This window comes from Neopsephotus bourkii, unplaced genomic scaffold (genome assembly GCF_033783945.1).
Source record: "Neopsephotus bourkii isolate Nb327-2 ecotype Australia unplaced genomic scaffold, CSIRO-AGI_Nbou_v1 NB_1574, whole genome shotgun sequence".
Classification (NCBI taxonomy): Eukaryota; Metazoa; Chordata; class Aves; order Psittaciformes; family Psittacidae; genus Neopsephotus; species Neopsephotus bourkii.
Genome location: NW_026902050.1, coordinates 503627 through 647805, shown reverse-complemented (window position 1 = coordinate 647805; position 144179 = coordinate 503627). Strand labels below are relative to the sequence as shown.

Here is a 144179-nt window from a genome sequence, read left to right as displayed (position 1 = left end):
TAATGTCTTCTTTTGTTCTCGTTTGTTTTACAAACAAACTGGTGCTAGGTCAACAAAGCAGGCTGTCTTTAAGGGCAAGTAGTTTTGAAGTTACAAGTATCAATACAATTTCATCTCTGCAGAAGTTTTCTCCTTGGCTATTTTTTTTTTCTAACTTAAGCCTTTGATGCTTTGCTAATATTTTCTTCTCTCCTTTTACTGCATATAGCAGGGAATCTACAGAGTGCTTTGCAGGAATCTAAACTACAAACTTGTGGCTTTTGGGAATCAGAAACAAATGGAAAAAACTGTGATTTTTCACTGGTGTCCTGGTTTCAGTTGTAAGAGCTATTTTTTCCTTCCTAGTAGCTGGTACAGTGCTGTTTTGGCTTTAATCTGAGAACAATGCTGATTAACACATCAATGCTTTAGTTGTTGCTCAGTAGCACTTACCCTGATCAAGGACTTTCAGTGTCTCATGCTGTACCAGTAAGGAGGGGCAAAAGAAGTTGGGAGGGAGCAAACAGGACACCTGACCCAAACTAGACCAAGGGGTATTCCATACTACAGCATGTCATTCTGTACAGCCTTCAAGAGAAGGCTGCATGGAGACCTCATAGCGGCCTTCCACTATCTGAAGGGGGCCTATAGGGATGCTGGGGAGGAATTCTTCATTAGGGACTGTAGTGACAAGGGGTAATGGGTTAAAACTTAAACAGGGGAAATTTAGGTTGAATATAAGGAAGAAATTCTTTCCTGTTAGGGTGGTGAGGCACTGGAATAGGTTGCCCAGGGAGGCTGTGAAAGCTCCATCCCTAGAAGCGTTCAAGGCCAGGTTGGACGAAGCCTTGGGTGGCATGGTTTAGTGTGCGGTGTCCCTGCACATGGCAGGGGCGTTGGAACTAGATGATCTTAACGTCCTTTACAACCCTAACTATTCTATGATTCTGTGCCCAGTATAAACACTGGGGGGAATTACTTGGAAAGAGCAGATTGCCGCTTGGTTCAGGCTGGGTATCCTGGCTCGGTATTGGCCAGCGGGAGGTGAGCATTTGTATTGTGCTTCACTTGTGTTTATTGTTGTTTTTTGTATTTTTTTATCTTTCCCATTTTAGTTTTATATTCTCTTCCCTTGTTATTTACCTTATAATTATTATTATTAGTAGTATTATACTGTACTTTATTCATTAAACTTTTCTGTAGGATTTACATTCTTTTGTTTCTTCCCCCCATCCCACCTGGAAGTCAGGGGTGTGTGAGCGGCTGCATGGTACTTAGCTACTGGCTGGGTGTAAACCACAACGACTAGTAAGTGAACTGTGAGACAAACAGAGGAAAAGAAAACCAAACTTGGGGAAAAGAAAGTTATTTTTCAAGATCTGTTTTGAGTAGAGTAATTAATTAACATGTCTATAAAAACGTGTGATTTTACCAGTAGTATAGCAGTCACTCAGTTTTAACAGGAAATACTAAGGAAAAATAAAATTACCTGGTATTCTGCAAGAATTACATTTCATAGTGGGCCACTGTCACCCCTTTGATAGGTTGAATGTCTGAAATGATTTTGCAATAATTGCAAACCCAAAACATTTTCAATTTAAAACAAATGCCTAATAGTTGTGCTGTACTATTAGGTAAAATCCTAAACATTGCTTCTAAATGTATAAAACAAATTGGATTGAGATCCTTAATTCCTTTTATTATTTTTTTAGGGGATGAAAAGCTGTATTAGAATTAAGCTCATCTGAAATTTATTATTCTTTCACTATGCTAATTAATAGAGAAGGATCATGGATTTGTTAATTAAAATAAGATACCTCAGGGAAACTGAAATTAATTTTGATGTCCTAATAGAGTTACCATTATATTGTTAAATCTTGTGGATGTCTTATCCATTTCTCTTCTTCCCTAAAAAAGTGAAAAATGTTTTCTTTACTTTGAATTTAGAATTGGAGTATTGAATGGTGACTTTCTCAAGAAGTGGAGATCAGCTGATAATCTTGGAATAGCTGTAGCCCTCATGGGAGTGCCAGGACTGTTCACTTTGTGCTCTAAATGAGTATAAAACTGTTCACCTCTGGGTCACTGGATCTGTGTTATTAGCGATTAAGTTGTAAACAGTCACTTCAGTGGTGTACTACAGTAACTTAGTAATATCGGCTTGTATTTTCCAGAGATGGAACTAGCAAAACTCAACCATCAGGCATACTTCGTAATGACTGCTAACAATCTATTGCACCTTAATAAAATGTCATTCATGAGGACTGTAGTGATAGCACAAGGGATAACAGGTTAAAACTTAAACAGAAGTTTAGATTGGCTATAAGGAAGAAGTTCTTTACTGTAAGGGTGGTGAGGCACTGGAATGGGTTGCCTAGGGAGGTTGTGAATGCTCCATTTCTGGCAGTATTCAAGGCAAGGTTGGCCAGAGCCTTGAGTGACATGATTTAGTGTGAGGTGCCCCTGCCTATGGCAGGGGGGCTGGAACTAGATGATCTAGTTGGTTGGTCCTTTCTAGTTGGTTGGTCCTTTCCAACCTTAACTATTCTATGATTCTATAGAAGGTATCATCCGAGAGCAAATAATCTGGTCAGATGGGTTTATCCATGTTAGTGATTTAATTCATATACAGTTTATAGAGGGAATCTCTTAGTCATCCTCACTTGCTGTGCTTGAGTGTTTTGAAATGATCCTGGAGTGTGCAGACTGACTCCTGTTGGGTGGGACAAAATTGGAAGATGGGCTCCACGAGCACACCAAGAACCACCAATGGCATTTAACTGAAGAGCCACACAAGAACCAAAGAAAATACCAGAGCCACTGAGCATGGGTGAATACTCAGTGCCTGTCTTTTCTTTCTACAGATCTGCTGCTGTTGCACTGTGCTGTTGGTTGACATAGACATTACCTAGTGCCTTGAGAAGAGATCAGACTGTTGATGTGATGGTGGATGAAAATGTTGATTTTAATTTAAGTAATTTTTACAGAAGGAAAAGCACCTAAAGTATACTTGGTGTTTTCTGATACTCTGGCCTCCCAGTATGCTTTCTCACAATTTAAATATTTCACAATGTAAAGAAAGGGAAAATGAGAGGTACATATGAGAGAAATACTGGTTTTTCTTCTATAGCAAGGCACAGTTGTTCTAATTTTACCTAATGAATTTTCAAGACCAGCAAAGTTCTGCATCATCACCAAAAGTGTTAATTACATTTGTATCCACAACTTCTGTCATTTAATGTATTGAAAGAAAGTATCTTATCAATATACCAGCATGTATTGTTTGAGTACATTATCTTGTTTTATCACTGGTTTGAATGGATAAAATTTAATTAGACAAAAGCACTATATCTAATTGTTAGAGGCTGCTGAGCAGTTGCAGCTTGATTAGACTTGTGAAAGCTTATGACTTCCAAGGAAGAATGCCTACTGTTTGCGTTCAGCCTGAAAAGTGCTCAGAGTGATTTGGTTACATGTAAAGAAGGGCACGACGTAGTTCTTTTACTGTCGAGTCTGCGTTTAATAAGCAAAAAGAAGTTGAGATGGTTTTTAATTTCAGTTGAACTTGGCAAATGGTTTCAAACCAAAATAAAAAGAAAATCACGTAAAATTTACTTCAGCTTCTTAAAATAGATTAATCACAGTACTGTTTACTAAAGCAAGCAGGAAAGATATATGGAATGTCTTTGTGTCCCATTCACAGTTAAAGCAGTATACTTACATACCTTCAGAGGGCTGTTGCCACACAGCTATAAAGTTATTCTCTCTGACACTCCAATCTAATGAATATTCAAGGATATTTACCTGGAGCTGAATAATTTTAGGATACATTTTTTTAAAAATTCCCTCAGCGTGCTCATTAGGGCAAATTCAAGTGAGAGATCAGTTTCAGAGCTCCTTCATGACCAAAGAGAAGGTTTGGTACATGGTTTGGTGGAAGATGAATTTTCAGGTCTTGTGTGCTGCTCCCTTCTGGCCTTATTTTTGCTTAAATCTCATTGGTCTGCTTACATAAATCAACATTCTTATAGCCACACCTCCTCTTCTTTTATCCTAAAACATGCTAAATGTGATTCAAATTGTAATATTTGAGTTTGGTTTTGAATTCACTATTTCATGCAGCTGTTTTAGAACTGCTAGGAAACAAGAATGCGCATGAGGCAGCGTTCACCAGCAGTACCCACAGTCCCTCGGTGTGCTTTATTTTCATGAGAATGAGATTTTACAAGTGGTTTAAAAAAAACAAAAATAATAAAAAAAACCGCCAAAAATCACCAAAACACAAAACAAAACACCCCCTCCCCAAAGCCCTCCCAAACCCCAACAACATAATAACCCCCCAAAACAACAAACATACAAAAAACCCAAACCAGCCAAACAAAAACAAATGACTCCCAACCTCCCCCCAAAAAATCCCCAAACCCCCCAAACCATGAAAACCTGACAAAACCAAACCCCAAACATCGCTTTCCCCAAACCCCAAGGAAACAGGCAAAACACCCAAAAGCCTTCTTCATCTACTGTGTCCAAACTGGGTATGGAAGCTGGGTTATGAATTTCCAGCTGGTTGCTGCATTTTGCTGACATCTATATTCAGGCTCTGACCCATATCAGTACTTGCTGGGTGTAGCATTAAAATTTCTGGTACATATTCAGTACCCTTTTACCGTTTCTAAATACAAATGCTTTAAAGGTTTCTTTCTTGATCTTTTCTTATGCAGTCATTTTAAGATTGCTATCTTGAACCCATTTCTTCCAGTTCAGTTAAATGCAAAATAACAAACGGATTGCTAAACAGTTGTTATTTTGAAAGTTGTATTTTTCTATTAATTCACGCACAGTAGTCACCTTGTTGGATAGCTATGGTATCGACAGACAAATGAGAGAAGCCTGCTCTGCAGCACGGTGTGTGATACGTGCGCTGTCAGCACGGGAATTGACTGGTGAAGCAGCCGGTCAGCACTGCCGATGCCAGGCTGCAGCCTGCAGTATTTCAGCATAATTGCAGACGTCTTTGGAGGGGAGGAGTTACTGTAGACATGAGCTGAAGCAAGACGCCTCACAAACCAAAGTTCAAGGTGAGTTCCATACTAGACAGTAGCTGGTTTTAGAAATTTATTTTTTCTTTTTTGTTTTTTTTTTTTCCTAGTGCAGAAAGCAATACTCTGTAAAAATCCTTGGAGCTTCTTACTGTACAGGGTCACAGTCTGATATGCTCATGCTCAGCATTTCTTCCTGTACTAAAGGCAAGTCTAAAAAAAGGAATAAGGCTATATAATTTTCTATTAAAATATTGACAATAACAATGTATTTTGATGCTGGTGAAAATTAATATTTTAAAGAAAGGAAATTTTAAATGGAAATGGGCATTAGTGATCACCCCTCTTAGTAGAAGGGAAGCTCAGGCATTGCTTGGTGATGTTTTGGATGCATGTCATGATACCTGCACACCCTCCTCAACCTGCCTGCTGCATAGCACCAGGCATCCCTAACTGCTTGGACTTCAAAAAAAGCAGGTGGGGAGGAGCTGAGGTCTCTTGCCTGAACGTGTAGACTATGGGGACAAGGGAAGAGGCAGTTCCTGCTTACCTGGGGAAGCCAATAGTAAGACAGTGGGGAAGGGGCATTGTTGTCTTTTTCCTACTGTGTACAAGGGCTCTTGCACCAGGTTGGTAAGGCAGTTTTCCAAGCAGAAGGGAGCAGGACCAGAAATCAGCATTCCTTAATACTTTGAGTTTTGTTGCTGTCTCTTGGCATTTCTGACCACTAGTGAAAGTATTTTGGTTTTTTTTGTGAAACCATTGCCATATTCTGGCTCTGGTGCCTGTAGAAAATAGAAGCGTTATTAGGCTCCAGGAAAGCAGCACCTATGTTGAGCCATATGGTATCTTTGCCCTATTGATCTACCTGGCTATTACTATGTGCTTTCTGGATGAAAATCTGTGTTTTGGTTCTGTGCTGTCTGGGACAATGATGCCTTTGTACATGGTTACGTTTCCTACAGGCTGCAGTAGTTTGCATAATAGCCTTTAACTGCAGTGGTGTTTGTACATAAGCTTAGTGGGGATGGATCCCAGTGCTTTTGAAGAAGTCGTAATTATAGAATGCAATAGGAAAAAACGGATGGTTCTAGATGTATAAACTCCTTCATTCAAGCACTGCTTGCCCTGATCTGAACAGTCTCGTTGATTTTAATGGATCCATGCTGCACCACTTTCTGATGATTTGCCCATCAATTCTTATAGGCTGTACATAGGAAGGAAGTATATTTTAGTGCTCAGGCTCCTGATGATAGAGTAAATGTAGGCTGTGATCTCCTGGAGCCTTTAAGGGGCAGAGGCAGCAAGCTCTGTGACTTGGCAGAATTCCCCTTTGGGTGTTGCCACTCTGCCTTATGAGGTCCTTAAGACTTGACTATAAATAGCTGTATGCAATTCTTTAAAGGTTTGTTCTGATTTCTTCAGTAGTTTTTCCTGTGCATTTCTAAATAGCACCAAAGTGTCTGCAGTTGTGTCTGGATAAGTCTTCTGTTCTGGAAGGCCTTATTGGAGGTCACTTTTAATCACAGCTGGAGCAGATTTTGACCAATATGTGAGTATTTATTCAAAAATAAAAAATTAAAAAAGCCAAAAGTTCAGATTGAAGAAATTGTTAGACATAGTTTTACTCGTAAGGACATATGCCAACTCAAGACTATTGCTTACAAATCCTGTGGAAATCTATTGATATAATCTACTAAAATTATTGCTTCAGAATAAAACTATAAGAATAAGGTGAGAGGAGACATTGCAAAAGATGTGGAAATCTGGGAAAGAAGTGGAAAAATATAAAATGCACTTCAAGTTTTCTATCTATTAACTATTTACTGCAATTTTGTAAATAATGTCGGAAAATCATTTTTTTTGGGGGGGCCAGAACAGCTTCAGGGAAATGTTTATTTCATGAGAAGAGGTATAATGAAACCTGGCTGCTGCAGATAGGTGAACCTGCCCGTGCCACCATGGCTCTTTCCTGGAAGCCTGTTCCATGGTGCCAGCGGCTCCCAGCACAGCCAGGCTGTTCCACCCCAGAGCCTGCAGTGGTGGCACAAAAGGACTGAGGCTGGTCCCATGTTACAGAGTACAGCACAGACAGGCTGCCTTGGCACCTCTGTGCTCCTCCAGATCAGCAAGTGAGCTACTTGGACTTCTCAAAAAGCCTTTAAAATGTTTGAAGTGTCTTCTTTGAGTGCATTTTATTCTTAGAATGTTTTGTCTGTTTTAAGCACCTTTCTTGATGTTCTGCACTTGCCTTATGCATTGACCAAATTATTGGGATGGGTTTTTTCCTTTGGTTTAGTTACTGGGATTTTTTTTTTCTTTGGTATTCTGGGAGGTAAAGTAAATCTTTATTCCTTTTTAAGGTAGATAAATACTGTCTTGCCTGAGTTTTTATCTGTCATTTTCAAAATTAGGTTTACTATACTTACTGGTGTTTGCTCTCCAGGTTAGATCCTCTGCTCCAAAGAAGCATGTCTTTTACAGGGACAAAGGAAGCAAAAATTCTTAGTCATTCTTAATCCAGTGATGTCAAACTTCTTCCCAGTCCAGAAAGAGTTGTTCAGTGCTCATTTTACACCAACCAGGTTTTTGTCTGTGGGCTACTCTCCACTGGAGTTTCCAGGGCTGAGTGCACAAGGACTTCCCAAGCAGGCAATGATAAACTCCTCAGAATTTTCACATAGCTAAAATTTCAACACATTCTGTAGGTAGACCTGAGGCCCTTGCATTTGTGAATATGGTCAATAAAAATCAGCCGCCATATCTTTTTTGTATTTTTTGGAGGGGAGGGATTTTCTGTATTCTTCCTTCAGAGAATTCTCATCAGCATCTTCCTGAACAACAAACTCTGGAGTTAAATCTGCTCAGACATGCTCCTAGAGACAGTTTCAAACCGGTAGGAGAGAACAGAAAATGGTCCCCAACACGCTCTGCTGGGCTCTCTGCATAGGCTCTGCCATTTTTGCAGCCATGCTTCTTATCTGTCTGCAGATCGCTTGTGCATGAGGATCTCCATGGTGACTTGGACACTTGAGGCAGAAATATGAGCTGGTAAGTCAAGGTTATCCTCCCTCCTCCTCTTCCTTTCTTCCCAGCACAGTATAAGTTATTACATACATGTGTTACGTTTTGGTATGGATGGTGCTTGTCTGGAGCAAAGCACAGTGAGTCTGTTTTAATTCTCCAAATCCACTTTAAACACCTCACACAGATTCATGGGGTGAGTGTGTGCAGGGGGTGGGTTACAGAATCATTTTCTGGGTCTGTATGCAGCCATGACACCCCTTGTAGGGGAGGCTTATGCTGCATAGGTGGAATACAGTGATATATCCAAGGTAGATTTTCTTTCTTTGTGCATTGGAAGAGTTAACTGGGGGCCAGCAGTAGGGGAAATACAGGTAATTAGCTCCTCTGTCTTTACTGGATACCCTGAAGAAATGGAAACATAAATATTGAATTATAAAGACAGAATTTGTGTAGTCTCAGAATATATACATACATTATAAAGGAGAATTTTAGGTCAAATGTGTTCAGTTAGCCAGTAGGTACATTGAAGTTGTGCCTTTTTGTATTCACAAAACACTTTTTCCATTGGTGCAAACAACTTGAAATGAATAGTGTTTTTTCTTGTTTGTTAGCATCATCTCCCCCTGTTGTCCATCGACATAAAATGCAGTGTTCTGGAACATGAGAAAGGCAATACATTTCCTCCAGTTCTTTGTAAGCTGATATGAAGTAGACAGACACCTTCTGAAGTTTTGTGCATGCTGTGCTCTTTTTTTCTTTGCTGCAACAAGAAAAGCCTTTTCTTTTAACCTGGCTTCCTTTGAAGAAGTAACTCAGGAAGCTTCATGGCCTCTCAAGGTAAGTGCATCTATAGTCTGTATTTTTAGATCATGTTTACAGAAAACTACAGTCTTGTACATTTCCAGCAATCAGCAGTCTGATGAAATGAGAGTTTCAGGCTAAAACCACATCAGCCAAAGCACAATTGGTTTCCTTTAATTTTTTAGTATTCAAGAGGCTCCTAAGGAGACTAAAATCTATACGAGAATTTATTTGAATAAAATGTTATAAAATGTTAACATCTACGTTCAATCAAAAATATAGCATTTGTATTTTTGTGCTTAAAGTTGTTGGTTCAGAATCCTTTGGAAGGGCACGTATTGAGCCAAAGGTATCACTATTTTTGCACACTTCTGTCTTATTCCACTTCAAAAATACCAAATTGGCAAATGCTTTTTCACTTCAGAACTGGTCAGAGTCCTGATAACCAAGTAAGGAAAAAACAAATATCTGAAGAACAATTGAATTTAATCAGATTACTCCTATGTGGGTTCATCTTTGTCACACATTGTGTTTTAGCTGCAGCTGGGTGGGTACTCAGGGCTATTGGCAAACATTGCAGCATGCTGATCTAACCAGCCTTCTAAATTTATTTTCTCCATGCTTTCAAATACTTAAACTAAGCAGAAGGACACAAATCTATTTTTTCTCAACATGAATACAACTCCACAGAGGTCACGCTGCTGTGATGTACAGAGGCAGATGTTGGCCTAGGGACTTTTAGCAATGTCTATTTAAGTCTGTCAAATGTTTACCCCTCTTTGCCCCCAAAATACTTACGACATTCTGCATTTACAACATTAAAAGGTATTCAGCAGCAAGTAGGTTTTATGGCATTGTTGTACTCTTGCAATATACTGGATTTTTTTTATATGCTTTGCTTACTTTTAGCCATGTAAGAGATCTGGGTTTGTATATTTTTAATGCAAAGTAGTTAACATAAGTATGAAAATAGTAATGTTGTGTAATATGGTTTTTAAAATGAAGGAACTTGATAATATACTTCTTTTAGGAGCAAGTAACTCTGTGAATTATGTTTGTACAGAAATCTCACTGTATCATATGCTAACTTTTAAGGTTTCCCATACCATAAATGAAATGGGAAACATCCACAAAAATAGACAAAGTGTCAGAGTAGCTCAGATTGTCATGAATATTTAATGTATTTACTGTTTGATTTTTGTATAGCTTAAAATTTGACAGGTAGAACTGCAATTTGTTGTCTTTCTTTTCCTCTTTATTATTCGAGAATAACACTAACACTCGGCCACTTCATGGCATTTCATGTAACAACAAGAGTTACGGCAGTAACAGAACCCTGTGAGGTAAAATGATGCAGAAGAGCCTATAAAATATTTATTACCCAGTTATGCATTTTTAAAAGCCAGCTACAAATTCAAAGAGGTTACTTTTTCTTCCTGTGGTCTCAGACTTTGAAAAAAAGCAGTAGCTGCAAAGACAAATTAAGATCAAAATATGATTAAATGATGAATCAGCCACAGTGAGTTCAAATAATGCTAAAGGATCTCATTTAAACCCACAACAGCAAAAGAGAGCTTCAGACTTACAGCCAAAATTCATTCTGGACCTCAAATCCCATCATGCGTATGTATTGTCACACACGAGATAAAAATGATCAGTTTGGGTACTGCTTTACTGCTGAAGCACAGGGGCTGAGCTTATTATTAGAAGGATTTGCCAGTTTATATGCAGAGAGCTTCAGTTTGCTCTTGCTTGTTCTGGCAGAGCCAGTGTTAGTGAAGGCTGTGGAAGGATGCTCGGAGTAAAACCTACTGGTTTTGCTGGGTTTGCTGAGAATCAAATGGCTAAGTTTGTCGTAGTGCACTCAGAGACTGTGCCTGTGCATATGAAGGGGTGCAGGCATTCAGGTGCCTGTAACAGTAAATACTCTCATTACCTTCACAGCACTAGCCAAGGTAACCATCACTGTGTCCTAAAGGATGAGTTTGCAATTGCAAACCAGAAAACACATCTTAATGATATCTGATCTTCTCATTAAGATAATAATGAATAATACACTGTAAGAGGCTGTTTAGACTTTGATACCAGAGTTGTAACATCTAGCTTAGGGAATCTGAGATCTCTGGAAAGATTAGCTCTAATTAAGAGAAAATATGCATACCCTCAAGATGCTAGAAAGCATCTTGCTAGATAGAAGCAAGCCTTCAGCAACTTGGTATACATTAGCATGCAGGGCAGCTCATGGGGAGCAGGGCTCAGCAATCTGTGCTGAGGAGCTTATGGCCATCCTGTGTGTGAATCCAGACCAGCTCCAGCCTTGTCACACAGACTCAGTGCTTGCAACCTGTCAGAGTGCATTAGCTGCCATCCAAGACCATACATATCTCCTGGTTAGCTTCATCTACAGCAATTCCACTTTGCATACTCTGAAGATTTCTTTGTAAATTGAATCAGAGTGCTGCAAGTGTGGGACCATCAGAAGATTTGTTTCAGATCCTCACGCCTGATCTGAATCAAAATGCTGATATAGTCACAGGCAGAATATGACATTGTTCCAGTTTTGATCTGAACAGCTAGCTGCTGTTTGATCCTGCTAATTTCTGATTATTATTATTATTATTTTTCTTCTTTTCCTACAGAATCTCAGGGACAAACCAACCCAATTTTTAAGGATCATCTCCCTGGTTCTTCTGACCTTTCTGGACAGAATAAACCTGTTGAACCAACAAGCCTCTGGAAGCAAACATCACACCCTCATAACTTGCCCCCTGGTCTGGAGTACCTAAACCAGGTCCTGAATCTTTCCAAATGTTAGAATTGTCTTGGGGGTTTTGTTTGTTTGTTTGTTTGCTTTGTTTGTTTTTTTTTCTTTGGGGAAGGACAGGCAGAGATGGAAAAGTTTTTCTGTTGTTTGATATTTAAGAAATAAGGAGCCATACGAGTGACAAGCTCTTCCTTCATTGTGGCCGTTCATTTGCACAGAAATGCTTTTGTTGTGCATGCACCTCTTCTTGCACCAAAATCAGGGTTTTCTTCCCTCTAGGACTTTTTCTAGATCATATTATTATACTGCTCACTGGCCACCCAGTTTTCTTCCAGCTGCTCACCCTCAGGGAAAAATGGCTGTGAAACTCTGGCCTGCCTCAAAAAGATTAGAACAGGCAGTGTGCGAAGGAATTGTCACCTCCTTGCAACCCATCCTTTGAGAGACATGAAGGTCTCATGAGCAAACTGCTGCCCACAGCAGTGCTCTCCAGGTTAGATGTGAGGTCCTGGGGAGAAAAGTTGTCAAGGACACAACTTGTGAGTGTAGGTCTGGGCAGCTACAAACCTGCACCTGCATTGTGTTGGGTCATGGGGAAGGAAAGTGCTAGTGCCCAAGAGAGGAAAACATTTGAAAATGAAAGCAGATCAGTAGACCACAGGCAGGGGATGGAAAAGGAATGCTAGTCTTCTCTGTCCTCCTGCTAAATGTGAGCTGTCTACCTCACTGTGTGAAAAAACTCAGTTCCTGGAGTTCAGACCTGTGATGGTCTGCAGCTTTGTTCCAGAAGTTTCATCTCTTCCTGCAATTTTTTACTGGGAGAGTCACTCCCTGCTGCTGCCTTGACACTAAGTCCTGTTTGCATTTCTGGTGTGGCTGGATTCTGCTGCTCTTACATATGCTGAGTAATGGGTCATACACCCTGCCTAGTATGGTCAGGAACAGAATTGGGCCTCAGGATAGTCAGGTTGTGATTCTGATACACACATTTCTGCTGTGTTTGTATTTTGGTGGTGCTGGGAAATATTTGTTTCTCTTGAGGTCTGTATTTTAGATATACAATTCTGGTAGTTTTGTACAGAAACAGAAACTGAATACATCTTATATTTCAAGCTGAGTTACCCAGATAGCTAATGAAACTGGGAGTCACTACAGATATCACCTTTCATGTGGAGCTATGATTTTCATTTCGTGGGGCCCACGCACAAAATACCAATTGTCAGTTACATCAGCACTTGTAGCTCCCACAGTCTGTGATCATTTTTTAGTCTGAGGAGTGATTTGCTCAGCTGTTCGAGGTGCATCAAAAATAGCCAATAACTTGCTTCTGCCTTGGCAGACAGATAGTGTTCTTTCACTGTCACAGAAGTGACCCTCTAAACAATTTCCTACAAAAAAATTTGACCAAACCTTATTGTTATCTTCTAGATCACAGCCATAGTTTGAGGAATTGTCCAGTGTCCATCACAAAAATCGAGGAAACCTTTTCCCGTAGCAGAAATACGCAGATCAGACCTTGGAGAACTTTCCAAGTAGCTCAACAGCATGTTGTGCCACCATTCAGGCTTAACCAGTTTTGTAAATGCTTCTTAGTTTAGACTTGGTTAGACTGATCAGATGTTTTCCTTGTGAAAGTCTACGTGGGGCAAAGAAATCCATATTAAAATCAAAACTAAAATCCTGAAGCAGCTCTACCATCTTTAATATTTTTATTCTTTTTATATCATCAGAGCAATTCCCATGAGTTCCAAGAGTTCACATCTCTCATGAAAGCTAAACAACAAACAGCAGAGATCCTTGGGAGAAAATTTTTAAGTCCAAATATTTTTTATTATTTCAATTACTGGCATGCACATTTCAGAGATTAATGAAAGGGATAAAGAAGTTTCTCTTGTACCAGCTCTTCCTTGCAGCCTGAACTAGCTGCAGGAGATGACTAGAACTGACAAATGGCTGCAACAGTTTGAATATGTATGAGGCAAAGTTTATCAATTGTAAAATATACAGATGCTGGAAAGCAGTGACATGCTGGTCTCAGAAGGTCGCTGTGTGCTTTCTGTTTGCAGCTGTGAGTAACAGCAAAATCCTGTGCCACGTGTTTGCCCATCAGGAATTTAAGGAAAGAAAGATTAGCAAAGCCTAAACTATCACATAAAACAGGCATAAAAAGTCACATAAAACTGAAAGGTAGACTGAAATTAAGTCTTGCTGATTTTATAATGCTAATGACTGTTCTCTAAAAAAGAGTAATGTCGGAGGGATTGTAAGCACAGCAAAGCAAGGGTATTGTGGCAGTTATTCTCCTGCATTTGTAACCAGCTCGCAGGGGAAGACAGTTTCAGTAAGCTGAGGGTTTCTCTGGGGAGTTTTGTTTTGCCCGTTCTGGCACCCTGACATGACTGTTTGCCAGATTTAGGGTGCAGAACTACCAGAGCCTGAGATCAGAGTGTTAAAGATTGTGTGTGCCTTTGCTGGCGTCACCTAAATTGCCTTGCTAGGCTGCTCTAGTGAGGCCCTTTGAATGTGGCTGCAGCGTGTTTGCAGCTTGAGTCTAATTCACTCTTTCACTGCCATGATGCCCCGCACTAACCTTAGCTTTGGAGTAAGGGGCCAAGAGCAGGAGGGAGGAACAGGCATCTGAAATGGGTCCTGCTTTTCACATACATCTTTCCATTGCTGTTGTCTTCCTCATTCTCTCAGTGATGAATTGTAGAACCATAGAATGTCAGGTTGGAAGGGACCTCCAGTATCACCTGGCCCAGTGATCAAGAGGTCAACCTCTCTTAGTTGATCTAGACTGTCCCAGCTCCCTGTCAGCTGAATCTTAAAAGTGCCCAGTGTCAGGGAATCCACCACTTTCCAACAGTTAATTGTTCTCATTGTGAAAAATCTTCCTTTTGTGTCTGATCAGAATCTCCACAGCAGTAACCTGTACCCCTTGTCTTTTCCATGTGACTCCTTGTTAAAAGGGAGTCTCCATCTTCTCTGTAGCCACCCTTTAAATACTGGAACATGGTGATAAGGTCTCCCCTGAGCCTCAAAGTTTGTTTTTCTTCAAATATGTGTGTGAATTATACAACCACAACACCCAATGTCACACTCTTCAGTCATCATTTCAGAGACATCTAAAGTGTGACATTAGATAGACCTTGAGCACCCAACTTATGCACCTCTGGAAGGAAAGGGAACCTAGTAAAAGTGAGATAAGCAATAAAAACAGACAGGTGATGTTGATCACCAGTAGCCCCAGACCTTTCCAGCACCCACCATCTTGTTTATTTATTTATATTTTTAACAGCTGGACCGGATAATTATTCATCAGCAAGTGGAGCTTCTTGAAGGTATGGTGACTTCAGTGAGGTGGGGGCAAGATTTGGAAGCCTTTTGGAGGCATCTGTTTTCTATTCCTAAGAATTTCAAAGTACTGAACAAGTATTAAGTTCTGAACTTAAAACATTTTAAAATGCATTTCTCTTTTCAAAATGTTTTTGTCCTGACTTTTGGCTACCTCACTGGGTGAAAGTTTTGCTTGCTGAAGTGGGACAGCCTCATATTTTACTTTTCACAGATGATAAAGTAAGAAAAAGCTCAAACTAAAACTCAACTGAATTCTGTTTTGTGATAATGTAATTTAGTGTACAACAAATCAAAATCTTTGAACTAAATGTTCCTTCAAAATACAGACCTGTTATTATTATTTCCTTATAATTGCGTTTTTCCTTTGTGTCATTACTTCAAAGCAATTATTACACTTTGTTCCATAGATTTTTAGAATATATTCTAATATATATGCTAATATTATATTGAGGCAATTTTCTACTTATTTTGCTTCATTAGCCATAGTTGGCAAAGAGACCTCCAGCAAATATGAGATAAAAAACCATTTGGGACAAAGAGTTTACTTTGCAGTAGAAGAAAATGATTGCTTTGATCGTAATCTGTGTTCGCCTATAAGGTCTTTCACCATAAGGATTGCTGATAACATGGGCCGAGAAGTGATTACAGTGAACAGACCCTTGAGATGCAACAGCTGCTGGTTCCCCTGTTTCCTGCAAGAGGTGAGTGAATACTAACTGCCCTTTGTCCAAGTTTCTTGTTGTATGTGCACAGCATTAATAATATTGTGCAACCCCTGTGAGGATGGCAGGAAGAGATTTACACCCAAATCTCAGCCTGGAGGACTGCATGGAGGCCTTTGCTTAGAAGTAACTATTGATAAATGGGGCACTTTTGTGAGTTACATTCCCACCATGCCTCCCCTCTTTCATGGGTCTTTACTTTCCCTGACATCTCCAGCTTTTGTGTCTGATGATACAGGTATCCCTCCAGTCAGGTAACACCCTAAAACACTGCTTGCCCTGACACAGACTAATATCAGTGTTACAGATGGAAATCACCCACTATACTCCCCATGTGTAAAGGATAGAAAATCCTTGGAAACCATTAGTATGTGTGGGTATGACTGGGAAGCAGCCCTCTGAATCAGCTGATACTTCATTCCATGGCTCTTTCTCCTCAAGGCCATATATCTCTTGAAAATAAGCTGCTTTTAGAGAAAACCACAGATCCTGTAACTTACCAGGTCTTTTCTCATTGTTTTGGACTCTCTCTTATTCAGACATTTTTCTTGTTTTATGAAAATGCTTTAAGAGTTGACTCATCTACCTACATTCTCAGTACTGCATCGATCCTTTTTAAAAGAGGTCCTTTGGTAGCACAGCTACTGTATAAAAAATGTTTATAAGGATACTTACTCATTGATTATAATGACAAAATTTTTTAACAATGTATAGTTTTTTATACGTAAGCTATTAGCTTCCGGTGTAGCTTTTGGCTTTCATATTGCCCAATATATTTAAACCCACCATCAGATAGCCTTGTAATATCCAGTTGACAGTTTGGCAAAGTTATGTATTTTCTCGTTATATAAACAATACACTTTTAAAAGAAGATTTTTGTTTTCTCCTTTTTTTGCTAGTTAGAAGTTCAGTCCCCACCAGGTACAATAGCTGGATATGTTGTACAGAACTGGGACCCTTTTCTGCCAAAGTTTACTATACAGAATGAAAGTAAAGAAGATGTACTAAAAATAATTGGCCCATATGCAACTTGTGGCTGTTTCGAAGACGTTGACTTCGAGGTATGTTTCTTGTGAGAGTTAAGAATTTTAAGGTTTTACTACTTTGAGCAAATTTCTCACTCAAAATTCCCGTGATTCTACCCTTAAAAATATGTTGCTATAATTATGGAACAGAACTACAACAAAGTGCATTGGAGTTCCTGACATGTACACTCAGATTCCTATGGATGTTTTCTGGACAGGAGTAACAATCCCTTCAAGGAAATAAACAAGTTGCTAGGTGAAGTCCTGATATTTCTATAGTCCTTGAGCACTCAGCCATTGCTTTTTATAAACTCAGGGTTTTATACCACATGGATTCACTGTTACCTGAAACAGTCCCTTGAATCCTGTGGCATTGAATCTGCTGTCTTCATTACTTTTAGACTGAGAACCACAGGGAGGACTACTGTCCAATATGCCTAAATTCAGTTGACAACATTTATCAGGAGAAAAATAATTCTGAGGAGCCATTGAGGTATGTAATGGATGACAGGGAGAATGGGAGATAATCAAAGAAACCCTGCACAGAGTTTTCTGATGTGAACAAAGTACTTTTCCTTAATTAAGGAATCATAAAACAGCTTCTTCATTGATCAACTTCTTAGCCAAATAAGTAGACTTCACTGGGTACTGACTGAAAGTCCCAGTATACTGTGAGAAACATGCAGATAGCTACATAATTGAAAACTTACCTGTCAGTTGTAAGGGAAAGTGGTCCACAGCACTGCTACTGCTATGATTTGGAGCAGATTTTGGTTGGAACTTGGTGATCTTAAGGTCCTTCCCAACCCTAACTAGTCTATGATTCTATGATTCTATATCAGAAATGCAATGGAGAAAACAAAATCATTGTGAAAGAAGAGCAAAAGTATGGTACAATTTTTTACGTCTCATTTCCTCCACTTTTCTGTCAGCTCTAAAGATGCTGATATTTCCAACTTGAGACCCTTTCTTGTGTGCCGCTCCCAAAGGAAAATCTGACACTAATAGAGCATTTCAATGATAAGAATAAAAGAACAACCTGACAACTATAGAATACTTTGTGTGTCAGGGCAGTTATTAATTGTGCGGAGATATTGGTGTGCAGTAGATTTATTTACAGTTAGGTGTATTCCTATTTTTTATCGGTGCAGGTAAAAACTCTCAATGAGATGTCAACAATTGGCAAAATTTCCAAGTACTGGTCTGGATTTGTAAACAATGTCTTTACCAACACTGCCAACTTTGGGATCCAGGTCCCTGTAGATCTTGATGTGAGAATCAAGGCAATAATGATTGGTGCTTGTTTCCTCATTGTAAGTATGCAAAATAAAGAGGTAGACCCAATAGGGCCTCAGCTATCAGTTGTGAACCTACAAAGCCCTAAGTGTGGAAGGCCAAACCTGCTATCTAAAAGAATAATTGTTAAGTTAATCAGTTAACTGAACTTAAGTTAAAACCTTTTAGTTTTTATGTCTGCTTTTTTTTTTCTTAATTGCTGAGCATCTTTAGGTTACTAAATATTTTATTAAACTGTTTAAATAGTATTCCATGTATAGTTCAATATCTCACATGGGAGGATCAAATATCAATGTAAATGTCAAACCTACTGAACGCCGCAAATACCCTTATCTGTTGTGGTATGGTAATGGTAATTTCAAACTGGGAGTGCCACTTAAACACTTCTATCAAGTATTGCATAGAAGACCTTCAGGTCATATGAAATTTCCTATGAAAAATTTCATTGTGAAGATAAAAAGAAGATAAGAGATATATGAAAAAGTAAATACTCATTGCTAGGGGTAAGGATGAAGTTAAGATGCATGTGGGAACGAAATAGCCACAACTCAGAAATAGAAATGTAACTCTCATGTCACTTAAGATTTTTGGATTGTGTCTTCCGAAACTTGTGTTGTTTAGTGGCAGAGTAATAGAAAATGATCGACTAATCTAATTATTTCATGCAACAAAAGCCTACAAGTAAGACTTTTGATAGCAATTGTTGTATTTTTGTACCGTACATATAATTCACAGTTTGTTTATTTATAGGACTTAATGTTCTTTGAAAACTCTTTGGATGGATTATAACAACATGACAGAAACAATAAAATATGCAGAATGTGTTTCAGTAAGTAAAAATGAACATAAATTGAGCTTCTTGCTTTGAAGACTTATACATTAGATACTTTCTAATTCTTTTTCATTTTCTTCCAGAAATCGCTTGAGCTTTGGACATGATTTTGAACCTCACAAATCCTTGTTCCTTACAGGAAAAGATAGGGAGCTAAGGATGATGTTTATTAAAACACGTCTCACGTAAATAATATCCCTTTTACATTGTATGTGTGTTGTAGCTAAACACATATTTTTCACACAGAGCACTTGCTTTGGGATTGTGCTATTCTTTTCTTTTCCTTTTGATGTTTCTGCATGGGAAATCATAAAAGATTAGATGAAGGCTTGCAGCATCACTGATGAAAGTCTATGTTTAGAGAAGCCTTTGATGTTTTGCAAGTGCTAGTACCAGTTACCAACCACACGAAAGTGTGTTCCAGGGGTTTTGTTTCTCATAATTTTAGAAGCAATTTTCTGATTTGTTATTTAATTAATAGTAGCAAACTGAGTTGGAAAGTAGCAAATAGACATCGCCTGATGGGAAGTTTAAGATGATATCTGTTGCAGTGAGTTGAAGGAAGGGAAGCTGTTTGCTAGTAAATTAATTTTATGGCAAAGGCTTGTTTAATGAGTTACAGCCAGGAATTAGGCCTCCAGCATTAGGCTTGGGAACACAAGCTCTATTCAGAAAATCTGATCTTCCACTATTTTTATCGAAGGCAGGACATAAGGTTTGAGAGCTGGTCCTCTATGTGCTAGAGGTGCACAAATCACTCCACTTTGAACTATCCAGCTTTGATTCTTGCTTCCATTGACTCAAGGTTCCCTTAAAAGGTTTGTTCTTCTTTCTAATATCTGGTGGTTAGAAACTTTTCATTCAGACTTGCCTGAGGCCACCCTAGAACAGAATTATTCTTTTCCTTTGGCAAGCTCAGGTATTTTCTAGGATAGGACTGTACAGTAAGAGCTTCTTGTGTTTCAGATAGCAGCTTTACATAGCTGTTCATTCCTGCAGTTACACCTCATTATACAGTTCCCAAACTTTCTCACTAACAGGCTTCTATTAATACAAACTTTCTTTGTAGAAGCATCCATGATACATATGAAAGACATGAACAGAATAATTTTTGTTGTAAAATATTTTCTGTATGAACCTGCTTGTCCTCTCCTAAAAACTCCAATGAGTCCTTCAAGAAGCAAATCAGTAGCATACAATATTGGTGGTAAAAAAGAAATGCTATTGTTGTCACTGGTCAAGTTTTCAAGGGAAGCATCTTCTAAATCAGGGAATGCTGAATATTTTTTTTTTATCATGAACTAGTAATTCAATTCTTGAAAACAACCAACACATCAACGGAAAGGAGAGGAGATAATGAATAATTCATAAAAATGAAAAAGAGCTAAATTTATCAGGTGATTAATTCTCAACAAATATTTAGACTAATTTTAAATTAATGTTCATGGATATGAATTCAAACACAGTGAAGTCAGGAAGTTGCAACTAATGTTCCCTTAGTGAAATTAACTCAGGATTGCTTATAGATTTAAACAGTATGTTTTAGATTATATACCACACTTAGGTATTTATACAGATTTACATATGTCTTCAAAATAATTGTGGTTAACAAGCTCTGACAATCATCATTATCTTTTAACCATTTTATTACTGACTCTTGCTGTGATTCTCAGCAGTGCAATCAGGCTGCAATCTGCAGAAGTTATGAACTCACAGGGAACCATTGCCACCACCTTTCCCAGGAGGAAGCAACTTGTGAGCTTTGTGGACATAGGCTCCCTCGTGTGGAAATTTATAGTTTTGCAGAAGAATATAGATGACTGATGCCAATTTGCTATGCTCACTAGTTTTACATTGGTGTAATTCTGTACAATTCAGTCCTTTTGCTCCTGACTTACACTAAAGCAAATTGAGAAAAAGAGACAGATTTTAATATTAATCTTTCTCTTTGAATCCCTTTTCTATCTTAGGCAGAAGTTACTATTTTTGTAGCCAACGTTCTTTAGTCTCATGCAAAAACATGTTCTTGCACTGTTATCGAGTTGTACGTATCTGAATGCACAGCTAAATGTAGTGCCTGGTGAGATCAGCAGGCTCTCTTGCTATCTGCCACTTCCTCTGCTATTTCCAGACTTCTTATGACCCTTAACAAGCTAAAGATCTATTTGAAGCAGATGTGTGCAACTGCCACTGAAGTCAATACAAAATAGGGTCTTATTTACCTGTGGGGCTGAAATTTGGCTGACTGTCCACATATATACCTTGTAGGTAAGCAATGCATATAGATTTTATGTATTGTGACCAGATGATAGCATTATTTCTTGCACTTAGTGACATCATTGCTGGGTTTTGTGTTAGTACAACCCCCCCTTTTTTTTTAAAAGAAGTGTAATGCTTGCATACCTGTATGAATATACTTGAATGCCTCTGCTGAATGAGAGGCAGCTTCTGGGACATACAGGAACAGGTTCAGTCCCCGGATAAAACAAAGAAGTGGGGTTGGGATAGCTCTTGATGATTAGAACTTCCTCAGCAGCCTGTTTGACCTTGGTCCTACCCTTCAACATCTTGGTAGAAATTCCGTAACAGTGCCAGTGCTTTTTCAACTGGAAGCTCCTTCATCTAATCACAGCTGCCATATGAGGGCAGGTATTCATCCTTGGCAAAGATGATGGAGTTCTCTGGGATATTACTAAAGAAAAGCTAACAAGTACTAAGGTTTTAAACACCAGCGCCTGTAACTAGTCAGCCTTTCTTATTAATAGCTTTCACATTATGAGAGCTACATATGCTCTTTACAAATCCCAGCTCTCTTGATTCCCCCATGGGCTAGGAGTGGCTCTCCAAAGGAGAATTCCGTATTTCCCAAAAGGGAACAGATATTCTTTAAAGCAGATTCATGCCTTGAACATCTTCTACAGAGAAACATGATTGCTCCAATGAAAGAGAAATTTTACTTAATCCATCCGAGAGAACAGATTCATAATTGATCACTAGCCAAATCTGTGTAATATATAATTCTTGTGTTCAGTAGATGGCAGCAACAGTTCATTATTACAGTGGTTAGCTTTCCACATATCACTAGTTGTACCCAGGCTGCTGATTAAAAATCAACACACCTTTAACCTCTAATTGATTTCTACCATTATCTGGAGGATTTTATTTTTGTTTATATTCAGTCTTTGTTACATGATGCTGGGTTATCTTTACTGCCTGCAATTTACAGCTGTATTATGGTGACTGGTATTGTATGAGCTCTGGCAGGTGCATGGGCAGAATCCACTCTACCACAAAGTGAGGTTTTCTGGTCAGCCCAAAACCTAATTTTTGTACCTGGAACATCTCTCCAGCTTCCACGGGTGGACATAGGAGAAGTCCCAGGATGTTCCCCACCTTCTGCAGAAACAGGGCTGTGTCCAAAGAAGACTGCTTTGTGGTGGGGTCCCTAGGAATGTGGAAGTCAAAATAAATATGCCTCTTGTCATGTCATCATGGCCCATCACTATGCGCTGTCCTGGAGTAGAGGCATGGAAACCCCCTCTAGTGTGCCACAAATGTAGGTGACACAAGTACGTGGGAAGGAGCTAGTTTGTCCGTGGGGAGATCAGCCGCTTTTTGTAAGAGAGTGGCAACACAATCTCTGTAAGTCTGAGGTTATTTTGGTTTGTTGGGTTTTTTTTTGTTTGGTTGGTTTTTTTTGTTTTGGGTTTGGTTTTTTTTTTAATCTGATAATGTGGTGGATGCAAAAGTACTGCTTTCTACACTTTATGTATATGGAAAACAATTTGTTTCAATTGGGTTACTCGATTTTAATTAAACAAACCTAGAATGATCCAAAATACACATTTTCTAATGGAGTTAAGTGGTTCTTGTTTGGGAAAAAAAATAAATATAATTTCTTCCTCCTGACTCTCTTCTTACTTTTATTGATTTCTTTTCAATTAGAAGGGTATGTTTTATCTTAGAACAATACATGCTAGTTTAATTCAAAGATAACTTCAGTTTTTTTAATATGCTTTTTTTTTTTTCCCTAAATATGGCTCCCTTAAGGAGCAAAAAAAGACTCCAGTTCCTTAGGGAAAATTAAATTATCCCATAACCTGTGAAATGAGAATTATCTCTCCTTCTCCCCTCTTCCGCCCAAACCTGCCCCAGAATTCTACGTGCATTCCTAAGAGGGATCAAATAGCTTCCTAAAAGCCAAATCAAATAGGACTCTTTAGCATCTGCCATAAGACAACAGTTTTTTTTCATGATTTGGCAGCACTTCTCTACTTTACTCCTCCATGTAAAATGAAGTTAAAACAATTTTTAAGAGACTAATTCCTACTTTTTCGAGTGAGACAGGTACAACTTTCTGCTTTCTTTCCAAATTTCTTAGTATTATGTTTACAAAAGCACAGTAACCTTTTAGAAAACGAAGTCAGAAGGACAGAGAGATGGGTGCCCAGCAACTGTGCCCTCAAGGTTCATTCATTCCTTTTTCCCAAATGACAGTGAATTCCTGCAACTGTGAAAAGGAGACCTGCAGGTAACCTTATATTGTTGTGATATCTCCTAGATTGCCATTGAAAATTCATCTCAATTCACAATTAGGTCTTATTCTCCAGTCTCCCTTGTAAATAACAATGCAGAGACTTCTCACCACTATTCTCACCTTCATTTTCTTATGGCAAAGGAGTATAAACATGGTTATTACAGTATTGCTGTAGGAATCACAGTCCTGACCTCATCTGCCTCGATACCCATCAAACCTACTTGAAAGCTACAGATTTCATATTAAACTCTCTGTGCTAAAGTACATAGGACTATTCAATACAATGAACCTCAGGTCTCAGCGAATATTGAACAGGCATACAGTGCGGTACATGTTGGGAGGCTCTATTTCCAGTGTGGAGTCCTGGGGTTGGCTTCAAAGTTGTGTAGCACTGTTACTTGCACAGCTGGTTTGCCCATCTTGATTTTGAAATAAATTTACTGTATTGAATGGATTAAATCTATCCTCTCCACTTAATATCCTCATTCACAAGGAATAAATGAGGCTATCTTGTATAGACCCAAGTTCAGTGCTTTCGCAGGCTGCAAGTTCAGTTCTGTGTATTTCTTATTATGTGGGCTCTGCACAGAATAAGTCCTAAAATCTGGATATTGGAAAGCAGATAAGCATGGAGCCTGCTCAAATGCTTAAAGCTAAGTGAGCACTTTGTCTGCTTTTGTTTCTAAAGAAGCCAGCACCTCACAGGTTTAATCCTTGCATAACTATGCAATAAGAAATGCTGACAAGAACTCCTGAGCTCTCACATAAAATCTTAATAGGGAGTAAAGTCCCCTCTTACTTGAGTGACCTCAATTCTGCTGCTTGTTTTTCCCCATAAGGTAAGGATACTTCCTGGTAAAGTCTGACAAAATAGATTTAGCATGCAATGAAATAAAATTGTACTATGCAAAAAACAGGATAGGATCGAGTGTGAAGAGCCAAGAGGTAGCACCAGGAGAGCCTTGCAGCACCCCAGGGCTGGGACACCCTCTCCTCCATCGCCTAAAGGGCAAGTGGCACTTCAGCTATGTGAAACTTCAAAATAGGGAAGCACACACCACATATTTCCTATCCAGTCACAACGTGTCTAATAATGTTTTTATTCTGGCAGCTGGGTCACTATTGAAGGAAAAATCTTCCTGCAAGTCATTTCAACAGGACTCACTAGTTTGAGGTATCTTTCCACATAAGATATTAATTTGAGGAACTTCCTTTTGCTGTGTGCCAACCTTATCAGGTAAGTATTTACATTACTGATATTTTGCATTCAAAAAAACCCTAACACAAGAACAACAACAAAACCACAAAAACCCCCATAAACTCCTACTGCAGGCATAGCTCTATCGAGAAATACCTGTGTCTATCTAGAAATGACCATGGACTTCCCTATTACCAGCACCCTGGTAAGCACATTCAGAGAAAGAAAATGCACAGTGCATGTGTTAAGGTCCAGTCTTGCTTTGTAAGTCTTTTTGTAGTCATTTATGGATTGCTTGCAGATGCTTGTGGAATTTTTGGACAACGGTAATGACTGTTTTAGTTTTCAGTCCACATGTTTTTTCTAGACCCTTGAAGAATTATATTTTGCCATCAGGAATAATTTTGGGCAACTGTCATGATAATGCCCTTGTATACACTAATAAGGACTGAAATAAGAAAGTCAGCCTAAGATCAAAATAAGGATCACTACTAGAAGTACCTTATATGCTTCACATTTTTCTACATGTCAAATTAAAGCTTTGAGATTGTTTTTTTTTGGGGCGGGGTGGTTTTTTTTTGTTTGCTTGTTTGTTTGTTTTGTTTGCTTTGGTTTGGTTTTAATTCTTTCTGGGTTTCATGAAGAGCCCAAAGTGTTATAATACCATTTTATTTAAAAAAGCAAAATCCTTTGCCATGATGGCTATTATTTAGGATAGTTTGTTGAGTGTATAGAATAGGAATAAAAAAGATTTTTTAAAAATATATTTATTTATTTTAGCTTCTATCCTATCTCTACTTACAAATAGTTGTAGATTAAGGCTCAGAACACCTGGGAGCTAAGTAGGTGCCACAAGTGATGCTTTCTCTAGCCTTCAGCATTTCCCAGCACCAAGGAAACAACGTAGCACCTGGAACTGCAAGTTTCCCTTGAAAATAAGACTAGGCTTAGACAAGTCCTTACAGTTTGCCACTCAAGGAATTTCCTTAAGTATCAGTATTTAAATCATCTAGACGTGCATTTTAAACTCCCTAGAGTTCGGAAAAGTTTTCATTTGTTTTCAGAAACACAGCCTACCATATCAGAGCAGAATCACTCCAATGCTCTGAAACAAACAAGTTTAGTGGAAGCCAGGACAAACATGCTACTACTTAAGCTAACAAGTAAGTGAATAAATTAATTCTGTCACAGAAACAGTTTTATCTCTGCCTTTATTGCTGCAGACTATCAAGGATCTGATATAAAATAGTGTAATCTCTTGCAAGCTCACGGAAAAGTGAAACCCCAAAAAGCTTACGATGTATTTCATCCTTCTTGATACCGTGCTGTGGCTGTTGGACCAGCAAAGTCAATACAATCTCGCAGTTTGTTTCATTTTCCAGTGGTGCCCAACAGAAGATTAAAGAGTCTTTTTCCTTTTAAAGATCTGCAAGATGTGTCATTATCAATGTCCTTCATTCTCCTGGATGCTCATCATTGTGATACCAGACCAGTACTCCCGTTGTTAAAAACACACACAACATGGAGTGGTACATGACCACTGAGGAAAGCTTGAATGGATGCATTTGCTTCTTGCTTTGATGAGTAATTGCAAGCATGAGGAAATAATGTGAACTGTGAGCTAAGGCCAAGAGATGTACCAGTTGTGTCTTTAGGAAAGGTTTTGATCAGTAAGAGAAGAAAAACACTGACTGATATGCTGACAACAAATATGCCAGCAAGTGTGACATCGAAAGAAAACATGTAATCCATAAAAACTTCTGTAAGCTGAAACTGTTTGCTTTTAGCTGCAGCAGCTGGAACCAGTGGGATTAGGCATTTTGTCCTGATTTTTGGTGGTTTGTTTTTTTTCAACAGAAAAAGTTATCTCCTCCTATGGGTATACACATGTGACCTCTATGTGCACACCAGCACGGACACTGTTATTGTAGACAGGTGTAGTTATATGCTGGGGATGGGGGGGGAAGTGTGTGACCCAGCTTTGGACTAACCTGATTGTATAAGCAATCTCTTGGAATGATTTATCTAATTATTTTTGGTCTTTTGCTCAGTCCTCTCTTGGCAGTACTGGTTTTGACACATTTCAGAGAACAAAGATGGTGTTTTAGTTGAACTATCACCACCCTGGGTAAGGCTGTTGGCACTGGTATTGGGAAAAGATTGAATGATTGTGGAGTTTGGGAAGAGTCTGACCCACGTGAATCCCTGTAACCCACTGGGTAATTTGAGCTGAAGGGACGACGAAGGGTGCCATGGGAACAAAACAACCAGGGGGCAGAAGAGGACAAGGAGAATGAAATGCTTCTATCAAAAGTAAGTAAATGCCTTCAACTAACTGTGAAGTCTCATATGGTCTTTACAAATATGTGCTCAGTGGAAAAAGGATAATGGATCTTCATTACAGAGCAAGCATCTGCTTGATGAAGTCATGGTTATCTAACACACTGCTGATCTGTTTAAGCTATAACACTTTTATCTTGTACTTCAGAAATACTGATGATAGAAGGTGATTAAGAAGGAGAAAATATTTTAAGAAAATCTGCAGAGAAGCAAATGCATCATGTAGCATTGATGTGCTTGGCATGATATATATTTATTAGTACAAAAGCGTGTTAGCTTTCTTGGTGTACTGAAGGAGATAAGGAAGATGCATCATAGGAGGAGAAGTAAAAAAAGGAAAACGTAACTTGTACAGAGATCAGACTCCTCTCTTCCCCCACACTGTCCTGGAAATTAAATTCTGTAAATAGCTTTGTTCAGTTTGTTGTTATGAAGCAATATCATCTTAACTGCAGTCTTGGTTAAAGTAGAAGGATTTAGAGTTTCAGCACTACAGTGAAGCATTAAAACCACAGGGCTTCATTCAAAACCCAGTGCAAGAAAGGTTAGCCTTCAGATCAGGTCATTAAGGGTTCTTCTGTCAGGTGAGTCCAGAGTAATTGTATGCAGCTCTACCAGGAAGTATTTTATATTGCTAACTCAGAGAAAATAACTAGTAAATGGTGTAAAACATTTGTTTTACTTCTAAAGCTATAGAAAATAATGATTAATTCTGATGCAGATCCACAAAAGTAGAAATCACATGCTTTGAAATTCTGGGAAAGATCGTTGAAAAAGAGTCATATAGAAAATTCCAAATACCAATGTGAAAAAGGCTTTAAACTCAATTTTGAAGACCTGCTTAAGGAGCATATTTGTTCCAGAAGCCTGAAGAACCCACCTGCATAGAGTTGTAGGCCAATTTATTTCATCCAACTTGCAGAAGCTGCAGGTCCAGGGGACTGGACCTCCTGTTACCAGGAGGAGAGTGGCTGTTTTTCAGGATCGGGGGCCATGGGGTACTAAACCTCCTCCTGCAGCAATGCAGGAGCACCGTGGGCTGGCTCCTGGTGTGCATCTCTGCCAGTGCGGTGTCCTCCAGTAGCACATTGCAAACGTACTGCAGCTGGAAGAGAAAATGCAGTATTTAGCCATGAGCTCCCAACAAGACCTTGTGCATGCAGGGTGGATATATCCTGCTTTTGCGTTGCCAGCAGTGAGATGTTGTTAAGAGGAAAGGAGAGAGCACCTCCTTGATCAGTAGGAACCAGCAGCTCAATACATTAAACAACTGAATCAAGGGCTGGATGTTAAATACAATTTATAATACCACATGATACAGCAAGCAGGGAGAAATATCTCCTGGGCTGCTAGTAGCAAATCTGACAAACTTGATTTAAGAAATAATAGGAGTAAATGTGAATCTCCTGAAAGCTGTGCTCAGGATTTCTAAGGAACAATCCTGGCCTGAGCATGATGTCACTGCTTTCTTTGATGAGCAATTTCTTCATGTTTAATTCCTCCACATCCCAGGTAATCACTATAAGGAGTTTACTGTAGCTGACATTAGTGGCTAGGTCTTAATCGTGAATAAGGTTTATGTCTGATGTAAATCTTTTCTGTTTTCCTTTTCCTATATTTTCTCCTCCACAGCTTCCAAACCTCACTAAATTGCTCAGTTCTCTGTGTGAGAAACAGTGCCTGGTGCTGGCTTTCCTCTATTCTTGTTCTTAATTGTCCTGTAAATTCACTTCATAAACTCTTGCAGATACGCTGGAGGGAAGGAATGCCATCAGAGGGACTGATGCCAACCTCATGAAGTTTAACCATGCCAAGTGCAAGGTCCTACACCTGGGTCGGAGCAATCCCAGGCACAGCTACAGGCTGGGCAGAGAAGAGATTCAGAGCAGCCCTGTAAAGAAGGACTTGGGGGTGATGGTCGATGAGAAAATGAACATGAGCCAGCTTCAGTGTGCGCTTGCAGCCCAGAAAGCCAGCTGTATCCTGGGCTGCATCAAAAGGAGCATGACCAGCAGGTCGAAGGAGGTGATCCTGCCCCTTTATTCTGCCCTCATGAGACCTCACTTGGAGTATTGTGTGCAGTTCTGGTGTCCTCAACATAAAAAGGACATGGATCTGTTGGAACAAGTCCAGAGGAGGGCCATGAGGATGATCAGGGGACTGGAGCACCTCCCATATGACGATCAGCTGAGAAAGTTGTGGCTGTTCAGCCTGCAGAAGAGAAGACTGCATGGAGACCTTATAGCAGCCTTCCAGTATCTGAAGGGGGCCTATAGGGATGCTGGGGATGGACTCTTCATTAGGGACTGTAATGGTAGGACAAGTGGTAATGGGTTAAAACTTAAACAGGGGAAGTTTAGATTGGATATAAGGAGGAAATTCTTTCCTGTTAGGGTGGTGAGGCACTGAAATAGGTTGCCCAAGGAGGTTGTGAATGCTCCATCCCTGGCAGTGTTCAAGGCCAGGCTGGACGAGGTCTTGGGTGATATGGTTTAGAGCGAGGTGTCCCTGCCCATGGCAGGGGGATTGGAACTTGATGAACTTAAGGTCCTTTCCAACCCTAACTATTCTATGATTCTATGATTCTAATTGATGAAAGCCTCAATGTCTCCAGTACGTTTTTATCAGACAAGTCTGTTATGAAATTCATTACCTTGGACTTTATTGGTTTTAACAGTGTCCTTTCCTCAGCCTGGTTATGTGTTTAGGTATTGCACTATTCATCTTCAGGTTGGTAAAAGAAGTGCCAGTGTACATCACAGCACAGTCAACCAACCTCATTTACAGCTTCCTCTTTTACAGCAGCTCCCTAATAAAGCCTAGGGTGCCTCATCAGGAACAGTAAAGTTAAAAGGCTTTTTTTTTTTTTCTTCATGTTGCTGAATTCAAATGCAATGCTAGCATCTGAAAGACTAAAATCTTATAAACTAAAGCAGATGTGGGCCTGAGTGCTGTCAGATGTTCTTTGCTTTGCTTGACCAGAGGTGGGACTGAGGACTGGGGGTTCCAGAGAATGGGCAAAAGAAGTTGAAGGACTCCTCCCCTTGAGCCAAAGATACCTCGTGCATCGTGGGATTGGGCTGCTGCTTGGTGGCTTTTAAAAGGGCAGATGTCAGTTCAAGGCCCCAGATGTCCTAACATAACCGCTTTATGTGATTCATAGCTTTGTGATTATGTGAGTTTTGTAGCAATGTCAGCTCTAGAGGAATTTGGCCAGTGGATCCCACCCATGAGCATTCCTTGCTTGTGAGGAAATGTATTGGAGGGAGGGAGTGTTTAAGGACTAGTACCACTTCATTGCTGCTGTCTGATCTAATGCTGCCTGTAGCACTGCTTAAATGAAAGAACAAAAAAAAAACCCCAAAACCCCAAATACAGACAATTCTAAGCAGCTTGGAAATTCCAAGTGCCAGCTTTGACACACAGAGCTGAACACCTGCAGGATGGAGTGCATGGAATTGACCTGGGTTTGCTTTCCTGGTGTATTGTATTAATTAAGCTAGTATTAAGTATGCTTTTTAGGACAATAAATCATGCCTAGGAAAATGTTCACTGTAAATATCTATTTGCAGTATCAATATCCCTTTAGCAGAAAACAGGATTTATACACACTGCGTTTTAAACTCTTGGTATCATGGTTAATCCTAAATGCTGTAAATTGTAATGGCCTATTTCTTTATGTTGAGTTGTTCTTTTTCTCCCTATAACCTGCTTTCTGACTCTAAAGCGGCTTATGCCAGTTCAGCTGCAGTGCTGACATTCAAGAACTTGTATGACAGGCAGCAGTAAAATCTTATTTAGCCTCCTTCTCAGTTTCAGAAAGAAATTGGTTTGGCACAAAAACATTCAGTAGCAAAATCAACTGTGTTTTATTGTTTCTATTGTTGTATAGTTGTTGTTACCCCTTGTGTTCAAATATCTTGAGGAAAGACTCATGATGATGGCTGACAGTTCACTGTGGGAATTGTATTCTCTGTTGAAATTATTATCATGATTTTTAGTGACGACCTAAGGGGACATGTTGCTGGTCAGCATGTGTAAAAAAATATAAGGACTGCTGCTTTATGGAGTTTTGAACTCTTAACTATGCAATCCTGCTATCTGGATGCTAAATTAACAAAGATGTTACAACACTAAAACCATTTTCACCCAGTTTCTCTCTCAAAGGAGAACCTAAAACTCATTTGTTATACTGCAGGCTTGATAACTGACTTGACATTGTTAAATAAAATCAAATACTCTAACGGCCCTGTTACCACAGTTACAAATCTTTAATAGAGAGATAATGTGTTAGCTGCCTCTTCTGGTTTCATGAATACATTTTTTATTATCTTAGTGAAGGCCTAATTACAGAACCAAAAAGAGAGCTACACTGGGACTCGGGAGATGTCGGGTGCCTGTCAGCTGTTAGCATGATGGAATCCATTTGCCCCAGTTCTACATCAAAGAAATAATAATGATAGTAATTTATCTACTTTTAAAAATGTTTGGATTTAAACTGCCTTTTACTGTAGGTACATCATGTCTGACACACTGGTGGTGGTCTGATATTAGACTCATCACGTTTTATTAAGATGCAGATTTTTGCCTATTGTAATTCTTTATTTTCCTTTTTGTATTTATGCTTCTTGTACCCATACTAGCAGTGGTTTTGAAAACAGATAAGCAAATAATAATTTATTGATTCTGGATAAGATTCCTAAAATATGAATAAATAGGGGGTGGAGTTAGCCTTTTAAAAGACACTCTCCCAACAAATTCAAGCATTGTGAGAATCATATCAGACAACTGTCACTTTAGTCAGATTTAAAAAGTGTGTTTTTGTGTGACTGTAAATTGTGTGGTCTTTGCCAGCAAAGCCTGAACAGTCCAGAGCAGCCAACATTGCAATCTCTGGTACATATTTACCCAAATGTTTCTGATACCTGATATTGTTTCTCTTTTGCCCCATCATTCACAGATGATAAAACTGACTCCAGTTTACTCCATCCTGCCTCACCCCTACACCTGTTTCCATGCAGAGGGGTGGAAGGATTTTACAATGCAGACGTCCAAGTGCTGCTCTTTGGTCAAAAACTGAAGGTCCTGGTTTCATTCAGTACCTTTTCTGTTCCCCTGTGTATGCAGTTTGAGTGACAGCAGCCTTTCAGAGCTGTGTGCGAGGGATTGGAAACAGCAAGAAGGAAAGTGTACCACTTCACTGGGGCTGCTGCCAGTGCAGCTCAGGAGCCCTTCCTGGCCTAGTGTGGGGAGGCAGATGTCTTTTTTCTTCTTTTTCTTTTTTTTTTTTTTCCCTTCTGCCGCGTTTATTTCCTGGCAGCACCCTCAAGTTTGCACCTCAAGCCCCATTTTGTCTGTCTTTTCTGTATTTAAGACAATAACAGCTAATCACAGCTAACCTACCTTTGCGTCTGCCAGGGCTCTTTGCTGTTCTGGATTTGCTTTCCAGTTCACAAACACTGGAGAAGTGATTCTGCGTCTACTGTGGGATTACGTCCATGGACACAGAAGGAAAACCTGATGGTAATCGCTGTTATTTCCTGTGGCATGCAAACAATGCCTTTCTTGACATTAAATTCAGTTATACGTGGTTTGAGCTATTTGCTTCTATTGTACAGCCATGAGTGAATTTCCTCCCATGTTCCATGACAGAGACTGTGCTGCCTGAGCCTTAAAGAAAAAGAAGCTGCTTAGGTCATGTTAGGAAGAAAGATGAAGCTGTTTTGGCCAACAAAACTTCGTCCAGCAAATCAGTTTACTGGAGACTGTGTCAGAAGCTGGTGGAGGAAGTGATCCCATTTCTGGTGCTGGGCACCATGGAATCAGACAAGATGCCACTCAGGGGGATCAGAAGCTAAAGAGGTAGAAAGTGATATTCTGAATATGCAGACTGTAGGCAACATACCTAGAAAGTGAGGTCAAGAATCTACCCTTTTTTTTTTTTTTTTCAGGTAAACCTAAAAGAAAAAAAATGTTAGGAGCATGATTCCTTTCTCACTTCCAATGAAGCAATTCTAACTTCTCTTTTTAATGTTTAAGGGTTGCGCCTGTGGCTCTGATTACATCTGCTCACTGGAGAAAATAAAAAGGTACTGGGCATCCAACCCGCTGATCTAACAAAAAAGTACTGACTGCCAGTCATATCACCAGTGATCCTAGTTTGGATATAAGTGTAGCATTATTTTATATGGCAAAACCTGATAATTTACGTTGTACTGTGTGAATCATGGCATCTTTTTTTCTGCCACTGCAGGTGATTTGGTATTTTCCTACTGATAAATGCCTGAAAGGAAATGGAAGAGATATGCTGCTATCTCTGTTCTCTTTGGGAAGATGAAGAAACCCTCATGTAAGAAATAACATTCATTCCTATGTCAAAAAGTCACATTTGTTGAGCAATAAAATCTGTGTATAAGTGTGAACTGAGCTAAATATAACTATGTTATATTCCTGTTAAAAAAGAAAGGTAGTATCAAAAGCTACTGTGTATTTCTAATTTCTAAACCATGCCAAATTATTCTATGCCTATTTCTTAAAAAGTGTTTAAAACCTATTTCTTGGTGACTGGTATTAATCCTCTTAAGAGACTCAATGCAGATATGTAGAAAAAGGCTAGCCAGCTTTAGATTAGATTCTTATGTACCTGAAGAAACTAGCAAAATAAAATTCCTGAATCCTTGACATATCTGGTCTCTAGGTTAAATTCAGTGTAGGGCTAGAATAATAGGAATTTTTGTTTATGGGAAGTGGAATATGGAGACTTTATTTTGGGAGTTAGAAGAGAAAGAGTATGTAAAGCTTCAAAATGGTCTGCACTTGCTCATTTCTCTTTTCCTTAATAAAGTCTCAAATTTAATTTCCAGTCTTGGAATTCATGCATGCACAAATTACTGTGATCAGATTTGTCTGGTTTAGATTAAGTGCAGCTTATTTTGCAGAGACATACGGGGACACTGGCAGTTTCAGTATGGACTATGTGAATGTATGCAAATGGATGAAAAAGGTCACTTCACCAATGCTATTAATCAGGACACGAGACAAGTAGCTCCAAGAGCTTTCTTTCCCAAACAATTCGGTATTTGTTTGTTCATGTTCCTGTAAATATGGAGTCCACATGAATATACTTTCTTGCTGAGGAAGTGCCTTATATGCAAGGTAAAGTTTTTCCAAATAGAATTTATTTTCCTCTCCAGGGGACCATGCATTCTGGGCTAAGAAAGTGGAAAAAAAAAAAAAAAGGCACTGAATTGCCATTATATTTTAAGTTTGGAGATGGAAAAAGTCAAAATCATGAAGAGAAAAGCTATGAAATATTTAGAAATTTTTTGGATTTTACACTCAGAAACAAAATATCTTTTGTGCCCTCCCAGTCCGAGAGAGGACAAAAAGGCCTGAAAAGAGAAAGAGTTAGTTTGGGGTTGTTTGTTGTTGTGTTTGTTTTTTTCTTCTTTCCTATTGAAACAGAGGAATACATTTTGATAGCAGGTTGGGTTTGGTTTGTTTGGTTTTGTTGGGGTTTGTGGTTTGGTTTTTTTTTTTTTCCCTTGTTTGGGTTTTTTGTGTGTTGCTTTTCTGTTGTTTGTTTGTAGCATATATTAAACATGTGAATCTGTAAACAGTAGGGACTTCAACATCAACAACATCATAATCATTCTTCTGAGGGCTTGACTTTGTTATGGGAATGAGCTGAAGCCCAGCCAAGTGCTGCTCCTGCCCTGGCACCCATGTAAGTGTGTGGCTCCAACTCAGGGAGGTAGGGTGGGGAGAGCAAGGGCTGGCTGCCTGCCAGTGGTGGGAGGCTGCAGGCAGCATCCCTACTACTCTTTTCTGTCGAGTTTTATTATAAGGCTGCCTTTAAGGCAATCCAGAAAAGCTGGTACTTTTCCAGATGTATCCAAGTTTTCCAAAAGCTAGGATGGGCACCAAGGGTCAGCTCCCTGATGATAGCAGGGGCACACCAAAGCATCATTTTGAATCATTTGAATGATTTCATGTGATAAAGTACTAATTTGTGTAGCTCATGAAGCCCTCGGCACTTTCACTGTTTGTTCATGCTGAGGCTCTCAGGTATTTCTATGGAAGTTCAAAGCCCCATACTCTAGGAGCAATTTGTCAAGGTTTCAGTCCTTGGTGTAGCTGAGTGCATTTCTGGTCAGACTGAAGGCCATGAAAACTGGACTATTAATTTGGTAGCTGTAAGAGATGACAGTTGGGACAGGATTTCATACTGTTTTCCAGCATCCTACCTTGGAGTGGTGTGAGGTTAATGTTTAAGTTCTGTTCTTTCCCAAGGACAAAGCAATTTTGTCTTTCCGGGTTACCCACCAGGAGTTCCCTGTGTCGCTGGTATTCCTGGAGAAGCTGTCAGGACTGATGCTGGCTTTCTTACTGTAAGTCTCTAATTTAGGCTCTATAACCTCAAATTCAGCATCAAATTCATCTGCTGCTTCAAGGTATATAATGTGATCCAAGCTGAACTGCAGTGAAAACCTTGCTGCAAAGGTATTCAAAGCTGTGGGATCTAACTGTTGTGCTCTCTGGGCAAGGAGCTTTATTTGATGTCATCCGAAATCCCTTGTGTTCCAGAATGATGCTACTTATTATAGCCTACTTGACACTGCGATCATTAGATTTTTAGATAAGCTTTTTCCGTTCTTTTGAAAACATCATACATATTTGTTTCTACTCATCTCTCAAACAGGATAGTCTTCATAGGTAACTAGTACTTGTCTGGAAGTACTCCCAGGCCTTGTGGAGTAGGAATGGATAATGAAAGAAAAGGATAGCAGCAGCCTAGAGATGCAAATATCAAAAGTGCATTTTGCTACCACAGATCCATTATTTAGACCCTCTGACAGAACAGAACCATTCTTTGCTTTGTTTTATTATTCTGTCCTGAAAAGAAGACTTGCATACTGCATCTCATTAGGTTTTATCTGCACCTGTACAACTGTACATGTAATGATATCCAAAGGCTTCTGAAGAATGAAAGACAGGGCTTTCAACAGTATGAACAGAAGTTTGAAAGACCCTAATGCTTTTTTTTTAAGCTCAATTTATCATGTTTATTGAATGATGTGGGAGACAAAACCATTGAAGAGACTAACAGGAGATTTCAGTATTAGATTTAAAACCTAAGAAAATACTTTGTTATTCACTGTGATGTGTTAGAAAAAGTCCTAGACTGTAATTTTTTAATACAATCTCAATATTAAAGATTCATTAATATGTAACTGAAAATGAATTACAGTGAAAATACAGACCACGTGTTTGTAGACAATAGGACATCCATGTGAATCTTAACAGTGACATTTAAAGAAATGTCTCCACAAGCCAATCTTCTAAAATATATCTCACCTGTTTTTCTGGCATGTTTTATGATTATCATTAACAAGCATTGTGTAAATCTAAAATGACCCTTGTAAAATCAGGCATTATGGTTTAATATATATGGCTGTGCAAAAATAACAGAAGATCGGTAAAGAGGATTGTAAACATGCTCAAGTGATTTGCAGCTGGGATGTAGAAAAACATACATACTGATCGCTGTTTAGTCGTCCGTGTTTGGATAACATAGGCCAACATTGGGACGCACCCTACTGAACACACTTGAGATTCCTGCCCAGCTGTGGGAAAAATTAAAGCACAGTGTTAAACCACTGTGTGGATCCCTGATACACAGGCCAACACAGCAGGCTCAGTGATCCTTTAGCATGGACCAAGCTCTGTGGTGCATGTGTCCTCGCTTGTGTGCCTCTGCCTGTGTTCTGCTTTGGGGACAGCCTGCCTGTTCAGGTAATGAAATTTATTGTTTGCATTTCCTCCATGGTTTTGTAGCTGTTCCTGCATCCTATCTGTGCCAGCTCACGCAATGGCTTATCTACGTAACACTGCTGTTAACTGCATGTTTTCATCATCTTTAACCTGAAAATACATGGAATATTGGTGTGGTTTAAGCCCAGCTGGTAACTCAGGACCAAGCAGACACTCTCTCACTCCCCTGCTCTGGGCAGGATGGGGAGGAGAATCAAAATAACTGTTACAGCTGAACCCAGGACAAATATACAACACATTTTGTAATAAAAGAGCTGCCTTCTTAAAAGGTTGAGCTGAAAGTGAGGGATTTAATGCTCCCCTGTCTTAATCTTGCATGATTCAACAGCAAATCCACCAACAAATGTGGCACTTTGAGATATAATAGGTTTGGGGTTTTTTTTCTTAATATATTTAGGGTATGCTTTATTTAACAGAAAACCTGATGAGCCTTTGCTTTAGAGTGATAATCTGGGCCAAACATTTCAGTTGCTTTTACATGAAAGACCTTAGCAGTTCTACAGATACTCTCTTTATGGACCTCTCATTCTTTATCCTAAATGGGGTTGCTAATAGATTAAGGATGGCGAGTGTCTCTGCAGTGTCTATATGAAAACAGGAAAGTACAATAAAACTGGGACCATGCACAGAATGTACTTGTATACAGTTCAGTTTGAAATTAAAATGCTTCTGTCTTTCTTGGGCTTCACTGTGTACAATTAAATTTGTTATCGAAGGAGTAAACAAATGAATGGTGCCCCTCATTCCTTACTCCAGCCTGTAACCATCACATATGCCTGGATTCTGCATCATGAAACTGTTCCTTTCTGTAAGTCTCATTTTTGGGGTACCTATCTAGTGTAAAATGTCTTTCAAATAAATAAATAAAATCTTCAGAAGTTTTACACAACTTTTAGAAACCTTTGCAGACTTGTGTTTCTTCAAGCAGTATGAATGCACTGCACTGTCCATACTCTAGTACCATAGTTAAGTACTAATGCAGTGCCAGATATTAGAATGAACCAAAGGTAAGGTAACAATTTCTTCACCTGTATTTTCAATCTTTCAGAAATAGCCCATCAGGGTAAACACTAAGGATTTTAGTGTTTGGTTTTGGTGGGTTGTTTTTTTTTTTTTCTTCAATTGGCAGGTCAAAGGAGGTGATCCTGCCCCTCTACACTACTCTCGTGAGACCTCACTTGGTATTGTGTGCAGTTCTGGTGTCCTCAACATAAAAGGACATGGAACTGTTGGAACAAGTCCAGAGGAGGGCCACCAGGATGATCAGGGGACTGGAGCACCTCCCCTATGAAGACAGGGTGAGAAAGCTGGGGCTGTTCAGCCTGGAAAAGGCTGCGTGGAGACCTCATAGCAGCCTTCCAGTATCTGAAGGGGGGCTACAGGGATGCTGGGGAGGGACTCTTCATTAGGGACTGTAGTGCTAGGACAAGGGGTAATGGGTTAAAAAACAGGGGAAGTTTAGATTGGCTATAAGGAGGAAGTTCTTTACTGTAAGGGTGGTGAGGCACTGGAATAGGTTGCCCAAGGAAGTTGTGAATGCTCCATCCCTGATGGCGTTCAAGGCCAGGTTGGACAAAGCCTTGGGTGACATGGTTTAGTGTGAGGTGTCCCTGCCCATGGCAGAGGGGGTTGGAACTTGATGAACTTAAGGTCCTTTCCAACCCTAACTATTCTATGATTCTGTGATTTCACAGAAACTAGCTATCTTTGCTGAACATTTAGCTGACAGGGGAAGCTTTATCTGAAGGCAAAGATGAGTGTAAAAATAACAGGAAACCTAAGATACATACTTTCAAATTATTTTTTAGGTTATATTCTACTGTGAATAATAATTTGACATACATCTCAAAGACAGCAGTTACATGGTAAAGTGTGAACTGCCTCCTTAATGGAAGAACACCAACGCTATTTCATTTGTAGCAGTTATACTGCAAGAGACATTGCTACCTCCTAGAACTAGTGCATCGCTCAGTTTTAAACAAATATTTGACCTTCCATTCCACTCCCGTAGCAAAACAGCGGTTAACCGAGAAAGCGGCGTTCACGTACACAGCGTCCAGCGCGGCAGAGCCCCGGTCCGAGGGACATCCCAGCCCCCTTTCCCGCGGTTTATAAGCACGATTCCTCCACTGGAGACAAAAGACCGCCCAGTGCTCCCACCCTGCGCTTCCCGGACGGGTGTTGGTGGCCCGGCCCCCCCAGTGCGGCCTCCCTCAGGGCGGCCCTGGGCAGCTCCCGCCCAGTGGCGCTGGGGTTCCGGAGACGCTCTGACGGGACGGGGACCGGTGGAGCGGAGTGGGGCTCGGCCGTAGCGGGGCCAGCACGGCTGGAAGCGCGGTTCGGTGCCGGAGCGGCTCCTCGGCTTTGGGAACGGGTATTCTTTCTGTGGATGTAAGTGTCTTTACCGTGTGCGATTTCTTCTCGGTGGTCTTTCTCGGTGGTCCAGTTAGAAAATCTGTCTTCAGCGAAGTAACTGGCTTCTGAAGAAATGGTTTAAGAAATTATCTTGTTGCCGGGGCTGTGCTCAAGAGAGCTGGCAGCAGCAGGCATGGCTGGGGCAATGGTGGCCGTGTCATCCAGAAGTGAAAGAACAGCGTTAGGCATGTGCCCTCATGTCCCTGAGGCTGGGGACCTAGACCATGACCTGTTTTTTTGGCCCTTGGGTGTTGGCACTCGCAGGTTGCAGGAGAGATGGCAATGTCAGAGGAAAGAGGGTGCCCTGTTGCATCAGAAGAAAATAATTTAATGCCAATGAGTATCTCATTTAATTCCTTCTCTGAAGGCTGTTTTGTTAACTTTAGCAGAAAATAACCTGTTTAATTAGATTAACTAAATTGTCTTAAAGTATACTGTGTCTGCGGTAGCCGAGGCTAAAATCCAGTGGCTGAATAGTCTAATATAATGATGAAAGGAAGTGCCACAAAGCTAGCTAGCGTGAACTAATGCATGCCTTACAGCTGTTCAGCTTCTGTTTTGTTTTTTTTTTTTTTAATCATCAACTTTCTTGGAAATGGCCTGGCTTGGTATTTAAATGGCACCATGCTTCATGTTTGTGCTTGAGGGCTTATGTTAGTATGCTCTTGGCAGTATTTCAGCGAGCTGGAGAGGAATCGAAACTGATTGTCATGCTAGTAGACTGTTTTTCTAATAAAACCCGGAAGCTTTGTAGTTAACTGAATTAAGATCTCTCTAAATGACTTACAGTTTACCTACTGATATGTATCAGAATAAAGAATACGCGTAATGCGGTTCTGAAAATAGAAAGTGACTGAAAAGGAACATAGGTATTCTTTCATTCCTTAAAAAAGAGCAAGCTAGGAATGTATTTCCTTAGTTTTCTCTGAACCAGAACAGTATTGTTCTGACTTCCTTTGGAACTTTTCTTGTATTCCTTCCCAAAAGTTTTTGGCTGTCCTTGAGTGTCCTGATTCAAAACTCCTGGAGGGGAAAAACCACTATACCTGGACACCTGGATGCTCTGCTTCTGCGTTACCCATTTGAGTAATGATTCAAGAAAGTAGAGAGTGAGGAGCTGGTGGGGGTATGCTGGCACTGGGTTAGAGGGTTTAGCAGCAATTGACTGCTACTTCTGAGAGCAAAGGGAAGAAGTCTGGAGAACTCCTACGGATGAGGAGGAAGGCTGACAATATGGGTTCTGGGTAGTACAGTGTATAAGGTCAAGGCGTGAAGAATGAGAATTCTTGATATGAATTCCTTTCTCTTGTGAGCGTTACAGCAGATGAGGTTTGGGGATCTGCTGTCAGCTTGATAACCCATGGCTCAAGGGTTGCTCTTGGCAGTCAAAGCACTGCTGGGGGCAGATGTGTGTGTTCTTTTGCTTTTCATTTCCTCTCTCCATCAGTCATGCTTCAGGGTTCAAGTAGTGTGTTTCAGGAGAGCCAGCTGGCAGCCCCTGCCCTTCCCACTCTTAGTGTACAGGCGCAGTGGGGGTACCTCAGACCGTCCAGACTGTTTCATAAGGGTCATTCCCTATCAAGACAGCTGCTGTCCATGAAGCGTTTCCCTGGTGCTTCCCTTCAGCCAGCAAAATCACTTCTCCTTTTCCCTGTGTAAAGCTGAACCAAAGTATCTTTATATCTTATCTGTACTCCCTTTGGGAGCATGGGCCCAGAGCTATAAGTTACTACAGGAATCTGTCAGGCTTTTCCTGGCACAGGTTCTCTTGCATAGCCTTAAACATGATGGCCCCCGCAAGGGCCTGAGGTGATGGGAGCTGGAGCCTGGACCCCATTATCCTCCCTTGCCCTTTAGCACTTCAGCTGGGGGATTTTGGTGAATGTTTGATCAGCAAATATCTCAAGTAATGTAATAAAATGTGAAGGACCCTTATAATCCTAGCATAATCTGGGTTGGAAAGGATAACCTTTGGAGGTTGTTTGGTCCATTCCTCTGCTTAAAGCCAGCCTAAATTCACATGTAGGTCAGATTGCTCAGCGCCTTGCAAAGATTTTTATCAAGTGTATGCAAAGATTCAGAGCTGCTTCTTGGACACCATGTCCAGCTTATTCACCACAACACAATTTACTCTCGATTTATGTTGTAAATCCGGGTTGCAGCACGTGGCCAGTGTAGTGAGAGGGATTCATGCAGCTACTGTTTTATCAAGCCAGAGTTAATTCAGTAATGAATTTTTACTTGCTGAAGCACTTTTTTTTCCTTTTTTCTTTAGTTCTATGGAGTTTTAACTCCATTACAAAGAAATAGTATTCTCCCTCTTTTGCGTTAGTGGGAGCTTAATGCAAATACCTTTACTTTTCCTTGCAAAGTAATGTTTCAGTGATTGTTCCCTATATTTAAAACTGTTACTAGAACTAGTAACACCTAGCAGCTTGTAAAGCCTTATTTTATTAAACTGAAATGAAAATGTAGTCTTTTTTGCTTTGTGTAACCCAGGTAGCTGGAACCAACTCATTTGTAAGTGACTGGTCTTTTAGTTACTGCTGTTTCTTGACTGAGGTTTCACCATGTGAGAATTTCCCCATGCATAGCGACATCATTGAACAATATATTGTGCAACGTACAGTTGACAAAAGTGAGGTTTTGTTCCTCGTTCCTTTGGTATTTCACAATTTCATGTTATTTCACAATCTTCATAAATTATTCAGATGAAAAACAAGGCATGAATGGCAATGTACTAATCTTGGTGACTGAGTTGGCTGTGATAGAAGGAGTCTACATAAAAAGCTATAGAAGAAGAAAGACAGTTTTAGTAAAAGACATAATCTTAACTGTTCTTAACATAATGTCTGATGAAACAGGAGTTGAACTTTGTAAAATGTAAAATCTTTATTACTTTTCTTGCCATAGAGCCTATCACCATTTTCTAAATTCTAGGTTGTGCAGTGGCATCTATGTGTGGTTGTAGGGAGAAGAAAGATTCTGGGCTATTGTAAAGCCTTTCTTATAAACAAATTATATGATATGGTCTCTACCGTTCTTTTATCAAAGGGTTCAGTTTGAATTCTCAGTATTTCACTAAAGTTCAGGTAGCTGGAACATCTCACAGTATAAACTGAGCTTTTACTAGTTTAAATTATGTTTATTATTCATCTTTAATTTGTGCTATTCCTACAAGCTGGTAGTTTTCTCAACATATTTTAATATGGCCATATATTAAACTTGTCAGTTTATATTAGCTGCAAGAACAAGGTTTGAAAAAGGAACACTTTAAGACCAATACACTAAACAAAGAGGATGTTGTGTGCAAGTTGGGATGTGAGAGAGATGCTGTGTCATCCCAGAACCATTAAACATCCTAGTGTGATATCTGCTTTTACTCCAGGAGTAAAAAGCAGGAAGGAACTGTTTTCAGTTTCAGTTTCCTTCCCAGCTTTGAATGGCCATCTTCACCAAACTGAACTAGTTGGAAGAGTCATTAACAGACAAAATATATTGCTAGTTTAACTTGAAATGCATTCTGTCTAACGAATAACTAGGTTTATCATTTGTTACAAAGCTTTCAATCTTATAAAAAGGAGCTCCTATGCTGTTCTTTTCTGTACGTCCACTTGTGGCTCCCCTGTCTGGTTTGGACCATTGTCTTCAATAGAAGTTGCTGCCGTTGTTTTCCTTCTCTCATTACTCTAGAGGCAAAAAGGAGTATCTCTTAAGGTTAATGCTGGCATCAGTAAATGTTCTTTCTGCCTTTTTTTAACTCCTTTTGACAATTATGGAAAGGTATAAGGAAAAAGACAAGCAGTTGTCCCTTTCACTCATGCTGTTCGGCTGTGGAATCCCACTCCCCTGTGCAAACCCATTATTATCATGTTAAGACAAATATTGGATACATGATATTTAGTAGTACCACTTCAGAAGTGGAATAGCATAAAGAACTGAATAGGTGACAGGATGGCATCAGGGCTGCTCCAGGATTTACCCAAGCAGGTTTTATAGTCAACATCAATATACTAAACCAGTTGCTGCAAAATTACTGCAGTAATTTGTTCATATGAATTGCATGATGTTTCTGAATGGCTGCACAATGAAGTCTTGTAGTGCAGTGAAATAACTGCACATAGAGATGCTTTCCTCTGACTTAATAATTTCAGGATACTCAAAGCATGAATACAGGCATAGATAATTCAGACTTACGGTGTGGTGGAGACATAGCCTAGAAGGAAGCAGAGATACTTGCATTTGTAATTCAGTTTTCCTGTACAGTTTAGACAGGCAAGTATCTTTTAGCAATAATAGAGAACTTTGAATAACTCTTATGTAAAATTATATGTATGTATTAACCCCCCCCCCTTTTTCTTTTTTTTTTTGCAGAACTTCTATAAGCACATCCATGGCAATGCAAGGTGAGTAAAATATAAACCATCTTTTCTTAATATCAAAATATTATGGGTCTTTCCATAGTGTTCAAGCAATATTAGCTTAGCTATTAGTTTACTTACCTTCTATTTTTGTGAAATATGTATGAATTTTTGTTCAATATGTTTTGAATTGAAATTATTTACATTTTGAAATTTAATTATTTCCAAAATATAGCTTACATTTTCAGATCGTGATTTCTAAAGTTAAATAAAACAAATAAATCATCTTGAAATTCAAGTTATTTCTGCTTACAAAATGAACTTAGTAAATGTTTTAAATGCATAACCCTCTGAGTCTGCCGGTGAGGCATTAGTGTAACCTGAAGAAATTGGTGGAAAATGCTTTATATAATGAAGAATGACTCACTGCCAGTCAGTTCTGTACAGGAGGGCAGCCAGTCAGTTCCCTGGCAATTCTTTGTATTAAAGCCTGCTTCTAAATATAGATGAACAAAGGCACCTTTGGTCCAGACAGTGAACTGACCCTGCTTGGACTAGGTGATCTCAAGAGGTCCTTTCTGAGCTAAATGATCCTGTGATTCTGTGACATCTTTATGACATCATGTGCAATACCTGCTTTTATTCTGCACGTTAAGGATGAGAACTCCTTTAAGTTCTTAAACATTATACTGATGTTTAATATACGTATTGTGCACAAATACGAACTTGTTATGCAGGTTTTGCTATACAGAAAGCCGCTGCTTAATTTTGTTACATCTAGTCTGAAAAAGGAGGCAGTGTTGGGGATTTTTCACTGTAGGGCAGGAGGAAATAGGCAGTACTCAGAGTTTATGTTCCATTCTTCCAGCACATAAACCTGACCTAGCACCTGGATTTTCAAACATTAACCACGTGCCAGGATATCAAGTCCCCTATGGCTACCCTCAACATGCACCTGGGACTTACCAAGGTAGGTTGCTTGTCTACAGATCTGAAAATAGGGACAGGAAATGTGAGATTTCATTTCACCAGGGTGACCATCTCTGATTTCCTTTTCTGCTGTTAACTTTGTAGAGTTTCTGTTAATTTCTGTTTTACTAAAAAATCATCTTTTCCTTCGTGGTGCTGAGCAGTACCAGCAGTGGTAGGAGTTAAATATGTTGGATGTTCCTCAGTGGTTACTGTGTGGAGTTTGTTACGGTGGTATTACTTATGCAAAGCAATTAATATGTGGCAGCTTCTTGCTGATTATCAGATTTTTTAATTAATATGCTATTTCAGTATTTCACTTTACTTTTCTCTAGAAATCCAGAACTGAAGAAAGAATGGTTTTCCTCTCACCTGTTCTGCTGATCCATGTATTTTGTGCCTGTTTCCTACCCAATTGCTGTACTTTGCATGTGGTTATACCTTGCACTGATTTGCTTTTCTCCTCTCATATTTCATTTCCTGCTCCCCACCCATTCAAAATGCAACACTTCTAAATAGCTTCTCATGTTCTGGCAACTAATTGCTTTCTGAAGAACCAGGTCTAACAATCAGACTCAAAGCATAAGTTGTAGATAAAATGCAAACCGTTTGGCCTGAGTTACTGTGCTGTTCATAAGTTAAAGCTTGTGCATGTTGTGGCAGAGCAGTCAGAGGTCTAAAAGTACAGTTAGCTTCAGCAGGGAATGAGCATGTGCTGCCTGTGTGATGGAGGTCAGGGGAGCATGCATATACTTATTCATGACAGCAGTAGATAATTCATCTGCGAAGCCTGTGCTCAGACATAAAAGTGATTCTGTATTCCGTAAGGGTGAATCCTTCTCTAGAGTGGGGGCCCCTGCCACCTACGAATTTTAAGCTACAGCTGTTTACATCACTTGAGGTACTATCCCATTAACGGCTACGGTGTGAGCTTTCATGTGTAACAGTCCATGTATTGGAATGTAAAGGAAAAAACTGATGCTGAACAGATTTGGGCTAAAATCTACAAGTCAGTATCTCGAGCTATAAATAATCAAGTAAAATATATATTTCCTTTCTATCAGAGTGAAAACCTACAGCCTACCAGGGAAGTACTAAGTGAGGGGAAAAATACAGTTATTGTTCTGTAACTTCAACATCAACTTCAGCTACAAAGGCTCTGTTGCTGCAAGCAAGGCAGGGCTCTGCGCTCAGCCAGGGATGTGGGGTAGGCTGTGAGCACCAAGGCAATACTGCGTGTGTCATCTGGTAGGGTGATGAGCATTTAGACCCTGAAGTGCTTCATGAGAGCTTGTGTTTTCTATTGAGTGGCAACTGGAGAAGATTTACTTGGCATTCACAAAATGTAGAACTATTTCCTCCTTTACTGTGCACCTCCTCCATGAAGGAGTTGTGGATTTCCTGAGTTTTGAAAGAGAATGGGAAAGTGCTGGTTTTAGATCACATTTATTTGGTTTGAAAACTGCAGATGAACTTTCTAAAAGGACATTTCCTATCACATAAGTAGAAGGTATGCTTCCAGGAACACTTTGTCTGAAAATTCCCCATTTGCTCAACTGACAACTTGTAAATGCTCATACTTTTAATCTATTTTAAGGTTTCTGTCTTCTTTATTTAGAAATAACCTTCATTTGTTTATTTCTAATTTTTGAATTGCCTATCTTTATGTGAATAAAATTTCTGCTATATATGAATATATATGAATATATATGAATAATGATTCATTTACTGATTTTATTTGGTTTTGTATGGAGGGATTAGAACATCCATATCCAGTGTAACTTCTTTGCACAAGGATCTTTGTAGGCCAAAATAGCGAATACATTCATCTTTTGGAGATGCATGGGGCAATTCTTTTCTAACATCTAACTTTAACAACTGCATCTCTCCTACCACACCAGGTGTTTCAGGTGCAGGGAGCTATGGCTTTCAGGTACAGCCCATGAGAGTCCCAGCTGAACTTGCTGTTCCACCCATACAGAACCAGCCCATTGTGAAGGAGGGGACAATCTGGATGCCTGTCCCTCCTCCTCTTCCCAACTGCCCTCCTGGACTGCAATACCTCACTCAGGTACCTGCACCCTTCCTTATTCCCCAGAGAGCAGGCATTCACCTGGGAAGCAGCCTGCATCTGTGAAAAAGCTAAAAAAACTATATGGCTTTGTTACAGCTCTGTGGGTTGCTACTTTTGGGCTGCTAAGTGAAGCCTTTTGTAATGGAATTGATGCATGTTTCAGTGTGGAGATGCCTGTTATGGTTGCAGCACTTCATGCAGTACTCTTCTGTCAAGTGAGATGCGAAATTACTAGGAGCACAGGGCTATCACAGAACTTTCCTATTTCTGGAGATACTGTTTGTGAGATGTAATGAGATTTGGCAAAGTGTCTATAATAAGTATATATAATATGTGCACCTGTAGCACATTAAAAGTGCTTAGTTTTCTACATGGTGCTTGCTTCACACCTCCTCATAATGTTGTTAGCAGAGATACTAGTCAGACTTCACAACATAGGGAATGCTAATAGCAAAATAAGAACAGTTTTCAAATTGCAGAATATGTCCTTGTACTGTAAAAATACAGTTTATCTTATTTCTGGGAGCAAATATCAAGGCTTAACACTGATAGATTTTTGCCAAATCTGCAAATTGCTAAAAAAAAAAAAAAGAAAAAAAAAGAAAAAGGCACCAGTGAGGGAAGGCCATGAGGCCATGTATCCTGAGTTTCCCTGTATCCTGAGGTTTCATGTATCCTGAGTTTCCCTGTATCCTGAGTTTCTCTCAGAGCTGAACAGTAGCTTTAAAATTTCTTATTTTCCTGCTTTTGTCTGTATGGACTCCTAGTATAAGCAGCTGGGATATGAGGTGTCAGAGGCTCTCTCGGGCTTTGTAAGTGAGCCAGCCTGAGACCTAATGTGCTTGTAACTAGCCCAACTTGGGAACAACTGTCATCTGCTCCAGTGCCCTGAAACACTGTTCTGCTAATTTGGCAGAGGACAGGATGGGATACAAGAGCTACTTGCACACTTTACCAGTAGATGATCTGCCTCTAGGCAATATATTGACCCAAAAATCTGAATTCTGAAATGAAACAGTAATGCTTCTTGAAACTAGGTTTCTCTTATTTACAACTTGTTAACTATTTATTCTGTTTAATTTTTTTAACTATTAACAGATTGACCAGATATTAATTCATCAACAAATTGAACTTCTTGAGAGTAAGTGCAAAGTATTTATGGCAGAGAAGTGTTTAAATCAAATAATCCCATGAAATGATAAAATTTAGACTTTGATACTATCTTTTTAAGGTGGATCACAACCTTTCTCTTTCCTGCCTCTGTTATCTGTCTCAGTTTCTGCAGAAGTTGTGGAGGAGAGAAACAAGAAGATAGGAGGGCAGGGGATTTTAAGCTGGTTCTGTTTCTCTAAAGATACATAGCAATGTGACTGAATAATCTTGGTAGATAGTTAAAGCTGAAGTTCCGTTTCCCATGTTATTAATCCACATGATTTCTACTTGCTTCTCTTCCCTGCTTAAAAATGTTATTTTCTGTCCTTTCTTATTCCGTCTAACTCTATAGACTGGCATGAAGCTCTAGTCTAGTTTCCAGGAAATCCTGCTGTTTTAGTGAATTGAACTGCTTTCCTTCTACTACCCTTATTCTGTTCACTTTAAGAATATCAAAGTCATGTTATCAGTGTCTTTCAAATGGAAGAAATAAAATAGAACATCCATCTCAGTTGATGCCTACTGTTGCTGCCTTTTCTTTCCATAGTGCTTCAAAGGGTGCTTTCATTTTTTTAGAGAAATTAATCAGAATTTCTGTCCTGGCTCTTGTTGTTTTCCATTTGTGCTGCTGTGAATCTTGACTGTGAGGCTTTTTTTTATGGCCTTTTCATTTGAATGTTGTTGCTTCACCAAATTCACAAGTTTTCTTTTTAATTTTCATCCCTTCAGCTCTTCCTTCCCTGTGAATTTTCCATGCTGTGTTATTTATATAATTGTGGTGCTTGCTCTGGCAGTAAGTGTCCCTGTCTGGTGGGAGGAGACTAATGGACATCTCTACAATTTCTGCCTTGTCATGTGCATGGTAGCTTCTCTTCTCTGAACTTCTCTGTCAGGCTTCACTGCTTAAAGGTCCTTCACCACTTCATTTTGCCAGTAGCTTCCTCTGACAGACTTTGAGGGAGGCCTGCCTTCCCAAAGGGTAGCTTTAGAGTTAGCATGGTGACTTTTCTGACCAGATGCACCTCAGAAATTTAACTATTCTGTTCCTGTTTTTCAGTTTTGACTGGCTTTGAAACAAACAACAAATATGAAATCAAGAATACGCTGGGGCAAAGGGTGTACTTTGCAGCTGAGGACACTGACTGCTGTACCAGGAATTGCTGTGGGCCATCACGACCCTTCACCATTCGGATTATAGACAACCTGGGCCATGAGGTGATAACATTGCAGAGACCCCTCCGGTGTTCTTCATGCTGCTTTCCCTGCTGCTTACAGGAGGTGAGTTGCTCCCTCTCACTTTCTTCCTTCACACAGGAAGTGGTCCATCTGTGCAATTTTTAGATGGGGCTGTCTTGAATTAGGCAAGGTGAAACAAGTCAGTTTTTGCCTGTAAATTGGGGTGGGGGAGAGAGCTGTGGGATTTGCTTATGGGGTCCTTGGTCTGGGAAGAAGCAAGTTTGCTGCAACACTTGGATTCACTCTGGCCATTCTGATTATGGTAATGAAAAATTTGATGAAACAGCTTGTCAGGCAACTTGTGGCCATTACCAAAATCTGTGCTGGAGATGAACTTGCAATGTAAGAGCTAGTCAGTGGCTTTCATAAAGTAACAGCTAGAGTTTTCAATTTACTGCTGCTGTGAAACCTACAGTGAAATTCAACATGATGAGCTTTTTTAATATTAATATAACTATGGGGTGATGCAACTTCTGATGCTTTCAGGATGCTCAGAGCCTTTCTTTGACTTTGATCTTTATACTGGAGATGTATATGAGGTCTGAAATTTGTGTGCAGTTTTTTTGAAAACATTCACAGAAAACCCCATGCAGCTTCATCCATTGGGAAGCCAGATTGTTGTGGAAAAATAAGTTGTGTTTGGTTTGTATGTTATGGTGAGGTTTGTCGAACAAGCTTAACAAAGCATGACTGCTCACTTGGAGGTTTTCTTTTTCCTGTGAAGATGGAAGTTCAGGCACCACCAGGAACACCAGTTGGTTATGTTGTCCAGAACTGGCATGCCTGCCTGCCAAAGTTTACCATTCAAGATGAGAAAAGAATGGATATATTGAAAATTTCTGGCCCATGTGTTGCCTGCAGCTGTTGTGATGACGTTAATTTTGAGGTATGCAAGGCTAAAAGTTGTTTGTACGTATCCTCTTTCAGGTAGTAGTTTGATAGTAGTTTATTGCTTGATTTGTTGCTTGAACTTGTCAACTGAACTGTAATATATATTAAGTAATTAGCACAGAATACTTTAATGCTAGTATAATCAATTCACTTCTCTAGATATGTAGATTACTCTAGATAAACCAGAAAACCTTCCCGAATTGATGTCTTGAAGCCACTCATCAGTGATCAGGGAAACTGATTCCCTGAGGTTGCACACAGATCTCTTAATTTAAATATTTAGCAGTGAAATCTTTTTGAATCTATTGTGTTTGGTCCTAACAAAAGATGTTATTCTCAGCTGTGTCATTGTGTCCAGTTCTGGGCCCCTCAGTTCAAGAAGGACAGGGAATTGCTTAAAAGAGTCCAGCACAGAGCCACAAAGATGATTAAGGGAGTGAAACTTCTCCCTTATGAGGAGGGGCTGAGGGAGCTGGGTCTCTTTAGCTTGGAGAAGAGGAGACTGAGGGGTGACCTCATCAATGTTTACAAATATGTAAAGGGTGAGTGTCAGGATGGTGGAGCTAGGTTTTTTTCAGTGATGTCCAGTGACAGGACAAGGGGCAATGGGTGTAAACTGGAGCACAGGAGGTTCCACGTGAACATCAGGAAAAACTTTACTGTGAGAGTGACAAAGCACTGGAACGGGTTGCCCAGGGGGGTTGTGGAGTCTCCTACGTTGGAGATATTCGAGGCCCGCCTGGCCAAGTTCCTGTGTGATGTACTCTAGGTTACCCTGCTCTTGCAGGGGGGTTGGACTAGATGATCTTTTGAGGTCTATTCCAACCCTTGGGATTCTGTGATTCTGTGACTTCCTACAACCACTCATTTAATAATTTAATAATCACGCACTGACCAAGTAAATCAATATAATTTAGACCTAAAATATAAATTTGAATGACTGAAGACTTACAACTTTCACTTAAAAATAATAGTGACTAATGCATCATTATTTTCATACACATTAATTAGTAGATACACTAGTTTATCATTTTATATTTAAAATGATGTTGCAAATAGTTGCTAAAGCAAATTTAGTATAATTTTATTTTGAAAATTAGATTTTGCAGCTCTGACAACTGCATCTAACTTTAGGAAAGACCAAAGGGCTAATTTCTGTTTTGTAACAGAACAATGTAGTTTGTTTAATTTTCACTCCAGCAGCACCTGATACATGGCAGGAGAAACTAATTTGCTCTCTTGGTTAAAAGACAACACTTGGCAGCAGTGTGTGTACATGTGTGCAGTAGGTGTCTTCCAACACCATTAAAGCATTGAACTCTGTAATTAGATTTAGAATTAAGTTCATGTCTGCGCTACTTAATACTGATATTCTGATAGTCAGGGTTGTTTTTCTGGTACAGTTACGTTCAATGATTGCATTAATTCAAATAACACAGTCTGTAGCTTTCACATGGATCTGTGATGAATGGGATTTGGGAATATTACAAATGACAGATTATATGTTTTTTTTAATTTTATATATAACTAGGTGAAATCTGTGGATGAGACTGTGACTGTTGGAAGGATTTCTAAGCAGTGGACTGGATTTTTGAAAGAAGCCTTTACAGATGCGGATAACTTTGGAATCACATTCCCAATGGACCTTGATGTAAAAATGAAAGCTGTCATGATCGGTGCTTGCTTCCTTATTGTAAGTCTGTCATTCACTGATACTTGAGTATGAACTGCCCTTTTCATTTTTATGTTCAGAATGTACTGTTAAAGAATTTGATTCTGAGCTCCTTGAATTGGGCCATAACTTGTTGTGAAATTGCTATGTGTAGAACTAAACACAGAAGGCAACAAGGAATTATTTCAGATAATAAGCTTGTTCTAGACTACATGAAGTGCTAATTGCATTTAAGAAGAGCTACATATCTGATGGGACTGGGAAACCCTGTAAAGGGAAGACTCCTTATGGAGTCTTTAACATTACATTAATAGAGGAAAGCATGTTTATGTGGATGGTGAAACCATGAAAGTGCACATCAGCAATTGCCAAGAGACCAAACCAGTGCAGCCTGCTGAGCTGGCGAACTGGACAGCTGAATGTGGCAGCTGTTTTCTCCTGGCTCTCCTTCTTGGAAGTGTGTGAATCACTGAGCTGAACAGGATTAAATGCTCTCAGAGGAGTCATTCCCAATGCAAGGGACTTGTGTGGAGGCAAAGCACATCTACCTTGATACAACACTTTTCAGCTGCACTCTGACTCATGTCAAATATTGCAGTGCAGCTCACTTTGCTCTTTGTATATGTATATGTATGAGTGTATTCAATACACATGTTTCCACTTCCCAGTGCAATCTAGCATCAGCATACCATTTCAAAAAGTGCTCTGCTGCTGTGCTGGCAGAGCTGCAGAGGGAGAGGAAAGGGGCATGTGAAGAACCTTGAGTTTGGAGCATTCTCACCAGCCTCTAACAGCTCTATGCATGAAACAGGTTTTCTTACCTGTGTTCATTCATGTGCTACCATGTGCATGAATTACAGTGTTAGTGAGTGCAAGCAACCCAGGACTCCAGACACAGAAACCTGGGCCCCCAGATGTAAACAAAAGATAGTCATCATTATGATGGACTCCACTTTAAGGTAAAATTGAAGGGGCTGAGTGAAGTCTAACAAAGGCAGGGCAGGAATCCTGCTTAAAGGAAGCATAGCTTTGGCTAGTGATAATTTAAAGTTTCCAAGTGGGTCTTCCACTACCTCTTTCTCTCTCTGTGGGTGTCCTATTCTGAGAGACCCAGGTAATGTGGGATGGAGGGAGGTGGCCCCATCATCTTATTTTTGAGGCTTCTGAGAGGAAGGGACTTTGAATACCTTGCAAAGCAATCAGGAGATCTCTGAACTAAGAATCACATTTAAGAAGTGTCTCATTTGCTTTTTGTTGCCTTCTTAGGACTTCATGTTTTTTGAGCATGCTGGTGATAACCAACAGCGAGCAGGAGTTTGGCAATGAAAACTTTTATATAGAAGAAGAACATAAATCTCCCAACTTCCCAGTGGATTTCAGAGCTCCAGTAAGAATGTGAGAAATGTATATCTTGTGCTACTGCAAGTTTATATTTCTATAAACTAAAAGCTTTACATTTTATTGTGGGTTTTTCTTTGTAGTAAATAATTTATAGTATTCAAATAAGAGCACTTTGTACAGATCAAAACAGAAGCTTACAGAAATATATAGCAACTTTTCTTTACAAGAAATTTGGAATTGTAAAATAACTACTTAAAGTTACTTTAATTCATAAAAAAAGAGGACTTCTATATTCATTATTAATATGAGCAGTGAGCCTAATAAAGAGGTGCTGACCTTTTTCTATGTATCCTTCTTTGGTACTTTTGCCTTGGTGTTCATATTCTGTTGTTTCCAATTTCTTACCAAACATACACATTCAAACCAAAGTAAGTTTGATCCAGATGATTCTTGAGGTCCCTTCCAACCTGGTATTCTCTGGTTTTCTGATTCTGTGATCTAAGTGAAGAAAACTATCAGAAATCACTGTAAAATTGTATAGGTGATAAATCTGCTGCCAAATGACTTCTGCAGTGTATGTCAGTTTCATAATTCGGGTTGTTTTGAGACTTCAGGCTTTGGTTTTCATTAATAGAAGTTTAGAGGAGACAGGAACTATAAAAGAAAGAGGAATTCTATTTTCATTTAGTCCATGTATTTCACAGATTGTAAGTCTGTCTGTAGGCATGAGAGTGCAGGAATAATAAACAGAAAAATTCTGCTTCAAAAGCAGATGCATGAAACTAAGCTGGGAGGGGTGGCCGACACGCCAGAAGGCTGTGCTGCCATCCAGAGGGACCTGGACAGGCTGGAGAGCTGGGCGGGGAATAACTTGATGAAATATAACAAGGGAAAGTGTAGAGTTCTGCATCTGGGCAGGAACAACCCCAGGTTCCAGTATAGGCTGGGGAACGACCTGTTAGAGAGCAGTGTAGGGGAGAGGGACCTGGGGGTCCTGGTGGACGACAGGGTGACCATGAGCCGACACTGTGCCCTTGTGGCCAAGAAGGCCAATGGCATCCTGGGTTGTATTAGAAGGGGGGTGGTTAGTAGGTCGAGAGAGGTCCTCCTTCCCCTCTACTCTGCCCTGGTGAGACCTCATCTGGAATATTGTGTCCAGTTCTGGGCCCCTCAGTTTAAAAAGGACAGGGACCTGCTGGAGAGAGTCCAGCGCAGGGCAACTAAGATGATTAAGGGAGTGGAGCATCTCCCTTATGAGGAAAGACTGAGGGAGCTGGGTCTCTATAGTTTGGAGAAGAGGAGATTAAGGGGTGACCTTATTAGTGTATATAAATATATAAAGGGGGAGTGTCACGAGGATGGAGCCAGGCTCTTCTCAGTGGCAAACAATGAAAGGACAAGGGGTAATGGGTACAAAATGGAGCACAAGAGGTTTCACTTAAACCTGAGAAGAAACTTCTCAGTGAGGGTGACGGAACACTGGAACAGGCTGCCCAGGGAGGTTGTGGAATCTCCTTCTTTGGAGACATTCAAAACCCGCCTGGACACGTTCCTGTGTAACCTTATCTAGATGTTCCTGCTCCGGCAGGGGGATTGGACTAGATGATCTTTTGAGGTCCCTTCCAATCTCTAACATACTGTGATACTGTGATACTGTGATAAGATGCTCAAGCTAAGCCTCTTAGATTTGCCAGAATTGTGGTAAGAACCTGAAAGAAGTTCCACAACCTCATATCATAAAAGGACAAAGAGAGCATTGGAAATTTTCCATCAGTTGGGTATCTGGTTAGTTAGCTGATACTGATTACACAGCTCATCAACCTTTTTTTCATGTGAAATGGTTCGCGCTCTGTCATGAAGGTAAAAATATTGCATGAGAAATTCGATCTAAAGCTATCAAGGAGTAACTCTAGTTAACAGTATTGTATCACCTTTGTAATTTATTTCAGTTTTTCCAACGATATTGAATTGGAAAATGCTTATTCCTTAATTTTTCAAGAACTTCTGAGGACAGCTGTATTTACTTGCTCATTTCGGAAACTGATTGTGCTAAAAGCAGAACAGGTCATTTTTTGAGTTGTCTTTCTTCATTTTGAAAGGACCCATAACAGTACCCATATTTACTAAATAACGAGACTCTAGAAATCTCCACTATTTGTCCATCAGACTATAAGCAATACAATGATTTATCCTTCTATCCATAAATCCAGGCTTTGGAAAGTATTAGACGACTCAGCATGCTGCCTGTTATTCAATACCATCTCTGTTAGATGGAGCTGTTACATAAAACCTTTACAGAGTGAGATTTGCAGATGCATTTCTTTAGTTCTGTTAATGACCTTTCCATCTGTATCATCCCTGTAAGGTTTTCATCTCCAGCTGTACAGGAGATGCAGGCACTTAATGAAACCTTAGGGTGTGCAAGCACAGAAAGGTGTAATTTGTATGATATGTCTCAGTAGAAAAGCACAGTTGATTTCAATTTTCAGAAACTAAAATTATAAATGAAAAAAAAGTAATTTACTCCTCCTTTACTCTTATGCGAGATCAGGTTTTTGCTAATTGAGGAGAGAAAATAATTTTAATCACTGGAGCAGAGCAGGAGCGTTGTTTGAAAGTATTGTATGATAGTTGGTCTCCTAAAAATAATTAATCCATATTAGTGAAGTTCATAAAAAGGCCTAATGGGTATTTTGTAGGCCCAAGGGCATCCCTCATGTACCTCATCTTGGTTTTACTAATGAGAATAACTTTGACCAAAAGCTGTCAGTGGGAGCAGGGACCGAAATGTAGCTAATTTAGTGAAGGTGCAGGGGTAACTCATTGGAAATGCTAGGTGTAAAAAGAAAATAAAATCATTTTTCATGGGAATGTGTTACAAAATTGCATTACTTAAGTTTTTGACTAGTGATGTGCATTGCATTACATGAATGCTAACAATTTGGACAGGAATACTTATGAAACTGATAAATGGTAAAGGGTGACGCAGGGAGGAAGTTGTGGAAGCAGAGGGACTTGCAGATAAGGGAATTTCTCAAGTGGAGAATTCTGTTGTGTTGGATCAGGGCTCTATATGTGCTTTCAGGATATATTCATAAATACTATGGATCAGAATCTAGTAGCTCCCTGTCACGTCTCACAGGGAGACTTCCACACATTGCTGATTCTGTTCTGCAGAGTTTATGTTCTGCAGATTCATTTGACCTATCACTTGATTTTGGCTTATTTGCATTGTTTCCCTGATAATACTGTTATTAAAGTGGTATTAAAGTGGTATTAAAGCATTGCAACAAATACCAAAGGGGGATAAGAGACGAGAACAGGTATCTACAACCGTCTTCTGTTTTTCAGCGGGTGGCAATAGGTGGCAGTGTTAGCACAGGAATTATTTTCTCAGTGCTTTAAAACCTTGTGCTGAGGTTCACAGGCAATTCCTTAGTTGTCATTCTGATTTTCTCAGTGGAAGAATTTCAGATTACAATATCTCCCAGGGTATGTATTCCCTAAATGAGTGTGGAGAGTTAGATGTATCTTTCCCACCAAAGCTGCAAAATCTTAAGCTTCAAATGCAATTACGTGCCACTAGGAAAATTGAAAAATGTTTGTGAAAGTATGGTTAAACCATGATTGATTTAAAAAAGCTCAGACAAATTCTGTGTAATGTTCTTAAAGCTTTATTAAACTTGGTAAATAGTAGAATTTGGAATTGGACTACGATTTCTGGTATATTTTACTACATAACACAAAAAGTTATTCATACATCACAGCAGGGTACATCAAAGAAAACAGGCTAGTTTCACTGCTGCAGTGATGTCACATTTTCATCTGAGGTGCATTTAGGCCCCTAGACGTGCAATGGCTTCAGTGTGCATGGCTGTGATGTGGACTGCAAGCACAGCAGGGCAGTGGAAGAAAGGGCAAGGGACAGAGAAGAGAGCAAGGGACTGGAAAGCAATGGCTATGTGGACCTGGGAATCTGCTCCAGTATTGCCCCCAGACTTAGGTTATATTTTTCCTTTTTTTTCCCCGTTTGCTGTGTTTTGGGTTTTTTTCCTAGGTTTTGTTTGTTTGTTTGTTTCGGGTTTTTTTTGTTGTTGTTGGGTTTGGTTTTTTTTGTTTATTTTTCTTTAAGTTTAAACTTGCTGCCCATGCCTTGGCTGGTTTAACCTTTAACTAACCTAGTTATTGAACCAGGGCAGCTGGTAGCATGTAAGGAAGTCAGTATTTCTCCTGTGTTAATTGCCATTTACTGAGGAGTAAACAGAAACTGGTAGGAGGCTGGGCAGCATGCACAGAGGGAGCCTGCACTGGTGCTGTACCCACCAGGACCTCAGCATCTCCTGGTGTTTGTGGCTCTACTGTGCAACCAGCTTCAGTACCTGATTACAAATGCACGCCAAAAAACTCAGGGACCACTGGCCTGGCTGCTTTCTTGCCAGGAGCCTCCTATTCCTTGTATGTGCCACAGAAAGGGAGTGACACGGAGATGTTCAACACCAGGAAAATTCCTGTGCATCTATACAGCATGACTGCAAGGAGCACGGACAAGGTAAGTGGTCAAATACTGCAACGCTGCCATAGCACTGCATATGAAGCTGGGAGATGGTGCTGGCACTGTGGTAATGGCACTATAGTGACAGAGTGAGCAAGCACAGAGTCCCAGGACTGAGCAGTGAGTGGCAAATGCTGCATGAAAACTACACAAACTGGGGAGGCTGGGGCTTGTGGTGAAGGCTATAATTAAAGCTATTCATAAGAAGAAAAATATAAACAAATACTAATTTGATAATTTAAACAACCCAGTCATACTTTTTGACCCTGAAGACACTAAAGACTTTGGAGCTGCCTTGACTTCATGGTTTTGAGCAATGTTCTGTGGGTGTGTGTGCATCAGTGCAATACTGTTTTATAATTGAGATCCTGGCAGCATGTGTCTGCTCTGAAGTACAGTCCCTCTTGTGTAAGTGTACAGTTCCCCCTGTATGTTGGGATTTATTTTTTTTTTTTTGGTGCAATTTGAACAGCACAACCTCCCAAAGTATCCAAACTTGTACAATCATTGCTTTGTGCTGGTCCCCTTTCTATGTAGTTATACCCTGCTATACAACTGAGCTGTCATGTACATCACTGATGAACTCATTCCTACAGTCTTTATATTCTGCAAGTTGTTCCTTAAGTTCTTTATGATCTTTCCCAATCTCCCATCTGATATTTCAGCTCAGGCTCTGTCTCTGGGTTTTACTGTAGCTCTCTCTAGCCATGCAGTATGATACGCAGCAACACTTGCCCTGGGGAATTTGGACAAAATAAATCCTAGTACTGCAAGGGTTGTGTACATTTGCCAGAGACCTACATGTTAGCAGCTAAATCCTGTCTTCCTTCACTCCTGCAGGCAGTCCTGCTTTTTAACCGGTACAAAAGTCTTCAACTGTTATAAAACTATTTGTTATCCCACTGAGTGTGGCTGTACAATGGAACCCAGGCACACTACTTTATTGTGCCAGCAAATTTCTCATTTTCCACAGAGCAGAATTTGTGGCTCCTGGAAAACATAGGTCTTTCAGTGGACTGAGGCTGAGCTTGCAGGCACTCTGTTTATTTCTATGCTGCTTGTTGCCAGATTAGGACAGCAAAGAAATACAAGTGAATTTGTTCAACACAGACAAGGGCTCACTGTGCCCTGTCCTCTTTTTTCCACTGAACAAACTTTGGAAAGGCCATGAAAAGTAGAAAGCTAATATTAAAATGCAGTAAGAATTAAAGCCAGCCATTGAAACGAACAAGAACTTACCTGTGCATTGCAGCACACATTTTTTTCCATGGAGAAAACCAAAGAAAACCAAAGGAATAAAACCCAAACAACCCCAAACCCCCCTGACCAAATAGTTAACATCTCAGTGACAGAGCAAGACAGAGACAATAGAATCTCTGAATGAACCAACTAAATTTATGTATATTGTTTGTGCTCTATTTATGGTGTTCAACATTCTAAGCAAAGTTTAGTCAAAGGAAATATTTGTGCAAAAAATGCGTAATGAAAAATAAAGTACAAAAATGTCAGCAGTTATGTATGCTTTAAGGGAGCCACTAAAATGCAGTGCCAGAGTAAAACATCAACTAATCAACACCTGTTAAGGTGCAAATATGAAATCTTTACAGCAGTTGTTTTTTTTTCTGGGCATTTGTGCTTCAGTAATTATGTGGTGAAATGTAGCAAAAGCTTTCACTATCATATAAACTCAGTCCAAATTTGCAAACAGTAATATGCACTAGACAAGTTTTTATCTTTCAAAAAGATGTAATGAGGTGTAAGCAGCCATGAAATAAGTTTGACTTAAAAATCCTATTGAGCCAAAGCTCGGTAAAGTCAAAGGCAATTTGCTGCCTGGTCCAGAAGGCACCTATCACAGCTGCTAAATGTCTGCATCTCAGCTCAGATCTAGCCACACCAGTATTTCTATCCAGGTACAGATTACTTTTTGTTGTTGTTTCGTTTATATTTAAGATTAGAATTTGAACATTTTTTAAATACAAATATACCTGCTGACAATAGAAAAATGAAAGAGAAGGGTGCCAAAAATATTAATACTTGAAGTCTCAGCATAATCAAGCTGCAGTCTGGAGTGACTGGGTAAGAGAATATGAGTGCTTTCCTTGGAGACGTGCTTTGATGCTGCCTGATTACAGACACGTGGAAACTGTTGCAATTCCTGAAACTTCATCCCTTCCCTGGCACCATCACCTTCTGCTCCAGCTGAGCTATCTACCTGCAATTCATATTGATTCAAGTGCTTTTTCTTCAGTGGGGAGGAAGCACATGGCATATCCACCCAGGCCACAAAAACTAACGCTGTCTGCCTTTTTGGCTGCTGAGGTAAAATCTGTATTGATAAAGCACTTGAAAATGCCTTCCTACAAACTCCCACAGCAATTCCACTAATAGCTGGTTGCTGTTAACAGGCTGTCAGCATGGCATCAACAGTTTACTCTGCTGAGGACCAAAATGTTTTAATCTAAATCATCTTGGCTATAATATGAGGATACAAGGAATGCAATGAGTGTAACATTCTGGTCAAAAGAGCTAATCAAATGTCTTTTCTCATGTTAAAATATAAAAACTCCAATTTCCCCCCCCCCCAAAGAAAGAAAAAAAAAAAAAGGCAGCCAGGTAGAATTATGAAGATGCTCCTGTTAATCTAACAATTTTGTGGTTAAGGTTTTTATATTGTCATGTACGATGGAATTCTCCAAATAATGATAATTGAATTAATGATTTTATTAGATTTAGTTAGACAGTGCTCTGTTTATTAGAGATTTCAGTGCCTGTGGAGCAGTAACAAAAGTTTCTTCTAAGTCCCATCAGTTCCTTGTGAATAATGGAGCAGAAGACCAGTACAGAAGGTTACTTTGGTTTTAAAGTTTATATATGCAACTCCTGAATGAGTTTTAGTGCAAGATTAAGTATTTATTCCATAAATTTAAAATCTTTAGAATGCTGAAAAGCACTCAAAAGAATCATCCCCTTAAAAGCAGTAATCGCTTTCTCTACCACCACTGGAAAGGCAAAGGGTTCTCTATAGCTCTGCTATAGGGTGCAATCTTGGGGCAGCTGGGGAGGACCAAGGTGTTGTGCAGAGTGGCTGTAGGTCCTGTTGTCAATGACATATGCTGTCTCCCAAGAACTTGTCATGAAGCCGTCTCAGGCACAGCATATGTGCAGAAACAAAGCATATTTGCTAGTACCTGTTTTATGAATCTTTGCTTACTGCCAAGTATTTTTCAGTGGGTTATGGGGAGAGCACATCACAGAGAAGTGCTGCTTTCTTGTCATCTATGCATCATCTAAATTAGGTGTTTTTAAAATGTTTAATCACCAAAGTATCAAAGCCTTTCTCTGCCCAGTCATGCTCTCCAGTTATGGAGCCCCAAAATGATGGGAATCACAGACTGAGGTTTATGTGGAGTTAGAATTAAACGGATAAACTCAGAATAAAACCTTCTCCATAATGACAGACTGATAAATCACGTCTGTTTTTATCTACAATGTAAAGAGGAAAAAAGCAAAGGAATGACCTAATTTAGTCATTGAGAACTATGATGTGACAGAAGAGTGTTCCTAAAAATGCACATAAAACGTAAATCCATCTTTCCTGTAAGTGCCTGGGCAACAGTAACTTCTGTGACTCACTTAAGAGAAATTCCATGGGTAAAAGGTTAGGCTTTCTCTAGGATGAAAAGAAAAAAAGAGTAGATTCCATAAACGGTGATTGTAAAGCAAATCCCTGCCTAATATTCCCTGTCTGCACTATATGAAAAGCAAACACAGACAGTAAAATTTCAACTGCTGCAGTAAGTTCCCTGTCTTTGAGAGCTTAAAAGTACATGCTCCCAAAACCAGAGCTCGGCTTTCAAGGTCAGCCTGGGAATGCTGATCCTTTTCTGAAGAGGGAGGAAGTGCATCTTGTCTGAAGATCTTGGCATACCAGCTGAAAACCATGGACATTTAACCAGTAGCTTTTTCCTCAATCCAATCAGTCATTGGTCTGATGTAATCTACAGCAGAGTCATGGCCAAAACATCCTCCCTAATTGGCTGCAGGGAGAAACAGACAGAGTGGAAAAAAGTGTGTGGATGGCCTACGTGCAATTTTGTTCAAATGCACAGCATTTGTTTATGGAAGCTTACATTCAGCTGCACCATCAGCTGTCTCAATTATAATCCTAGAGCACTGGGAGAATAAAACACTGGAATTATGTTTGAGGACTAGAGAATTATTTGTAATAGTTGAGCAGAACAAATGCATATTGATACACAGCAAGCTGGGATGCTCATGAACAACAGTTGGAAGACATGAAGGATTAAATGGCCTACTCTTACTAAACAACAAGGATCTTCATCCTCTCTGACATGGATTTGGAAAAAGATACACGAGGTACCAAGAAGAGAAAAAGGCTGCAACTAATATTTTGCAGAAGCCTGGCTTTAGCGGTGCCCGAGTTTTCTTGAATGTCTGTGATTTAGAAGGGAATGGTTTTGGCCTTTACCTTGTCTTAGTTTTTCTTTGGAAATTGCGTCACAGGGCTTTCCCTAGCTTTAGTAGCTACTGAAGGTATGGTCCAATTTAAAAGATCATAATTTGTTTTGGGAGTAAGTGATTTCTATTCTTTGGACTGGAAAGCTGGGGATGCTATCACTATTATCTCCAGGGCGATAAACCTTAAAACTGGTGGCAAGATGGTAAGATGAAGAGGGTGTGGCAATAGCAATAGCTCACATCAGCTTTATATAGCGATCTGAGGATTCATGATGGCTCAGTAAATTAATAATAGTCCGAACATCATCATTCAGATTTTAAAGTGAGATAACAGAGAGGCATTAAAGCCAAGAAATGTAAGTGATGTACAATGCAATTGCTCACCACCTGCTGACTGATGCCCATCCCATCCTTGAGCAGCGATTGGTGGCTCCCAGGCAACCCCCCCCCAGTTTATATACTGGGCATGATGTGCTGTATCCTTTTGGCTAGTTTGTGAATATCCTTTGGCTAGCTTGGGTCAGGTGTCCTGTCTCTGCTTACTCCCAGCTCCCTGTGCCCCTCCTTATTGGCAGAGCATGATAGACTGAAAAGTCCTTGATAGGGTAAGTGCAACTTAGCAACAACTAAAACATTGGTGTGTTATCTCACTGTTCCCAGACTAAAGCCAAAACATGGCACTGTACCAGCTGCTAGGAAGAAAATTAACCCTATCCCAGCTGAAACCAGGACAACTGGAAACCATGGCTTTTATGTTATCTGGCAATTTGAAGTCTTTCAGATAGCACTAACCTTTAGGGGCCTCATCCAACAACTCCCTTGATCTGTGTTCAGTTTAGGTACAAACACTCCAACAGGCTAGTGTGAATATACATGCAAAGTGAGAGGACTAAATTATCTGGTCTTGGGATCTGAGTTTTGCATCTCAAGAGCAAACAGTTTGAAAAGGACCTTAAAAAAAGATAAAGGCCACATGACTGGAAATGCTGTACTCATAGCTGAATGCATTTACCGAAGGGCTGGAAAGGCATGTTGATGTTTCTGAACACTGTTCCAGGTTGGAGCAGACTGGTGGACTTAGAGATGGTTGACTCATGTCCACACAGAGCTGGCAGAACAAATGATTATACACAAAAAAGGGGATTGAGCTAAAGGTAGTCACACATCCCTGTCATAAAACACAGAGAATGAAATAAGTATGGACCTGCAGAGTATTTATACTGAGACTAGGCTAATACAGTATAATACAGCTCTGGCTACATTGCATGAGAATATTTTGGTAGAAAAAGTTAAAAAGCAGCATCTACAAAATAAGGATAAATGAAAGAGAAATATGAAAATGACTGGTTTAAACCATGACAGGTGTAAAGGGTGTTTTTAAAATAAATTTTATCAAATCTATCTGATTAGAAACAACTTAGTATCTTATCAGAAATGTTTACATAGCCTTTCCAAGCAGAGTAATATTACTGTATTTTTTTTTTCTTTTTCCTTTTTTTTTTCTTTCTGAATCAGGTGTACAAATTCCACTCTGTGAACCTGAATGCGAGAATAAATAGTATCAATATTCCCTACTACATGTGAGGAGCATTACAGCTGAGCCACAGTGAGTTCTGCAGCCCTTATTTCAGCAGAAGTCTGAGTTCTGGCAGGCAGAATGTAAGCACAATATGACAGCCACGTTAATAACACTTTCATAGAATCATAGAATGGTTAGGGTTGGAAAGGATCTTAAGGTCATCTAGTTCCAACCCCCCTGCCATGGGTGGGGATGCCTCACCATGTCACCCAGCGCTGTGTCCAGCCTGGCCTTGAGCACTGCCAGGGATGGAGCGTTTACCACTTCTTTGGGCAACCTGTTCCAGTGCCTCACCACCCTTATGATAAAGAACTTCTTCCCCCATGTCCTATTGCTACAGTCCCTGATGACAAGTCTGTCTCCAGCATCTTTGTAGGCCCCCTTCAGATATTTCCTGTAAGTAAGTATTTTGCAGAGGTGATAATTTGCTAGGTAGCTGCCTGCCAGAATCAGATATAAAAGCTATAACATTTTCCTTATTTCTTGATATATAAATAATATACAAAAGAACGTAGCTCATGTGTAAATATCACAAAGGCAAGAATATCCTTATGTTGGTACAGGAATAGAAGGGAAGGGCACTTTGTGTCTAGTCCTTTTCTTTGCTGTGACAACAGAATGGCTTTTACCTGGCCATATACTAGGAGTGTCCTGGGGATGTGTGCTCTGTGCTATCAAGTTACCCTTCTCCTTTAGGTACCCTGGAATAGAGGCTGTCTGCACAGTTTCTCTGAGGACACTTTTAGGTTGAATATTGTTATTTCTACTCTTCTATTTGCCTACAGCCTTATATGCTCTGCATATCGTCTTGATGGAGTGAAGAAAGACTGAGCAAGAGGTAAGAACAGAAGACGACAGTGTCTCAGGCTCATCACCATGTGATGCTTAGGCTATGATTGAGTTTGGTCACCTTAATTCTGCTTGGGATTTTATGAATACCCATTCTCAGTGTAATTCTGAAATTACCCTCCCAAAGCCCAGACTATAGGACCAAGATGCACTGCCAATGTCAGGTTTTGACAGCCTGACAAATAATCATAATTAGTTCATCTTCCTGAGCATTCAGACTACAGACGCACAAATTGTAGTCTTTGAGATACTATTTCAAAGATTCACAGTAGCTGTCCTTCTGGCTTCTGTTGACTGATGTGCTAAAATATAACTAAATTTCCTAAACTTTTGAAAAGAGACCTATTGAGAATCTATTGGAAGTTCTCAATTTATTCCAGTCATTCCTTGAACAGCAGATAGGTGAGTTGTCTTGAATGCAGAGTGGATCATGTTTATAAAAACTATGCTGCTACTCAGAGCATGCCTTCTCTGTGCCCCTTCCAGTGTAAGCTGAGAACAGTCAACCTCCCAGCCTTAATTTTGCTCACTGGCCTAAGAAGCACAATGGACTGAATGCATTTCACTTTTATAGTACACAGTCTGAAACCTAAAATTTTTTCATTGCTTCAGTATCTCCTGGCCTTTTTAGTGTTAAATGTCTGAACCTGTTCCACTCTCATACCCTATCAGTTACAGAGTTAAGTGATTAAGTACACTAGCGCAGCCTGTGACCCCTGCTGTGCAGAGAAAGTTTTCTAATAGTGATCTGAACGTAACCTCCCTTCATATCCCTTTTTGCCAAATAAAACTATGTGCACATGCAATGCAAGATGGAGAAGAGGATAAGGAAAAAGCACACCAAAACCCAAACTCGAAGGCAGTGTTTAGTTCCTAAATGTTTATAAGCTTGAAAGCATATTCTTCTACTGATTTGGTCATGAGATTTTCTTGCTTGTGTCAGGGACAAAGCTCACAACCTCAACTTTCCGGGTAACTGTATTTAACTGTTCATTTAAAGACTGGATTGTTACTTTCCACGCCTTGTTTTTATTGGCTGCCACCTCTTTTCCCCTGTAAAAGGTCTCCTTGTCAAGTTAGGTATTGCAAAGCCATGTGGTATTTTGACCAACCAGTGAGGCACTAAATTAAGATTTGTAGCTGTTAGCTTTTTCTTACCTTTCCTGTGGTCAGTCTGCCGTACAATTCCTGCTGAAATGTGGAAGTTGGAAGGCTCTGTGCAAGGAGACTTCAGCAGCAGCAGCAAAATAACAGCCAGCAAACCTCCTTTCTTTCTGTCTCAAATCCAGTGCCCCAGAATTGCTGCCAGGAGCTGTTCTGGGGCCAGATTCCTCATTTAGATCATACAGGAAGTAGGAAATAAGACTAATTTAATAGCAGTTTTGTTATAAATCAAACTAAATTAAAATTACTAAAAAGACCTACCTGTCAAAATTGGGTTTTGTCAGACAGCAGTTTCTATTTACCTTATACAAGTCAGTTGGAGAGAATGAGATCATTGTGGACAGGCAGAACAGTCATAAAACTCCCAGAGCAGGGGCAGGAAAAGAAACTTCGACCAAAACCATTCCAGTAACAGAGAATATGAAATCTGATGTCTTCCTGTAGGGGAATACTTGTGGGGCATGCTTCTCTGCTCCAGTGGTTTCCCAAATTACCACTCCAGGAGTCTTCAGAAGGCTTCTAAAATCACAAAAAAAAAGTAGGCTTTAGGGTAATTATTGTAAAACACATACTGACCTCCCCTCTTCTATTGGTCATACATGTGACATACTTCAGTCTGTTTAATAGCACAGGCTTACTTCAGAAGATTTTTTTATATTACGATCATACGTTGACATAAACACAAACACTCCCAGACTCCCAGTTTCAGACAATTTCATAAGCACATTTTTCTACAAGTTCCTATTAATCCCACTGTAAATGTTTAGAATGTTTCTTTCGCCAGTTTTCCTGAAAAAGAAGCTTTTCCATTATGTTCTTTTCTGCATTCCCAAACTATAACAAAAGCAAGACTTTAAATAAGTCATTATGATTAACTGTCCTTTTCAACACCTCCCATTTGAGGCTCTGGGAAGTAATTTATAGTTTATGGGGTGATGGGACAGAAAACTTTACAAGATCAACCCTGACCAGCAGGGTTTACAAGATACACTCTGCAGGATTTAATTCTCAGTTTCTTGTGCCTATAAAAATCCCATAAAAATGAATGCACAGAAAACAAAAATGGAGGTCAGACCTTTGTGTCCATCAGAAGCAGCAACTGAGATCTAAGACATCTGTTTTGAAGCCAGGTCAGCACGATTTATTCTCTTATGATTCTCACTGACTTCTGTAGTGCAGGATAGGACCCTGAGGCTGGAGCTATTTTGTCATAAATTCCAAAGGATGGACAACAGAAAAAAACTTAGCACGGCTTTTCATGGGCACTCCTGTCTTGCTGCTCCATCTTGGTAAAGAAATATAACTCTCCTTGTAATTTCAAAGCCACTCATCCAAACTTTTGAGTAATTATGGGATGACAGCTGAGTATACCCTGGAAATGCTTGCTTACACTATTAATCTTTTGCTTGGATGTGCTGTTTATAGCTTTAATTGTAAATGAGTGAATGAAACAAAGTAATTTCTGATTGGGTGGTTTGGGAAAGAAACTGTGACTACTATGAAAGAAAGGATTCACTCAGAGCTCAATAGTGAAAGGTGCTGAGCATCCACTGAAATCAGCATGGCATCAGCACCCCTGAGGACTGCTCAGCACATCTCGTCAATGGGCTGGATTGCACCCATAATAACAAGACTGGGGCAGCATTTCAAAGAAATGTTCTTACTGAAGTTGAGGATAAATTAAAGGGAGGCAACCAAAGCAAAACAACTGTTTTCAGACAGCGAGAGTAGAATTTCAGTAACATTTAGCCTGATTCCTTAGAAATAAATTGTCTATGGAAGATTTCTTATTAAGGTTGAAGTACTTAAGAGGCCCTTATTAAAGGCCCACATACACTACAAAGTCTGGGAAAGTGATGCACAGTTTAAAGTTCTATTATTGCCAAATGGGCCTTTCCATTCATATTGATATACTTCAGCAAAAAAAAAACAAAAAAAACCCCTTATTTTCTGTTGTTTTTTTTTTTTTAATTCTAGTTTAAGTCTAGTGTTTTCTTGACCTGTCAAATTAAAAGAGCCACAAGCATCTAAATAAAATATATCTGAAGAACCTTTTTTCTCATGACTGAAAGGGGATTTTAAAATTCTATTACTTAAGAATATTAATTTCACTGGTATTATTCTATAATAACAAACATCTATTTTTAGCTAGCCTGGCTCATGTAAAATACTGGTATGTATTTAATTTATAACATAAAACTAGTATTTTCTTTTTAGAAATTACAGAAAGTAAATAATTTAACTGGAAAAATAGGTATGACATATCCAAAAGTGATTTACTAATCTAATGATGAACTCAGCTAGCTATTTTGATACAGTAAATTATATCAATGATGCAACAAAAAAAGCCAAACCTTCCGTTTAGTTCTATAGTTTGTACGCACTTGACTCAGGAAGTGAAATGAATGGCTATGCAATTATCTCCATAGCACAGACAGGACAAACTTTATGACACTAGAAAGATATTTAAGAGGAAAAGCTAGGATAGAATGGGAGAGGAATTAATTTGTTCTTCGTAACAAATGACTAATGACTGCTGTTACTGAAAATATGTGGAGAATGACTGAATTTGTCCAGTCAACATAGACTTTTGCTCATTATATGTCAAATTTATTGTCTGCCAGAAAAATGTTTATGATCTGTATTGAAGTAAGGGACTTAGTATACTTGCATGACTATTGTTTTTATTTTATTTTACTTTACTTTTATTTCATTCTTGGAATACTGCTGCTGGTAAATTGCTGACTATTCCTTTTGTTCCATGGTTTTCCACAGACCAATGTTGTTATTTTTCTTTTGTTTTTATTTCTGTATAATGAACAATTTCAGTATGATCTTTAAGGTCCCTTCCAACCGTAACTATTCTATGATTCTATAAGATTAGGGAAGTAAGCTTGTGTGCCCAACACTGCTCCATTTTAGCATCTATGGAAAAAGTATTTTAGCGGGGCTCCAGATGCAAAGTGAGATGAGCTCAAGGACAGACACAGCACAGCAGGAGCACAGACTGTGTGTTGGTTTTTTTAATACAGTGAAATGAAGAGTAGTTAGAGGATGAGGAAAAGCTCTCTTATAAGAAGCTTCTGTGATTTATAGAAGGCAGCTTCTTATGATAGGACTTACCTGCCTCTGGCTGCAATGACAGGCTGGCGATGTAATGAACTACATCTGTTTCCATTCCATGTGGCGCTAGCTATATGCATTTTGAAATACAAAATTATTTGTGGTTTGGGGAAGATGGACATTGCCAACCCCATGATGAATTCTGACAGGCAATTAGGAAAGAGATGGGGAAAAGGAGATAGGGATGGGCAGATATAGACAGGGGGTTACTGAGACTGTAAAAGAACTGTTTAGATGTCTGAGGAAAAGGCACTGAGGGAATGGGGATTATCAACAATTCAGGAAGCTGTTATCTCCTGCAAAGGTCCTGTAGAATTTTGCCCAAATACCTGCTAGCTGAATTCCAGGTATTATTGCTGATCTGTTGAAAATGCACTGAGTCTGAAAAAAATATCAAAAAATTAATCTGCACCTGATTGTAGGGATGATGTGGTTTTAACCCCAGCTGACAACCAGAGTATCACACAGCTGCTCACTCATTCTCCTCTACTTTGGGATGAGGGAGAGAATCAGTAGAGTAAAAACTGAGAAAACTTATGGGTTGAGATAAAGACAGTTTAATAGGTAAAGCAGAAGCTGTGCACACAAACAAAGCAGGAAATTTGCAGAAAACCAAGGAATTCATTCACCACTTCCAGTTAGAAAGCAGATGTTCAACCATCTCAGGGAGAGCAGAACTCCATCGTACATAACAGTTACTGGGAAGACAGATGTCATCACTCCCAACATGCATGTGTGTTTGTGTCCCCTTTCTTCCCCCAGTTGTATATGCTGAATGTGATGTCATCAGGTATGGGATATCCCTTCGGTCAGTTGGGGTCTGCTGTCCTGGCTGTGTCCCCTCCCACCTTCTTGTGTGCCCCCAGCCTACTCTCTGATGGAGTGGTATGTGAAGCAGAAGAGGCCTTGGCTCTGTGTAAGTGCTGCTCAGCAATAGTTAAAGTGTCCCTTTATTCTCTACACTGCTTTCAACATAAATCCAAAACATAGCCCCATACCAGATACTATGAAGAAAATTAACTCTATCCCAACCAAAACCAGCACAGAGGTTAGAAGTTACTCTTCACAGTGACTTTCTGAAGTGATGACTGCTACCAGTTGCTCCCTTTCTGCTTTTGCTCACTATTGCTGGATTTTCAGCACAAGAAAACCTCTTGGCTCCAGTGTTCAAAGCCCCATAACTAACAGTAATGAACTCGATTCCCTCCTCCATTCCTGTTTAACCGAAGTGTTTTATCTTTCATGAAGAAATTGCCCTGTTGCAAAGGAAAAGGAAAAAGGGTTGATAACGTCAAAAGTCAAAGGAGCAAACTGTGATAATAGCAAGAACATAAGACTTTTTTGGGGTATTTGTAGGATTTTTTTCTGGAGGAGACCTCTGTAGCATATGAGCATACTTGCATATTACATTACAAACTGTGTTAGTCTTTAAAATTATTTTGATTTGAGGGTATATTCCTACTTAGCACTTCAGAGATTTAAGCGTTCAGTACTCTAGAACAGTTTTAAGTACTGAGGCAGCCTGCAACAGCATTAGGAGTGCTGAAGACTCTGCTAACCACCAGTTGCCAGTTCAGGCCTTGAAGTTGGTATTTCTGGACAAAAGTAGCTTCTCTAACCCAAGTGCCCGTGGAGGCAGGGCAAGACAGAGCCCTTGGGCACTGCACAGCTGGCGTTGCTCTGCTCTGAAGTTTCACAAGCATTTTCCCTTCCATCGGCCAATGTTTGACTAAAGCCTCTGGGGATAGGAGATGTTTTGGCCACATCTGTCACTTTGAAAGCAGTCTTTTGGGTAACTTTCAGCTCTGCTTTTTCTCTGGGAGCAAAGCCTGTATTTTCTAAGAGCTGACATTAGCCTTCAAGAGATCAAGAAAAAGTACAAACCATAAAAATTTCTAGTCAAAGTCTGTGCTTGCACTTACAGGTACAAGCTACATTTTGATCACAGTTCTCTCAACCCATTTTCCTCATGCATTAGAAATCTGTCTTTGCCAGCTATTCCCTTTTCTTTCATTATTGTGTATTTACAGTCCTCCTTCACCAACGCTTTTCATTTGTCCTTGCTGCTTACATGCACTTTTTGATAATAAAGTGTCTCTTACAGTTTCTCTCAGATGCTCCCTCTTCTTTATGCTTGTTGGTTTCCACCTAACAGGGCTGTTTCAGGACCTCTGTATTAGTGTCTGGTGAAACTAGCTGCTTATGACAGAGTTGAGGTGTTGGGCTGTGATTTCTCAGGGCCCTGTGTATGTGCGTGATACTCAGCTGATTTATTCTAAATTTGCAGGGCTGAAGCTTCATGTGCTTCCTGTCCTGTCCGTGGGAGCCATGACATCATCACTATGGCATTCTGCAATGGTGCCAAACAGTCCTGTCTTTTTCCCCTCAAACTTTATTGAAGAAATCTGTCATTTCTTTCATAGTTGATGGTAGTGAGTGTGCTCTGCATGTCTCTTGTGATTTAATTCCTCCTCAGTAAGTTTTTATTTTTTCAGCCTTGTAATTATACTTTCTTTATATCTTCAGTTGCTACTGTTAAGCTGTTCTGGATCTGAGGTGAGGTTTCTTATATGTATATATATATTAGAAGAAGTGTTTGCAGTATTGTCCAGTCATGGCCTTACTCGCTTTCAGCTAATGCAGTCCACGTACCTACGTAAGTTGATCAGCAGCAGTAGTGCTGGTTCTTGGAAGAGTGAACAGAGGCCATTCATGGATGTGTGCATAAATGTGGTCATCCTGATCAAAAAATATTTGTTCTCTGGTGAATCCCTGCACACCTGACAGAGGGGGCAGGAGAAAGTAGGTCACGAGTAACTGTGCAAGAACTGGAGGGTCTTTTCTGTTTCTCCTATGGTTAGCAACTGCAGCTTCATCATTGCACAATTACATTTTCAGTATTTCCCAACTGCTGCTTTCACAGTCCTTCTCGGTTGTAGGAGCTTCTTCGACTGAGGACTCAGTCCTTTTCTTTGGTTTGCTTTACCTTCATCCCTGCTGTGTGTGCTGCTTTGTCCAGAAAGAATGAGCTTTCTCAATTAGCTGTAAAAGCATGTGGGCACATAATGCAGGCTCTGATTTCTACCCTGGGTTCCAAACAAAAGCATGGAGTTCTTATGGTTGCAGTAGCCAAGGTCAAGTTTTGCCTTCTTTTCCCCTCTTTTCTTTCCTCTGTGACTGCAAAAAAGCACATCTGTTAGGCCCATAGAGACATTTAGGATAAAAAATGAGGTGTCTATTTGACGATTATATAGGTGGATCTCAAATACATGAATCCTGCTTTCAGCACTGATTTTTGTTTTGGATTATGCCCTTGGTCCTCAAATAATATTTCCAAGGTGTAAATCCACACAGATTCCAATAACCCGCCACCTGCTTTTATAGTTTTATATGACTTCTAAGCATCTAAGCTATTGTTTATGGTATTTTTTATTTTGAATATACGTAAAAGAGTGGAGGTGGGCCAGTACACTTCCTTTATCATCAATATCTTAGGGTTTGTCTTCAGTAATTTGGTGATTCATTGGGTGTTTCTTTAATGATAAAAGTGTAACAGCTTTGTGTGTCGAGATTAGGCAAATGAACTGTTTCTTTTATGGAAATCTGCCAAATAAGGAGTGTTTGACAGGCAAGTCGTCCACAAGCACTGTGGATGCAGTGTGGTCCCGACACCAACAGTGCTACCCCCATATGTGAAAGGGTCAGATTGTTTCTGCTGGCCCATAGAATGGATTAATGACTTCAGCTGCCCACAATCTCCCGAACAACATTTTTCAGGAATATGTTTATCAGGACGTAACAGTGGGTATCGGAACCACTGACAAAACGCTTGCAGGGGGAGGCAAGTATTCCCCACACAACCAGCACGTCGGGAGCGTTTCCAGCAGTGGGTCGGAAAGGCCACCTCGGCCCCTCTCCCCGACAGGTACCGAAAGTGGAAGTACCGCGCTGGGCCGAGCCAGGGCTGACCCACTCCATCCCCGCCGAGGCGTGGGAGCTCGTGCAGCACCGCGGACCTACGGCTGCGGCCCGGGCGACGGAGGCCGGGGCGGGGCTTGGCCGCTGGTCCCTCCCCCGGCGGCTGCAGCGGCAGCAACGAGTACCGGGAGCGGCGCCACAAGGGGCTCTTGTTGCGCCGGCGGGTGCCCTTGCTGCCCGGGTCCTCCCACCGCCGTATAAAGGCTGGGACGGGCGGCAGCGCCCTTCGCTCCTGCCCGCTGAGGAGGAGGAGCGGCACCGCGAGTGTAGGCAGCTACGCAGGCACCGGGTTTTCCCCCTCGTTCTCCATCCCCCGCCTCTTTTCCCCCACCCCTCCTCTCGGGGGGTGGCGGCGCGGGGAGCGGCGGCGGGCAGGCGGGTGCGGAGGGGGAAGATGGCGTGGAGCGGCTCCTGGTCGCCGCGCCTCCTCCTGCCGCTGCTGCTGCTGCTGGCCCTGGCGCTGCTGGCGGCGGCGGAGAGGCAGCCCGGGCAGGGCCCCGGGTCCGCAGGTGAGGCGTGATGCAGGGTTCGGGGTTGCGGTGGTGGAGTACCGCGGCACGGTCGCTTGTGGGAGGTGCGTTCGGGCGCAGTGAGGGTGGCGGCGGCGGGGATGCGCTACCGGCCGGGCGGTACCGGCGGTTTTGTGCCTCCCGGGTCGATAACGTCCGCCAGGAAGGGAGAACCTTCCCGTCTCGGGTGCGGTGTCTCGGAGCCGCCGGTTTCCCAGTTATTTTTAACCCCGATCGCTTCCTCCACCCCGCACTTAAAAATGCTGCGCGGGAGCGGGCCCGGCGGTGCGGGAAGAGGCTGCGGCGCCGGCAGGAGCAGGGCGTCCCGGCTGCTGTCGGAAGGAGCCGCTTGGCTGAAGGTAATTTAACTGTCGAGGGGGGGTCGTAGATGCATAATCCCCCTTGGGGAAGAAAATAAATAAAATAAAGGAAAGTGAATGTCCATGACTTTTTTTCCTTCTTCCCCGTCCTGTTCCCCCTCCCTCCTCCTTTTCTTCCCTTTCCGTGAGACAAGGTGTTGATGAACATGTTTTTCCAAGGCTGGGAAAAGCATACCGTCAGTCTCTTCTTTGAACTGTAGCAAACGCTGATGAAGTTTCCTACTTCATGCAAAAGTCAGCTGGAGGCTTCAGTGCTCCTTCCTATCCCGTAGAGGCTTGTTGTGTTTTGTAGTCACTTCAAGGATTCAGAAGACAGGGAAATTTTATCTTCAGCATGTAAATAAAAGAATGTATACAGGAAATTCCTTCAGAGAGGTGTACAAGAACATGTATGCCCAGCTATATACCAGAACATATTTCTTGCTCTAATGCTGTTTTAGAATCTGTATTTTGTACAAAGGTATTTCATCCCTCTAGATTATTACCACATGAAATCCAAAATAGTTTAATTTCTTGGCTTACTACTCAAGAGTGTAATCAAGTTATTTTTAATACCAAGATTAATTTTCTTCTGGTGTGCAAGAGGAACCTCCTCTTTTTTTTTTTTTTTTTTGAGAAAAGCAAGTTCTCATTTTGGTAGAGAAAGTGCTGACTTGGTTGATAACTAGTGTAAAAAAAAAAAGTTAAATAAATAAATAAAAAAAAAGGTGCTGATGGAGACCAGACTCCACTCAATGAATTTCTTATTCCCAGTTTTCTGAATGTTTTGCTGCTTTTGGTCATTCAGAGGATTTTTCTGAAGGTTGTGGTATGTGCTGTAGTTGGCGGTCCGTTAGGAGAGTGTGAGCATTACTGATCAGTGTTCACTGTCCCTTGGTGGTGCAGCCTAGGGGGGCAGTTTTGGGTTAATAGCTGAGCTTCTGTCTTCAGGGCAGTGATATTGCAAGTCAGGCTCCTTTGGAAATCAGTTATTGCGATCACAGTTAAGATTTCTTAAACGTATCAAAATAATGCATCTTTTTCAACCTCATACTTGAGATGAGGGACCTCAGGCTGATACAAATCATAGCTAGCATGGTAAAGATTTTTCTTTAATCCTGCTGGTGTTCAAAGGTGTGAAAAGTATAGAGTGTAGTCCAGACAGCACGGCATGATTCAGCAAACCCAAAATAGACTGCTACATCTGTATAAATAATAAATATGCTACACAAATTATGGTGCTAGGAAGCACTGGTACATTTATACATAGACGTTCACACAGGAAGATCTTAGGTCTTCTTAATTTAAACATGAGAAGCCTGAATTGTTGAAGGCTCCAAGCTGAAACCACTCCTTGAGTAGTTTCGTGACCCCAGACACTGCCTGCTGTGTTACTTGTTTTTATTCCAGTTTTAACCCTTAAATGTTTTCTCTTGAGTCTGTGCTGTGTTACTTGAAGAAGGGCAGAACTTAATTTGCTTCCAGTTTTAGAAATCTGGGTTTTAATTTCTAGTCTTTTGATACTTTGTACAGCTTGGTGTAAAGCAGCAGGCAAAGACATAATTTCCATGTCAGGTTTTAAAGCGGTCCATTAATGTTATTGCTTGCTTCAGAAATAAGTTGTAACAAGAGTATCGGAAACCAGCTGCCAAGCTGCATCTGTGTTTCTGAATAAGGCTTTACTGCTTAAGGTAGAAAGGCTTGGAAAAGTTGGAGCAAGAGAATGGGCTGTTGCACAGCAGTGGTCTCTTGCACAGTGACCAGCCAGAGGGGCCCTGTGGCAAACTATTTGCCGAAATCCCTCCTGTGCTCCTTTTCTGCAGGTTTGTGTTTCAAGCAGTCACAGAGAAGAGTGTCACTGAGCTTTGAAACACTGACTCCTGTATGGTGAAGACACAAAAGCTTCTGTGTTAAAAGAACAGCATTAAAATCTTTCTGTTGCACCATGCTTACTGCATGCGTGTTGCTTATCATGTAACGTAGTCCAGGACGTACAAGAGAACAAGCGGAAAAGACATTTGTTATTATGCTAGAAGCAGACACTGCTCTTGGCAACAGATGCAAATGATGTTCCCACCTAAAATGTTTTATTAGTCAGTTGTTGGCACGGGAAATGGCTTCACTGCCTTTAAGTCTGTTCCCCAGAGCGGCTGTGGGGACTGGGCCAGCTGGATCTTAGCTGCACTGAGGTGTTGGGGCCGCAGGTTGTAACGGTGGCAAATGGGCAGGTTTTGAGGTGGGCCCTGTGCATCCTTTCTGTCTCTGTGGTTTAAAAATGTGAGGGTGGGGAGGTTGGGTTGGGAGGGAGTTTGTCATGAAGCAGGACCAGACAGAACGGGTGGCTGTCCAGAGCTAGTGCAGCAGACAGTGGGAGCAGCAGGCTTTCCTCCACCCTGGTATCTGTCAGATGCTGGTCACAAGTGCTTTAGGAGGTAACTGCTGATCGGTCTAGCTATGCAAGGACCTGGAGTTACAGCACATACAACCATTTCTGTTGACTTCCTTTGGACGCAGCCGGAATAGTTGCTGTGAGTGACAGTGATTGATAGGCCTTTCCTTTTGAGGCATCTGTGTGCAAACAAGGGAATTTGGTCATTCAACCATCTGAACATACTTATTAGAAGTACTGAAAGGCTTGGCCTGCTCGGTGGAGGAGAGGGCATAAGTACAACACTTTATATGCCTGCTTCCGTTTCTCTGCTTGATTTTCATGCTTCTTCTCTGATGCAGCTTTTGTCCCGTCTTGTCACTGCAGTATCTAAAGCTTCTACATAAACCTGTGTTGTTGAAAAACCTCCTCTAGAACACTTTGGAATTTCTTGCCCAGTGTGTGAGGACTGTATGAAGTAGCTGCCACCTGCCCTTACAGGTGAAGAGTAAAGGCAGAGTGATGTACCCAGGACCTAACATACCTTTGAAATAAATGGTGTCCACCTTTGAAATACATGGTGAATAACAAACAAAACAGTGTGTGGTGGGCTATATGTGTGTTTGGGAATTTATTAAAAGTAATCAAATGTGGTTTGGAGGTGCAAAACAGCAAGGTCATTCTTCCATAGTTTTTCCTTTGAAAATGCACATCCCTGAGGACAACTAGAGTTGGCAGTCTGAGTTCTCCGTAGCATCTGGTTTAGAGGCTGCACAATGCCAATCTCTGTTAAAAATAGTTTTGTTTTTATTGTTTGTTTGGTTGGTTGTATTTTTTTCTTTTTTTGTTTGTTTGTTTTTGTTTTTTTTTTTTGGCCAGGCTTTTCTTTCTTTCTTTCCTTAGGTGACAGAATAATTAGGCTGTTGAGGTAGACCACAGTGGTGAATGTGACATTGCTTCTCTCTGAGATAATGTGGTGGGGTTGGATAAGATCACTGCAACTTTGACTCTACAACATATTTCTAATTAAAACCAGGAAAAGGTAAACCAGTTGTGACCTTTATCATCAGCATTTGATGCTGTAAATCACAGTGTAAAGGTACAGTGGAATGACCACCACGGATATATGAGGCAGGGAGGTTTTGTGTGAAACACATTCCTGATCTAAACCAACAGATTATTTCTCAAAGTTTTCTCAATGTTGGTGCCATGTTTTGGAAAGTAATGATTTATGTGCAAGTTCTTGGCTTTTTCCCTCACTGTTGCTTACTTAAGCAAAAGTGACTTAGTCTCTTTATGGACAAGGGTTTTGTTTGTTGAATTAACACTATTACATTGTGTAATCAAAACCAGTATCTTTCCATTTGTGTAGAGCTGCAAGTCCAAAATACAAATTACTTGACACACTGCTCAAGTGAATTCCCTTGTCATAAAAAGTATGGTCATAATAAAGGCATTTTTTTTTCCATTTATGATGTCAGTTTTTCATAGTTTTTGAGGGACCACTTGCAAGGCCAGAGAAGTTTGAAAGTGAAGAAGTATTTTTGTTCCCTCTTAATTTATACATAGAGGGTGTTTCTTTCCAGCACAGAACAACTTGAGCAAACAGATGAGTAGCAGGAATGTGTGTCTGTATGTGTGGGAATGTTGTAGCTCTAGAGAATAAATGGCAGTTAATCATCAAGGAGTACGTGTTTGCAAGCACAGCCCGATTCCACAAGTAGCTTTAGGTGGTTGATTGGAACTGCTTCTGGAGTATTTCCTCAAGGTGGATTCATTCCACTTTTTTTTTTGTCTGTCCCTTTTTTGTAAATAGGGAGCTAGAGTTTAATTTGCATTTTGCAGAAGGAAAAACAAACAAATGAAAAACAAAGAAATGAGAAGTCCTCTAAGGAAACAGTAAATCTTTCATTTGATGATCAGCGTAATCTGTCTTCATGTTCTCAGTGTGTGTGCATGCCTGTGTGCCTTTTTTAATATAATATTTTAATGGTAATGGTACCAACTCAGCACTGAGACTGCAGAAGCTTAGGTGCCTACTGATTATTGAAATATTGAAGTCATTGACAAATTATACAGTTGGCATATTTGATTATTTCATTCTGCTTCAGTTTGAACCAAAATTAAAGATACTGTGGATTACTGTATAATTTCTTTTAAAATGCATGACTATTTTTGTAATGGAGTACTAATTACAGACCAATTTCCTTAATAGCTTAAGGTTAAGCACTACAACTGTTTCTTGGCTTAAAACATTCCATTCTAATGTATAGGTCAGTTCTGAAGAAACCCTCTTTATTTTAGTTGTTGACTCACCAGCTTTTATGGTCTGCCTGTTGAAGATATTCCAGGGTTTCTTCTTAGACAAGTGGCAAATCCATCAATCCACTGTGGATTTCTTTAGAAAATAGACACAGGAAAAAAAAAGTCAAGAGTGTGGGTATTTCTTTGTGATGATAGTACTGTTTTTTGCAATGTAACTGCAGGCATGTTTGTTAAAACTGACATAGGCAGTATTTGTAATTCAGGCAAACTGTAAGGGGAAAAAGCAGAAAAAAGTGAAGCAAAAATAGGTTTGGCATTTATATGCCATTCCTCTGACAATTGACTATGTAACCGTGGGTCTAAGTGTTAATGTACTGAATGAGTCCATTAGGGGTTCTTGATGAAATCATCTGTGAAGAAAATAATCAGTATCTGATAGAATTGGGTTTTTTTTCTGTTAGTTTTGTAGTTCACATGTAACTAATACAGCAATGTGTTGCCTTAGGCTATTCTGTAAGCGGTTTACCAAGTCTATTTTACATCACTGTAAAGCAATTGTACACGTTAGATCAGAACCAGCCCATAAACTTAAGCAACTGAAGTTGCTGGGTCAAGTGTTTGATGTTAAAAGCATCTTTAAATATGCATCCATGTCATGGTGTCTCGTACCACAAGTAGGACAGAAGGCTTTTGGTGCTATTGCATGATTTGAAGGACTGAGTAGTTCAACTCAGGGTGCTACACGTATCTCAAATGTGGAGTTTAAGTTGCTTGGTCAGACAGAAGAGGGATCTTTGAAAAGGATGTTTTCTTCCTTTTCCAGGGTTGCGTGGTCTGTGTTTCTGTTTAGAGAATTTTACATGACTAGTATCTGGACATAGGGCCAGATGTGAAGCTGCAGGGCAGCTTTTTCAAATGAACTGACTAATCATGGTGGTAGCATCTGCTGACAGCAGGAACCATGGTGCAGGCATGGACAGTTACGCATCTTCAGCTCCACTTTGTTTTTTAAAGCAAAGACTAGTCTAAGTGTTATTAGACACTAGTGTTATAAGTGTTATTAGACACTTGACTAACTAGTCTGTTATTGCCGATGTTACCTGCTGAATTTCACTGATGGATTGATTAGCTGTCAGAAAACGGACTTTAACAATGCCTGGTGCTGTGTCTGACCACTTTGCTTTGAACAGCTGGAGTTGCTAAACAGCAGCTTAAGAACAGCATGCTTTTCTCTAGATATAAATTTGAAAGAGAGAGGGCAAGGCTGCAAAAAGGCAGAAGCTGAGTAAACTTTCTCACTTAGACAGCTGATGTTAATTGTGTCCTGCTCGCAGCTGCACAGCCCCGATGACAGTTTATGCAGGGCCATCCAGTCCGTGCATTCAAGCAAGACCCAGCCTGTGCCATGACTCCATCCATTCCCACTCTCAAGAAGATTTTTGTGGTTTGATTGCTATCTGTATACTAATAAACAGCTGTAACCTGATCTGTTCCCTGCTTGTCAGGAAATTAGGCAGCTCTTGTTGGAGGAGTTGCTTCATGCATGGCAATGTCATTTACAAACAGCTGACTTTAATTTTTTTCTTATCTGGGAACTAAGGAAAGTGTCTTATCTTTGCTTTACTACAGAATAACTGATTCAGTCTGACTGCTGTTGCTTATATCTGGTTTTGTTCAGCTATCAAAATGAGGAAATTTTGCATTAGAATAGATGTGGGCCTGAGCACTGCTCAGTGCTTCACCCAGGACTGACATGAGTGATTGATGAGTGCACATACCAGTCTTAATGAGCTCTTGTTGACTGTATATTCAGTAGTACTAAATGAAAAGAGTAAATTGAGAGCTGAGACAGAATCGGCTTTCAAATGTTTTCTGAAATCAGTTGTGTATTAATGTTGGCAATAACATCTTCGAAAGCATGTGAATGTATATACGGAAATATAGTTACAGAGATACAGTATGTGGGAGGCTGTTTATTTTTTTAGAACTGGCTTTATTCAACAGTTGATTATTTCTATGTAAACATTTTAGATACTGTATCTGTGTGATATCAGAAATGATGTGATAAAAGGCAGAAAGCAGCAGCTCAACAGGCTTGCCATTTCATTCAGTACGCATGGAAGAAGTTAATGCCTGTTCTCATCCCTGTGGGCTGTGAATTAAAGCATGGGAGATTTTTTTCATGTGAGAAATTTTTGGTATTTTTCTAACAAACTTTAGGTTCCGAAATGCACTGTTTCTATAGCACTGTTCACCTCTTCATAAATGGATTTAGACTGCAGATGGCATTTGATGATAAAGGTGTGATAAATCTTGAGTGCTGTTTGAAAGTCTCGGAAAACTTTAGTTTGGATTCAGTTAGTAGAAAGGGGTGGGAAGCTGGGGAAGGGGAGGGATACTTAGCATCCTGTCCAGTGGCTGTGTGTTAGCAAGTGCTAATACAGTGTAAATTTCTGTATTACGAGAAAATTCAGAGCAGCTCTTGCTTAATATAATCATGCATTTCTGCTAACCCAGTTTCTTTGTTCCCCTAAAACACATGGGAAGAGGGAGAACCCTGTGACAGGCGACACTTAACTCCAGCTGGGGAAGTTGCAACAATACCAATTACTCAAAAGTAACTGAAACTGCAGCTATCCAGCCAATTCCTTATTTACCCGAGTTGTCCATCTGTCAAAGCCATGTCAAGACACGCAGATGCTCTGAAGAACAGTGTCAAAAGCTTTACACAGGTCCAGGTAGATGATGTCAGTTGCTTTTCCTTTATTCACCAATGCTGTCATAGGAAGCCATCAGATTTGTCAGGCATGATTTGCCCTTTGTGAAGCCATTTCATTGTCACAGTCACCTCCTTATTTTCCATGTGCTTTAGTATAGCTTCCAGGAGGATCTCCTCCATGTTCTTGCTGAGCACTGAGATGAGACTGACTGGCCTGTAGTTCTCTGGTTCTACTTTTTTTCCCCTCTTAAAAATGGGGTTCATATTTCCCTGTTTCCAGTCAGTTCATTCTCCAGTGTCCCTCAGGACTTGCAGATGCATCTCACCAGATCACATGGACTTGTGAACCTTCAGGTTGCTTAGATGGTTTCAAATCTGATCTTGTCTTACAGGGGGCAGTTCTTCATGTCCTGGGTAACAGAGTCTCCCAAGTTTTTCTGGAGCAGGTCCACATTTCCCCTCGGCTTACTTTTTCCCCTGATTTGCCTATAGAAGCTTTTCTTCAGTGACCCTTAACATCCCTGGCCAGATTTAATTCTGTCAGGAGTTTAGATTTCCTGAAGTTCTTATTAGGACTTTGAAATCAGTCTGCCTCTCCGAGAAGCAATTAGATGTGGCATGAGTGGAGGTGTACAGCAAAGTGTGCAGAACAGGTGTTGACTGTATAATATAAAAATCAGATTAAAAAAACCCCAGAACTTCCAAATATGAAGTAGTACTGTTTATGCTCCAGTCATCTTTCCCCCTCCTGCAGTGTAATGCACATTTCTTTCCTGAGAAAAGATGACCATGTTTGCTATTTCAGCGCATTGTCATGTTTCTAAAGAATCCTGGGGGGAAATAAACAACTGTTGGATAGTTCTGTGTTTTCCCTCTCTATGCCAAAAGCTTTATTTGACCACAAATTCTTCTGTTGGCTTACTACTTTCTTTGACCATATGCATGTCATAGAAACTGACAGTGGGTAGATACGTATGTTTGAGGTTTCTCTTTTTCAGGTTATGTTCTTATTTTTGTATTCTGGGTTACATTAACCAAGTATATGTATGCATAACTTACAGTCATGATTGCACTGCATATGATGGGTTTCTCCTGTTTCCAGCTGTTTGACATCTTTGCAGAGTGTATGAATTTTCAAGTTTTATTTGACGTAGAAGTTTAGTCTTTAACTCCTATTTATAGGGGAAATAATTACTTTTCGAGGAGTCTCGTGTTGCCTTCTTGAGTGATAAGTGGAATATCATGAGCTAAAAATTTGGATTTTGAAAGCGCTGTTTGATATTTAAACATTTTAGTTGATTTAACAATTCTCTGAGTTTTGAGCATACAGCCTGAGTCCATATAAATAAGGAAGCTGCTGTTGCCACCATCAGGGATGCTCTAGCTATCTGCAGAGCTTCAGCATAGCTTGCAAGCATATGGAAAAGTTGTTTTTAGTACAATCATCAAAACTTGCATGGATAGAGAATTGGCTGTCGTGACTGTAGTGACTCCATATAGTGTTCTGTAGCCCAGTGGTCCATTTCAGTTTTTTAAATGTTTCCTTTACTATTGGTGGCTTAACTCTTGTGGTGTATTCTCTTTAAAAGCTCTTCACAGTTTTTTAATTAATTGGGAACTTGGACTGTTATGTTATTCAGTTTTATGGAGGAAGCAGAAATTGCTCCTATAAATACATTTTCCAACAAGCTTTATATCAGACACTTTTTTGGATCTCGGTAAGCTTCATCTTGTTCAGAAGATACTGTACAATATACTATATTTTCCAGGATATCTTCCAGAAATACAACCCATCTGTTAGAGAAATTACAGGAGGTTAGTTGTATAGCAACACTGTATTCCTAAATAGTTTTTAAAGTTTTATTCTTCCAAAATTTATCGGTTTTATCATGAGGGTATGAGAAACTGTACATTGCATGCCTGTTACGGATCAATGCCTTCGCGTACTGTAAGCTGACCCACACACAGCTCAATCTGCACTAACTCAATATACTTATCAGGGCAGTGATGCTAAAATGGCATGTTCTCCAAACAAGGCTGCTGACATGCTGGAAAGCACCCACCAGGAGCTTCTGGTATGTAAGCAGCTAGGCTGAGGGCAGAGCTGAGGACTGTGATTTCTCTTCCAGGCACAAAAATATTCCCCTTTCAGGTGAATATAGTGGATGGGGAAGTCATGGAAACTCCTAATTACATTTTGTTTCTAACGAGATTACTGTAAAAGTCTCGCAATGTGAGTTTTCTTGATGGAGCATCTGTTTTAGGTGAGCTGCGTAAGGAAGGAAAATAGAACTTGTTGACAGCAATTCCAGTAGTTCACTTTCTGGTTACTGACGCAGTACAAAGTTGGAAGGGAAGGTGGAATGGCCAAGTCAGGACTCTTTAAGTTTGAGATGATTATACATGGGTAGGTTGCCTGCCTTGAAAGTAAACAGCCGTATGAGAACTTTAATTTGTACTCTGACATCTATTCTCGATTCCGCTTACTCTTGAACAGTCCTCATTACTGTGCTGTTGAAGCAAAATGGGGAGGAATCCAGGCTGAAAACACTTTGAGTTGTATTGTGTGTTAGTATGCCTTTCCAGTGATGGAGAAGGATGCTCCTGTGTGGTGTAAAGGCAAGCTAAATCCAGTCTATGGCTTGGGTTGCTTTTTTTTTTTTTCCCCTCCCTTTTTGGGTTTGTGCGTGTAACCCGTTGGTCTGCCACATCTCTGGAGGTGTGAAAGACATAACAGGCACAATTACATTGCTTAATTAATGGGCTTGGATGCATTCATGTGCATCTTCCAGGTATCAGTCTTATCCATCTTCTCTTCCAGGTATGTGACCAGACTGTGCCTTAAGGTCATGCAGATCACTGCTGAAGTTACTACGTGACCTTCCTTTGACAGTGTGCATGTATGGGTTTGTGGTTTGTTTCTTTTTTTTAAAGCCACAAAGATATTCCCAGTATACTTCCACTTCCTAGGTTTTTCCATGCTCTCTTAGCAGTTTGTTTATTTGTTTGCTGGAAACCTTTGGTGAATTGTTTTGCAGTTGTGTGCCTCTTTGCTCATTTAAAGGAGAGGTTGATGCACAGTTCTTACTCCATTGAGCAGTTCTGAGAGCGATGTAATCTGCAAAGGAGAAAGTAGATTGTTTTATATAGATACTAGAACTGTGAACTGTATTTGTTTACCATTATAAACCACTAGTTTTGAAGGTAGAAATAGGTTTTAATGGTATAATGTAGTACCATGCACAGATGTCCTGTGATCTTACAGCTTACTCCTACTCCAGAGAAGTCCATGGTGCTTGAATCCAAGGACTAAATATCAGTTCCCATGCGGCTGTGAGCAACATCCTCTGTTCTGGCTGCTCTGAATCTACTGTACTCATGCCCACAACCCCTGGTAGAAATTATATAGTAATCTCTGTCAGTGTTCATTCAAGATAAATAAGAACCATGTGGGTGTGTGAGGAATGACTGGAGTTCTTTGCTTACTTCTTTGCCAAAGTACAAGGAGAGGGGTTACTGCTACTTAAAGCAATCTTGCCATGTCAGTTCCTGGCTGAGACCTTGCCAGGCAGTTCACTGACGACAAAGGCATTGGTTTATAGTTCTTATGTGTGGAAATAAATATTTGTGATTCAGTCAGATCCCTCATGGTAGCAGCACAAAAGACTGAATAAGAGTGAGATGTTTTGATAACCCTTCACTGGATTTCCTAGTAAGTTGCGTGTGCTCTCTATGCAGTGTTGTCTTTCACAACTTGAGTGCTAAAGGGTTTCCTAATTTGCATGTAAAAATGAATTCTTTTGTCACTGGATATACTTTTCTTGGCCAAATGTGTGCTCTTTCAGGCTTGTTTTCAAAACGGAACAGCTGTTTTGTGACTATAACTATCGGAAAGCTGTCTGGAATAATTGCACTCTAGTAACTTCAGCATACTCATACCTGGCATGAAGCTCTTCAGAGATGTTTTTCATGCCTTCCCATTGAACTTCCGTAGAGGGTTTTCATTTCCTTTTTGCACAAACCGACTTTACATGTGGAAATAAATGCCAAGCTTGGTAATCCCCCCAGTGCCTGCCAAGATGCCTCTGGCAGGCTGCGTGCTGGGAGAGGCTAGTCCTGCCAGGCAGTCTGTACCCTCTGTGGCATCCCAGTGCCCTGCAAGTGTAGAGGGCTGTGACCGCCTGCCGTGTTGTTTGTTTCATGTAAATTTGCATTTTGAGGATGATGTTACTGTTTGTTGAAAAATATTACTAAAAGTTTGTATTTGTCCCCTCATGTTGGGGGATAGGCAGATTTAAAGATATCTCAAGTCTACATGTAATACCATGCAGTACAGCTCCTTAGGGTAGACACCTACATGGAGGTTAGGGCAAGGGTTTGTGCCAAAGAGAGTGGTGAAACAGGAACAGTGTCTAGCTGCAGATAGAATTCATCGTGGGGTTTTTGCAAACAGAGAGTTTTGTGGCTTGCTCCCTTGGGGGTACTGGGCCACAGTGGTAACTTAGGGTCTGAGTAATTGCAGACAGCTTTCTGCTGCTAGGCCTAGGTCTTCATTGCACAGCTGGAGCCCTGGAGCTGGCACACCGATGCTTCTGGGGACTCTGGGCCTGTCACTCAACCGCGCAGAGCAACATATGCGTGCAACTCAGCCTATGGTAAGGGCTCTGGTGCTGCACTGAACATCTGTACCAGCGGGGCTCTTTGTGTGACCAAACCTGCTTTGCGCAGCAGGGACACCGTGGGTGGCTGCAGTGAAAACAGATGTAGCTGAGCACATCCTGAAATGGAAATGGCACTTGGATGAACTTACTCCCCTGGGATCTGTGTTATACTTGCACGTTGACACTCCTGTGAGTTCATGAAAGTCACTTCAGATTTAAGTTACGAGACACAACTAGGAGAAGTGTTCTCAGAGGTTGTTGTACCTAAATGTAGAAAATGAAGCATAGGTATTTCAAAGTGAATCAAATTAAAAGATTAAAAAGAAATAAGCAGAAGTATTTGGTGGGCAGAAACATTCTCTTCCCTCACTTAGCGTGGAGGAAACACTTATCTCCCATGCTATGCTTGGGTGGAACTCTGCCAGTAAAACTGGTGCAAGTTGTCACTTGCCTCTAGATAAAGTCACCAGAGCCTACAGGAATTACATTAATATTTTTGTGATGTCTTACTAGCTAGAACACCACAGTGCTCTTTCCTCATTTGGTTAATAATGCCCTCTGTAATGTTCCAAGGTAACTGTAATTTAGTGCACTTTGCATTGTCTGTCCATATTCACTACAGACAGAGTAAAAAGCATATTTTTATGCACTTTGGTCAGGCACAGATTACTAAAAGCAAGCAAACAAAAAACCCAAACCAACCAACCAAACAAACCCAAACTAACCCCAAAAAAATCCAACCACAAAATCCAACCGAACAACCAACCCCACTAGCTCCCCAAAAAACCTCAACAAAGACTTAGTAGTCTACAAAGGAAATCGAATTCTACATGGACTCTAAATGCTATAATTGCAGTTCTGCTGCACTTAATTTTTAAGTGTCATAGGCACCTAGAATTCTGTGATGCAGCAGAAACACAGAAATAGAGTCATTGAATGGTTAGGGTTGGAAAGGACCTTAAGATCATCTAGTTCCAAATCCCCTGCCATGGGCAGGGACACCACACACATTAAATCATGTCACCCAAGGCTCTGTCCAGGGAATAGAGCGTTCACTGCTTCCTTGGGCAGCCTGTTCCAGTGCCTCACCACTCACAGTAGAGAACTTTACCCTTATATCTAACCTAAACTTCACCTGTTTAAGTTTAAACTCATTGCCCCTTGTCCTATCACTACAATCCCTGATGAAAAGTCCCTCTCTGCCATCCAGTCAGAGGCTGCTATGAGGTCAGCCTTTTCTTCTCCAGGCTGAACAGCCCCAACTTTCTCAGCCCGTCTTCATAAAGGAGGTGCTCCAGTCCCCTGATCATCCTCGTGGCCCTCCTCTGGACTTGTTCCAACAGTTCCATGTCCTTTTTATGTTGAGGACACCAGAACTGCACACAGTACTCCAAGTGAGGTCCCGTGGGGGCAGAGTAGAGGGGCAGGATCCCCTCCTTCAACCTGCTGGTCACACTCCTTTTGATACAGCCCAGCCTCTTCATCTGTAATTTTAAAAAGCAGACCATTGGCAAGCATGTTAAAAGGAAACATTTCCAATGTGAATCATACATTTATAAAAATAGCTTCCTGTTTTGTGCCTGTCTGCAGATGTAACTGAGGCAGCCTACTTAGATCGCTTCACTGGCTGTGAGTGTAATACAGGTTCTTCTGCAGTTTCATGTCAATATAGAGGGTGTTATTCGTCTGCTCATCTTTGTCTGTTTATGTAGCTCAGGTTGCAAATCCTTATGATTTGGCACATCGTTATCTTTCATCTTATTCCACAAAACTCAAGTAACATACCAGGATTCACAGTGAATCCTGAAATACTTGTGTAGGTGGAATTACTTTGGATGCCTTGAAAAGAGAATGACAATATCCTCTACAGAACAATAGATTATTTTTTGCTTGCCATACTGTAACTGCACATTGATTTTATACTTTCTTTGACTTAATGACTGTAGGAGGAATCGGATGCAGGCCATGTTTTGTCATTTGCTATATATTGTAAAGTAGAGTTTTGAAATCCTTGCTGTTGGCATTCCTCAGGAACGTGTAAGTGTGAAATGTCTACTCCAAACCAAATTCCATGGTTATAGTCAGTGCTTGACTGGTTAGTCATCCGGATCAAGGACTTTTCAGTCTCTCATCATGGAAACTTTCGATAATGAATTCACTTGGCTTGGTGATACAGTCTGGTATAATCAGATTTTTCCTGTTCCCTGTAATTTGAAAATGCAGTGCTTGGCAATAAATTAGTCATAACTTAACCTGTTCCATAGAGAAAAATCCTATCCTCTGCCTTCACTTCTGTTTTAGTCATAGTCTAAGATACCATGTTCTTTATTCATTCTGTGGTGACTCCTGTAGAATTGCTTTAAACTACATGACCTTTAGAATAAATGAATTTGAAGGTACTGAACCATTATTGCTGTGTTTAAGTCTGTCCGTTAGTCAGTGTGTTGGTGGACGTATTGCACTGGAATCCTCTGTGGAGGTCCTCCTATCCTCCTGAGATGTACTCAAGAGATTTCCTAAGTCTATCCGTTAGTCAGTGTGTCTGTGAACGTATTGCACCGGAATCCTCTGTGGAGGTCCTCCTACCCTCCTGAGATGTACTCAAGGGATTTCCTTCTGATTCTTGCCTACAAAAGACTACTGCCACATAGAGTGGGAAAAAGATGGAGCAATTAATCTTCTAAAACTGTCTTACCAGAAATTTTATCCTGCTACATCTGTGGTGGTGAACAAAGCTGAAGGGTTAACAAAATGTTTTTCACAGCAACCGCTTTTAGCACACGATACTGTGCTGATGAATATAAACCCAGAGGATGTTTTTTGGGAAAGTGAGGTAACAACAGTCACTGTATCTGGACCGTTCATTAGAGGCGATCAATTTTACTTTCTTACTACGACTGATCTCATGGGCTCTGTTTAGAGGGCAGCTGTTGCTTGAACTCAGACTAAATTGGGGAACTGCAATGCGCTCTGGGATCCAGGCTGGTCTGATTAAATACTTGATGTTGGATAGTGGTACTGTGCTTTGATTATGCAGTCTATCGCACAGGGTGCTGAATGTGGTTCAGTAGTTTAATTGGGAAGCTGGTTAGCGGGAACGCATGGCATCATTTGAACTATGTCAAAAGCCTTGGGATATGAAAAGGAAATTGGTTGCAGTCATTTGCCTGTGTGCAATAAGAGGGCACTGCTGTAATTTACAGAGGCTCTGAATAAAAAAAAAACCTCAAACCCCTTGTTCTTTTCTCTTGCCCAAAGACTTAAAAGCACTGAATTCTGCCTCTTGGGGGCCTGGTTTCCATAGTTGGTGTTTTTTTGTTTTTTTTTTTTTAATTTCTCGCCCCCCCCTCTTCTTTATGAAGAATATAAACACTTTCTTTCAGGGGAATTACTGAGACTGGGTAATTTCTCTGGTACCATTCAGTCATGTGATAAGAGATCGCAGGATTAGCTCAGACTGAAAAGTAACAAGTTATTTTTGTTTTGAAGATTCCTTCCTGTCCAGTAGTCATACTAGCTTTATTTTCATGTCTTGAGTTAGTTGTTTACAAGAGTAGACAGCTTTCTTTGCTTCCTCTTCCTGCGGATAATTTTAGATACAGCACCCTTGTCAGTAGTAGTTCTTGTTTGATAATGTCTCAAGCCTATAATATGACTGTGTATTTGCCTCCTGTCTTGGAATGAGATGCAAGTCCCCTGATTCAGTGCTGTCCAGTGCATTTTTTTGTTATAAACTGTGGCCTGAGAACATACTAATGCACGTTCCATTTTTTCTCCCTCAGATAAACTACTAGTTTTCACTGTAGCAACTAAAGAACCTGATGGCTTTCACCGTTTCATGCAAACTGCAAAGCACTTCAACTACACAGTAAAGGTATTGTATTTTTTCATACCAGATATTCATACTACACAGCCTTTAAGACACTAACAGTGCAATAGTAAATGGAATTGCATTAGCTTCCTTGCATGATGCAGCAAAATAAAACAACTACGCAGCTCAGGGGCAGGTAGGGCACTTGCATGTGGCCATGCTGCTATCCCTGTTGCTTACCTGCTGGTTCCTGTCTGAACAACCATGCGAGAGTGCTTCTTTCACTGCCTGAGGAACTGTTTTAAAGATCAGTAGCTATTGTGATCGGTGTCCTCAGTCACTTAAATGTTCTGTCATGATTTATCATACAGCCTTGCTCTTCAGTGTGGCTGATTCTGTTTTAATTAATACTTCTGGAAGCAGTACTGTTCTCAAAGGGCTTTGAGAACACTTAAATGTCTCCTTCCCCCTTAAACAAAGCCAGATCTCTGCTGTGGGGAAGGAGGATCCCAGCTGAAAGTTTCTCTGTGTTTTCCAGGAACCTGTAGTTCTCTGAGAGGACAAAATGTTTCTATCATTCTTGCTCCATATCTCCACGTCACAGATTGGCCTCTGCATGACCCTGGGAAAAAGGGAGGGCACTAAACCTCTTCTAAACTTTCCCCACAAATTGGTCTGCAAGAGAAAATCCAGGAATTGGTGGTGTTATGAATTTTTTCTGTTTACTTATGATGGTGTCTCCACCATAAATAGGAAATTGAATCTTTGAAGTCTGAGAACCACTGAACCTGGGAGACTGTGAGAGCCTATCCTAATATGATTAAGGCTGTACTGAGGCACCCAAGAAGCCTGAGCTCTGGACATACCTATTTACTTTGCAGATTTGTCCAAAGCTTCATGCAGTGTGGTTCTTCCAGGTTTTGAGTTCCAAAAACATTATGTTCAAAACCCACAAAAAGTTTAAGTGTTTTAGTTATTTTTTGAGCTGTAATTTGCTATAGTGCTTGGCTAGGGAGGAGTTTTGTTTAGCTAATTTTGGCAACCACCAGATGGGGGAACCTATCCTTTCCATATAGGAAAGTGTTCTGGGGGGATCTGAGAAAGACTGGAGCTTGCGATTTGGATTAGTAATAACCTGATCCACCAGGCTCTCTTAAGCTTCCTGTTCCCAAAATGATTGCATTGACTTTCAAAGATCTCACTCACTGTTTTTAATACACCTTTTGAAACAGTTATTAGTGTTTGTTTCAGTTGTCGGTGGTTACCCCCCCACCCCCCAGTCTGAAGGAGGGTCATTTGAATAAACGGTGGCAGCAGGCAATTGCTCAATTCTTACTTGGTTAAGAAATGTCTCATGTTTTTGCAGTGATGTCATCGTGCTGAATGCTGCTTCAGACATGGAAAACTTATAATGCTGGAAATGCTGCCTTGTTATGCTTTAATAAGTTGCTTCTGCTTTAACATCTGTTTTCAGTAAGGTCATGCTTTAAAAAGCCTCTTGTTTTTGGATACTAGCAAGAATGCTTTTTTTCCTTCTTCCAGGTACTTGGAAAAGGTGAAGAGTGGAAAGGTGGGGAGCTGCCTAATTCTATTGGTGGAGGACAGAAAGTTCGGTTACTGAAAGAAGGCATAGAAAGCTATGCTGATCAGGAGGACTTGATTGTAATGTTTGTTGATTGGTGAGCAAACCTGGCTTGTTGTCTTTACATTTTAGTCTGAGTACACATGCAAAAGTCGCTGCCTGACATGCTGAAAGTTGCATGCTGCTTTTCCCCCTTACTGTTTGCTTGAGAGAGTTTGCTTCCATTTTTCTCCATTTATAAAAATAGCAGGCTGCTCAAAGAGCAATCATTACTTTTTAAACAGATTTACAGATGTAAGAGTTGTTCACAGTTCTGCTGTCTTGAGGGGCTGGAAGACTAGTTTTTGGGAGCTGACAGGCTTTTAGGCAAGCCTTTGTCCTCTCTGCTGCAGTGAGAGCTGGACGTGGCTGCAGGCTAGGAGTGTGGAATGGAGGAGGGGAGCAAAAGCAGCTCCAGAAATAACGCAGCTAGTAGGGACCAGAGCATGATCTTGTTCCATGAAGTAACAGTGATATGGAGGAAGCTCAAAAATGGGGCTCTGAGGAAAGCATTTAACAGGAAAGCTTCTTCTACATGTTAGAGGACTGAAACAAAGAAGTGTGTTGCCAGATATATACCCCACTGGCTGCATGATGGAAAGATGGGGAGACAGTGCTGCTGTAGGTGCCAGATTATAGCTCATAGAACAGCTATGCTTGAGCATCCTCACTGGAGGCCAGATGGGTTTCTCCCTGTCACAGAGAACAGGGAGCTCAAATGTGTTCAAATCCTACTTTTTCCATTGCTTTCCTCTGCTTCCCCTTTCCCTCCACCTCCTAATTGGTAAGTGGAAAAAGTATCTTTCTGAAATTAAATATTGCATGTGTGTTCACAGTGTAGTCTAACTGATCATGCAGTAACTGACACTTTTTAAATTAATTTGGGAGACAGTTTTGTACTTTACTAAATGCTCAGATGAATCAGATATTTGCTACTTACATTAAATGTATTTGTTTTTTAATTTATTATCCTGATTCATCACTGTTTTCTTCCTATATGGTAAAATGTGCAAATTTTTTAATCAAATTTGGGTATAGCTCAAATTCTTCTCCAACATAATTTATTCTCTTGAGGGGCAGGCTGTCTGCTGGCATGGATGAGAGAATACAGAGGACCATGTGTGTTGAAGCGCAGATGCCATAATCTATTTTGTCATGAAAAATCACAGGATTTAAGACCACACAAGTTCTTGACATCTATAGTCCCAAGTACATATTGATTTAAAGTTGGTGGAACTGATTCCAGATAGAAAAAAATAGTTTGCTGATTCTAGCCTTATATTTTTATTCTCATGAGCTCTTTAGTTTCTAAGAATCCTAGTTTGGAATTTCTAAATGTTGATCAATGTGTTTGTAACTTTGGAAAAGACAAATATAGCGCACTTCCTTTATTTTTCACGTGTTTTTTGTTATATTCATGGTGAAGCATTTGGAATATTAATCTTGGGGGCAGGGAGAGGAAATGTCTGGTTTACTTACTGTAACTAGGCAAGTAAATTCTAGTGAACTGTTTACTTAAACTTGGGTTCTTGCCTTTTTTTTTTTTTTTGAGCAGTTTTTTACATGGCTCACAATTCTGGAAAAAGTTTGTACAACTTCTGTGGGTAGCTTGTGTCTAGGTACAGATAGCAAAATGCTTTGCCTGCAGATGGAATGCTATTTAAATTAGGCTTGTTTTTGCAAGAGCTAACTACTGGTTTTCTTTGGACCATTTCAGGTTGAACTGGCTAATGGCGAGTGTAGACAGGATAAAATGGTTGATGCTTTGACTGTTCATCCAGAACTCTCACAGCCATCTGTTTGTGTTCTGGAAGATTTTTGAAGCCTCTGTTTTGTCTTGACCTTTTTTTTTTAATTCCTTTCCCTCCCCTTAAATATCTTTCAGAAAGTAAGGGATAACTGCATTTTATACCTTTTCTCGAAGTGGTTAAGGTGTCATGCCAGTGGGGATACAGTATAGGTGACAGAATGGCTGTGTGGCTGAATAGTCCAATTAAATAAGATGAGATAAAGGACCTGAATTGGGGGTTACTAGTTATCCCTCTCCCACTTGTATTTTCAGCTCTTAACCTGCAGCCCCAGTAGTAACAAGTCCCTGTTATAAAAGTTGCAGGTAAAAAAAAATGCATTTGCAATTCCAGAGGACCTGAGCCACCTTTGACATTTCCTTGTGTTGTTGGGTGTGTAGCTGGGATGCTTTGCTGCTGCAAGAGGAGGAGGGATGGGTGGATTCTAGCCCCAAACATCTGCCATCTGGGAGCTTCAGGAAATGGGACTGGAGTTGTGGAAACTTTTTCTTTTTTCTTCCCCTCCCCCATCTTTCTTCTTCTTGCTTTCAAGTTAATCAGAAGGATTTATGAAGGCTAAATAAAAAATTGTCTGAGCTTTTCCAGTTTGCCAAGGCAGCCTGCATTTTCCTGGAAAAATCCACATTTTTTTTTCTTCCCTGTCAAATTTTGAAGCCCAGTTTAAAGTAAGTCATGTTGAAGAGAATTGGTCTGTAGAAAGTTCATCATCTTGTATGTCTTACCTAGTATAGTCTTTTTCCCTTTGAGTATAGCTAAAATATTTACAGTTTAAGCTTGTGTGAATTAAATTACCTGGATTAGTCAGGCATTGGAACAGGCTGCCCAGGACAGTGGTGGAATCACTGTTCCTGGAAGCCTTCAAAACCCGTGTTTTGAACAAGGCCCTTAATGACACAATTTAGTGGTCACCTTGGCAGTCCTGAGGTAACAGTCGGACTTGTAATATCAGAGGTCTTTTCCAACCTAGCTGTTTCTATGATTCTTTGTGGATCACTCATAGTAACAGTATAAACTGTCAAGGGTAGTCCTGGAACCCACTTTGTGATGGATTTAATGGTGTAGACCTGGGTCCATGCAGGATTCTTAACTCCTGCAGAATATCCATTAGTGTGTAAAGTTTGAAATAATTGGTAATGCAGTTTAATAGCTCTGTACTGTGTTTCTATTATAGACTGTGCTGTATTAAGTAGTGTATCCCTTTCACAAGCAGATCCTGTGACTAGCACAGCACTTTGCTCAACTTTGGCTTTCTTTTGCAGAATGATAGTCCTTGGAAGCAATATTCCAGCTGTAAGTCATTGCAGCAGCAGCACTAACCTGATCAAAGAGGAGCAGCACAGCCTGCCATAAGCTATTAAGTTAAAGCCTCAGAGATTTCTGGTTTTGTCTGTTTTTGACTTGTCGCCTATTTCTTGCTTGTTCTTCAGGCTCATTCTGGCTTTGAATCAAGTTAGACCAATTGAATGGAAAAAGGGAGGGAAGTGTATTCCTGTATATTTGGGCAGAAACAGGCAGTCTTTGCAAAACTGGGGAAGCTTTAAAATGTACAATATTTTTTTCGTACATTCTCCTGCCATAGTTACAGGAGAACATAGCAGTGAGTTTTCAGAAACCCACTTTCTTTACATAGACTACATAACACACCTCCTCTCCGGGATTCATTCTTTTCTCTGCAATGGAAATGCTCTCTTTTGCATTTGTAAGTCAGGTGGTGTTGAGTTCTCTTAGACCAATTGCATGAAATTCCCTTTGAAGAAAAGGCATTTTAAATAATTTCAAAACTGTAATAAAGAAGTACCAGAAGTCAATAATAGTTGGTCTGTTGACACTGTTGCTGGCTAATAAATCACAATGCAAAAAGTTCTGTGTACTGCAGGTGAAGGTACTGCTGTCTTCCTTAGCCCAGCTGAAAGACTTGCAAGGACAAAATCTTGGTCAGGGTTAGATCTTTCAGTTATTGGTTGCTGTACTATTCCTTTGCCCTCTGTCAGGGCTTATGATTTTTAGTTCATAAGGTAGATGTGTGGAATAAGATGAATATACCTACATTCAGATGAGGAAGCTGTGGGGCTGAGATGCTGCCATTCAACCTAAATATTCTGCTTCCTCAGCCAGAGTCTAATCTGGGACATAATTCCAGTATTACTTGTCACGGTTTCATGTTGTGTAAAATGAACTTTGAAGTGGTTTTCATATTAATACTTTTATATGTAGATCTTTAGCACAAAGAAATGAACTTTATACTCTGAATAATTTAATAATTTATGCATACTTTGAGGTTTTGTGTTATCTCTCCAGTCTTCCATCCCTCAAGACCCATTGATATAGATGTTTCAACAAGAAGAAACCACAAGGCTTGTAATAGTACATTCTTACATGACCTTTGCCAGGCCCATGCATGTTTGTTTCTGTTTTGAGGTGATGTTGACCTTTGGCTATGGGTAACTGCTGTTTCTATAGATGAGCCCTCCAACTTTAGGTCTTTGTCCTCAGTAGGAGGTGGGAGTCAAATCTGACAAACACATAAAGGCAGGTGGAGTTTTTATAAATACTTGTAAAGTTTAAAGCCTCCTGAAGACTTCAGCACATTAAAGAGGTTGAAGGAGAAAGCTATATATTGACAGGATATAACACAGTTTAAGTTTATGGGCAACTAGGCTTTATTAAGAAATATCTAGGTACATTCTTGATGAGACTTGAGAAGAAAGTGCTATTGTGTTTTGGAGCAAGATCCTCTAGAGTCTCTGCGTGATAGATACCTAAATTATTTTTCAGTCTAACTGTATTTCATCTGCTGACTTTTGACTTTTTTCTTATATTTTTTTTGGTAGTTGTTCATGAACACACACAAAGTTTTCCAAAGGAAAAAATAACGTTTTTTTTTTTTTTACTTGAAATACATGGTATGTGGAAATTGATTTCAGGTTGCCTAAATCTGAAGGAGAAAGAATGTCCAAAATGTGTAAGGTTTAAAAATACATGGTGGTAAAACATGATTAGTGTAATTTTTCAGAATCAAAGGGCTGTTTGTATGATTTAAAAAAATGAATAGTCTAACCACTTGTTACTTTGAGCACAGTAGTATTAAGATTAAACTAGCGTAATGAGTATCTTTTCTTTGTTTTCAGTTATGATGTTATTTTTGCGGGGAGTCCTGAAGAGCTGTTAAACAAATTTCAGGAAACTAATCATAAAGTGGTGTTTGCAGCAGATGGGCTAATTTGGCCGGATAAAAGGCTAGCTGACAAGTATCCTGTTGTCCGGAGTGGAAAACGATTCCTGAACTCAGGAGGCAAGTGTGATTCTTGAATATAATGAGTTGTGGAACTTCAACATGACTTGTTTCTGTCACCTGTTTTATATGTTTGCATGGGAAACTGTTCCTGAATTCCCCAAGTGTAAAATTGAGGACTAGATTTTCTATCCTCCTCTTTGCTGTCTTCCTCCCCAGTAAAATAGCTCCTCTTCTGTGCTCAAGAACAATTTTCATTCAAACTTACATAGTATTTGCTGTCAGTAACTTGTAAAAAGCAGGTAAATAAAGTGATGTCCAAGCAAGCAACTGTGTCTTGCAATGAAGTGCTGTACCAGGGGTGACCCAACTGCCACTGACTGAATCTACTTCAGAAACAATTCAGTGTGCAAGTGCAGTCAAAGCAGTACATGGCATTTATAGGCACAGTTTAGCTGCATCACGGAGTTTCCTGACCTGGCTACCTTGTTCCTGGTGATCTGTGCATACATTATAAATGTGCTGGTAGCTCTGCCTGGCCCATCAGCATGGCTGAGGCAGTTTTTTCCAAGAGAAATGCTAGTTACTCCTGTTAATCTCAATGATGTGTTAATTCTGGAATCCTCCTTGATTTAAGTGGGAGCTTTGGTAATAATTTTGCAGTTGATTAATACATGCGCTAACACTGATACTGTTTAACTGCTGCAGAGCACAGTGTATGTCACCTCCTAGGTACATGGACAAGGTGCAGATCTGGGAATGCCCCCGTTTCTTTCCCTTCCTTCTTTATCTCACCTATCTGCATGTTGTTTTTTTTTGTATGGGTTTTGTTGTTGTTGGGCTGTTTTCCGTTTTTTTTTTTTTTTTTTGGTGTGTGTGTAGCTTTTTTGTTGTTGTTGCTGTTTTGGCTTAAACATAACGTATATTGGTTTTGAGGTGAATTCTCTTTGTAATTCTGGCAGTATTAGATTTAGGTTCCTCTGCCAGCACAAAGTGATTGATGAAAATGAAACTTTTTTTCCACATATGGGGTCTTGGGGATAATGGTAATGTAATCTAATGCTTTGGTGCTCTCGGCCATCCAGAATGGGTATCTGTTCCCTACTTTTCGCTTAAAATAGCACTTGTGTAAAAATAACCCTTAATTGTGAATTCTTTAAAACAGAAGCAGTACGTATGACAGGAAGAAAACTGGATTTTGAGCCAAGTTGTATGAATTTCATACTTCTCCTTTGCTAGCACCAAACAGTAAGAATGACGTTCCCTACTGGCGGATAGCATTGGCAGAATAGTGCTTTTTATGGAAATAACTTATGTGTGTGTGATATTGCAGGATTTATTGGTTATGCTCCATATATAAATCGTATCGTGCAGCAATGGAATCTCCAGGATAATGATGATGACCAGCTGTTTTACACTAAAATCTATGTTGACCCATTGGCAAGGGTAGGTAGTGACTGGCTTTCTCATTTGTTTCTGCTTGAAATAACATGCTGCTCCTCATAAAAAATCAGGAGACAAAAATAAAAGGAATGCTGTTTCTTTATTCCTGAGTGCCATATTGACAGTTGTGTTTGTCGTCTGGAGGTTCCTCCTGTCGGAGTGATGAAGAGGCTTCCAAAGGGTCATGACTTGATATATTATTCAGGCTGTCTGCAGATCCAGGCAGGTTGTGCTTCGTTTTTAGAAATAATAGCTCTGAGGTATATAAGCAGGCACATTCATCTCAATGAGGGTCCCATGTACTTGGCAGTTTGACAGCCAGAGAATGTGGCTTTTTTCCAGGGTGTCACTGAACTACTTGCTGATCCAGTGTTTTATATTTTGGCTTGCTGCCATTTCAGCTCCTGCCTGCAGCTGTCTCTGACTCTTCAGCTTTTTGTGCAGATACATTCAGTAACGCTGCATCATAAATTTTTGGTGAAGACCTCTCTGTCCCCTAGCTTAACAAAGTTCTCTGCTGAGTAGGAGCATTAAAGCATGATAGATGTCAGAGCTATGGCGCTGATGCTGGAAAAAGGAAAGTTAACGTATTGATGCAGAAAAACCTTTAGAAGCGGATACTGCTGAATTTGAGGTTGATTTTGAGCATTTGTAAGCTTGAGGCAGATGTGAAGTTGTTGAATTACATATATGTTTTTCCACTAAGTTATGTCTGAAACATCAGGCATGTGTAGATACAAGTGCAGAAATAGAGCGGAACATTTTAGTTGGAAAGGACCTGCAATGATGATCTAGTCCAAATGCCTGGCCAGTACGGGCTGACCAAAAGTCAGAGCATGTTGTGAAGGGCATTGTTCCTTAAAAACTTGACCCCAATGCTTGGGGCATTGACCACCTCTCTAGGAAGCCTGTTCCAGTGTTTGACCACCCTCTCGGTAAAGAAGTGCTTCTTGAGATCCAGTCTAAACCTCCCCTGATGCAGATCTGAACCATTCCCATGTGTCCTATCCCTGCATCCCAGGGAGAAAAGTTCAGCACTTTTCTCTTCACTTTGCCTTCTCAGAAAATTGTAGAGAGCAGTGAGGTCACTCCTCAGCCCATTTTTCTTCAAACCAGGTAAACCCAAAGTCCTTAGCTGCTCCTTGTAGGATGTTTGTTTCAGTCCTTAATGTTTAAATTGATTTTATGCAAGTTAAGTCCGATGCTGCTTATGCAATTGAAAGGGCAGGGTGTAGAGACATTAAAGCTGACCAGAGTCAAAAGTAGTATAATTACCTGCCTAATAGATTGTCTTCAAGACAAAAAAATGTGTACTTCACAGTACACTACTGCACTGTGATTCAAAATGCCTCCGTGGTGCTTAGCTTGGGATACTGCACTATACATTAGCATCAGTTCTCTGTACAGTATTGTCCATGCTATAACAAATTTTGGAAGACCAAACCAGAATATGTTACATATATAAGGGCTTTTAAGTGTGTTTTAAAGGTTATATACTTGTTGATCAATGTGTTAAAACTTAAAAACGTGATACTTTAAAGAAGAATCTAGGTAGGATTAATAATACAGTATTAGGAACGTGCTAAAACCACTGGTGTTTTCTATTCTGACATGATACTTATTTGGCTTTTATATCTTTGAAAGTATGAAACGTATGTTTTGTGGCTTGGCTAAGGCTAGACTTGCTAATTTATTTATTTTTTAGGATAAGACACAAATTTTTTTTGGCTTATATTGCCAAACTGTAGTTTCTTTGGAGAGTTATGACCTCTATCCTTTAAGTATAGATAATTTTTTTTGCATTTATAAAACTGACTGCTATACAGTTACACAACTCAGAAATATAGAAAAACTTAACTATAAAATCAATAATTATATCTGAGAGCTGAATATGTAGAGTAGTTTTGCCTGATTACGTGCTGGCACTGCAATGTAACTACAACACTACTGTAAAAAACATTGGCTTTTAGAATGCTTCAGTAGCTGTGAACTTTATTTCAGGAACGTTTTAACATTACTTTGGACCACAAATGTGCCATTTTCCAGACCCTAAATGGAGCTGTTGGTAAGTGCGTGATTTGCATGTTGTGTGTTGTATTAAATGTTATTAAGACTTCCTTCGCTTAACAGTATTTATAATTCCCTAAGCATATGCTTGTTTTAATGAAATACTTGGATGGATGAACCTGGTTACCAGATCACTTACAGGTCATTTGGGTTTAATATTAATTGCTTTCTCCCTCTGATAAAATACTTGATTTAAAAACAGAAAAATGTTTTCAATAACTGAAGTTAGCAGTAAACACCAAGTTAAGAAACATTTTTTCTTTTTGCCTTTCACACACTTAATTACAGGAGTAAGATTAGTAATGAAAATTGCATTTTAGGTGTTCTAAAACAAATGCCTATACATAATGACATGGAATGTGGAATAATGCAGGATTTCCTTTATTCAGCTGTCATGAATTTAAACTGAAGCTGGCATCTGTGCAAACTTTCTTTCTTGCATTTAAACTCTAAATATGAAAAAAAAAAAGACCATACCTGAAGCAACTATGATAATAACTATGATTTCTCTATAAATATTATTTACACAAAGTTAGTTAGCTTAAAGATCTAGTTAAAAAAATGAACAAAAACTTTCAAATAAATAACACTGACAATGATAACACCACCAAAGTATATTGTATCATCAAGAACTTAAAGAACTCTGAAACTATAGCTTTTGTTTATAAACTGTTATTCCTGTACGATCTGTGATTTGCAGATGAAGTCCTTTTGAAGTTTGAAGAAGGAAAAGTAAGAGCAAGGAATTCAGTGTATGACACATTACCAATCACTATTCATGGAAATGGTCCAACTAAAGTGAGTGACAGTTTGTTTTACTTCTGTGCAAAGATGGCAACTTTAATAGAGGAATAAATAACAATGGAAGAGTCTGAAATAATCATAGCACACCACCACTGCTCATTTCCAATTCATGTCAATCAGAATTTCAAGGATACCCCCCCCCCCCCGTTCTGATAGCCTTCTCCCTCATGTTATTCTGCCGTCACTGTATCATTCTGCATCTTGTAGGTCCCCTTTAGGTGTACTGGAAGGCTGCTCTAAAGTCTCCCCAGAGCCTTCTCTTCTCTAGGCTGAACGAACCCAACTATCTCAGCCTGTCTCTATAGGAGAGATGCTCCAGCTTTCTGATCATGTTTGTTGCCCTCCTCTGGACTTGCTTCAAGCAGTCTATGTTCCTCTTATGTTGGGGCCCCAGAGCTGAATGCAGGACTCCACATGGGGTCTCACAAGAGTGGAGTAGAGGAGGAGAATCGCTTCTCTTGACCTGCTGGTCATGATTCTTTTGATGCAGCCCAACATATGGTTGGCTTTCTGGGCTGCAAGTGCATATTGCCAGGTCACATTGAGCTTCTCACTGACCAACTCCCTAAGTCCTTCTCTGCAGGGCAGCTCTCACTTCATTCTCTACCCAGCCTGTATTTTTGCTTGGGATTACTCCAGCCCACATGCAGGACCTTGCATTTGGCTTTATCAAACTTCATGAGATTTGTACTGGCTCATCTCTCAAGCATGTCAAGGTCCCTTTGGATAGCATCTCTTCCCTCCAGCATGTTGACTGTACCACACAGCTTGCTGTCAGCAGCAGCTTTGCTGAGGGTGTACTCAATCCCACTGCCCCTGTCAAAGGTGTTGAACCGTGCTGGTCCCAGTACTGACCCCTGAGGAATGCCACTCATCACTTGTTTCCACCCTGACATAAGGCCGTTAACCACCACTCTTTGAGTGCAACCATCTAGCCAGTTTCTTATCCAGTGAGTGGTGTACCTGTCAGATCCTTGTCTCTCCAGTTTAGAGACAAGGATGTTGTGTTGTAACTTGATATCATGCTGAAACAACTTATTCTGCTCCCAAATTTCATTGTAGCATGGGATATTAGAAAAGAGTAATCCTATGTTAACATGTTCACTGTCATAAAACGTTTTTTGAACCTAGTGAAGAATGTTTATCTGGTTATTAAACAGTAATCAGAAGAATAGGCTTTTAGGGGGAGAAAAGTCTAACCAAGAGTGACAGGCTGGGGCATGAAACAGTAGCACATCTGATCCTACCACAGACCTTGGTGTGTGTTTGTATGCACATATTTAGAAAATGTATGTGGGAAAAAAAAAAGAATAAAGTGTAAAAACAAAGTATAATGTATATACATGCCCGTGGCGGGCTTTTTGCATCTTCGGTGTCATTGGTCACTGCTCGCAATACACCCATGACTCATGAACTTTGGTTTCACAGTAGAGCACCATCTGCCCTGTGAAATAGCTGTTCTGACAGATTCTGTTGTAAGCACTCAGTGGTCCAGAGCAACTAACACAGTTATTATATGGCAAAGAAGCGGAAAGGTGTATTGTTTATAATAGCCTCTGTTGGCTGAAGGATTGGGAATGGGTACTTCCTGACTTCTTCTGAATGCATGTTCCTTATTGTAGCTCCTTATTTTCAGAGACAAAAGTTCTTCTCACCCAGGAGAATGAAATAAAGTTTAAAACTCATTAATATTCCAGTGACTGCTGCTTCACAGTTTTTTTGCACTCTGTTTCATCTCTGGAATTAAGAGAATATAATGATGCCATTATCTGTTTGGCTTACACGCTCAGTAGTGGTGAAACGTATGATCAGTTTCTTCCATGTTGCTGTAGTTATTTTTGCCTCAAATAAATCTTCAAATTATCTCTCATCACTGGCTTTGCTGACACTGCCAATGAGAAGAAAGGTGCTGTATTTTATAGCTGGGCAAGCAGTTTAGGTTGGAACTTCTTACACTAGTCCATGAGTTACGCTGCATTAAACAAAACTCCATTTCTGCATATATTCATGTTTTAAAAACAAAGAGGGAACTCTTGCTATATGTATTACTTTGTCATCATGATTAAATTATTCTGTTTTAAACATAGAATTAAGAGAAAAATAGTATAATAGGATTGGAAAAAGTTTTCACTAGTTGGTAAATAAAGTAACATTAAAGCAATTCCCAAAATTAACTCCAAGTTTTTCGTTTATACGAACTTTCTCTTTTGTATTTACTGTCTTCAATTTGCAGATTACTAAATAGCATGGCTCAGAGACATTTCTTTGAAATGGATACTAAACTATCCCGACATGCAATATTTTTATTCTTTTCATTTTCCTCAGGTGCAATGGCTTTTTATTGTAAAATACTTATTTTTATGGAGTTTATGACATTAAGTTCAAGCAATTCTATTTATAATCTGTCTAGAAGGGTTTTCAGTATGTGTGAGCAAGCACCCAGACTACAATAAAATGCAAATTGAGTACTGGACTGGAATGTGTTTTCTATGCAAAACTGTACTTTATCCTTCCATTTTTTTGAGGGCAGTAGAGCAGGAATGAATAGCAACCTTCCCTCAGACAACCTTTCCCTGGCATAAGAGATCCTTTAACCATTGCAAATGGCAGTAGAGAGGAGTCAAGTTCTGCACAAACTTCTCTATGGAATCCAGGAGGACAGGGCAGCCCAGGCAGCCCATCAGCAGAAAAAGTACATACTTTATTCAGTGCCAAATCAAAATGTGTGAAAAAGCTAGATGCTGCTTTAAAATGTATACCCCTGGTTGGCTTCTGAATCTTGGCATGACTTGTCAAAAACTCATCATCTGGGCATCTGTCTTCTACATTTTTCTATGTGTTTTTCATATGTCTGTGTTTTGTGTAAAGTGTTGATGATTCTCACCTTTGGGAAAAGAATTTCTCCTTGAAATTATGCCTAGTGGCTTTTGAGAGCTGAATGGTCTGTAGTCTGTGTCTTGGAAGTCATACAAGCGTTTAGTTAGTAATAGCTATACTTGCAATAAATTTCTGGTTTAACTGAAGCAATAAATTTAGATGCTAGGAGAATATAGTTTTTGTTTTGTAAATAAAAGAAGAAAGTCTTCTAGCAGCTAATTTTGTATGCTTACTTGTTGGTTTTTCTAGGGTTGTTTGGTTTTGGTTTTTTGTTTTTTTTTGTTTTTTTTTTTAATCTTAAATTTCATAAGCCAAAACAATCAATTGCTTTTATGTATAAGAGATAAGTGAGTAGGCCTGAACTCTTTTAATAAATCACCATGTGCATGCACCTTTAATTGATCTGAGTTTTTCATTTATTTACCAGATTCACTTGAATTATTTGGGAAACTATATTCCTAATGCTTGGACACGGGAAACTGGTTGCAGTGTTTGTGATTTAGACTTACTAGACCTGTCAACAGTAACGGTAAGAATAAATTTCACTGAAACAAAAACCCTTTTGAATGCAGTTGATAGGTGTATAGTGATTTCCTAGGCAAAGTGGCTTCACTATGCAGTAGTATGTTTTGCAGACTCATCAGAATATTTTTACTGCTATATGAAACTATAAAGATGGAATTTTAATGTACTGGAAATACCAGTACTTTTAGAAATGATTTTATGTATGCTCTTTGATGTGGGCTTCCCCAGTATAACGGAAGATGATCCCATCCCCAAAAGCCCCCAGATCCTTACCTCTGTTCATTGGGTGTAAATGAATAACTTTTTGAATTGTGCAAGATCTAAGTGAGTAATTAGAATTTTTGGGAGGTAGGAAAACTTTTTAGGTATTTCAGATTTTCAACTCTACACCTACAAAAAACTTGATATGCATCATACGCATCGGTTTGACAGTTTTTTTTACAAATAGAAGTTAATAGTTAACTGTAACATGGCTGAAGTTACTATTTTCTAAAAGATCTACTTTTCTTCATAAGGAATGGTACAGATATCTGTATTGTATATACAAATGTATTTATGTAGAACAAAATTGATGCACTTAAGATCATATATTAGTTCAGCCTTCAGAATTCTTACAGGACAAACATACATGTATGCATGGTGTGTGTATATTTGGGAACTTCGGTTCTTTGGCACTAAGCATGATGTCTTTAGTGTCTTTATGAATATTTCAGCTTGTACTCAGTAAATATTAGGCAGAGTAAATAACCATGTGTAAATGTAAGGCTTGTACTTAAAAGAATACTCTGATTATTCTAAATAGGCTGTTTCTAGCAGCTGTTTCATTTCTGTTCTATATTGAAGATTTGAATGTGAACAGGTCTTAAGGTAGAGTTGAAGACAGCATGAAATGAGTAGTAGCTTACCTTTGTCATGAAAGCACAATGCGAAAGAATTTCATGACAGTAAGTAGGTACCTTATGGACTAGAACATACATTTGAAAAGTTATTGTTGGAATTGTAATAACTTTCAGATTATTATTTGTTTTTAATTTTGCTTTGAACATACAATATTCATATGGTGTTGTACTGAAATAATGTTTGAACTGCCAGCATAAAATGTACCTGAGGAAAACAAACTTGAATTTTTCCTCATGGTGTTGGTAATTAAAACATGACTGGGGAGCAGTTAAATACTAAAGCTGGTAATAGGGAGTAACTTGCAGTGATTTACTGTATAACTTCCTATAGTTTATGTACATATACTTGGAATGTGTGCTCCTTACACTAATACATTCCTTGGACTTCATGCCTCACTTCCTCTACCATCAGAAATAACGAGACTTTTCCTTGGCCTCAGTGGAAGTGTTTACTTCAGGCATTTAAGTAAGAGCAGTATTTAATTTTCTGAACGTGCTTTCTGTTCAGGCCTGGATAGTTCTTACTTGACAGATCTTCAGTAAGAAGAGCAATACTAGCTCTATGCCTCTGATAATTATTACCATACTGTTTTATTTAACTTTCTGCGTTGATACACCCATATCTGCATTGATACACCTCATTTGCCAAGGTATCTCCAGACAGGAGCCTTTAACACCGAAGTGACGGGAGACCCCATGGCCAGGAGCCTCAGTTCTGAGTAGCCCCAGCCACTGAGGGAGCCTCCAGCCCTGGCCAGGCCTTGCCAAGGAGCCAGCAGCTCCGCTGAGGCGAGCAGGGACTCACAAGGGACGGTGGCAGAAGGGGCCACACCTCCCTGAGTGGGTAAAACTCACCCCAGATTGCGTGGCGACGAGAGAGAGGTGCAAGGGGCGACAGTCAATGCAGGCAGGGAGAGCGGGCAATGAGCGGGATGGTGAACACTTGGTCCCTGGCATATCAGGGCCAGGGACCAGCCTGGGAGCTTTGCTCTGGCTGCCCCGGCGGTGGCAGTGTTGGCACCAGAGCCGATGAGAGGGGAGGCTGCAGCGCAGAGCTCGGACTGTAGAGAGTGCCTGCACCCATCTCTTGAGGTGAGGGTGCGGAATGGGCAGGGCTGCACTTGGTGCGCCCTGGTGGAGGTCCTCCTGCAGCAGGGGGCTGAGCTGGAGGAAACTTGTCAGCAGGCTAAAAGATGTCAAGGAAGCTGAGAGGGAGCAGGGCTGCTTGCTCCAGGCCCAAACTGTGCAGGGGCAACAAGCGTCCCCCATAGAGCATACAGAAAAGAAGGAAGGCGTTAATGCAAGAAGCTGGGAGCTAGTAACATGAAAATTCCCCAAACCCCAGCAAACCACAAAGGAGGAAGAGGACAATTAAAGGCAAGGGGCTTACTCCAAAATCCAACATCCCTACCCAGAACTGCTTTGCAGTTCTGCGGAGGGCTAATGAGAAAGCACTCACTGCACCAAGTGAGCACTCAGCAGAGTTGTTCACCGGCAACAGTAAAGAGGATCACTACTAGTGATTCCAGGAGAAAGTGGTGGGTCACAGTAGTGCTTTGAAAGGCACAGAGGCACTCATAATATTTCAGAAGTCATGGCGGTCAGGTGAAATTGCTGATGACTGGAGAAAGGGAAACACAACCCCCATTTTCAAGAAGGGGAAAATGGATGACCTGGGGAATTACAGACCAGTCAGTCTCACCTCTGTGCCTGGCAAAATCTTGGGGCAGATTCTCCTGGAAAGCATGCTAAGGCACATGAAAAACAACAAGGTGCTTGGTGACAGCCAGCATGGCTTCACCAAGGGGAAATCCTTCCTGACCAATTTAGTGGCCTTCTATGATGGGGCTACAGAACTGATGGACAAGGGTAGAGCAGTTGATGTCATCTATCTGGAGTTCTGTAAAGTGTTCGACACTGTCCCACATGACATCCTTGTCTCTAAATTGGAGAGACATCAATTTGATGGACGGACCACTTGGTGGATAAAGAACTGGCTGGAGGGCTGCACACAGAGAGTTGTGGTAAATGACTCCATGTTCAATTGGGACCAGTAATGAGTGGTGTCCCTCGGGTTGGTGTTTGGAGTGGTCTTATTCAACGTCTTTGTCAGTGACATGGACAGTGGGATTGAGGGTGCCCTCAACAAGTTTGCTGATGACACCAAGCTGTGTGGTTTGGTTGATACGCTGGAGGGAAGGAATGCCATCCAGAGGGACCTTGACACGCTTGTGAGGTGGGCAGATGCCAACCTCATGAAGTCTAACCATGCTAAGTGCAAGGTCCTACACCTGGGTCGAAGCAATTCCAGGCACAGCTACAGATTGGGCAGAGAAGAGATTCAGAGCAGCCCTGTGGGGAAGGACTTGTATGTGCTGGTTGATGAGAATCTGAACATGAGCTGGCAGTCCAGAAAGCCCGCAGCCCAGAAAGCCAACTGTATCCTGGGCTACATCAGAAGGAGCATGACCAGCAGGTTGAAGAAGGTGATCCTGCCCCTCTACTCTGCTCTTGTGAGACCTCACTTGGAGTATTGTGTGCAGTTCTGGTGTCCTCAACATAAAAAGGACATGGGACTGTTGGAACAAGTCCAGAGGAGGGCCATGAGGATGATCAGGGGACTGGAGCACCTCCTGTATGAAGATAGGCTGAGAAAGTTGTGGCTGTTCAGCCTGGAGAAGAGAAGGCTGTGTGGAGACCTCATAGCAGCATTCCAGTATCTGAAGGGGGCATACAGGGATGCTGGAGAGGGAGTGTTCACTGTAGTGATAGGATAGGGAGTAATGGGTTAAAACTTAAACAGGGGAAGTTTAGGTTGGATATAAGGAATAAATTTTTTACTGTGAGGGTGGTGAGGCACTGGAAGGGGTTGCCCAGGGAGGTTGTGAATGCTCCATCCCTGGCAGTGTTCAAGGCTAGGTTGGATGAAGCCTTGGGTGACATGGTTTAGTGTGAGGTGTCCCTGCCCATGGCAGAGGTGTTAGAACTAGATGAGCTTAAGGTCCTTTCCAACCCTAACTATAATTTTATGATTCTATATCTTAGGGGTTTGCTTATTATTTTCATAAGCAAGTAGAGAATCTGATTAGTTGGTACCATCTTTTTTTTTTTTTTTTTTTTTTGCCTTTGAGTCCCTTTTGTTGAATGCTGGTATGAATTGGTCCTTGTCTTTATCTTAGGTGTTGCAGAGTCAGTGTTTTGGGCTGGGCTTACCTATACACCTTGACTTGAGCCAGTAGAAAACAGATAAGCTCTACCGTGGAGAATGTGGAGCTAAAATAATACTGCTTTGCATTGTAGGCATAGGGGTATCCTTCCTTCTGTGAAGGTCAGGAGTAGGTGCATGCAAGGCAGAGATGGGTGGAACCATTGCTATGGATTATGTAGATTGGTTTTTGATGGATGAGCAGAAGAGCCCGAAGCACAACCTGAATCAGTGTGAGATGCTGGGATCATGGCTTGTGAAAAATTAAGCATTTCACAGGGTTACCTGTGAAGGAGCAGAGTGCCATGTACAGTCTTTTGCTCAGTCCTTGTCCTGTCTGCAAAAGCAGGAAATGGCTGAAGTGTGGAAATGCTCAGTAACTGTTGTCTTCTGCTAATGTCTGCAGCCTGTGCAACCCTCAAATTAGCTACCTGTCCAGGTCAAAACATGGTAATGAAAAATAAGTTGAGGAATTCACATTGACTCAGTAAGTGTAAATTTTTATTACTTTAGGTGTTTCTTTTGTGGTTTTGTCTTTTTCGTTGTGGGTTTTTTCCCCCTGTTGTTTGTTTGTTTGAGAAAACCCTAAATTAAATTTGACTTAATCTCCCAAAAGGCATGTCTTAAATCCTAATGCTTGTTACTGGTGTGGAGATTTTCTGGTGTGGCTGAAAAGGATGACCTTGCTCATCTTCCTGCTTCACTGGCAACTCTTGTGCCAAAAGTTCCTGGACTTTGCTCTTTGTAGTTGTACTGAGACATTGTCCTGTATTTCTTCCAAGGATTGTCATATGTTTAACTACTGCTTGTGAAAAAGTAAACTTTAAAAGGCACATGTATGACCTTAGTGACAAAATCTGTTGGAGAAAAGTAACATCCTGGTGCAGACTGGGTATTTCTAAAGTGTTTTGGGAAGAACCAAAACTTCTGATTTCATATACTCAAAATGCTAGCTATTAAAATTGTTCATTGTGACCTAGTTTCAGATTATGCAGTGACAACTTTTTATAGTCTGGTGAACCAGGGTCTAGATTGATGAACTCTCTGCTTCAAGGAAATGCAGTGGGAGATGTCTCAGAGGTGTATCCCTGCAAGGATGAAGCAGAGATCGGAGGTGCAGCAGAGAACTTTCTGCTTTGGGGAGGTGCAGTTTGGAGGAATTTTTACTCTTAAGTTTTTCATCTGTCACGTCTCTTGAGCATGAATTGGGCTAAAGCCTGCTGAACTGTGCTAAATTGGTCTGGACAGGTCTGAATTGGTCTGAACTTGGCTGAAATGGGCAGAACTGGGCTGGGCTGGGCTAAACTGGAATGGACTGTGTTAACGTTGGCTAAGCTGGGCTAAGCAGGCTGGGACGAGCTGGAATGGGGTGGACAGGGCTAAAGTGGGCTGGGCTGAAGTGGGCTAAAGTGTCTGAACTGAGATAAAGTGAGCTGTAGTGGTGTGCAGTGGGCTAAATTGGGCTGGGCTAAACTGGGCTGGGCAGGGGTAAAATGGTGTGGACTGTTGTGAGCTGGGCTGCAGTAAGATAAACTGGGATGGGCAACATTGGGCTAAACTGAGATGTACTGGATTAAAGTGGGCTGGGCTAGGCTAAACTGGGCTGGCCTTGGCTCCATTGGGCTTAAGTCAGCTGGACCTGTCTTAGCCTGGCTGGACAAGTCTAAAATGAGCTGAACTCGGCTAAACTTGTCTGGACTGGGCTAAATGGAGTGGCCTTAAGTGGGCTAAACTGGGCTGGACTGAGCTGGGCTAGACTGGTCTGAGCTGGGCAAATCTGTGCTAAACTGAGCTGTCCTGGCCTGGATTGAGCTCAACTGGGCTCAAGTGGGCTGAACTGTTCTTGGCTGGGCTTAGTTGGGCTTGTCTGGGGTAAAGTGGGCTGGACCGGTCCGAACTGGGCTAAAATATACTGGACTGGGCTAAACTTTTCTTGGCTGGGCTTAATTTTACTGGAGTGGGCTAAACTGGGCTGGACTGGTCTGAATTGGGCCAAACAAGGCTTTATGGGGCTAAAGGAGGCTGGTCTGGGCTATACTGGGCTAAACTGTGCTGAAGTGGGCTAATCGGGCTGGGCTGGGCTGAGCTGGGCTGGACTTGAGTGAACATGGCTAAACTGGGTTGGAGTGGTCTGAGGAGGTCTAAAGTGTTCTGAACTGGGTTAAACTGAGCTGGGCTTTGCTTGGGAGGTCTGAAGTGGTCTGGACTGGGGTGAAGTGGGGTAAACTGGGTTAAACTGGTCTAAATGGGGCTGAACTAGGTTAAAGTGGTCTGAACCAGGGTAAACTGTGTTGAACTGGCTAAACTTGGCTGAGCTAAGATGGACTGGGCAGGGCTAAAATGGGCAGGGTTGGTCTGAGAAGGGCTAAACGGTCCGGACTGGGCTGGATCCCTCTAAACTGGGCTAGACCGGGCTGAACTGGGCAGGAGTGGTCTGAAGTGTGCCAAACTGGGGTAAAATGTGTTGAACTGGGCCAAAGTGGGCAAAACTGGGCTGAAGTGGGCCAAACTGGGCTGAACTGGTCTAAACTGGGCTGGAGTGCACTGAACTGGGCTGGACTGGGAGAAGGTGGGGCAAACTGGTCTGAGCTGGGCTGGACAGATCTGAACTTATCTAAGTGGGGCTGGACTGGGCTGAATTGGACTAAATTTTGCTGGGCTGGGCTAAACTGGATTGGTTGGGTTGGGCTGAACTGAGCTAAAGTGTGCTTGAATTGGCTGAACAGGTCTTGGCTGGGTTGGGCTGAGCTGAGCTAAACCAGTCTGAATTGTCCTAAACCTGGCCTAATTGTTCTAAACTTGTCTCGGCTGAGCTGTAGTGTGCTGGGCTGTAAACTGGGCTGAACTGGGTTAAATTGAGCCTGGGTTAGGCTGGACTGGGCTAAACTGGCCTAAAGTGTGCTATGTTTGGCTGGGAAAGGCTAAACTGGGCTGAATTGTACTGTGCTGGGCTAAAACAGTCTGGAGTGGTCTAAATTGGGCTTAACTGTGCTACAGTGGTCTAGAGAATTTGGCTAAACTAGGCTGAGCTGGTGTAAACCGTGCTGGTCTGTGCTAAACTGGGCTAAAGTGGGATAAAGTGGGTTGAAGAGGTCTAAGTTGTGCTGATTTTTTAGCGTAGAGCCAAGTGGTTCACATTTTGGTGTACTGAAGGAGTGATACTAATCCCTTATTGTCTGTATAACCTTTGCAGATCCAGCCAGAACTTGTCTTTGTCCTAGAGAATAAGGGGAAAACAGCTTAGAATTATAGAAATATGCAAAATAAATTATTGCAGCAGTTTCAGTATTGGTAGCACATGTGCATGTTCAGCTCAGTGAGCCTGATTGCATGTGCTACTTTTCTCATTACCCAAAATCAGTGGTACCAGGTACCATGACACTGGCCTCACTGGAATGGTTGCTAGAGAATATTGCAGTTGCTTTTTTTTCAAGACACATCAGTGTACTTGTCTTTATAAGCTATTTTGAAGTTATTGAGCTGTCTGCATGAGTACATACTAAGTTCACAATGAAGTTGTGAGTCGGAGGTAGTCAGGGTAAACAATGGTGCCTAATGTTTCTGATCAGTGGTGCCAGTATGTTTCTGGATTTCCGATGTAGACAGTGACACCGTGAAATCTCAACAAGCACTGATGGCTTATCCAGACACTTTTCAAGTGGCTGTTGGCTTGCTTAAGGAAAACTAACTTGCAGCCTTTTATACTCATATTTCTTTCTGAGGTTTTGTAGTGGGTTAGACGTTTATACTAAGTGTTTTAGAAGTGGAAATTTTTTTTGTTCAAGCAGTGCATTTCTTTTTGTAGGAGTGAAGCCTTTGAAGGTTAAATTTCTTTGGCATAATGTAATACTGTTAAGAATAAACAGAAGTGCTGTCTAGGTTTGTTTTAGTGGTCATGATCCCTATATCAAGCACATACAAACCGTGAATTAATACCACTTTTCAAAACATGTGAATTCACATTAAAATAAAGTGGATAAAACTTCAGTATCCTTGGATGCAAAGAAAGAAGCTCTAGTTAATTCATCAAAGGTCTTCATTAAAATCAGTGAGTCGGGAAGTTACTCAGATACCACTTGTAACGGTCAGGGGGAAGTAATGAATGGAAGTGTATAGAAAGGTATTGTGGTCTTTGGCTTAAAGTACAGATGCATCATAGAATGGTTCCGGTTGGAAGGGATCTTACAGAACATCTAGTTCCAATCTTTGTGCAGTGGATAGGGACACCTCCCACAACATCAGATTGCTCAGAGCCCCTTCCAGCCTGGCCTTGAACGCTGCCAGGGATGGGACAGCCACAGCTGCTCTGGGCAACCTGTGCCACTTCCTCACCATCCTCATAGTAAGGAACTTCTTCCTTATATCTAATCTCAATCTAGCTTCTTACAGTTTAAAACCATTCGTCCTTGTCCTATCCCTACATGTCTTAATAAAAATTCCCTTTCCAGCTTGCGTCTAGGCCCCCTTTAGGTGCCAAAGGATATGGTCTCCCTGGAGCCTTTTCTTTTCCAGGTTGAACAACAAAATATTTTGTGGTATTTATCCTCTAACTATTTTTAAAAATTTGGTATTAGGTATGTATGTTACATTTACAAGAAAATATAGGAATACTTTCAAAAAATTAATCTGTCATGCAGTTCTAGGCATATTTACATAAATACATTTTTTTACCATTTTAAAATTTTTTAATGTAAGAATTTTTAAAAACATGATACTGTTTCCTACTTCTAGTTTCTGTTACTGGAATTCAGAGTTTTCTAGCAATAATGAATCAATTTGTTTATTTACTGAAGTTAGTAAAACTAAACAAAAAGCATACCATTTTTTAGCTAGTTGGTTTTAACTGTTTCAAAGCTGTGTGGCCTAAGTTACTACAACATAACATTAATTACTTTTTATTATGGCTAATCTTAGAAAGGAGGCAACTCTTATAGGTCATGTCAATTTTTTTTTCTTTTTCTTTCTTTTTTTAAGGACTATCCAAGAGTAAAAATTGGTGTTTTCATTGAGCAACCCACTCCTTTCCTACCTAAATTTTTGGACAGATTGTTGACTCTGGATTACCCAAAGGAGTCACTCAGTATCTTCATTCATAATAATGTAAGTATGATGTTACCATTATGCAAAGCTTCAATTTTGGAAATTATGATATAAATGAAAGCGTGTGAAGAAATATAAACTGCGTAGGAGGAGAGGATCTTTCAGAGTTTACTATGCAGAAGTGGAAAAAATACAGAAATTCTGGCAGTGCTTGCTGAAATCTGTTTGAAGAAACTGCATATATTCTTTCTCTTTTACTAATGAAAAAGGTTGTATGTAAAAGTGTCCTGCTTCTGGGAGAAGTACTGATTGACGCAAAACAAGTAGGATAGGGCAAGGTAGTTCCAATTGGAAGGGACCTACAAAGGTCATCTAGGTCAACTGCCTGACCGCTTCAGGACTGACCAAAGGTTTTATAGCATGTTACTAATGACTGTTACCAGTAATTGACATTGGATTTACTTACTGATATCCCTGTGCACTTCTGAAGTGGCATAAAAACCTCCTGTGTGTGCGACTGAGATTGTAGGATAGGTTTTGAAGATTGTAAGATAAATATCTTGAAAAAATATTGCATAAACAGCTTGTGAGTCTTGCATCATTGGTCTCGACATACAGCTTTGATTTACATTGCTGATGTGTTGGGTTGTTTTGCTAAAATTTTGGACACGAGCTTCATTTTAATGACATATATTGGAATATTTTCAAATACTGTTTGCCATCTGTTTGTTTAGGATGGAATACAATGTGCTCTTGGACACTATGTTTATGATTTCACAGCAACTTGTACTTTTCACTATAAACAATGTTAACATGATTTCAGGAGGTTTACCATGAAAAGCACATCAAGAAATTCTGGGAAAAAGCCAAGAACATCATCAAAAATATAAAAATTGTTGGACCTGAAGAAAATCTCAGTCAAGCAGAAGCCCGGAACATGGGAATGTAAATACTAATTGATACATCTGTTACAATGATGCATACATTAACATATTTTTCATGTCATATATATTGTTTGCCTCTAACAACTTTACATCTTAAGATACAAAAGTGGGAGCTTTTTTGGTAGAACATGATCTAGATACAAGATGTGAATTGTTGCATATTGTATGGTTTCTGTCTAACATAAGAAGCTGTTGGCCATTGTGAAAACATTTCTGGTTTGGACTACTTCAATAGTCTGTCATTTGTCTTTTAATGAAAGCATAGACAGTAGTAGACTACGAAGAAATACGGTGTGTCAGGTTATTTTTACATTACAGTTAAACATGGATATTAAAATATGAGCACGGATATTAAAATGTGAGGTTTTTTAAAGAATGCTACTGAAGTTAAATAGATGGTACAATACAATAAACTTTTATAGGAGTTTTGTACAGAAAATTGTATGTAGCAGTAATTTAAAAAAGAATGTGTAAGCAGGTGCAAATGTAAATAGAAATCCTAATTGCAATGTATCTTCTGAAAAAAAGTATTGAATTGGGTTTTACTTTTTATCCAAAACCTTTTCAAATTAACTTATTTCACAGAAGTACCTCTTGCATTGAACACGCATTTAACGATTGCACAGTTGCTGTCCTAGTCCCTCCTTTGTTTGTTTTTTTGTTTTTATTTTCACTTTGGGAATTTTGTAATGATACTGCATTTCAGTAAAAAACATAGTTAAAGCTTGATCTGAATGTACAGGAGAGAATAGTATTTCTTTCTGCAGCTCAAGGAGACAGGTATATCCTTTGGAAGTGCTCTAGCAGAAGTTTCTGCTTTCTGGAGGATGGGGGAAGAAAGGACTTGCAAAGGCAACTGACTTGATCTTATCTTTAGTCTTGCTTTTTTAATCTTTTATACCTTACACTTGCCAGGCTTAATCAGAACATTAGGAGTATGTAACCTGTGTCAGATTGCCTGTCTGAAGGGTCTCTTTAGTGGCTGCAGGGCTGGCTACTACCAGAGTTGATCATGGCTCTTCCAGTGTATCCATCAGACTGTGGAGTTTTACAGACCATGAAGACCTTGAGCAGGCTTCATTCGCACATAATTCTTCCACTCTCTTTTCTCCCAAATGTACCATGAGTGTCAGAGCGAAGAATTTAATTTCAAAAGGCCCTTTTCTTTAATATTAAGAGGTTAAGAGCATAGCATAGGCTGTTCATGGCATCAGTCGAGAAAATGAAGGTCTAGTCCTGATTCCCCATGGTGTTCATCAAAATTCGTTTGAATGGGGTTTTGTTGTGCTGAAGCCACTGGGAAGCTTAGATTTGGCTGAGGTCCAAGCCTCTCCCTTAGCTTTTCTAGGAAACATTACAGATGTCCAGTGTTAGTGTAGGCAGCCATTCACATATTTATAAATCATTCTTTCTTTGTTTCTAATAATCTCTAGAGCAAATGTACCATGTTTGAAAACTTTCTGTAGTAGCGTGTGTTATATGTAACTAAGGTGGAATTCTGGAGTTGCCTTTTCCTCTTTGTTATATAGACAGCATAAGGCATAATCTTTAGCGTAATTAATTTCTATACTGTTACTAAATGTCACCCAAAGATCTTTAAATCTTTCATATTTTGATAGAGCCTACTGATTCTAAGTCATGACAGGATTTGATATATCTTTGAACTGTGGATAAAAATTAGTAATTTGAATGTATATTTGCACAAAATAATTTCAAATTCTGTTTCGTAAGGCAGTCGATAATCACACTTGTGTTGTGTTCCACTGGATACACTACACTGTGATTTGCTATCCATTGTCTGGGTATAATTTGACCTGTACTGCTCCTGCTTTCAAAGGAATCTTTAATAAAGATTCTGTCTTAAAGAGATACCTCATGTGTTCTTTATACATGATGTATGACACATGTGGAATCAGATCTTGCCGGAATACTGATTCATCTAGAAAGTATGAGTGTTTGTAGTAGGATCTTCAATGTGAAAAATGTGGATATAGGTTGATAGCTCCTTTCAGTTTGACTGAAGCAGGTTGAGTTCATCTGCTGTTTCCTTTGCACTACTGTTGTGCTTGGCTACTTTTGTGAACATTACAAACTTCTCTGGGACAGAAGTACAGGATATTCATGGCAAAGGCAGTTACTATAAAAAATGATCTGCTTTCAACCCTTCAGCTTGCTTCCAATGTAATAACCTAATTTGTTTCTCACTAATACTGTGATTGGAACAACTTGTAAAGAGTGATTCTTCAAAGCTGTTTAATGGTTTGATGTACAAAGATTGATATGTTCAGTCTTCTGATTAATTTTCTCCTGCCTCTATCTGCATTATTGACTGATAGTTTTGTTCCATCTGCCTCAAACACCTGCTTTCCTTCTTTTTCCAAATTAGCTGATTTTAGCATCTCTCTGTTAATTTGCAGTTTATCTGAAGCAGCAAAACAGTCTGAGAGAAAAAAAAGCCAAAACCTAACTCTTAGGCATTGAAGGCCTGTTTTATTTCCAGCAGAATACTTCTGAGTACATAATGGTGTTGCATCAGCTTGCTTTCTTCTTACCTCTTTCCTCCCTGTCGCACTCCATTTTGGCTCAGTAAAAAGCGGTGACAAATCACAGTGAGGTTCTTAGTAAATGAGACTCTTTGGTGTCAATATAAATGTGAGAAAATAAATAACTTTTTTTTTTTTTTTAATTTCACCCATAGTCATGCAGCAAGCCTCTGTCTACTTTTCTCATTCACACAGAGTAATTGAAGCATTTGCTTTCTTGCTTTGCCTTGACATGGAAAACTCCTGCACTTGTGAAAGTTGGATAGGCATTGGAAAGGACCCAAAATTGTGCAGTCATCAAAAACGTATGATTCTGTTACTGCAAAAGGTGGTCAGAGAAGCTGCCTAAGGCTTGATTTTTAGAAAGGAGTTTTAGAAAGCAGGCATTCCTTATTTCAGTGCTGGGCACACATGAAAATAATTTCACAAAGATGAGCCACTTGAAGTCTACAAGCAGCATCCATATATCCAGCAACTTACCCGTATTTACGACCTTTCTGGGAGATGATTTACATATTCACTAGACTTCCTGGAACTAATTATAATATCTGTATTTTAATTACACATGCTCTTCCTTGCTGAGTGATGTGTCACTTGAGGGGTCTCTTGCTGGTCGAGGATAGCCTCCCTCACTGTATCCACTGATTGACCTCTGCTTGCGCATGTGCAAAAGACTCTTAAGAATTACTTAACACTGTGTCCGTGTTTTAGGTCAGTTTGTTCTGATTTTTTTTCTGTCTTGAAGAACTGGTCCCGTCTGTCTTGATCACTCGTTTCTTACCTTCAGAGGCTACCCTTGTTTTATATGTACCCCAAGGCCATACCGGCCCCTTTTGCTCTCAGCAGAGTTGTCCCAACTTACAACCTAACATTTTCGCTTGCCATCAACAGAGTGATTTTCATTTACAACTTAGCATTTTAGCTTACAGTTCAATAATCCTGGCAGCCAGGAGTGCAATGCTTTTGTCAATGTGGGCTGAAACATAATAAAAAGGAATGAAAATAAAGCAGTGTAGAGAAGGAAAGTTTAGTTGCATGTTGTCTGAGTATTTTCTCTGCTTGTACATCACTTGAAACCCCCAAATAGCATTTCCATGTCATGTTCCCTCCCTCCCCAGCTTGTCTACAAGGGCTGTATTAGAGTTCTTACTGTTGGTTCTTTTTTGTTTAAAAAAAAAAACAAAATTTGCAAGTTTGCTTTTTTTTTTTGGAGATGAGATTTTAGCCAGCTGTTACAGAATTTGTTATGACAGAAAATGTAAAATAACAATATGAAATATATTCAGGCAATAACAGAAGGTGGGGAAATACAGGAATTTATTTCATTCACTTCTCTGTGGTTTTATTTATAGAAGGCTTGTTTTCTGTAATCTTTTTTTTTCCCTGATAGTTACAGACCTCAGGGTGGGTTTGTTTGTTTGTTTGTTTGTTTTGGGTGGAGGGTGTTGGTTTTTTTTTTTTTCTTACTAATAGTACTAGTTAGGAATTTTCCTGGACTTTATAAAAAATGACGATTACCTCAACTTTTAGTGGGAATGCACATATTCTAGTGAAATTTGTCATTGAAAGCTTTCAGAGATTTCAGGGAAGATAGTAGCAAGATCAGAATCAGTTACCTCAGTGACCTCACTGTTGAATTTTGAGCTGAATTTGGGATCTCCTATGTGTTTTATGAAAGAGGATGTTAAGTCATTGTCTCTGAGCTCTCAGAGACTTGCCTTACTCAAAGGACTGGTTTCAGTCCTTTGAGTAAGGTAAGTATCTTGACTATGGTTGAACGAAGGTCAGGGATTAAATCTCTGTCTCCCAGATGTCAAGTGATTTCTGTTGGGAGTCTTGGATTTTCTGGAGCTGCTTCTCCTGAACACCTGAGCAGTTTAAGGTTTCAGCCACAGATGGAGGAGGAATATTTTGAACTCTGAGTGTTGCAGAAGAAAAACAACTTTCCCATCCATATCTGATTTCAGTAGCTTCCAGCTGTGGTAACTGTGGTAACAATACTTAAGCCCAAGATGCAAAACTAAACATTAGTGCTTTATCTGTTTTGTGGCTACATTTGTTTGTTTTTAGTGATTGTTGGTAAGAGTTTCATTATACTGTTGTGGCCATCTGGAGAGATGCAAAATGTAGCCCTAAACAGCCGGCCCTATCACCCAGTCTTTGCGTGAGTGAGTGTTGCAGACTTGTATCTGGGTCACCTCTCCTTTCAGAGGTCTGTCAAGTAGAGTAAGTGCTTTCTCTTTGGGCTCATAGTCCAAATTTAGAATTGTATTTTCAAACTGTGAGGGATATAAAAACGATAAATGCATTAATTTCAAATTAAAACTATGTCTAAAAATTAAAATGTAAGTGACTTAAGGGTAAAGAAAGTGGGTAGACAATATGTCTTACTACTATAAACAGATAGACCCTTGGAATATCTCAATGGAAAGTTTGATGAAGAGCAGTGACACTTTCCATTTTCAGATGAGGTCACTTGCAGAGGCCTTGTGGTTCGTAAGCAAGGTTAAACATTGCTCTGATTGTAGAATACTTTAAACTGATCTGTTGAACTTCACATTTCCAACAAAAAAAAAGGTTGTCTTCTAAATTTTTATTAGGAAAGTCACCAAAATGGCTTTCTTTTCCTCCTTTGATCTTATTTTATAAGCAGGTGGAGTGTAAAGCAAGTAGATGAAAGGTTTTAGCCATTCAGTTTAGATTAGGAAGTATGTTACTATTATGTTTATCCAAGTTGCAGCAAAGAACAAGTGGAAAGTGTATGAGTATTGCTAAAAAGCACTTTCTACTTGTTCTTTGCTGCAACTTGGATAAACATAATAGTTTCATATGTAATCTGGTATTTCTACATCTGGCGAGGTCAGCACAAACTGTAAGAAGGCAATACTTTAAAGCATGGGAATACCCAGGATTACTTCTGTTTCCTTGGGAAAACTACTTGGCAACTTTGAAAGCCTAAAAGAGAAAATACATGAATTTCTTAAGAGTAGGCTTGCCTTATTACTTTTGACAGAAACTGTTACAACTCTTTCTGTATTTCTGAAACATGAAGATTTTGTAGAGCTTTTTGTTAGTGACTTTAAAATGCGAGGGCAAAACTTCACATTTGGCATTGTGACTTGTGTCTGTAAATGCATAGAGAATTATGCTTCAAACATAGTTTTGCAGCTTGATCCATTCCTCAGTGATGTATAGCAAGAAATAAGGAAAAAAAATGAGTCCAAGTACCATCGGAATAGTAGCCTTGATTTTTTTTCTTTTTGTATCTGTAGACACACACATACATATATACACAATATATGAACACATATTTAATATGTGTATATATATTATTTATACATATTGTATTGTATATATTTTATATATTTAATATTCTTCATTACAGAGGTTAAAATCAGAATTGAAAGCAGTAATGCTTTCAAAGAGTTCTCAGGTTATTGAATATATTACTGAATGACTATGAATTGGACCAAAACTTAGTGCATAGTAGCTCTAACTAAACTTGGTGGAGACTAGGGATCACTTTTTTCATATTTTTTTTTAATAAATGAGGCATCTGATCCATGTTTTTAAATAATCTTTTAGTTTATCACACTGCTATGATCTAAAGGCACCTTTCTTTTACAATACTACACTGCAGAGGGCTTTTAATGCAATGTATGAGTAGAGCAGTTGGTTACGATTTGGGGTTTTTGAGGTTTTTGCTTTGTGGTTTGTGAATTTTTTTAGACATGTGCAGGTTAACCATTCCTTTTTGTTTTTTTAGGGACCTTTGTCGCCAGGATAAAGCATGTGAATATTACTTCAGCATAGATGCAGATGTTGTGCTGACAAACCCGAAAACTTTAAGAATACTGATGGAACAGAACAGGTGTAGTATATCTCTTGATTTTGCAGAATTTTCTCTAGCTTGAAAGGATTCTCTGGGGCCGTACAGAGAAAGTAAGATCCTGTCTGTTCTTGCAGTTTGGTCCTCTTTGTTTACCCGTGGTATTTGGTTACTATATTTCATAACTGGCTCAGAGGCCAACAATTCACAAAGCATTTTGTTCCTGTCAAACAGCAATTCCTGAATTTCAAATGCTTCAAAGCTTCTCTAAAGAGAATGGTCTGGTGTAAGCAGGTTTTATGAAATGAGTTATGATTTCACTGACTAATGGCTTGGTTACACGCAAAGGGATAACAAAAAAAAAAAATAAAATCCAAAACCCAAACCAACCCCAAACAACAGCAACAAAAACACCCCCAAACAAAACCTAACAGAAACTCTTAGATTTTGCTACTCTGATATTACAGTATTATCGTTTTCTTTTTAAATCATAGATGTAAAAAAATAGTGGAAATGTGTTGGAGATGAAGCAGGTGTTTCATCTTGTATTAATATGATCACTTAAGGTGTACTGTATCATCAGTAGCTTTCAGTGTACTGGGCCCACTGTGAATGCTGTACACTTTACTCCTGCTAATTTTTAAATTCACATTTGAGGTAGGTAGGTGGTGTTTGCCTGTTCATAATGCCTCTGGGAATCTCAGGTCCATCACAGGAAGATAAATGATCAATGTCTGTTTCATTCTACTAGTGGCAAGGGCTGAAACTTAAGTAAAGATCTGGCTGACAATCATTTGCATTATATTCCGTGTAATTTTTACTGTTACAGAAAAAGGCTAAAAGCCAGGTACACTAGGTGGAAGAAACAGAAGCTCTGTGAATTATATCTACCAGTAGGCATCCTCTGAAACAAAGCGCCTTTTTATTCTTTTTATTCTGGTCAACTTAGATTTCCCTTTTTTGCTCTTACAGAGTTTTGGGTAAGCAGAGTGGGTGGTTTGTTTGTATTGTGTGTTGTTTGTTGTTTGGCTTGGTTTGGTTTTTGTTTTTTTTTTTGTCTTGTTCTTTCTGCCCTTTTTTTGTTTTAACATGTCTCTGACTTTGAGATGCATTTTGTCATTATGGTATGGGCAGTATTTTTGTGCTGAGTGAAAAATCAAGTCACCTCAAATTTATGGGGATCTTTGGTCTTGTTGCATGATGTTGTCTCCAGGCAGTGGGTGCTTGGATGCTGTTTCTTCCAGCTTAAATTCAGAATAGATAGCTTTTGCAAAATTTGAGAGTTGTTGGTGATTCAACTACACTGTACTCCAAACTGAGTAAAACTGGTATGTTTCGATGTTTTATTCTGTGTGTAACAGTTCATATTTTCTTACTCAATATGTTGCTTCACAGAAAGATAATTGCTCCACTTGTAACTCGTCATGGGAAGCTTTGGTCCAATTTCTGGGGTGCTTTGAGCCCAGATGGCTATTATGCTCGGTCAGAAGATTATGTTGATATTGTCCAAGGGAACAGAGTGTAAGTAACTGTAAGCTGATTTTTAGAGTTAAGGCACCTAGTATGGTTGTTAGCAACATATTCTTACGTTTTCATGCACTGTGGTGTTCCTGAAGAGCTTAGGTTAGTTATGTTGCTTAGTTTTTTCTATTTCATTGACATGTTTTCTCATTTGTTTTTCCCATTCATAATTTTAATAAAAAAGCAGTGTTTAAGCCAGACATAGTGATTGCTAGTACCTGTCTGATTGTGTCTGGTTACTCTAGCAGTGCATAATAGAGAAAGTGACAAGACAAATAGCAAACTCAAACCCTTATATCCCAGGAGCCTCAGTCAAAAACTATGGTTGTTGCATTCATCAGATGACGTCATCATCACTTTGGGACAAATGTTTAATCAACAGCTAGAATTTCTTCATGTTTCTTCCTGTATATTCTGTTAGAGACCAAGATGCTCATGAAAAATACTTTTGTCACATAGCCTTTTGGATTTGTCTTTTCCCTAAACAAATGTGATTTAAGTTGTTCTAAGCTTGCCTTTGCCATATGGTGATGCCTCTTCATTGCCCTGGAGAACAAAAGGTCTGAAACAGATTGAGTGCTTGAATAGAACTAGTTCATTTTCAATTACACTGAAAGATGTGCTCGTGGCGCTGGGTGGGAAGAAATATGCAGAGTGAGCATCATGACAGCAATGCTTTTTTTGTTGTTATTGGCTCAAATCACATAAGTACGTGGCCTGCTGTGGTCTGTGAGTATTTGTGTGAGGAGGTCAGACCAGCTGTGTGAAGCCTCAGTGAAGTCTTTAAACTCATTTAAAAATCTGTTTTAGAATTGCTTTCTCCATCTAGTAGTGTAGAATAATATTATAGAAGAGTTTTTGACTAATTGCCTTAAGTTAGGAAACATGAAGTATATTTATAGTTAAAACTATCCAGAGAATTTGAGCTTTCTATTTTTTATAACAGTACTTCATAAAGGCTGAATTATGCCTATGTTTGAGATGTTCACAATGTCCAGCTGTAGTTTTTCAAATGTCTGGGGAACCTTTCAGCTTCATTTCCTTGAAACTTGCTTATTCTTAGAAAATACAGAGATGCTGATTTGATAAATAGGCAGTAAATTAGTTTTCATGGCTTTAAACTATTTGCCTTTTTTTTTTCTTAAGAGGAGTGTGGAATATTCCATATATGGCTAATATATACTTAATTAAGGGACAAACTCTCAGACTGGAGATGAAAGAAAAGAACTACTTTATGCGTGATAAGTTGGATCCTGATATGGCTCTCTGCAGGAACGCCAGGGAAATGGTAAGGTGCATGTATGCGTTTAAATGAACACAGACTTCTTTGTGTCCTGCTACTGTTTGAGTGCTTCACTTGATTGATCTTGAGTATTATATATTTACTTCTAATTCAAAGTACTAGCCAATTTTTGTGACATAGAACACCCTGGGTGTGTTTTTTTTAAATTGTTGAGAACAGGTTTTTTTTGCAGGGCCAGTTCACTGGCTGCATAGTGGCTTTTAGTTAAATTCACTGGAAATTCCTGTTGAGGTTAAAAGATTTTACACATCGGCACAACCTCAACAGATGACTTCAGACTTATCAGTGCAGTTAGAGCATCGCTATTATGTATGTTTTTACACAGTGTGAAACTTCTAGAAGACTAAAGTTGGAATGTTTTGCAATTCTACGTTTAAGTAGATATATATTTAAACTAATGATGTGCAGCTGATATCAAAAGCCTTAAGTGATTTAAGAAATGTTAGGAATCTTCTTGGGGAGCATGAACTGCTCATTAATTTTCCCAGATAGATTAACACTGTATTGGGAATTTGTTACTTGCATTAAGCTGTAAATAATGAGAGAAAATTTACTTATATTGTAAAATATGTGAATTTACATGTTCATATTCTACTGATATTTACACTAGTTTCAGCACAGAAACAAATTTAAGACCTAAACCAGACCTATTTCCAGACACTATAACATTGAAAAATAATTTTGCTGAGTTGAACAAGAAAAGTTGGCAAGTATTAATTTTTTTATTCCCTCATAACAAGGCATGAACTCCTTTGTTTGTACTGATTCTTCTGAACATCCCCATCCAGTTCTGTTGTATTCAAACCTTTTCAGCATCAGTTATTGCAAACCTGTGCTTCCCATGCGCTTGTTAAACTAATCTGACTGGCTCATCAAAATATTGCTTTCTCTTTTCCTCTTTCTCAGTCTGTGCTGCAAGATGGTCTGGTATGTGCTTGTTTTTGTATTGCAGCAGATAAGAAGGGGCTGGTGGAAACAGCTTTGACATGTGGATTACGAGCTTTGCTTGGAGATGCATGTTGTCTGTAAAGGCATATCAGCTTTAGATCAAAGGCTGCTATTTCCCTAATGTAACTGTGGAAACTTAATAGTGGTCGGAAAAAGAGAGAGAGATTATGTAATGAAAAACTGATGTGATAATTCTCCTTCATTTTAGAGTTTACAAAGGGAAAAAGACTCCCCTTCTTCGGAAACATTCCATATGCTCAGACCCCCAAAGGTGTTGCTTTATTTTTTATTCATTAGTTACTATTATGTGCAGTATTATCCTACCACAGGAAGATACTTCTCCTCTGTCCACTTACTTTAATGAAATACTGCTATAGCTTTCTCTTCAGTCTTCTAAGATTCAAGTTCTTGCCAGAGACAGGTTCTTCATGACCAGCTCAAAGCATCTTAGACAAGCTTGTTGTTTCCTCAGGGAGGTTTCTCAGTGCTTCTGAGCTCAAGGTGTGCCAGAGCTGTGCTGCCATAGCTAAAATTGATTTAGTATTCCTAGGAAAAGCTAAAGCTCAAATCACTAGCAGTTCTGCCAGGCTCTCGCTGTCCTTTACAGTCCAGTGACTGCACAGTCACTTTAAGCTGTTTTTCTTGACCCAGACCCTCCTTATTCTCCCTGCTGCTGCAGCTATTTTATGATTTTGTAAGTGCCCAAATCTGGGCATGAGTTTAACATAATAATTATCTTTCTAACAGTTTAACTGTTTTTCAGATGAAAACATAGACAGGAATACCAAAGTATCCAAATTGGTAATGTCTTCATCTGCTGCAAATCCAAAAGTCACAAATACTTCAGAAATGAAGTGTTAGTCTGAAAAACAGTAAACTAAAAAAAACCCCACCAAACCTAAGTTTCTTTAAAAAAATACTATTTCCTGCTACTATCTCTAATCAAGATAGTTTTCTTGTATCTTCTCTTAATAGCTTGATAATAAGTCTGTATCTTACCATATTTGATATCTTGCAAATACTTTGCAGTGTTTTCTTAGGTGCTCATACTTGGAAGTGCTCAGCTGTTTTGTACTCCGATCTGAATATTCTTATACCCTGTATTTGCCAATTATCTTTTTATTTCAGGCCAGTTCACCAGAAGGTTTGTGTAGTGAGCACTCTGAAATAAATTTATTGTTCTGACTTCCATTAGCCCTTTTACTGTTAGCTTATTCTTTCAGTTTTTGACCAGAAACTAAACTCTAGATGCTGTTTTTCTCGTATGAGTATTTCCAGTTTGAGAACAGGTGCCTCCAGTGTGTCTGGGTAGGTTTTCTGGAAAACAAATCATCTCATCAGTTCTCTTATTTTTTCCTTTCTATAACTGTATGTAGGTTTATGGTATGAACAGTATCTGTTTTGGTTTAATGTGCTTACAAAATAAATTCAGGTGCTTGTAAAGAAGAAATTATGAACATTAGTTGGTGATTATAATTAACCATTCGAAAATTAAAGATGCTAAATGAACAGTATGCATATAATGTGCATGTACAGGTGTGTGATAAGAGTTCATGAAAGTGCAATCATAAGCAAAATTTTTTAAAACATCATTTGTGCCAAGATGGACAGTTTTGCTAACGACATTTTCTCTGCTTGGTAGGGTGTTTTCATGTACATTACCAACAGACATGAATTTGGAAGACTTATTTCGACAGCCAATTACAATACTTCCCACTACAACAACGACCTTTGGCAGATATTTGAAAATCCTGTGGTACGCATCTTATCATTAATGAAACAGTTATTTTGTTTGAAAAAATTGTAAAGTTTGTGTATTATAAAGGACTTGGGATTTAAAGACTACATGGAGAATATTTGTTTCTTATGCACTGAATATTGGTTGTGTACTAAAAAGTGTTCTCTACCACCTATTTAAGCAAATGACAATGTATCATGAACAAGCCAACTGATGACAAGTATAAGGAGTTGGAGATATAGCTCTGATCTAATTTCATGGTTTTTGACATGATGAGAACCAGTTCATTTATGGCTGTAAGAAATTGTTCAATTGTTTTGAATGATTTCAGTAGAGCAAATGAATAGAATATGAATTTGGTTTTGTCATTTATGATTTCATCTATTCTGTTTTTAATGTTTTAATATCATGTGTTTTAGGACTGGAAGGAAACCTATATAAATCCCAACTACTCAAAGATATTCACTGATAATATAGTAGAACAGGTGGGTATAAATAGTTTTTTTTAAATTTATGGGCCTGACTGATAGTTGGCATACAGTAACTATTTCCATGTAGATTCTTTATTGGTCTTGTGGCTGAACAGCTTTTTGTATTGTAACGTAGCTTTTGCCATTTTGAAAATAAGATGAGGCTAGTCCAAAAAATAATTGGTAGTAGTTGTTGAAGTAATTGCCTTCTCCAAAATACAGATATGCTTAGCTTATTTATTTGAACTAGTTAGTGCCACTAGCAGAAGGCACTAATAAAACTTCTGTAGCACATAGCTGTGTTTTCTGGTGTCCGGCAAAGGAAAGCTCATCTAGACTCTTTCCTTGGGGTTTGCCTTTCCCTATGGATTTCTAAGGTCTGACAACCCAGAATATAAGGTAAAGCCTTTGCTGACTTTTTTTTTTTTTAACTCTTTTGGCTGCTTGTTTCTTGTTTTCATGCAGCTGATCTGGACAGAGCCCTTCTAAGATGGTAATTATACTGATACTGGATGATCTGTTCTGTGTCAATTAGGTGATTTATTGAGTTTTGCTTTCTTAAAAAGCTGCAATAAATTGGTTTTGTATTTAAAGCAATGTTGAGTTTTAAACTTTTTCTTAATAGCTTGTAAATGTAGATCAGGGTTGTTATTTAGGGCAACCAAGGCACAGAATATGTGGGTACACTGATACATCTGTTAATATTGGGTCATGGCTTACAAGGTAGCTTATAATTTTTTATTCATTCTGTGAGAATGTGTTTGTGGATCAAGGCAAAATTTAATTATTTAAATGTATCTCAATTATGGTTTGAATGAGAACAGCTGGTATTCTCTAAGGAGCAAGAAAAGTGAAGATGTCCTTTTTTATTAGCAACTAAAAACTAAAAGCTGTTAAAGCTTAACTCCATTGAAAATATGAATGTAGTTAAAAAAAAATAATTCATTTTTCGTTTGTAGCCATGTCCAGATGTGTTTTGGTTTCCTATATTTTCTGACACTGCCTGTGATGAATTGGTAGAAGAAATGGAACATTTTGGACAGTGGTCTGGTGGAAGACACCAAGTAAGTGACACTGGAATGGATTGCCCAGGGAGGTTGTGAATACTCCATCCCTGGCGGTGTTCAAGGCCAGGTTGGACAAAGCCTTGGGTGGCATGGTTTAGTGTGAGGTGTCCCTGCCAATGGCAGGGGGGTTGGAATGAGATGATCTTAAGGTCCTTTCCAACCCTAACTATTTTATGATTCTGTGATTCTAAGTGTCAGCCCATATAAGCATGACCTTAATTAGTGAACACCTTTATAATAATAAGTTTACGGTTCACAGTGTACTGCAACAAACAAGCATTCCAAGAATTGCCAATAACCTGAGACATCTCCTTCATGGTCTACAATGTGTACTTTAGTTTACCATGTAGCTTCTTGTTCAGTAGATTTAGAGACATTCCTCAATGAACGCTGTTGTGGCTTGACTGTGGCTGGACATCAGGTGCCCCACAAAGCTGCTCTGTCACTCCCCTCCTCAGGTGGGCAGGGGAGAGAAAATACAACAGAAGTCTCATGAGTCAAGATAAGGGCAGGGAGAGACCATTCACCAGATACTGTCACAAGTCAGACTTGACTTGAGTGAATCAGTTTAATTTATTACTGATGTAGTCAGAGTAGGATAATGAGAAATAAAACCAAATCTTAAAAATACCTTTCCCTCACCCCTCCCTTCTTGCCAGGCTTAACTTTCCTCCTGTGTTCTCTGCTTCCTCCCTGCCAGTGCTGCAGGGGGACAGGGAATGGGGGTTGTGGTCAGTTCATCATCTTCTCTGTTGCTGCTTTCTCCTCTGGGGAGGACTCCTCATGCTCTTCCCTGCTCCAGTGTGGGGTCCCTCCCACAGCAGACAGTCCTCCATGAAATTCTTCAACCCGAGTCCTTCCCACAGGCCTCAGTTCCTCATGAACTGCTACACCATGGGTCCCTTCCATGGCGTACATCCTTCAGGAACAGACTGCTCCACCATGGGCCCCTGTGGGGTCACAAGTTCTGCAGCAAAAATGCTCCAGCATGGGCTCCTCTCTCCACAGGGCCACAGGTCCTGCCAGGAGCCTGCTCCAGCACAGGCATCCGACGGGGTCACAGATTTCCTTTGGGCATCCCCCTGCTCCAGTGTGGGGTCTTCCATGAGCTGCAGGTGAATATCTGCTCTGCCATGGATCTCCATGGGCTGCAGGGGGACAGCCTGCCTCACCATGGGCTGCTTGCAAGCTCTGCCTAACTCCGGAATCACCTCCCCTTCACTGACCTTGGTGTCTGCAGAGCTGTTTCTTTCACATTCTTACTTCTTTCCTCAGCTACAGTTGTTGTTGCACTGTCCTGTTACTCCCCAGCCTAACCTGAGGTGCTGTCACTGTCTCAGATGGGCTTGGGCTTGGCTAGCGGCAGGTCCATCCTGAAGCCAGTTGGCTTTGTCTCTGTTGGACACAGGGGAACCTTCTAGCAGATTCACATAAAAGCCACTACCATAGTCCTCCCCTGCTGCAAATACTTTAACATGCAAACCCAATACAGACCTTGGGTCGAAAAACCCAATACAGACCAAATTCAGACACTGGCTGTGCATTCGCTGTAGTAGTTATCTGACAGTTATCCAAGGCTGATCTTGAATAGATGTCCAGAAAATTTTTACTTGTTTACCTCTTAAGTACTGATTTGTCACAGTCGTGCCCCTGGGCAGTTACTCACAAATGTTACAAGTTACTGTGTTTGTGTTTGCAGAAAGCTCAAGGTACTCATTAACTATGGCTGAAATTGGAGGAATGTTTGTTGTATTCACAAATATGGTACCTTGGAAACGAGATAAATTACATTCATTATTTTACTGTGAAGAGGAGCCTCCAGAAAGCATTTTAACATACTTTTATCTTCAAATTATTTATTGCACTGTCAAGTTGAGGCCTGTACTGTCTTGATCTCTAATATAACTAAAGTTATATCAGAGATCAAAACATCTACATCTCAATAAATAAAATCATTACCTCAGGAGGCCTTTAATACAGGCAACATATCCCAATATTGACTCACCTTCTAAAAAACTTCCAATTTTTGTTAATTCATAGCTCAGCATTTTTTTCCCACAGTTGCTAGCTGTTAAATTACCGTACAGCAAGCTCACATATGCCAGCTAAAGCATTGCTTTGTTGCAGTTTTCAAATAAATTTTGTGGAAGTGCCGGAAGCATTCTATTTCCATATTTCAAGGTTATTTATGGTGTTTTCATTAGGACAGCCGTATTTCTGGAGGTTATGAAAATGTTCCAACTGATGATATTCATATGAAGCAAATTGGACTGGATAATGAATGGCTGCATTTCATAAGAGAGTTCATTGCACCTGTAACCCTGAAAGTGTTTGCTGGCTATTATACCAAGGTATGGGTTTAAAGCTTACATAGGTAATTACTGCATGGCATGACTGATTCTAATATATTATTGAATATACGCTATTTGGTTTGGTTGGGGATTTCATGCATGATGAAGCAGTAGTTATAGATGAATGTTGTGTTCTAAACTCAGTTTTAAACAAACAAACAAACAAAAACAAACAAAAAAAAACCCACAAGAACCCTCTATGTGATGTGGAAATTCACATGTTGAAGTCTGACTCTGTTTTGTTTCAGGGGTTTGCTTTACTGAATTTTGTTGTGAAATATAGCCCTGACAGACAGCGGTCACTCAGACCTCATCATGACTCATCTACGTTCACAATCAACATCGCTCTCAACAAAGTAGGCGAGGACTTCCAAGTAAGTTGACGATTGACTTAAAAAAGATGTCCTTTGAGTGTTTAATATAATTTAAAAAATAGAGCCCAAAAGGATATACTTAAAGACCAAGCTGAAAAGAAAAAGATGTGTATCACAAATTGAGGTATTCCTTGGTGTTTTTTGATAAGTACTAAATTTGCTCAATTGCAGGATCCAGAACTGTTGATGCAGTCAGGCTGAATTGGCAAAATGATTTCAGATAGTGAAAGAGAAGAGGTTTAAAGAAAAACTTTGGAGATGTTAGCCATTTCATTTTTAACATTTCAGACGTGCTTCTGTACACTGAAAACTAATTTTTTCAAAACACTTTAGTCCAAAATTGACTCAAATAGCTTTTCTTTACAACTTTTTAAACGATTCTTTTTTAAGATAAGCCACATAATGAAAATTTTCATTTGTTGTTCCTGGATTTTTGCTTGAAGCTTTTTCCTGAGATATAAATTATTTTCTATTATGATTCAAGTAAACAGTCCTCAGGTAGGGGAGTGGCATTAATATCCAGCTTTGACTAGTAGAGAAACATAACCTGTTTTGTTTATAAACCTGTATTATTCACAGTCTTACTTAATGCCCATAAATGTTTTCGTCAAACATTACTTTAGAAAACACACCTTCAGTTTGAAAGCAATAGCCAGATTAATTTATTTAAGATTTGTTTAAACACTCTCCAGGATAGGATTGCAGTTGTGGAACAAGGCCTGTGAACATGACTTGCTTGTTTCTGGTATCATCTACAGTGAAGTTATTGAAGATCTGTTTGCCATAGTTGCTGCTTGCAGAAATTGTTATCCAGAGAATGCTAAAACAAAGCAAGGGAAATCGATTTTAAATGCATGTGTGATATGTATTGCTCTGAAGATGGTGTCATTTAACAACCTTGCTAGTAGGGATAGTAAAAAAAAATAAATAATTGTTAGCAGCCTGTTAATAATAGCAAAATGTTTCAAGTTGTGGATAAATAAAAAGGAACTTTATTCAAACACAAAGTAAACGTTTGGGATTTTGTTTTGTTTCTATCTTTGCTACAGGGAGGTGGATGTAAATTTCTTAGGTACAACTGCTCCATTGAGTCTCCCAGGAAAGGATGGAGTTTCATGCATCCAGGAAGACTTACTCATTTGCATGAAGGACTTCCTATTTTGAATGGCACAAGATACATTGCAGTATCATTTATTGATCCTTAATATTTTTTTTTGCCCTCTTCAACGGCAGTGTTTGATTCTCTACATAAACATTTATTTATAGATTTCTTCTGGAAGATGGTGATAAAAGAAACTGTTTCTGTTCCTAGACAACAAAGTTACTTTGGGCTAAAAGAATGAAAAAAAAGAAAATGTTCCAAAATGTTTTGAAGATCTCTGAGTATCTGCTCTGAGCCTTGAGTTACAAAGTAAACATGTCCTGCTTGGTTTTCCATTCTGCTGTCTCAAAAGAGTAGGTAAGGAGGGAAAATGGAAAAACATTTTATAATGAATCCATTTCTTTGTTTAAAACCCCCTATAAACTGTAGATACAAAATTATCTGAAAAAAAATATTGTGGTTTTCATTCAGTAAAGTAATACAGCTAAAGTTTTTGTGGTGTATATGTTTGGTACCAACCAATTAAAAACCACGCATAAAACCAAAATCAAGTGAATCTTGTATGCAGTTGTTGGGGATAAGCAATAGTGTCATATGCTGGTACATGTTGAAAGGAAAGTATCAGTAAGCCCATTTTTTAAATTCAATTTCAATACTGAATTTAATACCTTTACATGAAAAAAATAAATTAATTGTGTAGATGGAGCAAGGATTAAATAATTTAGCTAAGAAAACGTGGTTTATCTTTTGGTTTGAGAGCTCATCATGTTGAAAATTTACTTATCCTTCACCAAGTGACCTTCATTTAAAATGAATTATTTTTCTAAAGGTGTAATTACACCCAGCTGATACTGAAATTTAATGTTTATTTTAAGAACCTTGCGTAAAATTTAATAATAGGATGTTTTATAAAGACAATTTTCTACTCTTACTTAAAATTACTTGAATTTTCTATCAGGAAAATGAAATTGTTGCAGTCTCTTTTAAAGCTAAGGGTCTTAACTTGCCATTTATTTTAAAGAAATTGGTTTAAAATATTCCTACTGTATCTACTGTTTGTAATTTAAAGAAACTTGAAACTGACTGTCTCAAAGTCTACAGTGCCAAAAGGCACAGCGTGTTGAAAAAACTTGTGAAAAATAAAGGGTAATTTAAAATTAATATAACAGCTTTTGCTTTATTAGGTATTTTATTATTATTTTGCTGTATTAGGTAGTTTCTTTGGATGTTGCCATTGTTACAGAAATAATATTTACTGATTAATATTTTTTAAGGCGGTGTTCATACATTTAAATTGAAGGTTTCCCTAAGTGTCAGTTTTTGGTTTCTTTGATGTGTTACTTGAATTTTTTCTTACATGAGTTTGTGCCTGCATACCAAACCTTGCATTACACTTTCAAAAGGACTTCAGCAGGATGAATGCTTCTTGTTTTCTATGCCAACCTTGCTTTTTTACGTAGAGGCTTTTTGAGGATCAGAACGGTAATTCACTTTTTACCTGCTAATAGTTGAAGAAGGTTTGTATAACATCCCATAAAAAGAAGCTTTATTTGGATCTGGTAGGATTGGGAGCAGAGTTCAAATATTATTCTTTTACCATAAATGTCTGCATATACCCTGTTGTGCTGTTTTGCGGAATGGTTTGTAATTATACTTGAAATTATGCTGAAGTAAATGTGTCAAAATACAGTAACTTCAATAATGTACTAAAATGGGCTGGCTTGAAAAGTACTGGCTTTTCACGGGAAGTTGCTTTGTTTTAATTTCTGTTTATACTGTCAGCTTTTCTCTGTTTTAGGCTGATATTTGGAGGTTGATATCCCTTGTCTTTGCAGACATAGAACATCTCTATCTTAGTGGATGTCTCTCTCTATACTGCCTGTGCTTAGGTAAAATTTACAGATAACAAGATGTTCAGGCCTTCAGAATGAATGTGACCTTTGTTATTATCCTTTTTCTGAGCATTTGCCTTTGATCTCTTAGGCTAACTTGGAACAGAATAATATTTCAGTTTACTGTTATGAGGCGCTTTCTTGGGGAAAAACTCCACAAAAATACAATCCTGTAGCATACGGGAAGTTCTTCTGCATATTGTTTCCTCCATCCCCCTGCCATCGATACCTTCCTGATGAAGATATCTGCGTCAGGAAGAAAGCAACAGCCTTAATTCCAGCAGTGTATTGAGAAACCTCGGGAGTACAAGGCTATAAAGGTGCTTTACAACAGATGAGATATTTTTAAAGTATTTGATTTGTTCCACTTTCATCTAGCTTTATTATTCACTGCTAAGTATTTGAAGAGACTGTGGTGTGGATAAGAGGTGGAAGAGCAATATATGGGCAAAAGATTTCTTAATAGTTTTTACCAAAAGGAGACTGAGTATAGCTTGGTTTTATTTCTTATCCATGAACCATTCAAACTCTACTACTAAACAGTGTTCAGGGCATTTGGTAGATTTTACACATTTCATCTTCTTTAACATCGCTGTGCAACAAATAATTCTGATATATATTTGTCACTTCATTTGGGATAAAACTATGACAAAGCCAGAAAGATTTATTTTCAGTGAGGCAATAATAATGAAATGTGTTTGATTATGCTTTTTTCTTTTGTAATGGATTTCACCCCAGCTCTAATGTATTTGTTAAATAAGCATTAATTGAATGCAGGACTTCCACAACAGTTTCTCTTTTGCAGCATGAAAGCCATAAGGAGACTTGAAGACATTTAAAGAAATGGAAAAGTCTAGAAAGGACCCTTATAATTCCTTCCTCCCATGTGCAAGTACAAGTTTTATTTTGTTGTTCTGCTTAAAAGGCTTTGTTCAGATTTTTCTTTTCAGCTACCATAATGAGCTTTTTAAAGAATATATGCGTTTCAGTTTCCTGTGATTTGTTTCTGATGTGGTCTTCAGTGGATTCAGTTCTGAAGGAAGTATTTTTGGAATCTTCACTTCCCTTGAAACCTCACTTTCTTGCATGGCAGAGTAGTCTGATCTGCTTTTTTTGTGGAAGGGACAGTGCCTGTCTTAGCAGCCCCCTGTGACTAAGGTGTCAGATAAATTACTTGACTACAGTTGTTTTTCCTTAATTACGGATTTTTTTTTATTCTATAGCAGAGCATGAATTAGAGGGCAGAGCCCTTATAAAATGCATTTGTAGAATTGATACTGGCAGTTCTAAGAGCTGAGATTTGCGCTAGTAGAGTTAACAGTAGGGTTGCAGGAATAATTTATGACTGCCAGGAAGTCACAGTTGTTCTGTTTCTTCCCTCTAGCTTGTGCCAAGAAAGATGGTCTCTGACAGAAAGTTAGTTTCCAGCCAACACTAAAACTGAAATGAGAACTGATGGTGTAGGATTTTGTTGTACCCATATGGTAGAAGTGTCACTACAAATGACTTTCCAACATGGCTTCCCAAGTACTTTCTTTGTCTTAATATAAAAAGTTATTCTGAACCTAATGAAGCAGATAGTCTTGCTCAGCAGTACTGAAGAACCTTGTTCTTGTGTGCTATTCAATCTTTAAACACAACTGGAAAGAGATGCTTCTATCTTCAGCTAAACGTTATATTTGCTAGTTGTATTTTTTCTTCCTGTAATTATCTTCTAAGACCTGTAGAAATACATCCCACTTACAGGATGATGGCTGTCTTTTAATGCATTTCATGGCTGAAGGGGGAGGGTGAAATGAGGAGGGTCTGTGTCAAAGCTCAGGAGAGTTTGGGAGCTGGATTGAGCCAGGAATCATAGCACCATAGGGTTAGGATTGCAGAAGACCTTAAGATCATCTGGTTCCACCCCCCCTGCCATGTGCAGGGATGCCTCACACTAGACGATGTCACCCAAGGCTCTGTCCAACCTGGCCTTGAACACTGCCAGGGATGGAGCATTTAGCACTTCTTTAGGAAACCTATTCCAGTGCCTCACCGTCCTCACAGTAGAATCTTAGAATACCTAGTGTTGGAAATGACCTTAAGATCATCTAGTTCCAACCCCTCTGCCATGGGCAGGGGCACCTCACACTAAACCATGTCAGCCAAGTCTCTGTCCAACCTGGCCTTGAGCACCATCAGGGATGTAGCATTCGTGTCTTCCTTGGGCAACCTGTTCCAGTGCCTCACCACCCTTACAGTAAGGAACTTCCTCCTTATATCCAATCTAAACTTCACCTGTTTAAGTTTTAACCCATTACCCCTTGTCCTATCAGTACAGTCCATAATGAAGAGTCCCTCCCAGCATCCCTATAGGCCCCCTTCAGATACTGGAAGGCTGCTATGAGGTCTCTACTCAGCCTTCTCCAGGCTGAACAGCCCCAACTTTCTCATCCTGTCTTCATAAGGGAGGTGCTTCAGTCCCCTGATCATCCTCATGGCCCTCCTCTGGACTTGTTCCAACAGTTCCATGTACTTTTTATGTTGAGGACACCAGAACTGCATACAGTACTCCAAGTGAGGTCTCATGAGAGCAGAGCAGAGGGGCAGGATCATACTCTTTGACCTGCTGGTCACGTTCCTTTTGATGCAGCCCAGGATATGGTGGGCTTTCTGAGCTGCAAGGAGACACTGCTGGCTCATGTTAGTTTCTTCTCAGTCAACACCCCCAAGTCCTTCTCCGCAGGGCTGCTCTGAATCTCTTCTCTGCCCAACCTGTATCTGTGCCTGGTATTGCCTCGTCCCAGGTGTAGGACCTTGCACTTTACTTCAACAACTCATCCCACTGCCCATGTCGCCTACAAAGATGTTGAACAGGACTGGTTCCAACACTGACCCCTGAGGGACACCTCTCATCGATGGTCTCCACGTGGACACTGAGCTGTTAAAGCTTCACTTCAGAAAAGCTCTTTTGGCAGTGTTTAAAACTATGCCCCTTGGGATTATTTTGCACATGAATCAAATACAAATTCAGTGATCTGATAAAAGCATTTTTTGTCTTAAGATATTTCATAGAGTAAGGCAACAGTTCAAAAGCAGGATTTCAGTCAGCATGGTTACAGCCTTTATTGGCATCAATGCAACTTTAGAAGTAGCAAAGCTGAGAGCCTGGCAAGTGTGGAGGGTATTTGCCGTATTGTAGGCAGGGCTTTGGGTGATGCCACAGCACCTTTGCAGTTAAGAAAACTGCATTTTCTTGGAAAAAAAAATCACTCGTGATTTGAGTTCTGAATGTTGTTCTGTTTGCGCTTGCCTGCACTACTTACTACTGGTTTACAGCTGTTGAATGTCTCAGGGTGCCTGAAGTTGGCAAGGAAGGTTCATAGTTGCGTAGTAACAGATTTATTCAGGATCTAGTGTTTTGGCTTGAAACTAGAATTCTTCGATTTCCAAGAATTTTGCTTACTTGTGAAAGGAGTTGCTCAGCTACTAATTGCTTTACACCATTTTGTTTCTGCACTGTTTTGGGAGTGAGGAGTAGAGAGGAGGAAGGTAGCAAAGAAAATTTAGTATAAGTCTCTTGCTTCAAAATCTGTAGTACAGACAGGGCATGAAAACAGCATTTTCACAGTCTCATTTGGAATGCAGTTAATTTGAGCAATACTTTATGCTTTTGAGATGGTTTACCATCCTTAAAACCTTAAGGTATGACCTACCCTTCAGAGTATGTTTGACTAATACTTAAGGCTTTAAGCTTTCTCAAGACTTGGATTGCTAATCTCTCATAAAAGTCATCCACTGGTAGTGTGTGAAAAGGTTTGCAACCTCACTGTTTTCCACTTTGCTTATGAAGTAGTAATTTCCAGTTTTCAATTAAAAGATATTCTGCCATGCATATAAAGTGCATTCACACAGTGTGCATACAGTGTGTGCATACACATATTTTCTTGGTGTGTAATAGCAACAGAAGTAGCAGAATAACTGCTCAGGTCTTTGTTCCTTAAAGCAGTTTTGTGGCTGGTAACAGTTGTTATTCTATTCTATGGAAGGTGTGTCCAAATGCTCCTGTTAATATGAGAATGATAGGTCTTTGTCCATCCTCTTGTGGCAGCAGTGAGGATGGAGGGATGGAGTTGGTGAGGGCACCTGAGAGGGCCAGCTGTATCCTGCTCCAGTCACAGGTTGCACTCACCATGCTGATTACGGAGAAATTTGGGGTTTGCTGTAGTTGGATCCAACTTTTTGCTCCAGGATGTGTGTAAAAGAGCTTGGAGAAGATGGAGTGTGCTTTGTAGAGGATGAATTCATCTGGTATTTTAGTTGCTGTATTCTAGCAAGTCTCTGAGCTTACAGGAGATGAGGATTTGGGGGTGTTTAACTGCCCCTCCCCCCCCCCAAATGACTTTTAATTTGGACATGGTGGTAACTGAAGGCATTTCTGTAAGATTTGGTGTCCCTTAATGAGTTTCAAGTGTCAGAAGCACATGGCCATTGCATCATTTTAAGGAACGTTCTCTAGCATAATCTAAACACGATGTATGAGAAGCTGAGGCAAAAAGTATTATGTATAAGCTGCTAAAAGCTAGTTTTTAATCTTTGGAAGTACTGGGTGAGTGTAGGAGGCGGGCAGGTACACAATGCAACAATGAACTTCTGGCACATCCAAATTTAGAGACTTGTCATCTCTGAATCACTTTTGCAAACTGATTCACCAGGGAGCTATTTCACGTGTTTGGTCCTTCTTTAAAACATGTGTTATGTGAAGTAGGACAGGTCCTGGTATATAAAATAGTGCTTTGCCTTAAAATTTCCAGATCCCGACTGTCTCAGACTTGTCTTCACTGTGCAATCAGGAATTGTAGAATAGAGATCTTGACAGCATTGCAAAGAATCCTTGCATTGCTTGCAAAAAGAGGCAATTCTCAGCTCTTCTACTTCAATCACATACGTTAATCTGCATGAGAGCATTTTGGCCATATGAGATACGAACTTTTCTATTCTCCTAGACTCCTTTCCCGTGCCCCCATCACTCAGGCATGCACATGCACGTCACTTTCCATCCAAACTGTGCTCCCTTCACATTTCATGTGTTTGCCAAATGTCAGCTTTCCAGCAGAGATAAAAAAAATAAGCCAAAAAAATCCCACAAACCAGGCATGGGTGGCCAATGGCATTTGCATAAATTCAGGCAGGAGCAGGGAAGGCAGAGACAAGGGAACTTTAAAGTGTTCTTGAAATGTAAATTTCAAACTACAGTGGTAATGAGAGATGCCTTAGGATCAGAACAAGGGAGCTGTTGTATATCAAGTACAACTGAGTTACGCTCTGTAAAGCAGCACAGATTGTGTTTCCCAATTAAACTTCTTTTCTTGTAGTTTATACAGCCAGTGGTCTGAGATGGGGATAGAGGGCCACTGGTGAGTGCAGTTTCTCAGATCCCACAGGTGAGTCTTTCATCCCAACCTGTGGCATTGCTGGTGGCTTTTGGAACAGGTGACTGCTGCAATGTTTCACTGTTGTCGTATGTATTTAATCAGAGCTTTTTAACCTTCATCATTACATATGTGTGTGTGTGCATGTGCGTATAGAAACACAAACTCGTGCTTGATCTTTTTCATAGCCTGTGTGTATCTTGGCCTTGCTCTACAAAGAGGATGTTTTTTACTGAGTTGCTCAGACTTGAAAAAAGGTATTTCCCTTATTCCGAAAATAATGGTGCCCGGGAAAATATACAGACAAGGCTTGATATTTCTCTAAATATCATTGACACAAAAGGAATGTGAACTTTCCATGAACTGAATCGATCCGTATAAGTCATTCAGGTGGCAAAAGCAGGAAAATGAGATGTTCTTTAGCTGAACATAGGGATATGGGAAACACTGTATTTTTCATCATTAGGTAGGCATAATCTGCCTGAAGTTAAATAAGACAAACATAAAAGGCTGAATGATGATACCAGTATGTTTCCAAAATAGCTGTGCAGGTGTTCTTGAAATATTGGTTGAGCAAATAAATGGATCCATTTTTTGGCAAGTTGTTCTCATTCTTATTTACTTTTAGTCTTAAGGGAGCAAAATCATATTATAAAGCTATAGCAGCATTCAAATGCTGTGAATCAGAAGCTCATAAAAAAAATGAAAATAAATTGAGATTGTGGTGCAGAGGAGGGAAAAGCTTTGCAGCCATTAAGACAACAAAACTACTCCCTGCGTGAAGTATTTTATGACCAGAACCCCAAAGAGGCACTTGAGGAATGTCTTCAAAATACCGCAGCCTAAAGACCTATTTTAATTTCAATACACATTTAACTTTCCATAGTACTAAAAAAAAGAAACAAATGGGAAGAGCTCCTAGTTGCAGACTTTGTTCCTGAAGGGTCTTTTCTTCATGTACAATCAAAAATGCAAGGTAACAGTAAAGCATATATATTCAGAAAAAAGGCCAAACTTCCAAGGTAGTCATCATTAGCTGAGGGGGCCCCCAGCATGCAGTACTGCATGTAGCTCTAATGCCTACCAAGTCCGCTTGGCATTAAAACTCTACGGCAGCTAAGTTGTGGAAGTTAACAGGAAAGGAACAAGTATAGGGAGGGGTAGTTTTTTGACAGATTTTATGTAGGAATTTAAACTTACTGCATTTGTGAATGGAAGTTACTGATGTAAGTATTGATTTCAGCTGGAATAAGAGTGTGTGTATGACTTCTGAGTGTCCTTTGCTCGCACATACCTGAGAGCTGCAAATTTGTGGAATATTTGCACCTAAAGAGCTAATTTATTTCCTTCCTTCAAAGCAGGCCTTGCAATTCTGTGTTGAAACCACTGAGGCCAAGGATTGAGAGGACATATGTCCACCATAATTTTCTCTTGTTTTTCCTGGACAAGCTCCACATTTATGGTAAACAAGACAGTTGTGGAATGAAAGGCTTATCCCAAAGGATGCTGACATACCACCTGACTCTTACAGGTTGGAATTCAAGACATCCTCCTTGCCTATGGGAGAGACTGGAGCTTCTCTTGTCTTAGTATTTTAGAAATCCAGTGAGAGCGCTCTGTTTCTGATACACAGAATACACTCTGTTTTTGATACACTGTTTCTGTGTAGGAGCAGCCTGGCAACTGCGGAATAGCTGTAGGCTTGATGCGCATCCAAGTAGAGGCACTGATATGGAGCAAAACCCCTGGGAAAGAGGAGGCTGATAGTGTATTCTATGTGGTTCTTCCACAGCATTGATCTGGAGTGTTCTATCACACCCTTTCTGTTTTTTTGCTTTGTTTTTAACTTGGGGAGTGAAGCAAGCTAATACAGTCCTTGAGCAATGTAAATCAATAGAATTACAGAAATGTGTTAATACATGAGAAGTGGACATTTCTTTCAGGGAAATAAATACATAATCTGAGTGTTCCAATATAAATTTCCTGTATAGGAGGTCTGCAGTAAGCAAAATTCTGTGAGGAAGTTTCCAGAACAAAAAAATTATTTCTTTGAATAATGGAGCTAAATATGCACAAAATAAAACTAGCTCTTTGCTAATGCAAAAGGAATTGGCCTCACAAGGCTGAAAAGTATTTCCTTATTTCACAAAGAAACTTTAGAGAAAGATACCCTGGTATTTATTACAAGTAACTCATACATAAAGACCACTACTGTACAGTTAGTTTAAAAAACAACGTGGGTTGTTTTTTATCTTTCCTGTATGTAAAAATACTGCTGTTCTTTCAGTTTGATGTGTTTATCTTCAAGCTGAAGATTTTATGTGGAGCATGCTGTGTTAAAATGCTACTTCTTTACTTCAAAGACAAGCTAAGGAAGCTCTTCCAGACTGAATGTCTTCCAGACCGAATGTCTTCCACAGCATATTTGCTCAGGATAAAAACTTATAGCAAGCTTTACTGGATTTTTATCTTTTTTAAATATCTAAGAAGAGATAAAGAGTATTTATTGCTAATTATGTTTTCATTTTTCATTCTGCAAATGAAGTTTGCAAATCTGAAAACTACTAACTACCAAAGAAAACTGGTTTGGGATTCAGTTTTGCTTTTCACGAGGAAAGTAAAACTTTTTTCCCCATAATGGACCTAAGTGATTGTATACAAAATGAAGTTTAAATCTTCGTATATAGGTAACAAGTTTAGAAGAAGTGCAAGGCAGTGGAATTGAGTAAGTTAGTGACAACATTACATATTATGGTCTACGATTCATGATAAAAATAACATTAAGTGTAGTGTCTTTTTTCAATCCCATTGCCAAGCCATAATAGACAATGAAATATATTGATCATGTTAAAAGTGATCAAATACGTTGCTGTCTTTTATTTTCTGCTCTAAGGGGCTGAATTCCCAACAGACATCTCTGCTGTCATTTGTCACATTTGGCCACACAAAACACAGGATTATTTGAAAGGCAACTGACAGGAACTCCTAGGTTCCTCCTACCCCCAACTTAAGCTTACTTTTTATGTTTCCTTGTCATCAGCTTTTAGATAACTTTTGTTATTTTCTGACTTTACAGTGCTGCCTTCTGTGTTTCTTGGTGTAATGTCTCATGGTACAAGCAGAGTACTCAGACATGGCATTTATCCATGCTTTTTGCCAATTTCTTTCTTGAATCCAGTATTTTCCTAAATGCCTGTGGTCTACTGGTAAAGCGATTACAGAGATGCCTGCAGTCCTTCCTTACCACTTTATTAAACATTTCACTTCTCTCGGATTCCTGGAAATTGGTTGTAGATACAGAGCTTCTCTCTGTGTTCTCACCTGGCTTTAGTTCAGCATGTTGGTAGTAGCCCTCTGTGTAAAATGTACCCTGATAAAGAGGATATTCATCCTTTTCAGCTGGCTTTCCAACCTCCTTTTAGGTTTTGAATTAGGAATGTTTTTCTTTATAATAGAGTGTTGTGGGAAAACAGAAAACACTCCAGTAGCACAGCCAGTACCATTGGCAATATAAATGCTACTTAAATGTGGAACGTGTTTTCTTCATGGTATGCTTCTTCAAGCTCCAGTTCCACTCTTTGTCTCCATCCCTCTTTCAGTTCAGAAATGAATATATTGAAACCAAATACAAGAGAAAAACTGTCCTCTCCCTTTTAGAATACTAATTGATTCAGAACTGTGTAAAGACTTGCATAGGTAGTGAAGTAATGGATTTGTACAGTGTCAATCTTGTACTTATTTATCACTCAGGAAATTATTTGAAGGAGCATTAGAACTCTATGAACTGTACTCCTTCCCTCTACAAATTGGAATGCATTATGGTTTGGTTAAATGGTAACACATAAAGCTCAAAGATAGCCCTCTACAGTATTTAATGATTCTTTCTGTACTCATTTTCTTTAGAAGCTGGGGGCAGAAGGCTGTTAAGAATCTATTAAGAAGTCTGAATTCACTGAACTTAAACCAAGAATAATAACAGCAAGAAAAAAATTCCTGTAATTTAGGAGTGAATTTTGGGTAGTCCCACAGTAGACTTCTGTCTGCTAAGCTTCTGGTCATTTATTCTGCTATCTTGGGTATGTGTTGACTAAGTATATGGCAACAGCATAATTTGTTTGCTGGTTACTTAAGGCTGCCTGCAAGAATGATTTTTAAAACTCTGTTAAATAAAACAGAAGTAACATTACTTGTAGCATAATTAAAATAGCGGTATGTATGAACAATAGAATTGTGAGATCTCTTCTAGGGCCATTCCTGCAGATTGCTGAATTTCTGCACATCTGACTTGAGCCTTGGAAATAGCCTTTCTCAATTTAGTTTTTTGATATGTCTGTTCTATAAACTCTCTTCTGTAATTTGCTGGGGAGGTTAAAGTATTTAACCTAGTTAATAAAAGTGTGAGCAAATGGAGACAGTGGAAAGAAATATACTTTGCCTTATTTATATGTATACTTCTTCCCTGGTGAGTGGAAGTTGAGGATAAAATAGTGTCTTTATACTCTATCAGCTATCCTGTGTCCAAAATTTAATTTTACAGATATTTATTAAAGACAGAATGGAGTGTGGATAATAAAAATTAGTTAGGATAGAAATAATAGCTACAACAAACCATAATATTTAAGGTATAATTTAGAATTCAAATCTAGTAATGTTTATATTTGGCTGTGTGCATTTGTACATGTATACATTAAAAAACTCTGTGCACCCACATTTTTAAGGAGAAGTTGCAGTTTATAACCTGAGAGAGAATGAAAGTGCCTGGTAATCGGGCAGTAGTTGTATAGCCTTTCATCTAAATGCATCAAAGTATTTTGCAAGTAGATGAGAAAACTGAAGCTCAGAAAACTGATTTGTTCATGCCATTTGGCAACAGATCTGGGAAGAGACTGCAGAGTCTCCATTTACAGTCTTGGCTTTGAACTCTGGCTGAGTGACTCAGTAGCCATACAAGCATCCATGACTCATCAGACCACCTTCCCAGCAGCCCTGCTCCAGTCTGGGGTCAGCAGAACGGGACAGGGCTGCAAGGGGGAACATGCTTCAAATACCAGACAGAGCTCTCTGCCAGCTTGATGTGCAGAGCAAGTAGTAAGACAAAACTTTCCCAACAAACTGATGTCTAGTGTGGGCTCTCTTTCCTGGTCCTATTCTGTATGTTTCTAAAACTGTTTTCTGGTATGAAACCAAGATCTCATAGACTGTGCGAGCCAAGAGTGATGTCAACCAATGCAATGCTCTGGGAGCATCCCTTCCATTGTCTTGTCTGTGGGGAGGCCTTCATCTCCCTGTTCTGCACAGTCTCTATTACACCTGGCGTTTATGCATGTGTTTGACATTCTAACGAAATGTTATTTCTGAATCGTATACTGTTGTTTGAATATTAATATATAGTGGCTGAGTTACCACATGATGGAGCAAATAACTTGCTTATTGTTTTCCTAGGTGTCAGTTGGATACGCTATTTCAGTTTCCTGGGTGTCAGTATGGATATGCTATTTCAGTATGCTATTTCAGCATATTTCAGAATATGCTATTTCAGGTATTTCAGACAAATACCTGGAAGGATGGGACCCCTTTTCCAAGCCTTCATGCTAATTATTTATATGTGATGAAATAACTGTTACTGCCTGGAATTAAAATGTCATCCTTTCTGTTTCTTTGAAATTGCTTACTGTTCCAAAAATTGAAACCCAGGTTTTAGTTTTTGTTGTTTTGTTGGTTGGTTTTTTTTTTTCCTGGTTTAATCTCTCTGGTCCTGAAAAAAACACTGTCAGCTATTCCAAATGACCACTGACGTGTTTGGTTGCACCTTGTCAAAGCCACCTCAAAAAAGGAATATAGAACTTCTTAAAACTTTATTAAAACTGTATTTGCACATAACCGT

The 144179-nt window shown here is 39.7% G+C and overlaps 3 protein-coding genes across 6 annotated transcripts; all 3 read left to right on the top strand.

The window, feature by feature from the left end:
- Positions 1–7990: 7990 nt before the first annotated feature.
- PLSCR5 (phospholipid scramblase family member 5) lies at positions 7991–22506 on the top strand. The gene is made up of 9 exons (XM_061371402.1): positions 7991–8069; positions 8657–8882; positions 11486–11637; positions 14909–14951; positions 15448–15668; positions 16589–16750; positions 17866–18027; positions 18761–18839; positions 22193–22506. The coding sequence occupies exons 2-8, from the start codon at positions 8870–8872 to the stop codon at positions 18797–18799; spliced, it is 792 nt and encodes a 263-aa protein (XP_061227386.1). The 5' UTR covers positions 7991–8069; positions 8657–8869; the 3' UTR covers positions 18800–18839; positions 22193–22506.
- A 16520-nt stretch (positions 22507–39026) lies between these two features.
- LOC133222072 (phospholipid scramblase 1-like) lies at positions 39027–53203 on the top strand. 3 transcript variants are annotated; one of them, XM_061371409.1, is made up of 9 exons: positions 39027–39125; positions 43541–43572; positions 44396–44497; positions 46398–46567; positions 47669–47711; positions 48780–49000; positions 49683–49844; positions 51381–51542; positions 52788–53203. In XM_061371409.1, the coding sequence occupies exons 2-9, from the start codon at positions 43560–43562 to the stop codon at positions 52845–52847; spliced, it is 933 nt and encodes a 310-aa protein (XP_061227393.1). In that variant the 5' UTR covers positions 39027–39125; positions 43541–43559; the 3' UTR covers positions 52848–53203. The 3 variants fall into 3 exon arrangements, with proteins under 3 accessions (XP_061227393.1, XP_061227394.1, XP_061227395.1); XM_061371410.1 differs by having other exon boundaries at positions 39027–39142; XM_061371411.1 differs by lacking the exons at positions 39027–39125; positions 43541–43572; positions 44396–44497; positions 47669–47711 and having other exon boundaries at positions 46434–46567.
- A 19530-nt stretch (positions 53204–72733) lies between these two features.
- On the top strand, positions 72734–132402 carry PLOD2 (procollagen-lysine,2-oxoglutarate 5-dioxygenase 2). 2 transcript variants are annotated; one of them, XM_061371407.1, is made up of 20 exons: positions 72734–73098; positions 89253–89344; positions 90824–90960; positions 95839–96002; positions 97276–97388; positions 99387–99450; positions 100153–100250; positions 103561–103662; positions 112737–112862; positions 113626–113747; positions 120056–120160; positions 121514–121639; positions 122786–122927; positions 124099–124161; positions 125533–125646; positions 126048–126113; positions 127058–127162; positions 129370–129516; positions 129765–129890; positions 130940–132402. In XM_061371407.1, the coding sequence occupies exons 1-20, from the start codon at positions 72984–72986 to the stop codon at positions 131093–131095; spliced, it is 2283 nt and encodes a 760-aa protein (XP_061227391.1). In that variant the 5' UTR covers positions 72734–72983; the 3' UTR covers positions 131096–132402. The 2 variants fall into 2 exon arrangements, with proteins under 2 accessions (XP_061227391.1, XP_061227392.1); XM_061371408.1 differs by lacking the exon at positions 124099–124161.
- The last annotated feature ends 11777 nt before the right edge of the window (positions 132403–144179 follow it).

Coding starts and splice junctions, on each gene's coding strand:
- PLSCR5 (XM_061371402.1), top strand. Junction 11,638..14,908: donor GTCTGGAGTACCTAAACCAG/GTCCTGAATCTT, acceptor TATTTTTAACAG/CTGGACCGGATAATTATTCA. Junction 18,028..18,760: donor TTGGTGCTTGTTTCCTCATT/GTAAGTATGCAA, acceptor GTTTATTTATAG/GACTTAATGTTCTTTGAAAA.
- LOC133222072 (XM_061371409.1), top strand. Junction 47,712..48,779: donor ACAAATTGAACTTCTTGAGA/GTAAGTGCAAAG, acceptor CCTGTTTTTCAG/TTTTGACTGGCTTTGAAACA. Junction 49,001..49,682: donor TTCCCTGCTGCTTACAGGAG/GTGAGTTGCTCC, acceptor TTTCCTGTGAAG/ATGGAAGTTCAGGCACCACC.
- PLOD2 (XM_061371407.1), top strand. CDS start 72,984: ATGGCGTGGAGCGGCTCCTGGTCGCCGCGCCTCCTCCTGCCGCTGCTG. Junction 124,162..125,532: donor ATATGCTCAGACCCCCAAAG/GTGTTGCTTTAT, acceptor TCTGCTTGGTAG/GGTGTTTTCATGTACATTAC. Junction 126,114..127,057: donor CTGATAATATAGTAGAACAG/GTGGGTATAAAT, acceptor TTTCGTTTGTAG/CCATGTCCAGATGTGTTTTG.